General features: G+C 49.1%; 1 protein-coding gene and 2 long non-coding RNA genes across 5 annotated transcripts; all 3 read left to right on the top strand.

The window, feature by feature from the left end:
• Nucleotides 1–26,960: 26,960 nt before the first annotated feature.
• On the top strand, nt 26,961–43,247 carry CHST1 (carbohydrate sulfotransferase 1). Of its 3 annotated transcripts, none has more exons than XM_021665627.2 (4): nt 26,961–27,048; nt 39,498–39,584; nt 40,017–40,114; nt 41,141–43,247. In XM_021665627.2, the coding sequence occupies exon 4, from the start codon at nt 41,183–41,185 to the stop codon at nt 42,416–42,418; it is 1,236 nt and encodes a 411-aa protein (XP_021521302.1). In that variant the 5' UTR covers nt 26,961–27,048; nt 39,498–39,584; nt 40,017–40,114; nt 41,141–41,182; the 3' UTR covers nt 42,419–43,247. The 3 variants fall into 3 exon arrangements, with proteins under 3 accessions (XP_021521302.1, XP_012307848.1, XP_012307849.1); XM_012452425.2 differs by lacking the exon at nt 26,961–27,048 and adding an exon at nt 27,601–27,747; XM_012452426.3 differs by lacking the exon at nt 26,961–27,048 and adding an exon at nt 27,763–33,032.
• Nucleotides 43,248–55,810: 12,563 nt separating this feature from the next.
• Nucleotides 55,811–97,624, top strand: LOC105717435 (uncharacterized). Its single transcript, XR_001107525.3, has 3 exons — nt 55,811–55,859; nt 96,278–96,336; nt 97,510–97,624. It is a non-coding gene; the product is annotated as an uncharacterized LOC105717435 (long non-coding RNA).
• Nucleotides 97,625–106,698: 9,074 nt separating this feature from the next.
• LOC135270195 (uncharacterized) lies at nt 106,699–110,581 on the top strand. Its single transcript, XR_010338401.1, has 2 exons — nt 106,699–106,777; nt 110,261–110,581. It is a non-coding gene; the product is annotated as an uncharacterized LOC135270195 (long non-coding RNA).
• Nucleotides 110,582–142,953: the final 32,372 nt, after the last annotated feature.

Here is a 142,953-nt window from a genome sequence, read left to right on the forward strand (position 1 = left end):
GGCCAACCCGATGGTTTAGTTTCTTGACTACTGTAATTACGTATCCATAATGCATGTTATAGGAAAGGCAAAGAGGTAACCAGGCCCTGGACTATAATACTCCAGGTGCGTGTGCAGCATCTGACGTGTTTCTTAATAGCAAAGGCCTTGGACCGCTGTAGACTGCTTACCTCTGCTTTAACCTGTTTTACCCCAGGAGTTCCCACCATGCTAGAACACGTCAACGAGAGGGGAAGCTGCTCGCAGTCTAGGCCGTGCAGATTTCAGAAGCTGTATTTGAGCTGACGTCGATGGAAAGAACAAGCAGACAACAGATTTGGAGTTAAAGAATCCGGATTGGGCACTCCAGTTGTCATGAGCTGGGTCGTATTGCTAGCCTTCAGTTTTCTCATTTGTCACACGAGACATTTTTGAAACGAGAGCTACTTCTGCTTCACGGTCATTTTATAATGAAATGCAAAGGCCTCTGGGTCTGGGATTGGTTTTTGGTGTTTGGTGGGGTGAGCATGAAGACTCAGAAGAAACGTTAGATAGGTACAGCTTGGGAAATGAGTCTGCCTGGGGAAGTCCCTGTGTATCCTTCTATATTTGCCCAATTGAGGAGTTTGTCTCTTTGCCAAGCAGGGAGATTTTTGTCCAGTGGTTTTGACTTGTTTTCTTGATATTGTTAAGGGCATTTTACTTTCAAGTGTATTAACTATTTTTCGTCATAATAATGGGTTTCTTTCATTTTAAATGGACTCTCCCTGCTGTGCTTCTCTATGCTTTTGGTGGTAACTTTTTCCTGCTTAGTGAGTGGGTAGCCCTCCTGCCTCACTCTCAGTCTCCCCCTACTCCTGGGAGTGAGGTGTGGGGTAGGGGGTTGGGGCATGGGATGGGGGAGTATTTCCCCTCTGGCAGGCTGGCTGCCACAGTTATTTGTAAGACATGCCAGCTAGCGGTTACCACCAGGAAACTGGTTAGACCTGCAGGAGGGCAGCAGGCAGTCTTGCTTGGGGTGCCAGCCATCCCTGAGCTCCCAGACGAGATACATTCTTTATCTACCCTCAAGCCCTTCCCCGTGGGGTCCCAGTCATTGTTCTCTGCACAGACTCCTGCGTACTGCCCCAGGCGCTCTCATCTCACTCTGTGGTGAGTCAACCAACACCAGCTCTCACAATGTCTGTCTCTCATATTCGGGTCCCTGGTTATCTTGCCGATCAAGATAGTTGTTTTCCTGTCTGTCTGGCAAAAAGACAGACAACACTTTCTTCCTGCCCTAAGTGTGGTCATATCCAGAAATGCTATCGAGATACCTTTTTCATGTTCGGTGCTAACGTAATAATTCCTCTCTATATTAATATAATTTCCCACTTGAACAGAGCCGTGTCTCAGAGCACACACCGATGTCTGCTTTTTGTCAAGTTGCTTCTGTATCTGTCATTGCCCTCCAGCTAAAGGCCACCAGAAACACACCTCGAGCTGAACAAAGCTGGTTTATTGGCCATTGCAACAAAGGCTAAACACACCTCATGGGGAACGTGGAAAGTATTGGTGAAAGGGTGTTAAAAAAGGACCACAAGCTGTTGTTTTGGGTGACTGAAGTATAAAGTTTTCTCTGCACCTTAGAGTCATAAACTTTTGTATTTTTAATACACATTTTGAAGAATTTCTTATTTTTATATCAAATATACTGCATACTTAAAAAAAAAAAAAGGACCTCTTATCACAGGATTTGAGTTTGGTTAAGTGATTTTGGGACTCAAGGACTCAAGGAAGCAGGCCTTCACTGTGAATTGAATGCTGTTGGGAAGGGGAAAGAAATGTGTGTTAATACGTTTTATCCAGAAGGCAGGAGGAACGGAGCGAGGTGAAGGCCATAATTGGTAAAGAAGCTGCAGTCACTCGTATTAGCCAGGATTGGAGGATGTCTGGTCATTTTTGTGACTTGGAGAACACTAAGGGCTAATTGAGAGTGCCAAGTCAGTCCCTGGCAGGGGCTGCTTTTCTCTTCCCCAGTGATCCCATTTGGCCAAGGGCTAAGCCAAGCTGCAAAACACGAATCTGTGATATTGAGGTCTTCACCATTGCCAACATTTTGCTGATTAGGAGGTTGCTCAGAGGCTGCAGTCTGTCGTTGGACGAGCTAGTCCCGCCTGCTCCTTTTGTGGCAGGGTGAGTTTTTTAATCTTCTGATGTGACAAAGGCTGCACAGTAGCATTAAAGACTCTGGATAGAAGACAACAGCCAGCTGCAACACAGGCAGTGTCCAATAACAAAACTTCCTATTGGTTCTTATAATAGGCTCTGAAGACAGGGGCCTGGATGATCAACTCCAGACAATGAAAATGTGTCCCAAATCCAACTGATCTTTTTCTAGAAATCCAGGTGGCTTTTTCTTTTAGCCTACTTACAGACTGTTCTACTTGAGTCTGTAGTGTCTATATGGCTGCAGTAAGAAAGGTTTGCTGTAGTGTAAATTCCCCTTGGCTAACTAAGACCAAATTCAGGACCATGCCATCACCCCTGACAACTGTGGCTTACACATAGAAACTGAAATTGGTTGGTTTGGCTTCCAGAACCAGAAGTTGTGTAATTGATGATGTCTTATTAGAATCAGGGAGAAGTTTTGGGCCATCTCTTCTGGCTGAAGGATCCCTACTGTGGGAATTGCAGTTCGTTCACTGTGCCCAAAGAGAGAGTTGTTTGGCCCCTTTGACAGTTCTCAGGTAGCCTCTGCTGGCCTTGTCTTGAAAGTTTCTGGACATTCTTTTCAGGGAACGTGATCTACTAGAGGGGTCTCTAAAAATTGTCCTGAAAACAGAGGAAAAGTCAGTGTATGGTAGATGGGTATAAACCTTATAGCTATATTGGGAATATCATTTATTGTAACAGGAGGGAGCCAGTTTTTATTAGCCCCTCATGGTGGGAAGCTTTAACTCAGTGGAGTTAAACACTTTCTGCAAAGCAGTCGGAAGGGAACAAATTGAAATTTCAGCAAGACTATTTCCAATATTAGTTTTCATTTCTGATGGGCTAAGTTTTGCTGAGAGGATTGTAAATAACCTAAACAGAAGTATATTCTTGACACGGGGCCAAAGTTCAATTTAAAAAAAATTTTAAGCTTGGGATTAATTATGGGAGGGAAACTTACATATCAGAGGACTTTTATTTTCTCACTTCTGGTTTTTTTTTTGTTTTTTTTTTGAGACGGAGTCTTGCTCTGTCGCCCAGGCTGGAGTATAGTGGCATGATCTCTGCTCACTGTGACCTCTCCTAGGTTCAAGTGATTCTGCTGCCTCAGCCTCCTGAGTAGTTGGGATTACAGGCACATGCCACCACGCTTGGCTAATTTTTATATTTTTAGTAGAGGCGGGGGTTTCACCATGTTGGTCAGGCTGGTCTCAAACTCCTGACCTTGTGATCCAACTGCCTCAGCCTCCCAAAGTGCTGGGATTACAGGCGTGAACCACCTCGCTGGCCTTATATCAGAGGACTTTTAGAAGGAAAGCTCCCTTCTGAAATATTTAAAGGAACAGTTATTAAATGTTTGCCATCAGTCAAACACAGAGCAGTGGCTATGGGCTGAGATAAACACATTGGAGAATTATTTTTTCTTCAGGGCCAGAAGACCTCAGGAGGTCACAAATAACAGGATCAAGATGAGGGAGGTTGGGTAAGAAATCCTCTAGTTAGATGATAGATAGCGTCAAAGTACAACAATAGATAGGATGGGTGGCAAAGGGAAAAAGGGTGCTGAAGAATCAGAATTTATTGCATTCTGTAGTTTTGGGTACAGGTTGTCCAATTCTGTAGTTGATGGCTTGTCTGTTGTCTTAGCTAAGCAGAAGCTGCTCCTTTTCTGCAGCCAGCTTTTTTCGTGGTTGAGAATTTGTAAAAATCCTCTTTGAAGTTTTCCAGTGGAATGGAATGTCTAGTAGTTAGGTGATATCTGTCTGCAGTGGGAATCACAAACCCAAGGCTCAACACCTTGGTGTTTTTCTGCTGTGTTAGTTGTTGACAGTGCCTAGTAAGGGCTTTTGGGTCTCAAAGGCTGTTTTTGTCTAGCTCCTAGAACACCAGAACACCCAACCTCTGGGCTTTCAGGTGGCACAGAAGCTGCTCAAGTGGAGCCTAGCAGAGGTGATGACACAATAGTCTCAGATGTCTGCCCTGTTACTCAGCCCAAGGTCCTGCTTCCAGGAAGCAAGGGCTTTAGCTGAACCTTGCTAGAATTTCTGTCTCTGTTAATGCTATCTTCCCTACATACTCGTATTTGAACAAAGTTGGGATTACCGACTCGTTGCTATGAAAGAGACACACTTCCTGGGAAATGTGGGGCAGCTTGACATGCTTTTTCTTTCTCATACGTTCTCCTTGACTGCATTGGAAGCTCTGTGGGGCCTGAGCCTGCCTAGTGCTCCTCCTTGAGTTTAGTGTTGCACCTAATTTAGAGGTGCGTGTCGGGGAGCTCAGGGAGTGCCCTCCAATCATGATCTGGAGACGGTGTAGCGGGGTTTTAACCTGTTACAGAGGGACCGGTTTTCTCGGAGAGCCAAGGCATGTGTCACCTCTTTCTCTAGAGGTCAAAGAGGCTGAAGGAAGGAGGCAAAGGAAGACACAAACCCAGACTCATCTATAGGAAAAATGAGGTTGAGGACTCCAGAGAGAGCAAATCCAAAACTAGAACCCTCCTCCCTGTGGTTTTCCAAGAATGGGAAGTTGAACTCCTATACCTGGACTGAGTTGGGAGCATGCAACTACATGGCGTGGAGCTCCCAGGGACGCAGGGAACGCCCTGAGAAGGAAGGAGAGTCATGGTGCTACCTTCTCCTGAGCAATTGATGCTATACGAACAAAAAGAATCATGACAGTTCTCTCACAGGTTTTTCTTGCTTCTTCTGTCCTGCATCTTCCTTTTCTTCCATAAGCAGGAGTGGGATGGAGACAGGGTGGGAGCAAGGAGGAAAGTGGTTAGGCTGGGGAATGAAGCATGGGGCAGGGAGAGGAATCTGGGGCTAGTGGGAGAGGGCCTTGGCCAATAACCCTGCCAGAGCCCTGAACCTGTACTGATCCCCCCACCTTACAAAGTTCTGGGCAAAACTGAAGGTCACAGTCCCTTGGCCTGAGAGGACTACACACCCTCAACCCTGGAAGACACACATCCGGCCCAAGGGCTCCATTCTCTCCTTGGGAAATCGTCTCTCTCCTCTCCAGCTTCTCTCCCTCCAAATCCATCTTCATTAGTAACTATAAACGTCAGAATCAGAGCCCTTGGAAGGCTGTTCCTAGATAAATAATGCTTTTCATATTTAATTTACGAGTAGTTGTGCAGCCTCTTTGGGGTGTGCTGGGTTAATTAAGAGCTGAATTAGATGGAGCTGCTTCTCCCCAAGGAGACTCAATTAAAGTCTTTCTGACAAAATAAAAAAAAAGGAAAAGGAAAAGAAAGAGAAAAAGATGGTCAAAGAAGGGGATCCATTGGGGCAACTGTTCCTTCACCATGACCTTGAACTAGGGATGGCTGGAGGGGAGCTTAGGACCCTGTAGTTTAGTCATTCCTTCCCTTTTTGTTTGGAGCCTCCCCTAGACCCTGAGCTAGGCAGTCCAGGCACCACGTGGGAGGTGCAGGGTACTGACCATGGTGAGCCACGGCAGCTTTTCTGACTGGCAAGGGGTTAATGCTCTCTGCTTCTCAATCCTGTAGCCTGGAAACTGGCATGAAGCTGCTAGGAGTGGGATGTGGTCCTGGGGAGATGATGCCAGCCTCTCAGGCCAGGCTTGTGGCTCTGAAATTCCAATCCCCATTCCAAGTGCTTCTACCCCCAAACTTAGCCCCCTTTGCTGGGGCTGAACAGCTGAGGGCTTCTTGGCCTGTGCATTCTGATCATTTCATGGGAAGTCAACGAAATTCCCGTTCCCATGGGAGAGCTTTTTCTCTTCCTCTGCCCTCCAGTGGGAAGGCTGGGGCCCTGCTGCCAGGAGAGGCTGCTGTGGCAAGGGGTAGAGGGGAAGGCTCTGCTCTATTGGGGCTGCATCCCTTCCCCTTGTTTCCACCCACCCCACACTTCAGGAGATCAGACTGCAGAAGTTGAACAATGCAGTCTGCCCCTTCTGTTTATAGTGGAGGAGGCCATAATCCTAAAGGGGGAAAGCAACATGTCCAAGGTCCTAGAGTGAGTTGGTTCAGAGATGGGGCCAGAGTGTGATGGTTGCCACCAACACACTCGAATGTGCATGTGTGTACACACACATATATCTCCAATCCAACAGCCCTCATATGTTCCTGTGGCGAGAGACGCACCCACTGCATCACAAGCTTGATTATCCGTCTCTTGTTCACGTTCACCCATAAGGCAAGAGCCTCTCCACACACCTGGAGACCCTGTTACGTACTTTGTTGTCACACAGAGTCTGTACATTTGCAGAGTGATAGATTCTCTCAGCACCTGCTATGTCCCCAGACAGAATCACTAAGTGCCAGATGATCTCAGACTGCCTCCTGACCTCACTGGCACACTCTTACCCTCCTCGCATAAGCCTAGGGCTGGGGAGCAGTAGCTCTGTTGAACACGAATGTGTACATGTATGCGCGCACGCATACTCTTTATGACTGCCCCTCAGCCTCCTAAGCAGTAATCGTAGACTGCAGCAAGTCTGCAATGAACCTTCTTATTCTTGTGAAAAATAGTGAATGTGACATGCATGGTGTCAGAGGGAAGCCCTCAGCGGAAGCAGATGCAGGACGTCCCTCTAACGCATGGGACTCTAGAGAGGGGGCTGCTTGCTCTCTCAGCCATCAAACTAGCCTTTATGACATCCTGTCGTTTGAGGACCTGTTTCCCTCAAAGGGACCCCATAGCAACCCAGGCTGAAACCTGGCCTCTCCCTTTTTACCCTTGGTCATCTCTGCATCTTGTAGGAAGACTCTGACCTCCATCTAGATGAGGCAGAGATTCTTGTGGAGAAGGAAGCTTTTACAATTCTCTTTCTGCATGCACCTGGTTTCTGATTTTTGGCTCACCTCTAGTTTCATAGCCAAGTCATGCCTGTGGACAGATTTGGCTTCTTGGGCTAGCCCGGTGGAGCAACTGGAGGAGATTTGTCCTTCCCCTTTGACATCGGGACAGAAATTCACCTGGACAGATCCCCTGGGGGGATGGGCTACCCGAAGCAGTGTTGGGGCCTTCAGTTCTGACTTTGGGGCTGGGTGGGCCTTGGGGGTCGTCTTGCCCCAACCCCCTCATGGACAGAAGAAAAGGAGAGACTTGGCTGGTGCCACACAGAAGGTCCAGAGCAGACGAGACTTACACCCAGAGGCCGGGCTCCATCAGCCTCTTCTTCCTGCCTCCCTGCTCCTCCACACACCACAGGGCTTTCTCTGCCATTGCGTTTGCTTTTCTGCCATTGCTGCATCTTTATCTTGCACAGGTGGATCTTGCTTTATAAAACGGATAAGTTCTTTTAAAAGTTATTTGTAAAGAGAACTTTTGTACATCAAATCATGTTGTGGAATATGTTCTCTTTTCAAGGGGAGGCTGCCTCTTATGCCCCTTGGTTTTAAACTACTTTGGTAGTTTAAAAGGGGTCTACATATTTGCTTTGGTCCTCCAAAGAGCCCTGGGAGATGGCAGCTGGGCAGCACAGGTTTCACTGTTGAGATGGGGACATAAAGGCCCAGAGAGGCGAAGCGCCTCCCGAGAGAGTGGAAGAGCCAGGTCTAAGCCCCTTGTCTGCCTTTTGCTGGGAAGTGCCTCTCTGCCCCACTGGATCACTGAATCCCACATGAGACTAAAAACTGTTTGGAAACTGGATTGCCTTGGTCTAGTTCTCTCTTTTCCAAAGCATGTTCCGTAGCACATGGGTCCTGAGAAATCCGCTGTGATGAAAGGGTTTCTTGGTCACATAAGGCTGGGCCCACGCTGCACACTCTGCCTCCCTCTTGGAGATTTGCCATGTGTATTAGCACATTAAAGGCCCCGGGAAGTCCTGCTATGGCAATCTGCTTAACTCTGCTTTTCCCAAACTTATTGGACCATAGAACCCTTGATTCTTGGTGACGTGTTCTGTGAAGCACACAGTGGGAAACACTGACCTAGTCGTGTTAGTCTGGAGTTCTGCCCTCTTAGGTCGAAGTGAGGGCTACTGACACACATCTTCCTGCCACTCCCAGGCTTCTCTCCCTCTCTCCCACGGGCATCCTCGGTTTCCCTCTGCCCCCCAGGGCACAAGAAGCTGTAGTTGTTTTTTCTGGTTCCTTAAGCAGAAGGGACAAGAGCAGGGAGGGCTCATGGTGAGGTCAGGCAGAGTGACCTGGACAAGCTTAGTGGGCTGAGCGGGACAAGACAAGCGATGCTGCAGTGTGGAGGAGGAAGTGGAGCCTGTACATACGTGGAGGAGAGGCCTGGGTCAAGTCCACTGGCCCTGGGTGTCTGTTTGGGGTCTCTGGTTCCACCCATGGACCTGGCACCCCCATGGACTCCCTGCTTTTGCACACCCTCCCAGTGTGCGCCACCATTCTCTCTGGAGCCATTTCAGGGGATGTCCCCTCACCCCACTGCCATTCCTCTGACTGCTTGGATTTTTGCCTTTCACCTGCTTCTTGAAGGAATTTGGCTAAGGTGCTGTGAGAAGCCAGGAGTACACTGTCTGCACCTTCCACCTGTGGTGGCACCCATCTATCGTGTCAGGTTCTTCGAGGCTCAGTCTAGGGGTAACGGTGACAGTGGTGTCACCTGACTCAGAGCAAGGCCTCCCAGGCACCTATTTGATGAAGGGGCAGTTGCTCACTTTGTGCCCTCTCACAGTGTAGCCCTGAGAAGTGCCTCCAGTACTGATGATGCCATCTGACTTTAGAGAGGAGGACAGGATGGGTCGCCCGTCTTTTTCCATGCCCTCTTTCAGTGCCCCCTAAAGGCCAAACAGCCCTCTTCTGTAACCCCTGATTGACCCATGAGCCCTTAAAGTCAACCAGGGCACCGAAGGCTTCTTAAGGTAATGTCTGCCTGGGCCCTTCCCTGGTGGCCCACAGTTGACTTTTTGGAGCCAAGCCAGGAGTTCCCTTTCCCCTGATGATTTATGATGGTCTATTTCCTCCCTGCCTGGTACCTTCACAGCCCCATAGCCTGTCTTCTAAACCCTCAGCCCGGCCATTCATTACAATGAATAAGAGGGCAGCAAAGTGTTCTAGACGCGAGGTCAGACAGTTTGGCCTTGGAGAAGTCATGTTTTGTCTCTCTGAGCCCCAGTTTATGAATCCTCCAAATAAGGGAGACCAGTGCCTTCCTCATAGAGATCTAGTGAGGATGAAATGCCATCATAGATCCAAAAGTACTTTATACACTTTAATAAAATGCATGCAGCTTGTCAATTCCCCCACCTGAGAGTGGAGGACCTCACCTTCAAGGGTGTCAGCATAAATGAAATGATGGCACTTAGCCCATAATAGGTGCTTGGTGAAAGAGAACTTCTTTCCATCGTGGTTACAAAATCTTCCTCCTGCTTGATGTCAGTTACTAGAAAACCTGGGTCTCAGGCACATCGGCCTCTGACCTGAGTCAGCCTCAAGATTCTGTGCATCTTTGCCTAAAAGCATAACAAGAGTCCCTCCCTATTTCTGTCCTTCCAAAGCAAGAGGTGATTATATTACCTCTAGCATGAGGCCTGCTGCATAATCAATGATTTGTATGCTTCCCTGCCCCCTTGGACAATGGCTCCCATGGAGGTGGGATTGGGACCCCTTGCTGAGTGCTTCCTGTGTGTTGAATGAATGAATGATCCAAGTGAAAAACCAGTGTCTGTAAACTAAAAGTAAAATCCTAAGCTTCCCCACTGACTGGACCCCCGGCTTGACCAAGTGGTCCCTAGAAATACCTTACAACTTAGTTCCCCATCATGACAGGACAGGAGGTCAGACATGTCTGGCTGTATTCCCTCCTTTTCACAGTTTAGATACAACGACTGGCCAGCATTAATGTGAAAATAGAGATTGTAAGACTGACAGAATCGTTTTGGAAATAAGATAACCGAATTATAAACAGGACCCCAGGCAAAGGTAAGTCACACACTCTATGGGAAGTAAAAGTTTCTCTTCAAAGTTTCCTTTCTTGTTAATGAATAAATCATAAGTGTACTAATAACTCTTTGTTAAGCCCTATCCTATGTAGCTGTTAGACATGCCATGCTTACTGGCACATAGTATATTCTACGTCCTTTTACTTTAACCAAAATATCTGTGCTGGATGTGCTCACAGGCGTGTCCTAGCTCACAGCCTAAGCCCCTTACCTGTTTAAAAAAGTTTTTAAGTTATTAGCCAATGGGGTTTTAGTTGAGACCATTTCCAGGGTCAGTCAGTTGTGGGTGGATAGATTGTTGGCTTGTCTGAGGTCATGCAGGAGTCCAGATTCAAAAACCAGATCTGAGCCTGATGGCCTTTCCATGGCTATAGCCCCATCCCACACCCTTTCCCTTCTTTTTTATAGAGATATAATTCTCATGCCATAAAATGTACTCCTTTAAAATATACAGTTCAGTGGTTCTTGGTATTTGCAAAGTTATGAACCATCATCCTGTCTAATTTCAAAACACTTTCATCTACACAAAAGGAAACCCCTTACCCATTACCAATCACTTCCCTTCTCCACCCCCACATCACCTGGCCACCATGAATGCACTTTCTGTCTGTGGATTTGCCTGGTCTGGATGCTTCATATGAATAGGAATGTATAAGCTGTGGCCTCTGTGTTGGGCTTGCTTCACTTCGCACAGCATTTTCATGACCCACCCATGTTGTAGCATGCATGCATTCCTTTTTGCAGCTGAGTCATCTTCCACTGTCTGGATGGAATACATTTCCTCACTCTTCTACTCTGCAAGAGAACCCTTGGGGGATATCCGAAGTGGGGCATTTCACACCCATTCCTGGGACCAATCCCCCATCTCCACAGCCAGTCAGTCCAATTTTCCATTCACACTTCTGAGTCTTTTAACACTTCCATGTTCCTTAACATGGAATGACTTCATGAAATTACTTCTATGTATGGGTGCATGTGCCTGTGTGTATGTGTGTGTGTGCTTGTGTTTGTGTATGTGTGAGTGCCTACTCTGTAGGCCTGCCACATCAATATCAGGCACACACAGGCACTCACACACACAGGCACATGCACCCACACACAAGCACTCAGGGACCCACACAGGCACACACATGCACACAGGCACATGTACCCATACACAGAAGTCATTCCATGAAGTATTTCCATGTTCTTGTTTATTTAAAAGTTAAAAATACAATTCACCTAGAAAATGGCCAAACTAATTTACATTTATGAGGGTAAATCAAACAACAAAAATGTGTTTTATCAGAAGCCCCAGGATTTTTTCAAATTTGAAATGACCGTGATTTAAAGAACCCTACCTTATTGATTCTTTTCAGCAAAACAGAACAGTGGAGACGGACACTGCAGTAAGGACAACCCCAAATGTGTAAGGGATACATATATCTGCTTTTTCTTTGTTCGTTGTACTCTCTTGGCAAGATGGCTAGTGAGGGTACCCTTCTCGCAGTCCAGGAAGTAAAAACTGCTTTGCTGAGACATCCATTGTCTCAGTGCTAATTTTTCTTCGTGGCACCAAGCATCTGCTTCCAAGCCTCTCTAAACTTGAAGAATAAACTATGTTCTAACTGCCACGAGGTTTTTCTTCTCCAGCACCTAAACAAGCACTGGCCTGGAGATAAGCAATATTAAGAAAATGGCAACTCATCCAGTTCACAGATGCTGACTACCTGAGCCCCTGTTCCACCAGCCACAGCTACAGCTTTGATTGGACAAGAGGCTGATTTTGGTAACGTTCTCCTGATAAGTTGGCCACCAACCATGGATCGACTCTGGTCAGTTTACATAGATTGTGCATTCATGCACCTTTGTGATCTGAAAAGCCCTTTTGACCTATAGGGCTTAATGGTAATGTATTTACATATTAAATCTCTACCCCGATGCAAACGGGTCATTTATAACATGCATGTTAGTTCAATACTCATGTGCCAGGGCCGCTTCATGAATATTCACAGCTCTTCCTCTTCCTGTGAGCTGATGAATGTTTATGTTTGGTCAACCCTTTCAGCATAAAACTCCTACCCCAACCTCTCTTTTTTTGAAATACCTGTCTGTGGTCTTGGCCAGAGGCTGTGCTTCCAAGCCCATGGGATGGCCACCTTGTCGTTGTAACCCTTTACAAGAAATAAAATCACCTTCTCCTTTTCCATATTTATGGGTCTTGTTGTTATTATTATTATTTTAATTAACAGTTTTCTATCTGGACACCTTCTCAATGTATCACTCCTGAGACTCACAGAGCCATACCTGAGGCTCTTGTTAAAGAAGCAGTATGTGCACCTGCGGTCCCAGCAGGGTTTTTCTCAAACCTTCAGTCCTGCTTCACAGCCACTTCTCACCTTCTGGGCCCTGTCCTCCCTCCCTCCCCGCCGCCTCCTGCTGGAGTCTGTTTCTGTGCAAAGGGTGTGGGCAAGTTTAGCACAGGGCAGCCAGTCCCCTCCGCAGGCAGCCCTTGCGGGTAAGGGCGAGGCAGTAGACTCACCGTAAGCTGGGGCCTGGTGGCGGGGTGGGCAGGGCCACTCACATCAGCATTTGTATCTGTACCTTTTCTCTGTCCCTGAGGAGAAGGGCCTGGTGGATTGCATGGTGAGTAACCAGACAGGCTTCTTTGCAGCTCTGTGTATAGGGCTTAGTCCCCTGAGACAGTGAGGGTCTCTCCCCATCCAAGACTCAGACTGAGTCCACTATACAAAGGACAAAGGCTGGTGTTTGCCCTCCCATTACGTGTGAATGAGTCCAGAGCTCAAGATCTTTGTGCCTAGCTTCAGGGTCCGTTGGAAGAATTCCCCTGCCAGGTCACGTTGACTTTGCATTGTGTGGTTACCACTGCAATTCGCTTGGTGGCTGTTTAGTGACCACCCTACTATGAGGAGCCTGGCCCTGGACTAGGCCCTGGGCTTAAGAGATGAATGAACTAGAACTCTGATTTCAAGGAGCTCTCAGTCTTGCGGGAGAGACAGGTGCATAAACATATAAAAGCACAAAACGGAGGTGGACGGGGTGTAAAAAGTGCGGGAATGGATTCCACTTTCACTGGAGGCAGAGCCGGAAAGGCACAGCTGGAATGAGATGCCAAAGCTGAGTAGCTGCTCAGCCACAGAGGAGCTGGAGTTGGGGATAGTGGGCCTCAGTGGCTCCTTTGTAAAGTGGATGGCAACAGGCCAGACTGTGGTACCTGGGGTGACATGAGGCAGGACAGCCTGGGCCATCCTGGGAAGAGTGGTGGCCCAACAGCCCCACAGCCCTGACTTAAGGGGCGGCCCCGTGGTGGTGTCAGCATTAGTCCAGGGGAAGGACTGGTGCCAGGGCCACCTCTGAAAGCCAGAGGCATCAAGTCAGTGTGAAAACAGCAGGTGAAGGATGGGGCTCAAAGGGTTTGTGCAGACCCTAGGGCTGCTTAGCATGCCAAATGGCACTTGGACTGGATTTGACCTTCTGGGGAATTGTTGGCCCGCCAGCAGCCCCTAAGGTCACTGTACTGTCCCAGGGTGTAGGGATGGGGCAGACCCCAAAGGAGATCGCCATGCCCTGCCTCAAAGGCGTGTGCCCCGAAAGCTCCTCCTCCTCCCTGCAGGAAGGGAGCCTAGAGTGAAGGAGCCAGTGGGTTGTGAGGGAGTGGTGAGAGCTGGCATTAGCTGAAAGGCTCTGGGAAGTTCCCTCCAGCTTGGAGCCGGTCCTGTTCTCTGGCACCATGCAGAGGTGCTGACAATTCCCTCTGCATGCCCTTAACATTTTCCCACTTGTCAGGGTTCACTTATTTTCATTTATTTCTCTTTGTAAGACAGATTGAAACAAGGACCTGTCCTTGTGGGGCTGTAGGCTGCTTTCGTGTCCACCCCTGTCCCCACCCTGGCTTTGATGGGCCCTTTAATTTCTTTTCAGCCTGTCTGAGCACCGCCTCTCTTTGCTCACTCCTGCTGAGGCCAACCCTACCCCTCATCTGCCGCAGCTCTCCCTGGGGGCCAAAGACTCCTATCTTTGTCCTCCACTCTCTACCTCTGGCTCCAAAGGCTTTTGCGCATCTCCAAGCAAGACCTGGAGTGCCCTTCCAGGAACCCAGGATTTTTCTTTTTTTTTCTGTGTGTGTTTTTTTGCAAGTTTGAGCAGAGGTATCATTGGTTGGGGAGGGGGGTCAATAATTGCAGGGACAGGGGCAGGGGATGGCAGAGGGCCTCTTCACAGGTGGTCTTGCAGCCATAATAATAAAGTAATAGTGAGTGTTTACTGAGAATCTGCCATGTGTGTGTCCCTTTGTTAGACGCTTTATTTATGCATTCATCTCCCTTGCTCCTCTGAAGTACATGCCATTACCACCCCCATTTAAAACCAGGCCCAGAGCTGGGGTGAGAAGAGCCAGCTGTTTCCCGCTTCCTTGCTAGGGGCTCTTCCTCCCCAAGGGGAGGGACTCTAATGGTGAGCTAGGGCACCCCTCTGCCTCCAGCTAGGATTGACATGGAAAACCATGGAGGAGGCCCAGGGGCTTTGGATACAATCTGCTCCTTCAGAAGGCCCTGGGCTCCTTGTTCCAGGTCCTAGTCAGAAGGTTGTTCTTGTGGTCTAACTGAAACCCTTCTGTATTAGGGTTCTCTAGAGGGACAGACGAATAGGACAGATGAGAACAGGGAGTTTATTAGGAGAATTGACTCCCACAATCACAGGGTGAGGTCCCATAATAGGCAGTCTGCAAGCTGAGGAACAAGGAAGCCAGTCTGAGTTCAGTCCCTCAAATCAGGGAAGCCGATGGTGCAGCCTTCAGTCTATGGCGGAAGGCCGGAGAGACCCTAGCAAAGCACTGGTGTGAGTCGAAGAGTCCAAAAGCTGAAGAGTTTATTTATTTATTTATTTATTTATTTTGAGATGGAGTTTCGCTCTTGTCACCCAGGCTGGAGTGCAATGGCGCAATCTCGGCTCACCGCAACCTCCGCCTCCTGGGTTCAGGCAATTCTCCTGCCTCAGCCTCCTAAGTAGCTGGGATTACAGGCACGCACACCGTGCCCAGCTAATTTTTTGTATTTTTAGTAGAGACGGGATTTCACCGTGTTGACCAGGATGGTCTCGATCTCTTGACTTCGTGATCCACCTGCCTCGGCCTCCCAAAGTGCTGGGATTACAGGCGTGAGCCACCGCGCCCGGCCCAAGCTGAAGAGCTTTGAATCTAATGTTTGGAAGCAGGAAGCATCCAGCACAGGAGAAAGACAGAGGCTGGTTGACTTAGCCAGCCCCGTCTTGCCATGTTCTTCTGCTTGCTTTTGTTCTGGCCGTGCTGACAGTTGATTAGATTGTGCCCACCCAGACTGAGGGTGGGTCTGTGTTTCCCAGTGACTCAAATGTTAAAGGGAGTTTGGCAACACCCTCACAGACACACTCAGGAACAATACTTTGCATCCTTCAATCAAGTTGATACTCGGTATTAACCATCACACCTTCCTACCCCCGACATGTCCCTGGATTAGAGGAATGTCAGCCATGCCTGTTCTCCTGAACTTGGGCATTGGAGGATGGGGTGGGGGGCAGCAGTTTCTTTGTGATCGGGTCATTGGCTTAGATTCCCACCTGTTGAGGGGTTGAAGCAGGTGTCTGTAATACAAAGATCTCTTCCAGGGACCTTACTGATATGCCCTTCCTTTGGGTCTTAGGCCCCTGACATTCTCCCTCTGCCCCAGGAGCTAGACCCCAGGCCAGGGGCTCTCCATCCTTTCCTCCACCCTCATTTCCTGGCCGGCAGTCCCTGCTCTCTACTGTCCTTACTACTATTGCCTGAGAAGCGTGGTAGGGAGCCAGTGAGGCACCCAGCCACCCTGGTATCTGTCTCTTTGCTATCTCCACAGCCTGGCCCAGGCCTCTGCAGGCTTCGGTTGGAAAGCTTTGCCCTTTAAAAAGATGTCTTTCTGGCCGGGCGCGGTGGCTCAAGCCTGTAATCCCAGCACTTTGGGAGGCCGAGGCGGGTGGATCGCGAGGTCAGGAGATCGAGACCATCCTGGTCAACATGGTGAAACCCCGTCTCTACTTAAAAAAAATACAAAAAATTAGCTGGGCACGGTGGCACGTGCCTGTAATCCCAGCTACTTAGGAAGCTGAGGCAGGAGAATTGCCTGAACCCAGGAGGCGGAGGTTGCGGTGAGCCGAGATCGCGCCATTGCACTCCAGCCTGGGTAACAAGAGCGAAACTCCGTCTCAAAAAAAAAAAAAAAAAGATGTCTTTCTTTTAGAGGGTGAAAAAGAGTTAATCATTAATGTGAAGGGAGCTGTAGGACTGATGTGTTCTGGGCCCGCTAGGGAAACAGTTGAGTAATCATAGTTGAATGATTTGGGGGATAGACAGAGATAACTTGCCCCCAGGGAAGACTTTTCTGGAATACCTAGGAGATGGGCTGGTTGGTGTCTCCCAACCTCTGGAGTCCCCATTTTCTTCTTAGGCTCTGCGGGATGCTTAGGTCCCGTGAGAACCTGGCAGAGGTGGGGCACTCAGTGGTGCTTGATGGATGGATGAATCATTACAAGGGCCTTTTGGAGGCAGCATTTCTGGCTCAGACTGGAGTTGGGGTGTGGGTATGGGTGAGGGGCAGGGCTGTTTTAGGGTATGCAGAGACCCTAGTCATCCCAGAGAAGGTACTGTTTATAGTTTGCACCTGCCAAGGAATGACCCTGGGTGGTGAGGAGTTTCTTATCTACACAAAAGGAGCTGGGACTGGCCAGGTACAGCCAGTGACGTGGAAAGGTGTCCTGTGGGGTAGGGACATATTAAGTGGCCCAGGAGTGCTGAAGAGAAGCTGGTGCCAGGCATTGGGACTCTGGGCACGCATCCTAGCTCTGAGCCAGCTGCCCTCTTTGAGCCTCGGTGTGCTCGCCTATAGAGTGGAGGTGTTACTGTCATCTCACCTCCCTGCCTCCTCCCTGGCTGCCCTGTGGGTGACAGGAGCAGCTGATGTGACACTCAAAATGGACCTGTGCCAAGGGACTTGGGGTCTGCAGGGGACTCCCTTCCTGGGTAGAACAAATCCCTTCCTCTAGGTCCCAGGGTATCTGGTTCCTCCTTGGTTCTGGCCTTTGTCGTGTGGTCTGGGTCCTTTCCGGCTTGTCTCTGCCCACCCCTGCCCACTCCCACCATACTGGCATGGGAGCTCCTTGAGGGCAGGGGCGGCTGCTTGTGTGCCGTCACCTCTCCCACATCCACCATGAGACCCAGACACAGAGAGGTGATCCTTCATGTTGCCGTAGCGGGGGCTGCAGAGGGCCATGAGACACCACCCCAGGGAGCGAGGGAGGCAGGCACTGCTGCCACCACCAGAGGTATTCACAGTCCACAGCGAGTGCAGGCGCGGATGTCCACGGGATCTGCACAGATACGGCTCAGAGGTGCAGTGATCTGCCCAAAGCAACTCAGCTTCGCCCCCGAGAATCTGGTGTGAGAGGGAAAGCCAGGTAGGTGTCAGTGATACGCGGCACTGAGCCCTGGCCCTCCCACACTCCTGTTAGTTATTTATTTACTTTCATGGTAACTCTTGGATACCTGGAGATGGCCCCTTTGCCCCATGAGCTTTGTGGCCTCCCAGCCCTAAGACCTATAATCAAATTCCCAAATCCTTCAACTTCCTGGGCCCTCTGTGGCCTGTTAACACCCTTCTTGACAACCCACAGGCAGGGAGGAAGCCAGGAGGGACCTGGGGCCCCAGCTGGGGCAGGGCCTTCCTCTCAATCACCTCCTTCTGGAAGGCTGTGCTCAGGCAGCACTTTGCAAACTGCTGTAAAGCTCTGCTTAGATCATGGTTCTCAGGGGTGGTGAGTGTTTCTCTTTAAGATTCCCCTACTCTGTTACAGGCTCAGGACTTGGGGTCATCAGCATCTGATTCCCTGGCATAGTAATCCCAACAGGTAGGTGTCACTGTTTTCGTTTTGTAGATGAGAAAACAAAGGCACAATGAGATAAGTGACTTGTCTGAGGTCTGGTGGCCAGGAAACGGCAGAGCTGGGATTTGAACCCAGGACTGTAAACCAAGCTGGCTGTTTTTGAAAAGCGACAGGCTTAGCTGTGTCAGCTAAAGCCTTGCATTCCTCTAGGAGGGCTGTCTCTTGCTGCACTCATTGCCTGACAGTTGGCTTTCTGAATGCCACCGAGCCTGGGATCTTCCTCACGACCGGGCCTGGGCTGGGTTTGCCTGCCGACCCATGGAGGGAACCTAGGAGGCAGTGACAGTAGGGTGGAGACCACTGGGCTGCATGGGGACCTGGGGAGTCACCCTGAGCTGGAAGGTCCCAGTGATTTGTCAGCCACCCCATAGCACCCACTGCATTCAGGAGCCAGCAGGGCATTTGGCTCTGTGAGGTTAGCAGCTTCTTGGGGGTTCTGGCCCTGGCAGGGCTGCCTGGCTCTCAGAAAGCAGTGGGTTCTGGAGGGTCCATGGTGGAGACCAGCCATGACCTTTCCCCACCTGGGTAGCCACAACCAGACGCTGTGTGGTTGGGTTGGAGAAAGGGAAACAGGCTGGAGAGGAGTGGGAGGCGTGGAGAGGCCATTTGCTTTGGAATTAAGTGCACTGAAGCAACTGATATAATGGCTTGGGAATCAGCAACTCAGCTGCTGTTTTATTGTTTGTTTTAATTTCACTTAATATTTGAATAAGTAATGCATTCCCATGGGTTAAGAAAAAGGGTATATGATGGAAAGTCTTCCTCCTGCCTCTGTCTAGGCCACGTGGCTGCTCTTCCACAGGCGGTGTGGTTTTTCCGTGTCTGTCTGGAGGTAATCTAGGTGGATAAGCAGATGTGTATAGATACTATTTTAAAATATGTGTTCGCAGGTCCGGGCATGATGGGTCATGCCTGTAATCACAGCACTTTGGGAGGCTGAGGTAGGATGATCGCTTGAGCTCAAGAGTTTGAGACCAGCCTGGGTAACATGGCGAAACCACGTTTCACCAAAAAAAAAAAAAAAAAAAAAAATGCTCAGCTAGTTGGGAAGCTAGATGGGAGGAATAGGAGGAATAACTTGAATACCTTGAGCCCTGAGCCCGGGATGTTGAGGCTTCAGTGAGCCGTGATCTCACGACTGCACTCCAGCCTGGGTGACAGAGCGAGACCCTGTCTCAAAATAAAATAAAATAAAATACGTGTTTGCATATTTAAAAAAATTTTATTTACCTGCATTGTTTTCCTTTTACTTAGCTGCAAAACAATGTTTTGTACATTGCTCTTTTTCATTAAATAGTGTATCCTGGAGATGCATATTAGCATACAAAGAGCTTCCTCATTCTTTAATCAGGGCTGGGTAATGTTCATGCAACATCATTTTTATTTTATTTTTTACTGAAATATAATTTACAGACAGCAAAATGGGCATCTCTCCAGTGGACAGCACAATGAACATTTGCATAAGTGTGCACCCATGGGACCACCACCCAAATAAGACTAGAAGACACCACCGTCAGGATGTCATGTTCCTGTCATTCCGACTTCTGTGACCCTACCTTGGTTTCCTTAGCTTTAACATGGGGTTCTATGGGGACTGACTCGCAGGGCTGTCGTGAGGATGACGCAAGTACCCAGTACAGTGCCTGGCACACAGGATAGACACCGGCATGATTACCATGAAATCCCTGGTTGGCACTTTCTCCTGCCTCTGTTTGGGCTCTCTAGTTACCTCCAGTTCCTCTCTCTTACACACACACACACACACACGCTCACACTCACACACACCGTCTAGCCAAGGAGATAGACCAAGAGGGTCATTGTGTGAAGCCTGGGCTGAGTGAATAGCCACATTGTTCCTGGGCTGAGTTCCTGGAGCCAGCCTGTGTGGCATTGATCAGGGCTGGGCTGTCCAGTGGGAGGTGCCCATGGGCCCCTGACCAAGGGCTGGCCACACCTGGTGGGGAAACCCACTCCCCCTCCTTCTGCAGAGGGAGGAGGGAAGGAGCGCCAGTTGAGGCTGGGACTGGGCAGGGTGCCTGAGGATACCTCCCATTCTCCAAGCTGCCCACTGGCTCCTGAATGCTAGGGGCTGGGGCCGCCTGCAGATGGTGCACTTGGAGCGGAGAGGCTGGAGGCAGACCAGAAATGGGACTAGGTGAGAGAAGGGAAGTGAAATAGAATTCACTTCTCTCCTCTTCTCTTCCCTCCTGGGATGAATGAGTGTGGGCAGCCTGAGGCCCCGTGGAAGCAGCCCGAAGGGAACCACCTGGAAGCAGGCCTCCCTTCCCAGGGAACCCAGGCTCCAGAACAACCCCAGGAGGCAGGACTTGTGGTGGCCTCTGCTGGCCAGACTCTCCAGATGCAGGAGTTCTGTGTACTGGTATTACCAGTCATCTGTCCAGGATTCCTCAGAGGCAAGGCCTTGGGGGCAGCCCTGGCATCTCTCTCCCGACCTTACCACCTCTGATGTCACCTGTGGAGATTCAGTGCCCACTCTGCCCTGCTCATCAGGGAACCTGTCAGAAGGGCCTCCAGCCTTCTTGGCAGTAGCCAGGGCTGCAGAAAGGGCTGCCTTGGGGGCCAGCAGGCAATGAGCCCGTGTGGGCAAGAGGGAGTGAGGACGAGGGGTGACAGCGTGAGAAGTGAGTGGGTGGGAGGCAGGACAAGGAGGAGCTTTGCCTGGAGGCCAGCGTGGGGATCAAAGGGCCCTGGTGGCAGGAAGGGTTTTTAGATGAGGCGCACGCTTCCTGAGGGTGGGTTTCTTCCTGCCTTTTCCTTCCTGCTACCTGGCTGCTCCAGGTAGCCCATGTCCCCAGAGTCCAGGCCAGGGACCTAGTGACTTCATATTGTTTTAAGACATGACACGGGATGGCTCCCTGGGGACAGACACTGTCCCTCCTTTCCTTCCCTGCCAGTTTGGGCACCTGCCCACAGAATTTGGGAGCAGGGGCTGTCTCCTGGGCCCCTGCCTGCACTTTGTCACATTCTGACCTGTATCCCAGATCTGGCTTGGAACTGCCCAGCCCAGGGCTGAGGCTTCTGTGGGCAGGGGCAGAGGAGGGAGCCCAGCCCTGCACGGAGCCTGCCTTCTCCGGGCCAGCCTCCCTTGCCATGGAAACAGCCCCACGGAGGCCCGGGAATTAGCCAGGATGGGAATTTTAATTGCAGCCCACGATCCTGTTCTGTAGTCCGCCCTCAACTCCCATCACCTCCCCAGCCCCAGGCCCTGTGAGATATTCACTGTGTCATATTTTTAGATCAGACTCAGGGTTGGGGGCCTGTCTTCGGCCTTGTTTGCTTTTGGTCAGTCTGTCTCCTCATGGCCCTGTGGCTGAATGTCTCAGGATGTGCCCTGGTGCCAGGTGTGTTGAGGTGGGCAGTGGGAGATGGGGGCCTTCCTAAGACGAACCCGGGCCTATGGCCACCACTCTGCTCCCACCATAAGAAGGCTCTAGGGAGCAGCTGGGGGAAGCAGTGGGTGCCGAGAGCACTGTGCACTGTGGTTCTCGGGCCACAGAGGAGAGTGTGGCAATGGCCAGCAGAATAGGTTAAGGAAGATCAGCTTCTGTGCTGGACCCATTCCTGAGAGGGTAGCTGGAGCAGGCTCCTTCCCCAGAAAGAAGGGACATCTGGCCTCCTCTGCTCTCTCCTTCCTCCCAAGAAGTTTGGGACTTGAAGAGACTCACCTTGGCAAGCTCTAGACTGGACCCGTGAGGTCAGAGGAAGAAAGACGAAACTCCTAGAAGGTGGAGCCTCCTTTGATGAGCCGAGGATCAAGTCTCCCCCAGCACAGACCGCTCCTGCCTTCCCACCTACCAGTCCCAGGAGGGCCAAGAAGCCTGGGGCTGGGGCAGTTTGAGCAGCAGGTGTGTTGTGTAGGGGCTGGGGTCACAAGATAGGAGTTCAAATCCTGGTGTGGCTACCTCCAAGCCCTTAGTTTCTCTGTTCCCCACCCCCTTGTCAGGATTTGCTGGCATCCTCTAATTTATCTGGTTCTGTAACTGGCGAAGGAGGAACAGGGAAGGGTGCCCTTCTCCCAGGCTCCTTGGCCTGGATTTGAGGCCAGGGTTGGAGGTTGCAGCCACAGCCAGACAGGCTGTTTGCAGAGAGGCCCTGGGACACTGTGGCAATGCAGTCATGCTTTTTGGGGCCCTGGAGCCCAAGGGCCTCTGTGTTGGGGAAGATGCCATTCTCCCTGCTTCTGGTGGCCTAGGCTTGGGGCTATGGGAGCATTAGGGCTTGTCCCTTGGCTTGAACATTAGCTCCCAATGAGGGTCATAATGAGGGAAGTGCGGTGAGGCTGGGAGGGGACACTCCTTCAAGTGGCTGCTTTGTCTCTGGCAGTTTCTTAGAGCAGGAGCAGAGAACATGCTAGAGGTGAATGCAGGTGACAGGCTGGTCTGGGAGTAACTCAGTGTCCCTTTGAGGGATTTACAGAAACCCTTGTAGGTGAAGTCGCTTTTCAAGGGGCTTTGGTTGGAGGACCTGGTGGGGAAGGAAAGGGGTTTCAGTGAGATTTGGCCTTCTGAATCCATGAGCTGGCAAGCCTGGCAACCTTGGACCCAGTGACCCTCAGGGATGATACGAGGGGGAAATGGGATCATATGTACAGTGGCTAGCAGAGGTAAGACCCCATCCTTTTTTTTTTTTTTTTTGAGATGGAGTCTCGCTCTGTTGCCCAGGCTGGAGTACAGTGGCACCATCTCGGCTCACTGCAATCTCCGCCTCCTGGGTTCAAGCGATTCTCCTGCCTCAGCCTCCCAAGGAGCTAGGATTACAGGCATCCACCACCATACTCAGCTAAATTTTGGTAGATATGGGGTTTCCCCATGTTGGCCAGGCTGGTCTCGACCTCTTGACCTCAGGTGATCTACCCACCTCAGCCTCCCAAAGTACTGGGATTATAGGCATGAGCCATTCCCCTTTTTTGTTTTATTTCAACAACAAAGAGGTTTAGGTCTATTGATTCATCCAGAAAAGGAATTCATCCAGACTAGGGCAGAACTGGGGGACAGGAGGTAAGTAAGAGGCCTTTTCCTGAAAAAAAAAAAAAAAAAAAAAAAAAAAAAGACCCAATTGGAGACTCAATTCACTTCCTGCATGGCCTTGGGTAAGTCATGCAGCTTCTCTGGGCCTTAGTTTGCCCAACTATGAGGTGAGGGAGTTGGCTCGGTTCGCGTCTGGGCCCCTCCGGCTCTCTTATGAATGGGCTTCCACATCACCTGGGGGAAATGTCCACTGGTCTGGCTGTTTTTGGCCAGGTTTTTCCGGTTGGAACTTTTTCTGCAGATGCTGGTGGGCTCTTGGGCCTGAAGTCTGGGCACAGCTAAGAGCCGTCTTCCATGCGCTTGCTGCCTTGTCACTGTCCCCCGTGAGACATGGGAAATTGAGGATTGCAGCGGCAGATCTTAAATCAGAGCCTGGGCCATCCATCTCCCAGAACAGACTGAAGTAACAAGGTGGGTGGCACAGATCACCGCCACATGGACAGTCGAAATATATTAAAAAACCGGCATCTTGAGCCCCCAAATCCCTTAACAAATTTCCAGCTACCTTAGGGACCTGCATATGGACGAGAGATGAGGGAATATCTCATTTTAGAGCTCCCTAGGAGGGCCAGGGGGCTGCATTTCAGGAAATGCCTCTGTCTGAGGGTTTCTGAGGGCCCTGCCACCTGCCATTGGCCTCCTTAGTCTGCCTGACCTCCAGCTCCTCCCTGAGGCACCCTCACTAAGCCAGCCTGGCCAGAATGGCAGAGCGGAGTGCCCAGGTGCTTGCAGTCAGATTGCTGTGGTGCGCTGTTGCTCACCGGCTCTGCAAACTAGGGAAAGTTGCTTAAACTTTTCGGCTCTCAGTTTCCTCATCTGTCAAATGGGAATGACAATGGTTATTTCAAGGGGTTGTTTTGAGGGTTAAATGAAATAATTCACACAAAGCAAACAGCACAGTGCCTGGCCCATCTTGAGACCTCAAACCTTAGTCGCTAATATTGATCTTCCTGCTGTCCATGAATGAGCCCATCCAGCTGCCATTTCCTTCCACAGGCTCTCCTGCTCTTTTGCCTTTTTACATTCCAACCATCTCTCAAGCCCTCAGTTCAACTCTGTCTTCCTCCAGGAAGCCCTCCCTGAATGATCCTCCAAGGCGCCACCTTCCACTAACTTCCAAGGCTAAATTTTTTGTATTTGATTACATTTGTAGTGACTTTTCTTTGCTGCTTCATCATGTGGGATCCAAATTCCTTGAGCACAAGTCCTTTGCTTCTGTTTCCCCCTCCCAGTTTCCCCAGAGCACCTGCCACGGTGCAGTGCACACCATAGGTGCTTCTAAAACACCCGCGTTTGTCAAGTGGGGGATTCCAGGAAACTGGAAACACAGTCCTCGTATTTCTGAGAGCGGGTCTTTTGTCTATTTTTAGAGTTTAAATGTTCTTCCAAAATTTCCCAAATTCCACTCTGTCTTTACATTACAACCACACCAATCTTTTCATGTCAGCCAGATGTATTTTTCCCTCCTCTCTACCCGAAATACATCAGAATTTGAAAAATGAGGTGCTGGATCTGGGAGTGCAAGATAGAGAAAGCGTTCTCTAAACCCTCACTATTCTTGTCAGGCTGAAAACTTGGGGAGGGATTAGCTCTGGGTGAAAAGGAAGGTTCTGATGGCTCAGCCCAAGGCTATCAGAGCTTGGCTTTTTATAGAGGGACAGTCGGGATTTTGAAACATGAAGTCCTGGCTTTTGGAAGGTCAGCACCACTTTTGTTAGGCATCCCAGGACTCCCTGGGCGGTGGTGGGCGGGTGGGGGGAAGGGCAGGTGGAGAAACAGACCTGGTAGCCTTTGGAGTCAGGACTGAGGACTGACCCTGCCATCCCAGGTGCTGTGGCTACAGGAACGCACACTGGAAGGTGCTGTCAGCCCCTCCAGCATGATGGGGGCAGAGATGGGGGTGAGGAGTTTATAGTCATGAGTTTGCAATTGTGACCAAGAAAAATGACCCTTTGGTCTATTGGGACCCTCGGGGCAAGGGCCTTCATACCATCTGCTCTGGGTGGAGAGAGGGAGACTTTCTTGATGACCTGAGACCCCAATCCTCTAGGAAAGTACAGCTGTGATGCTCTCCTCTCGGCGAGCGAGTGAACGTTTGTTCCTGGCTAACCTGAACACAACACTGTGCAATTATTAAGTACTCACCTCAGTGCCAGACACTGCTGAGTGCTCTACGCACATTACCTTCCAGTGTTCACAGTAGCCCTACGGGTTGAGGACCAGTACCTCTGCCTCCTAGATGAGGAAGCTGAGCTGCAGAGGCTGGATCACTCACACAAAGTCACCAAGCAAACCCACAGCAGGCTCCTCTGATCAACTGCTGTGCTAACCATTCTGCTGTGGTTCACTGTGTGGGACGAGGCAGCGGCTGCCTGCCCGTACATCGGGGAGGAGGCTTTCCCAGAACTCCTGGAGTTTTCAAGCCATCCCCTGTGCTCTGCCCCCGAGTCCAGGAGTGATGGACTAGCTATAGATGGGAATCAGAGATACTGGGTGGAGATAGAAGCTGACAGTTTCCCTGCTTCAGAAATAATCATTTGGTCAGAACTGAGGAGCATCAGAGGCTTAGCCAGCCTAAGCACCTTCCCATTCTCCGGATGAGGAAACAGGCCCCTGGGGCAGGCAGCCTCGTTCATCAGATGTGGTGGCAGAGCTGGGATTCCTGGCTGTCCTCTCCAGCGAGGGGCCACTGATCACATGGTATTGCTCTGCCCATGCAACCTGCTTCTCCACTACTCCACTCTGAGAGTTCCACCAACCAGTCCCTGGTGCCCATGGAGGCCAGGACTGCGGAAGATGCTCAGTCAATATCTGTGCAGAGGATAATGGACAAAGGTGATCCGCTGGCCAGCTCTGTCCCCATCCTTCACCCCTAAGGGCAGTGGTGGCTCCAGATTTCCACCTAGAAGGCCGTAGGCAGTCTGGAAGGAAGAGTGTGAGCAGGGCGGAGGAGCGGCCTGGAAGACGGTCAGCCAGCAAACCTACTCTAAGATCCCATTAAGACACTCGGTGACTCTGCCCAAGAGGGACAATTGCCGCGGGGAGAAATGATTCATCCCCACCCTTGAGAGGCAGAGGGGCGGGGAGGATGAAGGGCTAGCGATGTGTGTTGGGGTACTGCACTCAGAGGTGGTTGGCTTCGGTTCTGGGTTCCGAAGTCCCTGTGTGCCACTGGCGGTGGAAGAGGTAGAGGACAGCAGGGCCAGGGCCAAGCTGAGGCTCCAGCCGGACTTCCGCAGCGGGGGGCGCTCGGGCGAAAGGCTTCGGCGGCCTGACCAGCAGCGCCCTCGGGGGTGAGAGGGAGGGAGGCTACGCGGACGAGGAGCCAGAGCCAGAGACCGGTGCCCTTGCCCTCCAGCCGCGCTAAGCCCGGGGGTGGGCGGGGCTGCCCCGGAGGGTGGGAGGGGGCGGGCTCCGGAGCCCGCCTGCGGAGGGGGTGTCCGGGCGCTCGTGGCTGGGGCGGCGCGGGGGGCGGGAGGGCGCGCGCCGAAGGGGTGGGGAGGAGAAGGGGAGGGCGGCTCGGGGGTGGAGTCGGCACCGCAGCGCCCGCCGCTCGCTCGGCGCTGTAGCCGCCGCTGCCGCCGCTGCTCTCGGCTCGGGGACGCGGGCGGGCGCTCCAAGAGGCTCCGGAGCCTGCGGCTGCTGCTCTCCTCCGGCGCCCGTGGCTGCGGCGCTCCGGGTCACGGCCCCTGGCCCGGCGTCTTTTGGGTCCCCGAGCCCCGGCCCCGGGTCCCGCGCCCGGCCGGGGAGAACGCACTCCGCTGCTCTAGCCGCCCCGGACTCGCGCCCCCGGGCCATGAAGAGGGGCCCGTGAGGGGCGCGCGGAGTCGGAGGAAAAGGAGGGAGGAGGGAGGCCGAAGAGGAGGGTGCCGGAGGCGGAGGATGCCGCCGCCGCTGCTGCCGCCGCCGCCACCCGCGGGCCCCCGGCGACCCTGACTCCAGACCCGAGGATGGAGCCGGCGCTGGGCGCTGCAGCTGCTCCCGGCGCGCCCCCAACCAGGTATTGGCCGGGCCCGGCGGGCTCCGGGGCGGGCGGGAGCGGACACTCCGCCGCAGCAACCGGGAGGGGCGCGGGCGCGGTGGGAGACGCCCCTCTGCTCGGGGACAGCCGCTACCGGCGGTGCGCGGAGGGGTAGCGGCAGCGAGGGACCGCGGCGTGTTGGGCGCAGGAAGGGGCTGTCGGGGCTGCTGGCCAGTGAGCGCCGTGATCGCCCCAGCCCTCCCTGCCCCCATTCGAGGAGGGCAGCAAACTTGAGACGCGCAGTAGCCCCCGAGGCGCTCGGCTCCCCTCCGCTGCGGAGCGCACTCCGGGGCTGCTCCGGGCTCACCGTCCCACAGCCCGCCTGGCTTGGGGCTGCGGAGGCGCCTTGAGACCCTGAGGTCCCCACGCTCGCACCAACTTTCCAAACCCGGCTGCACCCCGAGGCGAGGGTGCCGCTCCCTGCTTCCTGCTCCCAGCCCTGGCCGGGCCTCCGCACCCAGCCCGCTGCGATGAGCTGGGCCCCTGTGCAGCCGGAGCCGCTGGATGGTGCAGACTCCCCCGCGGGAAGCCGGAACAACCCTTCCGCTCCTCTCTGGATAGGACCCGGGGAGCAGCCCCTCCCAGGCTCCAGGGACCCAGTGCTGGCTTTCGCGGTAACGGCCCAGAGTAGCCCTAGCTGGGATGCTGGGCGTTAAAAGGCCAGGCTACCTGAGGAAGGTAAGACCTGGGGGTCGTCCTGGGGTGGCACCTTGGCCTGATTTCAGGTGTGCCCCCTCCCCCACCCCGGGCCTGCCCTTTCACAGGACTGCTTTCCACAGCCCTGGGGCCGGTTTCCTCCTGGTGGACTTAAAACTGCTCCTCGGCAGGGGACTCGTAGGAAGGGCCACTCCTAGGGTTCAGGTGCCTGAAGACTGGCTTGGGCCATTGACAGGGAGCTGGAGGCTGGGGCAGGGGAGGTGGCAGTCCAGTCAAGGACAGAAATTCAGCCCAGCATCTTCTGGAGGGGTGGGAGGAGCCGGGGGCAGGCTTGGGTGCAGGAGTCAGGCACCCTGGCTGGGAGAAACTGCTTTGACAAGCACAGGGATGACAGAGGCAAGCAGGTGGGAACCGACTGTCCAGGTACCTCCTTCAGAGGCTCCTCAGCCCCTTGCGGAGGGACCTGATGTCTCAGTCAGAGACCTTACCTGGGCAGGCAGTTCCCGGGCTCCTGTCCTCGGCAGCAGGGACACTTCCAGGCATCATGATGACCCTGTTTCTTTTTCAAAGTGCTTTCACTGTCATGACTCACACATTGCATTCACCAGGGAGGTATCAGGCTTCCAACCTATTCCATTCCCCTCCCTCCCGGGTCTTTAGGGAGCTGCCCAGGAAAGGAGGGGGTGGATTTGCCCTTGGGCCTTGAACCCCTGCAGGAGGCCAGGAGCTTGGCACAGCGGCACTTTTCATTTTCCTGTTGCCTGACCCTCATCCTGGCGGTGAGCAGCTCTAGGCCAGGCTACTCCATGGTGGTGGGGTGGGAGGGGAGGGGGGCCAGGGAGAGGAAGTCTCTGCTAATCATTCCTCCAACTCTTCTGGGTCCTTGAAATCATGGCCAGCTGCCACCTCCAGCCCCCTTGACTCAACACCCGGCTTCCTCATCTCAAAGCAGAAACGCATTTCCCCTAAAATCCAGATCTCCCTCTTTGCTGAGCAGTTGCAATGCTTTTGGCCAGAGTCCTCCCCAACATCCAAAGTCAAGCTTCCCTCTGTCCTGCCCCCTGAGCCATCTCTGCGAGGCACAGGCCCCTGCTGGGAGAAGGATGTATCCCCCTGACCACTCTCCCCCAACTCCTTGCCAACAGGGCCCTAGCTCCCGGGCAAGGGCGGTGCTGACCGCGCTGATAGAGGGGTGTGTGTCAGGCTGCATCGGAGGAGGAGTACCTCTGTGTTCCACTGAGTCTGCAGGAGGGCGCCAAGTGCCAGGCCCTCCCTGGGGGGCCAGGTTCAGATTCCTCCTGGATTCCCCTTGCCTATCTCCCTGTCTCCCTCCCTTGCCCACTGTGGGTCTCTCTTTACTTTCCCAACTCCACTCTGCATTGGTGCGGGGAGGGAGCATTTGATATTCATAATCTGGTTCAGAGAAGGTCCCGAAGCCCTGAGTCACTGTATGGTTTCCATGGAAACAGACTTGTTCAGAGGACTCGGTGTAGCGGCTGTGGTGGGGGAGAAGGGAAACGTATAGTAAAACCAGGCTCCACAAGTGTGGCGGGACTTGGACCAACTCCCTTCGGTGGGGACCGTGAGGGGTGGGCAAGGCTCTGGCCTCCCCATAGGAGGGGTTGCCTCTCCCCACCCACTGGGATCCCATCATTGGGAGCTGCTCAGCTGCATCTGTGGCTCTTGGCAGGCTGCTGCTTCTCCCATGGACCTTCATGGCTACCACTCCTTGCCTCAGTTTCCCCCTCTGTAAATGGAGAAAAGAACACCTACCTGACAAGTTATTGTGAAGGTCAAATGCAGTAATATATGAGACACACTTAGAATGGTGCCACAGTAAGTGCTCCAGTGTATCATTCCTAGGAATTAAGTCAGGGCATTGGAAGAAACTCCCTAAGCATGTTCACCTAGATCCCTACCCTGGGTCCCAGCAGGTGGTCCTGACATCTGGCTGGGCCGACCTCCTGCTTTGAAAGAGGCTTTCCCCCACGGCCCCAGCACATCCCCAGCTGGGAAGCAGCTAGCCATTTCTTTCTACAGAGCATTTGTTTCAGGTTCCTGAGGGCCTGGCACAGTGCTAGGCAGCCCTCGGTTTTGTTCAGACCCCACCTGTCTAGGAGCCTTCTGGGAGCAAATCCAGATAGGAGGGGTTGGCCCTGGAGCCCCTTGGGGTTGGGGCAGACAGGGAGGGGCAGAAGAGGTCCAGGCAGAGATGGTGGCCCTCTGTGACAGAGTGAAGGCATTGGGGTGGGGCAGGCCACTGTTCCTGATCCTGGAGGGGCTGGTTCATCTGGCTGGAGAAGCATCTATCTCCGTCTTGATTAGCTAGAGAGGGACAGGGAACTCTTCAGAAAGGTAACAGATCCTGCTCACTCTCCTAACCCCAAATTAGAACTCTAGCACTTAGGTGTTCCTAGCATACCCCACGAGTCTGGACAGTCTTGGGTTCCAGCCTGAGCAGCTGCTGATCTGCTATTGTCCTGCCTGCTGGGGCAGGGCAAAGGGCTCCCTGTCACTGCCTGCTCAGCAGCATTGAGGAGCGAAGCTAGGGGAGCTTCTGGGTGCCACTGATGCCTCAGCCCGTTTCCCTCACCGGCCCTTCTCTCCCACTGCAGCCTTCCACTCCATGGCCCTCAGGTTCCCTGCTCCATGACAGGGCTCCCTCCTCCCCTCCTCTAACATGGGCTTCAGCTCCAGGCTCCTTAACGACACCCCACACCCATCACAACCAGCTGTCAGAGCTGTAAAGCATGCTCTTTGTCTGCCAGCCCTTCCTTCTATTTCACAGATGGGAAAACTGAGATTCCTAGGGTTGGCTGTATGGCCAGAGCCCAAGCTAGTGTTAGCCTCTCTCAGCCACACACCAGCCCTGGGGATCCCCTTCCCTTCTTGCTGGCTCTCCAAGCAACCCCAGCTGCTGCCCGGCATCTCCCTGGACACCCCCTGTGAACTCTCAGGTTCCTGCCAAGGTTCTACCCACCGCAGGTCCATCTGGAGCGTTTTGCTGTCCTCATTGGTGTTCACAACACCTTCCAACTTAATATCCTCTGCAAATTTCATTAACGAACTGTTTACTCCCTCTCTCAGGATCATTAATGAAGATGTTAGATAAGATCTGACCCAATGCTGAGGCTTGGCAGCCCTGCTCCCACTCCCAGACTCATGGCCCTCCAGCCCCTTCCCCTGGGCTTGCCTCCTCCACTCCGGGCCCTTGGGACCTGCCCCCTCCTGCTATTATGCCCCATGACAAGTGCTTAGGGCCAAGTCTGTTTGAATTAATTTTGTAAGATTACTCGAGGCGCTGTATCAAATGCTTTGCTAAAAATCAAGATATATTACCCTGCCTGCGTTTCCTTCATCTACCAGTCTTGTAATTCTATCAAGAAAGCTATCAAGTTTGTCAGGCATGATTTGTTCTTTATAAATCCCCACGGTGCCGCATGGGGGCACAGGGTTCCCGCGTTTTCTAAATGTTTAGAGATTCCCTCTTTGTGTTTGCTCCTTGATTAGAGCTGGAAGGCGGTGGGCTGGGAATTGTCAGGAATGCTGTCTCCTTCCCAGGGACAGGGAAGAAGGCATGGCTCCTTTTCTTCTCCTGAGTTTTCTGCCAGTGTCAGCGAGTTGTTTAGGACCCACTGAGTCCCTGCAGTGTGTGTGGGGGCCCCAAGCTAGACACTTGGGGAGGGGGGATAAGAGAGAGCAGGGGGAGGGAGGTGGGGGGCCCTGGTGAAATGGACAGGGCAGGTGAAACAGACAGATAAGCCTGCTGCAGACATTCTGAAGGTGCCATTGATTGAGAGATTGCTGCGTGCCAGTCACTATGCTAACAGCTTTACATGCCTGATGCCATTTAAAACCCTCGCCTGCGCTGGGAGAGGACTGTGACCTCCCTTCACCTGAGTACCTGAGAATCAGAAAGGGTTAAGGCTGCCCAGGACTCAAGGTCTGGGTTTACCCTCTGTTTACGCTGTTATGCTGCTCCTAGCCATTTTAGACACACAGAAAGGATAAAAAAGCTGAATGAAGTGGTTTGGACTTTTTAGGGGGTCAGAGTGGGGGTAGAAGGGAAACCTTGAGGGAAAGCTTTGGAGAGGTTAGGACCTCTCACACACAACCCCCAGAGCCTGAAATCTGTCGTCTCCCTGCCACTTCTGAGTTGCATGAAGAGGACCTTTAACTTCTTTAAGCCTCAGTCCCTCACCTGTGAAATGGATTTATCTGTAATTCTTGTCCATAGGCTTGCAGAGAAGATCCAATGAGGTGAAGCGTGAAAGGTTCCTACCTTGGTGCTAGGCCGACATTGTATATGTGTCCTACAATGGAGGGCCATGTTGATGGTGGCCAGACACTCATCTGGTTGGCCATATGCCCAGCGTTTGGAGCTGTGGCCCCTCCTAATGCTTCTCACCCAGCAGAAGAGGGGTGACAGGGTGAGCCTTGCTGGCATCCCAGCCCAGAGGCATCCTTGGGACCAGCTGTGGGCTGGTGATAAGCTTTCGGCTTAGAGAGCAGGGAAGCCTCAGCTGGGCGGAGAGCCCAAACCTGATGCCCCATTCCAGACTGTTTCAGGCCAGATGGTAATAAAGACATTCTTTGGTGTCTTTCTGGAGGCATAGGATTTGAGTATTCCTAGGCTCCCTGGTCATAAAACCACTCAAAGCTCCGTGTGGAAAGCACAGTGCATTTGGGCTTCTGCCTATCAGGTGCAGCAGTCCCGTGTCCACACCCACTTGGGATCATTTTCATTCGTGTCATTCAGCCAGGGAGGGAGAACCCTCTGGGAAGCTGTGAGATGGTACACACTCATCAGTATGCCAGGGAAACCAGCCAGGAAGGGCTGCATTGGCAGCCCCCAATCCCACCAGCAGTGCCCCAGGGACCTGACCCTGGGGGATGGCCAGTAAGTATCAGATGAGTCAATATCTGGGTTGTGGGTGAATGTTGTGGTTGAGATTGGCACCAATGTGTCCTGGGACTCTGGTGGCAACCTTGACCCTGGTGCTCCCTGTCCCTCCCTCTGGCTGAGTGATGCTCTTGGGTATGGACTGGGGGTTTAAGCTCTGTGATTAGGGCCAGGGCTTGGGAATCCTTCGAGCTGAGCCTGAATCCTGGCACCACCACAGACTAGCTGTGCATGCTCGACTGAGTTCCCACACTTGCCGAGCCTCACTGCTCCTCGTCTGTGAAAGGTGGCAGTGGCACCTGGCCTGTGGGATGCATCCCCTTAAGGGAGCCATTTCTGTGATCACCACTGGGTATCCGCATCTGCAGTCTCCTCCATCCCATCTGACAGCCTCAAGGCTCAGGTGAGTCTCAGGGTCCTGTTCATTCTCCACCCGCAGTCCTTGTCCCCATGGGGCCAACCAGGCCTCATGTGCAGGTGGCCCAGGCTGGAGACTCCTGGATCCAGAGGCAGGCGGGCCCCTCTCCCAGCCTGGCCGGCAGCAGCTGCCTGAGTTCCAGCTCCTGTTGATGTTTCCCATCCTTGAGGCTGGGAGGATGGGCCGGAGCCCCGGTGTCCAGGGGGTGGGACCTCGGTACTATTCCAACTCTGACTGTGGCTTCTCGGTGGGGGCGGGGGACAGGAAACCGGGGCTTTTCCGCCAGTGTCGGGGCTGCAGAGTCCCGCCTACCGCAGGCCAGGCTATACCAGGATTGGCCTGAGACAGGGAACCGTGACCTTCTGACTCATCCCTCCCCCAGAGGAGCTGGGCACACTGGGGCCTTGTGTCGTGGCCAGGAGGTCAGTCACTCTCCCCACTGCCGGGGAAAACTTTCCCCTCAGGTCGAGCCTGGGACCCCCCGCCCCCACAAGCACCCTCCACGGCTGGATGTGAGGTGCCTTCCTTACCCTGGGCCAGGTCTCTGCAGCAGAACAGCCAGGGTCTTTAATCACGCAGGCTGTTGGCGCTTCAGTGGAGGAGGCTGTGGCATCTGTTTTAACTTTCAAAAACATTTCCAGGCCAATGGTGCCTCTGTGGGTTTAGTAGTCCATAAATATCATGCTCATGGCTCTTAATAAGCATCTGCTCTGTGCCCAGCACTGTGTTAAACTGTAGGCATCCATCAGCCTTCTGCCTCACTGCCCACATATTACAAATATGCGATCGTTTCTCCCATTTCCTACATAAGGACAAGTGAGGCCCGTATAGAGGTTAAGTGCCTCAAGCAAGGTCTCATAAAAAAGCAGCAGCGGTCGGATTCAAATCCAGGCCTGTGTGGCCCACAGCTGGGGTGCCTAACCACCCCAGACTGCCTCCCAGATTGCCTGTGGGTACCTTTTCTAGGAGGCTTGAGACATCCAGGGGTGTCATGTGGACATTGGCGTGCTCTGCCCTGGAGACACCAGAGCTCATGAGAGGCAGCTGGGCAGCCCTGTCGACCATGAAAAATCAGCAGACCAGTCGCTCTCCGTTGCTTGTTTTGGAAACCATGACTGAGAGCTTGTCCCCACTGGAGGTGCCCAGAAGACGTAGTAATTCTGCCTGTGGGGCCCGGGGACTCTAGGGATTGTTCGCAGGTACCATGTTTGTGGTGGTTCGGGTTCTGGAGAGCGGGTCCATAGACCTCACAGTGTTTCAAGTTGAAGTGGGCCTGACCCCAAAGAGAACGGGTCCCCTGGGCTGACCCAGACCACAGGGGCCGAGTCTGGACCCCAGCAGCTCACCCCCCTGGAAGGTCGCACTGGCTGGATTGTGTGTTGACCTACTGCCCACATGGAAGGATGCTCTAGGACACTGTCCCATGAAACTCATCTTTGGGTTTCTTAGGTACAAGGTTTTGAGGACGGGGTTCACGGTGGCACACGTACAGGGCTCTGTAAGAACTCCCTCGGGAGAAATCTTGCACTGGATTCAGTGTCAGGAATACCTGGATATCTTTTGAGCGAATGCTTTAATCTTTATCTCATGGGTCCTGTGAAAGAAGTAAATGAAATATTTCCCTTTTCCTACTGGCTGCCAGGAAGCTCTGACCCAGATCAGTAGCCCACAAATGGTGTGACTCTTGTACACTGACTTGGCCTCTGGTTCTTTCAGACTCTTATACTCTTGTTTTCCCCTTGCCTTGCCTCATTTTCATCACCTCATTTTCCTTAGGAAGAAAAACACCTTGCTATTTTATGTGTTTTAGCCTTAACTAAACAAACATGGATGGTGGATCAGTGCTGGCTACGTCAGAGCCAGGGAGTAAGCATTTCCCGTCTGCAGTCTCCATCCTAGAGGCCTGTTTACCAGCTCCTCCCTCCCTGTCCCATTCCCTTGTCCCTTGCTCCAGTTCCTGGGACCCCAGAGCCTTGGAGCCCCATCCATCATGGCTCCTGAGTCTGTCTGGAAAGACGACCTTCAGGTTCTTCCCCAGCTGCCCTCACCCCACTGCGCTGCTTGTTCAATCCCCAGGGCTTCACAGTAGTTTTTCAGGAAGAAATGTCTGGTGGAAGAGTCATCTCTCCAACCTAGGGCTCAGTTGCTCCCACAGCCACAAGCCCCCGCTGAAATCCAGCTTTATTTCAGCTCCGGCCCTGTCTCAGCAGTGCCCGGCTGCCTGCTGTCCTTAGCAGCCCACCTGAACAGACAGAGCCCGTTTCTGGTGGGAAAGCAGTGCCTTCGACCTGGGGCCTTGGACACGGCGGTGGGGATCGCTGGCTGGCAGTGCCCTGGGGGGAGGGTGGGAGGCACGGTGAGATGCCGGGGCTGATTTTCAGCACCGCACCCTGTCATCAATCACCTGTCCCTACATGGAGTGGCTTCACTGTGTCCCCCACAATTAATACTCAAACTGAATCAAAAAGCTCAGTGTAAATGGTGTCTCCTCCCACCCCAGTCTCCTTGAGGCCCCTCCCTCTGGGGCATCTCCCGTTACTAGTTCAGTGCCAGCTCTTTCAGTGATTGTTTATGCATATATACAAATATACATGTCCATCTCCTTAAAAAAATCTGAAATGGTGGTGTACTGTTGCACACGTGTTTTCTAGCCCTAGCTTTTGAAACTCAATAAACTATGCTGGGTGACTGTTTCTATCAGTGTATTCATGTCTGAGGAGGCTTCTCTGACATAGCCGTTTGGAAATACAATCCCCCAGACAAGCTAATAATGAAGGGGGTAATAAGCTTCTAGGAAAGGGTGGGGTGCCCATGCTTGGACTTTCAGAGGGTTGGGGAACTTCTAAATTGTGTGTGTAAAATTGTGGGCATTAATGGAATTTCTCAGAGGAGGGATTGTGGTTCGAAGGGTCTGTGGCCCAGAAAAGGTGAAACAAGGCCTCAGCCCTGGGTTTCATGGGATTTCTGTACAGCACAAGGTGGGGGCTAACTTGGCAGAGGGAAGCACCCCTGAGGTTTTTCTTGGCCCCCTCCACCCCCTAGGGCTGCCACAGATCAGGCTGAGGTGGGGGACAGAGATGCCCAGCCCTAGAATCTTCTTGGAAGATGACTGGGTTTTTCCCACTCCCAATGCAGGGTCTGCCTGTCTGCTGTGTGGGTGGCCCCGACTGTGCCTGAGAACGAAGTCTGGGGCCTTCCTGGGATTATAGAAGCCCCAGGGTTAGAGGTGGGAGGCCCTTGAGTTGTCACTGGATCTATGGCATAACTGAGGCATAGAGAGGCCGGGGGGTGAGTGCAAGGTCACCCATGTAGGGAAAGGCAGAGGCTGTGTGGGCCGATCCTGCCTGTGACATTTAGGTCAGCGCTCCTTCCCTGCCAGAGCACCGTGAGATGAGCGGGAGAGGCCCTCGGGAGGAGGCAGGGCTGCCTGTTGCTGCTGGGCTCTCCCTGTGCGGCTGGGGTGGGCGTGCGCGGCGCAGAGGCTGCAGCCAGGGTGGGCGTGCCATCCTCACACCTCACAGCATCCTGCAACATCACCTCCCGCTGGTTGCATCCTCACATCAGGTTGGAGCCAACAGCCCCAGAATTCTGAACACAGCAGAGACTACAGGACTCCGAGGCTGCACCACAGGATGTGGTCACTAGAGGGCAGCAGGAAAGCCACTGCGGTGGCCCAGCAGGAAGAAGTTCCCAGGCCGGGAGAGGAGCCGCAGGAAGAAGGGGCCATGGGCAGAGCCAGACCCTGGGGCCTGAGGGATGATTTGTTCTAGGCTCTTCCCTGAGACAAAAAGCAAACCACACGTTTACTGATGATGATATTGACATTTAGCGAGTGCTTACCCTGCGCCAGGCACTGTACTAATGAATCCTCACAACAGCCTTGTTATCATTATCCCCATTTTTGCATGTGAGAACACAGAGGCCCAGAGGGATGAAGAAACCTAGCCAAAGTCTCGCAGCCAGTAAGTGGCTGAGCTGGGATCAGCAGGGCTGGTGTCAGAGGCTGGGTTGTATCTATATGCCTGGCGTTGACTAAATGCTTTAAGACCTTCAGGGCTTACCACCACTACTGTAGCTATGCCCACCTTATGGATGGGGAAACTGAGGCTCAGGGACAGCTGGTGAATCACTCAGGTCCACACGCCTGCTCAGTGACAGATCCAGGTAGGCATGGTTCAGGGTGCGAGCTCTTACTCTGAATTACAGTTCTCCAATACAGAGTTGTTACAGTCTCCTGCTCTGTGCCCTAATCTCAACTTGGCTGAAAATGAAATCTGAGCTTTCTACTGGGAGTGAAAGTTTAGCAACTTGTCTGCTTTCTAACAGAAATGATAGATCCTGGTCTCCTAAGTCCAAGGTGTGGTTGGATTTTTACTAAGCAGAGGTAGAGGGAAGCCATGCCAGAGGTTGCTGGAAGCCTAGGGAAGGTTTCTGGGGTCCTCAGTCTGGCTTGGAGGTTGAGGGCATTGAGGAGTCTTTTGTAGTGGCTAAGACTTCCTTGGGAACAACAGGACCTAGCCCCAGGGCCTTTGGTTTCCAGGGCAGATGCCTTTAGCATACCAAGGACACTTGGCCAGCCCTGGGACCAGCTCTGCCAGGCTGGGAGAGTAGGGGCATTTTCAGGAGGGCTGGACTTCTCCCATCTTCCCGTTCCCATGCCCTGGCTTTGCCCTCCCCAGGGGTACAAGGGAATGGCCTGTGGCTGGGCCTTCAAGCACGTTCCCCTCCTCCATGGCCAGGCCCCACCTTGTAAGGCCGAGTCTTGCCGTCTTAGGGATTTATAACTTCCAGCTGCTTCAGCGACTCCTGATTTATTAGCGAAGCAGCAGCTTCTAGTCCTGGCCTTAAGTTTCTCTGGGTGGAGGAAGAGTTGGGGGAAGAAACTTCAATGGTCCTCTCCCCAGCAAGAGGGCAAGACGTTCCTCTGTAAAGAAAACACTGGGGTGAGTTCTGCTTTTGGAACTCCAGAGTTAAGTGAACACCCCTTAAGGGTTCTGTTTCCTGTCTTGATGGGGACCAAGGAGGGTGGCGTATGAGTGGAATCAGGGAAGAGGATTTGAACGTGGACTTCCCAGCACATTGCCTGGGCTGGAATCCCGGCTCCTTATCAGGGGCGTGAGCTTGGGGAAGTTATCTAACCTTGAAGGGCTTCGGCTTCCTTATCTGTAAAATGGGGTTGTGACAGTATCAACTGCATAGAGCTGGCATGAGGGTATGATGAGGCAGTGCCCATGTAGGAAGCATATGCCTTGGAGGAACATTGTGAATGCCCAGCAAGTGCTTGCCTTCCTTGATATTGTTTTACCCATAGCGTCTAGAACAGTGCCCGGCACATAGTGGAGTTCTGATAGATGTCTGCGAGTAAATACAAAGGAAGTGCATACAAATGAAATGTCGCTGCAGCCAAAGAACAGACTCCTAAATAACTGAAAAATGTGACCTGGCACTGTTATTGATGACATTCCCTGTCTGTTTCTGGAAAGGCATTCACATTCGCTTTGGGGCACTTGGGCAGAGCAGGCCTGCCTTTGCAGGGGAGTCACATTTAAAGCAGAGAGGCCTTTCTCCCTGGGTACCTGGCCCAGACCCCTGATGGAGGCCAGCATCCTCTGCCTCTACAAGATAAGGTTGGGGTGGGATACAGTGTGGTCAGATTGTGGTTTTTCTCTGATCACGTTGAGAAGTTCCTAAAAATCTAAAGTGCCCCTTTCCCTCTTACTGCTACTTGGTGATCTGGTATTAAAGACGTAAAATTTCCTAAGGAAGTAAAATTTCGTATTTAAAACAGGACTTGATTTCTCCATCTGACCTCCCAGAGGGGCTTATAGGGAATAACACAGTGCTAGAAGTTGGGTGAGCTGAGCCAGGCAGCGCTGCAGGTTTGGAAATGAGGATCCACTCACTGGCTCCCAAAGGAGTCATGCCAAATAGTGGGGTGTGGGAAGAATCTTCACAAAGCACGTGAGTTCACCCCATCAGCCATGAACCAACAGATCCACAGGACCAGACGGCAAAGGAGAGGAACATGCTCTAAGTCTCGGAAGCATCTGCCTGCCCAGTCCCTGTCATGCTGATTCACAAATGGGCTGGGGCCAGTAATGGAATGCACATTTGAAGGCCAAGTATGTTTAAGCTGGAGGAACAGGAAGCCAAATCTCCTTAGCGGGAAAGAGCTGGGCTCTGGGGAACCTACCAGATGGGGGTTAAAGCAGGCCTGTGAGCCCAGGCCGGTTCCTCTGCCTCTCTGCCTTGGCTTTCTTGCCTGTGAAGTGGGTGGATGTTGGCTTCCACATCTGGTTCTTGCTAGAAGGACATGAGCCGATGCAGGGAAGGGTTGGCACAACAGACGTTAACTGAGGTAATGTGATGATCTTGGCGTTTTAATTCAGACTCCATGAGGAGCATCAGGGTCAGGAATGCTCCCTGGTCCACTTTCGCTTTGAGTTTCAGGTAGCTGGTGTCACTTCGGAGTGGTTGGAAGAAGACTCTCTCCCTAGCTGCGTGCCCGGCGGCGCCCTTTCGACCTGGAGGCCTGGGGTGAGCCCTCCTGTCCTCGCTGACTTCTGCTAACCCCCTTCCTCGGGAATTGCTGCACAAGTTGAATTTTAAAGGGCTAGGATTGTTTCATGGATTTAAAATGCAGAGCCTTGCCAGCCTCCCTGCCTGCTGGGTTCTGTTGTGAGCAGAAAGACTGCGGCTTATTAGGAGGATATGGTGAAGTAGGCGAGGAAGGTGAAGGGAGTGGGATACCGTCCCGGACTCAGAGGGCCACACTCAGGGGATCAGAGACGGCACTGGGTTGGTTGGGGCGCTGAGTCAGTGATGGATCTGGGGAGCAGACAGGGCCCTTATTGCCTGGCCCTCAGGGCAGACCGTGGGGTACAGGACACAGAAGAGGAGTGGGGAGGAGTTACGGAGACCCCAGATTTACCTTCTGAGCCCCTTCCCTCCCTGTCTCATCTCCTGCAGTCTGCTGGTCACAGGGCTGCCGCACTGGCTGGGACGGCCAGCTGGACCTGGAGACTCTGGTGGCTGTGGACTTCCCAGCTTGGAGCAGCCCCTCTTTGGTAAGTGGCTGAGCCCTCCTGCATTCTCCCCGCGAGCAGCCCCAGCCCCGACTCAGGTCTGGTAGCTGAACCAGCCTCCAGAGAGGGTGCCTGCAGAATGCTCAGGTGGGCTCCTGGCCCTGGACTCTCAGCAGCCCCCTTTGCTCTTTCTGCTTTTCGCGATCCCTCCCCTGTCCCCCTTCTCGAGCAGAGGGGGCACAGGAGGTAAGAGTGGAGGCCCCTGACTCCCTACGGTCTTCTTTGCAGGCCAGTTCACTCTGTGTCAGTGGGGATTATGTGACCCCAGGGCCTGGACCCTTGTCCCTAGAGACCAGGAGCAGACCCTGGGTGCTGGGAAGGGTCGCCTGTCAGCAGACCCTAGACCCCTGTCTCTGCTCCAGAGACTCTTAGAGACTCCATGAGCCCCAGAAATTCACATCTGGAGTAAGTAGTCACTTGCATCCATGAGTTGGAGGGGGCTTGACGCAATTGTCACCTTGCCTGGTCATGCTGGCAGCTCACCGACCACGGTCTGCAGGGGTCCTTCACGTTCAGGGGATTGGGATCAGATGGAGCCATCTGATATGGACTCTCCTTCCCCCTAGGGATGGGCAGGGGACAGAGGAAAGATGACCATCTGGGGAACTGGGCGGGTGCCAGCTTGTGGGGGTGGGAGATGCTGGCGGGGGGAGGGGCAGTGTTTGAGGCAGGTCCTGGTCATTTCCTCAGTGCCGGAGTCTGGGGAGTTAAGCTCTTGCCTGGTGGGACCCCTTTAAGGATCTCAGAGTTCAGGATAGGAGGCTTCCACAGTTGTCTGCAGGTTAAATCCTGAGGTGCAAGGAATATTTGTTTAGCTCCCCAAAACTCCCAAGAGTCCCCAGAGAACAGCAGTCTAGTGTAGAAGCCGCTTAGGTCTTCAGGGCGTGTGGCGAGCACTGGACAGGGGCCGGGCGTTTCCCTGGGCCACCTGGAGACCGGCTCTTCCAAGGGAATGAGCCCGTGCCCCTGCCAAGGAGGCGCCTGACCGCCGGCCACCCTTGCCCGCAGACCTCGCCCCGTGGAGAAACAGCCCCATGAAGGTGCCCAGCCATGCAATGTTCCTGGAAGGCCGTCCTCCTCCTTGCCCTGGCCTCCATTGCCATCCAGTACACGGCCATCCGCACCTTCACCGCCAAGTCCTTCCACACCTGCCCCGGGCTGGCAGAGGCGGGGCTGGCCGAGCGGCTGTGCGAGGAGAGCCCCACCTTCGCCTACAACCTCTCCCGCAAAACCCACATCCTTATCCTGGCCACCACGCGCAGCGGCTCCTCCTTCGTGGGCCAGCTCTTCAACCAGCACCTGGACGTCTTCTACCTGTTTGAGCCCCTCTACCACGTGCAGAACACGCTCATCCCCCGCTTCACCCAGGGCAAGAGCCCGGCCGACCGGCGGGTCATGCTGGGCGCCAGCCGCGACCTCCTGCGGAGCCTCTACGACTGCGACCTCTACTTCCTGGAGAACTACATCAAGCCGCCGCCGGTCAACCACACCACCGACAGGATATTCCGCCGCGGGGCCAGCCGGGTCCTCTGCTCCCGGCCCGTGTGCGACCCTCCGGGGCCAGCGGATCTGGTCCTGGAGGAGGGGGACTGCGTGCGCAAGTGCGGGCTGCTCAACCTGACGGTGGCGGCGGAGGCCTGCCGCGAGCGCAGCCACGTGGCCATCAAGACGGTGCGCGTGCCCGAGGTGAACGACCTCCGCGCCCTGGTGGAAGACCCGCGGTTAAACCTCAAGGTCATCCAGCTGGTCCGAGACCCCCGCGGCATCCTGGCTTCGCGCAGCGAGACCTTCCGCGACACGTACCGGCTCTGGCGGCTGTGGTACGGCACCGGGAGGAAGCCCTACAACCTGGACGTGACGCAGCTGACCACGGTGTGCGAGGACTTCTCCAACTCCGTGTCCACCGGCCTCATGCGGCCCCCGTGGCTCAAGGGCAAGTACATGTTGGTGCGCTACGAGGACCTGGCCCGGAACCCCATGAAGAAGACCGAGGAGATCTACGGGTTCCTGGGCATCCCGCTGGACAGCCACGTGGCCCGCTGGATCCAGAACAACACGCGGGGCGACCCCTCCCTGGGCAAGCACAAATACGGCACCGTGCGAAACTCGGCGGCCACGGCCGAGAAGTGGCGCTTCCGCCTCTCCTACGACATAGTGGCATTTGCCCAGAACGCCTGCCAGCAGGTGCTGGCCCAGCTGGGCTACAAGATCGCCGCCTCGGAGGAGGAGCTGAAGAACCCCTCGGTCAGCCTGGTGGAGGAGCGGGACTTCCGCCCCTTCTCTTGACCCAGGCGGCGCGGGTAGGGGTGGGAGGCGCACGGTGTCGGTTTTGATAAAATGGACCGTTTTTAACTGTTGCCTTATTACCCCCTCCCTTTCCCACCCCATCTTCGTGTCCCTCCTGCCCCCAGCTCACCCCACTCCCTTCTGTCCCTTTTTGTCTCTGAAATTTGCACTACGTCTTGGACGGGAATCACTGGGGCAGAGGGCGCGTGAAGTGGGGTCCCGCCCCCACCCCACCCCATTCAGACACACGGATGTTGGGTCTCTGTGCGGACAGTGACAATGTTTACAAGCACCACACTTACACATCCACACACACGCACACGGGCACCCGCGAGGAGAGGCACCCGGGGCCACGTGACTTCTCAAGCTTTTGAATGGATGAGTGGTTGGGTATCTAGTTTTTGCACTGTCTTACTATTCAAGGTAAGAGGATACAAACAAGAGGACCACTTGTCTCTAATTTATGAATGGTGTCCATCCTTTCCCGATCCCTGCCTCCTGCTCCTGACACCCACTTCCCCCCTTAGAGCAGCGAAACTGCCCCCTCCTGCCCGCCCTTGCCTGTCGGTGAGGCAGGTTTTTACTGTGAGGTGAACGTGGATCTGTTTCTGTTTCCAGTCTGTGGTGATGCTGTCTGTCTGTCTGAGTCTTGTGACTGCCCCTGGACCAGTGATGACTGATGAATCTTATGAGCTTCTGATTGATCTTGGGGTCCATCTGTGATATTTCTTTGTGCCAAAAAGAAAAAAAAAGACTGGATCAGTTTGCTAAATGAACATTGAAATGCTTTATCTGTGTTTTCTGTAAATAAAAGAGTGCAATAATCTCTGTGTGTGATTATGGGATGTTCTGAATGGGTACAAGAGGGCCTCAGCAGGGTCTGGGTATTCCTGGTTTTGGGGAGGACAGTGAGAAGGAGGTGGAGGTGGAATTAAATGACAAGTATGCCTTTCAGAACTCTTGTCACCCTCAACACTGAGTTTAGATGTTTTTTTTCCCCATCAGTCAGTTGAGACTTGGTAACTTAGCAGTCTTTTTTTTTTTTTTTTTGAGACAGAGTCTTGCTCTGTTGCCCAGGCTGGAGTGCAGTGGCACGATCTCAGCTCACTGCAACCTCTGCCTCCCAGGTTCAAGCAATTCTCCTGCCTCAGCCTCCTGGGTAGCTGGGATTACAGGCATGCACTACCATGCCCGGCTAATTTTTTGTATTTTTTAGTAGAGACGGGGTTTCATCATGTTGGTCATGGCTGGTCTCGAATTCCTGACCTCATGATCCGACCTCCTTGGCCTCCCAAAGTGCTGGGATTACAGGTGTGAGCCACCACGCCTGGCCAAGACCAGGTAACTTATAGCCAGGGATGATGTTGAAAGTCTCTAACAAGTGGTATGGCTTGCCGAGTCGGAGTAGCTGTAGGTAAGAATGACATCCCGGGATCCCTTCTTGTGCTAAATGTTACCCATTTGGTTGGTGGGTCTGGGTCTAGGATAGCCAGGGAGGGGAAACTTCAAGAGGAGGGGAGCCTCAGGATAGTGGCTGCTGACCCACAGGCCTGGAAGAATTTGACTATTTGAACAACTGGTACAGGTTTACTGGTGTCTACACTGGCGGATTATCTGCTTTGGTTACTTCCCTTCCCTTCCTTGGCAATCTAGCAGGTTCCTCCAAGCAGCTTCCCCAGCTCTTATTCCAAGCAAATAGCCTGTTCCTGGGGTGGCTGCAGGTCACATCTTTGTTGTCCTGGAACAATGGAGTTTCTGGTGATTAGGCAGCCCCAGGGGTCCTGGCCAATTGGAAGAAGGGCTTCCTGAGGAAACACTCCTGCGCTATTTTACATGGGTCCGGAGGATGTAGACAGTTCAACAGCTTTAGAAAATGCCTTAACTAATAGTGGCTTAATCAAGATAGATTTTTTAAAAAATTATTGGGGTAAAATAAAAGAATATGAAATTTACCATCTTAACCTTTTTAAGGTGTGCCATTCATTAAATACATTCATAATGTCATGTACCACCATCCAGCTCTGTAATTCTGTTCTTTTTGTAAAACTGAAACTCTGTACCCATTAAACACAAACTCCTCACCACCCACCTCCAGCCCTTGGAAACCACCATTCTACTTTGTCTCTAGGAATTTGACGACTCTAGTACCTTATGTAAGTGGAACCATACAGTATTCATCCTTTGATGACTGGCTTATTTCACTTATGTAATGTCCTCAAGGTTCATCAATGTTGTAGCATATGTCAAAATCTCCTTCCTTTTTTAAGGCTGAATAATATTCCGTTGTATGGACATACCATACTTTGCTTATCCATTTGTCCCTAGATGAACACTTGGGTTTCTTCCATGTTTTAGCTACTGTCAATAATGCTGCTGTCAACATGGGTGTATCTCTTGAGACCCTGTTTTCCATTCTTTGGCTATATCTCCAGGAAGTGAATTGCTGGATCACGTGGCAGTTTTATTTTTAATCATTTGAGGAACTGTCATACTATTTTCCACAGTATCGGAACCATTTTACATTCCTACCAACAGTGCACAAGGGTTTCAGTTTTTTCCACATGCTCACCAATACTTGCTATTTTCTTTCTTTTTTGGAAAGTTAGCCATCCTAATGGGTATGAAGTGGCTAGATAGTCTATTTTCTTTCATTCTCACTTAAAAGGCATAAACTGTTCAGGTCTGGTATGGTGGCTCCCAGGTCATACACCCAGATACCAGGGGTCTTGGCTCTTTCCATGCTGTGCAGCTCCATCTTTCTAAGGTGATGCCCATAGTTGTATGGTCCTAGATGGCTTGCCAGGCAGCAGGACGGAGAAAAACAGGAAAGTAGGGCACACCTCTGTCATGCATGAGCACAATCTCATATAGACATCACTTTCACTCATGTCTAATTGGCTAGAGCCTGGTCACATGGCCATACTTAACTGCAATGGAAACTGGGAAATGTAGTCTTTTATCTGGATGGCCATAACTGTTAAGGTGGTTGTTAAGTCCAAAGCTGATCTCCGAGATTCAGTTTCTTGTCTGCACAAGAGCGACAGGGTAATTTACACCATTATTCTTTAAGAGTAGGAAGCTCGCGGTGGCTCAAGCCTGTAATCCCAGCGCTTTGGGAAACCGAGACGGGTGGATCACAAGGTCAAGAGATCGAGACCATCCTGGTCAACATGGTGAAACCCCGTCTCTACTAAAAATACAAAAAATTAGCTGGGCATGGTGGCGCGTGCCTGTAATCCCAGCTACTCAGGAGGCTGAGGCAGGAGAATTGCCTGAACCCAGGAGGCGGAGGTTGCGGTGAGCCGAGATTGCGCCATGGCACTCCAGCCTGGGTAACAAAAGCGAAACTCCGTCTCAAAAAAAAAAAAAAAAAAAAAAAAGAGTAGGAAGCTGACTTGGAAAAACCTCTGTCGGGACTGGTGGGCTGGTCCTTGGGCTCTTCTCAGCCTCTGATCCATAGGAGCTGCTTCTCCAGGCTGCGGTGAGGAAGCTGATTCATCAGTTGGCTTCATGGCATCATTGCCTCACTCAGTACCCCTAGCTGGCTGTTCCAGCACCCAGGGAAGGCCTGCTCCAATGGGCACAGCTGGTTGATCCTTTCCCTGTTACAGAAAGTGATGTTGTGGCACTTGTCTTCACCTCTGACTACCCGGCAGTGGACTGTCCCTGAGCCACAGGCTTCTCTCCTCTGGGTGGGTGGCTTCAGGTTGGAAGTTGGAGACGCTGGAGATCCTGGCCTTGCTGGAGAGGACAACAACCTTCAACTGCCATGACAGAAGACTTTAATAAGGCTGGCTGGGGCTTTCAGAGGAAAACCCTGTTTAGTAATGGATTCATTCATTCATTCATTCATTCATTTATTCATTCAAGTATGTGCAAGTACTGAAATTACGGGCATTCCTTCAAGAAACATAGTCTAGTGGAAGGCAAAAAGGCAAAAAGATGGGGAGAGCCTGGGTGAAGTATTCTGCCGCCACGCGCGGGGCTGGGCCCCATACCAACTTTGTCCTGGAAACCACAAGGCCACTGTAATGATCCACATATTGGTTTTCTAGGCCTCATAGTCTCATTCTACCTGTCTTTGAGCTTAGAGAAATCAGGGAGGTTTTCCCTAAGGAAGAGGATCAACGCAACTCCCTGAATTGAGTCCTGGGAATGTAGGAGCTGGTTCTATGGAAAAGCCGAGGGAGAAGCAGTGCAAAGGCACAGAGTGGGGAAGGCCTGGGGCATTGATGGCTGCACAGCCTTTGGGCAGGGGTGTGTGGGGGCAGACCATGTACCAGATCCTGCCCTCCACTCCTCAAGCCTAGAAAGCTTGCGAGTTCACCAAGGGCAGTTCAGCCTTCAAGGGATTTGTTCCATGCCCACAGGACAGATTGAGAAACCAGAGGGCTCACCTGCTTTCAGGATAATGACCAGACTCTCTTAGCACTGTTTGAAGCCTGCACATCCCAGCCCCTGACACCCCAAGCTTCATCTAGTACTGTGGTTCCCTCTGCTCTTCACTCTCCAGCCTTCGTGCTTTCTGGCAATTCCATGAACACATGGTGATAGACTGTTGCAGTTCCAGCCTCCAGTTTGTTCACGCCTCCTTGTACCCGCACTGTTTGGCAGTGTCTTCCCACACTCACTCTGGGTTCAGCCACATGCCTTACTCTGGTCAATGCAGCAGTAGCAAGTGCAGAGATGTGAAAAGTACTTGAGCTTTGGAGCTTGTTCTTTCTTGCTCTCTTCAAATCCTTCAACTGCCATGTGCAGGAAGCCCAGAGTAGCTTGCTGAAGAAGAAAAGCCTACAAGATAAAGAAACAAGGAGCCCCAGTTCCTCACTGACTTAGTAACTGAGGAAGATGCATGAGTGAGACCCCAGCCAAGATCAGCCATGACCTGACCCAGAGGGTTGGAGCCATCTGACTGAGGCCAGGCAAATTTCTGACCTACAACATCGTGGGTTAAAAAATGGATGAGGCCAGGCATGGTGGCTCACACCTATAATCCCAGCACTTTGGGAGGTTGACAGGGGTGGATCACCTGAGGTCAGGAGTTTGAGACCAGCCTGGCCAACATAGTGAAACCCTGTCTCTACTAAAAATACAAAAACTAGCTGTGCGTGGTGGTGCACATCCGTAATCCCACTGAGAGGCTGAGGCAGAAGAGTCCCTTGAACCAGGGAGGTGGAGGCTGCAGTGAGCTGAGATCACACCGCTGCACTCCAGCCTGGGCAACAGTGTGTGACTCTGTTTCAAAAATAATAAATAAATAAATAAATAAATAAATAAATAAATAAATAAGGGATGTTGTTTTAAGGCACTAAGTTTTGGAGTGACTTGGTACACAATGAAAGCTAACTGATACCAATCTTTCTCTATCGTACTGCAGGGTCTTTGCATGGACTGTTCCTTATACCTGGGTTGTTCCTGGTCTTCTCTTTACCCAGTTGATGTCTCCCTGCTCTTTGGATCTCAGCTTCGTTATCAACACTTCCTTGGTTTTACAAGACTTGTTCAGTTATCCTGATGATAGGCCCTTATATAGCAGACTATATACCTTGCATGTCTGGATTATAGACCCTTACAGCACCTTGTATATCTCTTTTACAGTGTTTACCACAGTTGTAAGCATACTTTTTATTACAAGACCTAGCACACAATAGGTGTCCAATAAACAGCGGTTGAATGGATAAAAGGATAAATAAAACAGGTGCTCCCTCTCTGATAAAAGAGCTGTCTTGTCCAAGGCCTTCACTTGGGAGTGGGCAAGTCCTCTAAGGAATCTGAATGAGACCCGCTGCAGGCTGTTTTATATGAGTTAGAGGAGGCCGAGCTGAGTTTTGTTCCAAGAGTCCACATCCTTCCCCTGCAGTCAACAACTCCAACTCTACAGACCAGCACTGGCTCTCCTGTTTCCTTGTCACGATGCCATCACCTGCCTTGCCACTTGTTACAGTTTCCAAGGCTAACACTCTGAAGGAGAATAACAGCCAACAAACACGTGTACAGAATTTTACAGTTTAGGAAGCACACTTCCCCCTCCTGTTAGTCACACCTCTACAGCGATTGTCCCTGCTGAAGCCGAGGCACCTCTTTCTAGCCAGGAAACGGTGATCAGAGCCCCCACGTCAGCAGGACAGGCCTCACCCCCACCGCTTCTGTGTGTTGTGTCTTGATGACTTAGGTCCTAAGGAGTAACTTCCTGTTCTTCTCTGCAGACTCAGGGCCCCTCTCACCGCATGGGTCTGGGACTGTGTCCTGTCATTTCTTTTCATTATAGACTTCCTCTGTTTGTGTGTTCCCACCTGCTCACCCTTGTTCCTCTCCTTGCCAGTAACAGACGCTGGCCTTCCAGCCACACTACCCTGGGATTCTGGGGCACCCACTTCCTATCATCCTAGAGGGTATTGTGCAGGAACAAACCTGCCCTTCCTGAATCATCCCCTACCCAGGAAAAGCACTTGCTGGGAAGGATTTCTCCCTGCAGGAATGCCTTTCCTTCTTGAGAAGGAAAAGATGTGGGGGAAGCACCTTCACACACCCAGTGAGAAAACACAGGCTTCTGCTTCCTGAGCGCTGGAAAGCAGGTTGGAGTCAAGTCCTCATAGGCAAGTAGCCAGGGTTTGGGCCCACCAGTGAGTCAAGGTGCAGCCATCAGCAGGGTGGGCTTTGTGTCTGCGTGTGGGTGCAGCTGGGAGACTAACGTCCAAGTTAGGGATCTGGCTGGTCTGGAAACCTATAGCCTTCCCGAGCAGGGGACATATGGGACAATTCCCAAGTGTCACAGAGCTTTAGAGCACTCCCTAGAAACATCTGTCTACACTGCCTGCCTGTAGTTGTACCTTCTGCTCCTTGCAGGTGCCTCCTGCCGATGGCTTCTGATTGAATCGGGTCTTACTCATCTTGGGAACCACTGTGACGAAAACCATGGCTCTGATTCCAGTATTATCTCTACCAATTGCTGTGTGACATTAGGCACAGCACTTAACCTTTCTGAGCCTTTCTGAGTCCGCCTCAGAGGTCTACTCTGAAGACTGCGTAAGGTAATGTGTTTAAAGGCATAAGAATGGTGCTTGGCACATAGTGAGTGCTCAATAAATGCTAGCCATCATCATCACATAGTCATCATCATCATCAACATCATTTTGCCCACAGTGCCTAGCAAGGTGCCAGGAATATGATAGACACTTAACGAATGTCTGTTGAATGAATGCATTGTTTTTGTGAGCTCTCCTAATTTGAGCTGCTACCAATGCACGAAATTACACTTGAATAAAATGCACAGCAGACAGTGTCACCTCCTTATTAGCCAAGGCCTAGAGCCAACGGCTAACTAGGGGAGAGAAGTGAGGGACAGCCAGAAATGACCACAGAATGACCACGAAGTGGAGGGATATGCTGGCTCACCAACAGGAAGATTCCTGCAGGTTCCAGGCACTGCTGGATGAGCAATCCTCAGGGAGACGTTGGCTGAGTTAACTTGTCATTTTCTGGCTACATTCCCAAGATCATCTAACTCCCTGGAAAAATGGCCTCATGGGGTGGCCCAAGCCAGCTGCCAGCTACCACCTCTGGGTCGAATGAACTTGGCCTTTCTGCCCCTTTGAGGCATCTGTATTTGTGGCGCTCCCTTTCTATTCACAAAGGACTTTTAGCGTGGGGAATTCAGAACGTTTTTCTCCTAAGACCCAGAGAGCCCACTGTTTAAGGTATGTAGTGATGGCGGATCTAGAGTTTTCTTAAGCTAGGATCTTCCAGCTTCCTTGAGTGGGTCTATGAACAGCCAGCCAACCACACCCAAAGGCTGGAGACATCCTCCCCAGGCAAACCCTAGCGGCTGGGCTGTAGGCAACAATGCCTTTGTCCAGAATTGCTTCCTGCCTTCTTCCTTCCTCATAACACCTCAGCCTTCAGCAATGTCACGCTGGCCTTGGGCTGGATTTGAGTAGCTGGGTGTGGCTTCAGGGACAGGGATATTTGTACTAAGGGTTGCAGGAGGCATTTAGAGTTTTCCAGAAAAAGTGAGAAATCAGTGATTCAGGTAAGAGGAGACTCAAACTGAGATCTTGTTTCACTGCATCTTGCTGAACCAAGCGTAATCTTCCTAGAGCCTCAATGTCCCAGCTAAAGCCGGGGGACAGTGATTGAAAAGAATGTGTCTTCTGTAGTGATTGGGTATAGAGGACTAGACATGTCCACCCAGTAACGTTTAACATATTGACTGAATATCTGTCTCTCCTGTCTTAAAAAATCTGTTTATTCCTTTGATTATTGAGAAAATGTGTTAAAGATTTCATACCATGACTGTGGGTTTATCCATTTCTCCATGTATCCCTGCCACACCTATGATGTTGAGGCTGTAATTTTAGGTGCATGCAAATCCAAAGTTGCTGTATATTTCTTGTGAACTGAACCTTTCATCATTATAAAGTGTTCCTGCTGACCATAGTACATGTTTGCCTCAAAATCTATTTTGTCTAATGTCAATATAGTGACATCAGCTTCCTTTGGTTAGAATTCGTGTGGTTTCTTATTCTTTCAGTTTACACACATCTTGCAATTACTGATGTATTTGCATTTATATTTGCCATCTTATTTTTGCTTCCAACTTTTCTCACCCATTGTATGCTTTTTCATCCCTCATTTTCATTCAGTATTTCTTTTCCATTATATTTTCTCCCCTCCACTAATTATAAAATTATATATCTGCTTCTGTTCCTTTAGTAGGCAACCTGAGACGCTACAGATTCCTTTCTCAGTTTATCCATGTCTAAAGTTAATCCATATCTTTATCCTTTTATTGGGAACCTTGAAATATTTTAATTACATTCCCTTCTTTTAAACTTTTTTATTTTTTAAACAGACAAGGTCTTACTATGTTGCCCAGGCTGATCTTGAACTAGCCTTAAGCAGTCCTCCTGCCTCAACTCCCTAATGAGCCAGGATTACAGGCATGAGCCATTGTGACCAACTGTGGTGAATTTTTAAAACAAATGCATTATTTGTGGTTTAAAAAATTTTTTCCCTAAATAATCAGTTTTTGGGAGACATCATCTGCACACAATAACATTCATTCATTTGAAGTGTACTGTTTGATGAGTTTTTGACAAATGTATAGTTTGACAAATGTATCACTGCCACACTCAAAATATAAAATATCTCAATCAAGCCAAATAATTCCCTTGTGCTACTTCCTTTTCCCATCCCCAGTCCTTGGCAACCATTGAACTGTGTTCTGTCACTTTAGTTTTACCTTTTCTAAAATTTTGTATAAATGCGATCATATACTATGCAGTCTTTTGTGTCTGGCTTCTTTCACTTAGATGGCTCTTGAGATTCATGGCGTTGAATGTTTCAGTGATCTGTTTCTTTTTATTGTTGAGTGCTCTTCATTCCTTCGTGTAGATCCAAATTTCCACCTGGTATCACTTTTCTTCTGCTTGAAGAACTTTATTTAACATTTCTTGAGTGTGGGGCGGCTGATGATAAAGTCTCCCAGGTTTTGTCTGAAGATCTTTATATTTGCCTTCGTTTTTAAGAAGATATTTTCCCTGGATTTAGAGTTTCAAGTTGATAGTTTATCTTTCAGCAGTTTAAAGATGTTTGCTTCGATGTCTTCTGACTTGTATTGTTTTTGATGAGATATCTATCATAATTCTCATCTTTTTTTTTAGTCTTCACATTATATTTTTTTGTTACTGGCTGCTCTTAAGATTTTCTCTGTGGCTGGGCACAGTGGCTCATGCCTGTATCTCAGCACTTTGGGAGGCTGAGGCGGGTGGATCACCTGAGGTCGGGAGTTTGAGACCAACCTGGCCAACATGGAGAAGCCCTGTCTCTACTAAAAATACAAAAATTAGCCAGATGTGTTGGAGCATGCCAGTAATCCCAGCTACTTGGGAGGCTGAGGCAGGAGAATAGCTTGAACCTGGGAGGAGGAGATTGCAGTGAGCTGAGATTGCACCTTGCACTCCAGCCTGGGAAACAAGAGTGAAACGCTATTTCAAAAAGAAAGATTTTCTCTGTCTCACTAATTTTCAGTAGTTTTGATTATCATGTGCCTTGGTATGTTTTTTCATTTTATAGTTTTCTTCAAATGTAGAAAAGTTGGCTAGGCATTGTGGTTCATGCCTGCAATCCCAGCAATTTGGGAGACTGAGGTGGGCTGATCACTTGAGGTCAAGAGTTCAAGACCAGCCTGGCCAACATGGTGAAACCCCATCTCTACTGAAAATGCAACAATAACAACAACAACAAAAAATACCTCGGCATGGTGGCAGGCACCTGTAGTTTCAGCTACTCAGGAGACTGGGATGGGATAATCGCTTGAATGTGGGAGGTGGAGGTTGCAGTGAGCCTGGACAGGGTTACTGCACTGCAGAGTGAGATTCTGCCTCAAAAATAAAATAAATTTAGAAAAGTTTTACCCATTTTTTTTCAGAGACTTTTTTTCTGTCCCTACCCACTCCTCCAGCTGAGACTCTAATTACCTATGTTAGATATCCTGACATTGTTTCACTGGTGGCTGAGGCTCTGTTCATTTTTTCCATCCTTTTTCCTCTTTGTGCTAAATTTGAATAGTGTCTAAGGCTTTGCTTTCAAGTTGACTAATCTTTTCCTCTGTAATGTCTAATCTGCTGTTAATCTCACTCAGTGTACTTTTCATTTTAGTTTGTAATTTTCATCTCTATATGGTCTTTGGGTCTTTTTGTTTTTTATTTCCCATTTTATCCTCATTGTGTTCATGTTCTCCTTTACATCTTTGAGTATTTATAATGTTTTAAAGTCTTTGATGAGTAATTCTATCAGCTCTGTCACTTCTGGGTTTTATTAATTAGTTTTTTCTTACTGATTATGAGTCATATATACCTGCTTTTCCCCCCATGCCTGGTAATTTTTGATTGGATGCTAGATGTATCAGTTAAGGGCCAGGTAAAGAAAGAAACCACATTAGTAATTTGAATAGGGACAAGTTAATATAATGAACTATTATCAGCTGGGAGCGGTGGCTTATGCCTGTAATCCCAACACTTTGGGAAGCTGAGGTGGGTGGATCATGAGTTCAAGAGATTGAGACCATCCTGGCCAACATGGTGAAACCACATCTCTACTAAAAATACAAAAATTAGCTGGGCATGGTGATGTGCACCTGTATTCTCAGCTATTCAAAAGGCTGAGGCAAGAGAATTGCTTGAACCAGGGAGGTGGAAGCTGCAGTGAGCACAGATTGTACCACTGCACCCCAGCCTGGCGACAGAGCAAGACTCCGTCTCAAAACAAAAAAACAAACAAAAAAAACTATTTGCTAGAAAATGTGATTAGTTACTACAAAAAAGGTAAAAGTGCTCTGAGGAATATAGAAATAACAAATGCAGAAAGCCCTGCTTTCTGCAGCTGAGGGGAAAGCATATCTAGAAGGAATTGAAAACTTGGAAGTGGCATCCCTCCTCATATCCCCTCCTCTAGGTCTTAGATTCAGACCCTGTTGGAGATGGTGTGGCTGTCATGAGAACACTCAGCTTGCCATTGGAAAAGAAACCTGCCAGAGGACATAGACCAAAGCTTTTCATATCAGCAGTTCACTGGATGGCTAAAAAACTCATTGGAGGGTTCAGGTGGGCCATAGCTAGTCTATAGAATCTGCTTGTCAAGTGGCCAATAAACTGGGGTGCCAGTAGGGCAGTGCTGGTCTTCAGAAACTGATTTTAAAGGGGATAAAGGAGAGACTTTATCATCAGCCACTCCACACTCTGGTTGGGTTTCTGGTGAACTTGTTGGAGAATGAGCTCCACTAGATCTCCTAAACACCATTCATAGCTGTGGAGATAAAACACATCAGAATAAGGAAGAGAAGATTCTTTCTGAGCAATAGCCATGCAGTGACACATTTCCCCACCCCAGTACCCTTTAAAGATAAAATTGAACATAGTACCAATTGGCAAAGGAGATACGTTTACAGAGTCCGGACGTTTAGAGTCCAGCTCCAGTATCACAAAGCTTGCATTTAGAGCTAAAAGGCAGCAAAGTGACATATGGATATTATGTTTTCTCTGTTGTTGAATGCTGTATTTTGTTGTTGAATGCTATAGTTATTCTATTTTTTATAGAGCATTAGACTTTGTTCTATCACAAAGTTAAGTTACGTGGGATTCTTCAGATCCACTCCAGGATTATTTTTGAGATTTGTTGTGATGGGTCAAAAGAAAAGCTAATTTACTGTTACTACTAAATTATGAACCTTCTAAGAACTCTATCCAATGTCCTGTGTATTATGAGGTGTTGACACTCTGGATGGTGGGAGCACAAGCTATTCCCCTCTCTCTGTGGGCTCCTGAAATTGTTTAGTCTATTGCTTTCCAGTGAGTCTTTCTGACCTTGTGGAATTTTGCCCCATGCATATAGATCTATATTCATCTAAAGATTCAACGGGACTCCTCTGAAGCTCTCTGCATGTCTCTCTGTGCATCTCCCTTTTTTCTGATAATTTGCCTCACAAATTTTAGTCTTATTGGTTTCCCTAAACTTTGATATTGTCTGTTCAACTCAATGAGACCAGTGGGCTCCGTTTGCATTGCCCCTCCCCAAACTGCAATTTGAAAAGTTAGCCAGGGCATTCATAAGCCTCATCCTATTTGTTTCCCTTCCTTCAGAGAACACAGTCCTAGCTTTCTATTGTCAAATGTCTGCAAACTTTTTTTTTTTTTTGAGACAGGGTCTCACTCTGTCACCCAGGCTGGAAAGCAGTAATGTGAACAAAAAAGGTAAAAGTGCAGCCTCACTGTAGCCTCAAACCTCCTGGGCCCAAATGATCTTCCCCCTTCAGCCTCCTGACTAGCTGGGACTACAGGTGCCTGCCACCATGCCTGGCTGATTTTTTGTAGAGATGGAGTTTTGCTTTGTTGTCCAGGTTGGTCTTGAACTCCCGGGCTCAAGCAATCTGCCTGCCTTGGTATGTTAGTCTGTTCTCACACTGCCAGGGAGAAATATCCAAGACTGGGCAATAAAGGAAAGAGGTTCACAGTTCCACATTGCTGGGGAGGCCTCAGGAAACTTACAATCATGGTGGAAGGCAAAGGAGAAGAAGGCACCTTCTTCACGGGGAAGCAGGACAGAGTGAGTGCAAGCAGGCGAAATGCCAGATGCTTATAAAGCCATCAGATCTTGTGAGATTCACTCACTATCACAAGAATAGCATTGGGGAAACCATCCCCATGATCCAGTTACCTCCACCTGGTCCCACCCTTGACACATGGATATTATGGGGATTACAATTCAAGATGAGATTTTAAATGAGGACACAGTCAAACCAAATCACTTGGCCTTTCAAAGTGCTAGGATTACAGGCATGAACCACCATATCCAGCCAACAATTCTTTACTAACTTTTTTTGTTTTGAATTGTTTACAGTGGTAGAGCAAATCCTGTAGCAGTATAAAGCTTCAAGAGCAGAAGTGTAAGTCCTTTTTCATGCCTTTTAATTCTATATTTAAAAATATATTACTTTTCATATAATATATAATATACTCTTGACATATTACTTTTTAAATAATTTATTGCAGTTAATGTTTGATTAGATTTACCCATATACCACTTTATTTATTCTTCCACTTTATACTTTCTTTCTGAGATTTATTTTTATTTTATTTATTTTTCTACCCTGGAGTATAACTTTCAGTGAGCTCTCATAGAGGTAAACTTCCAATTTTTGGATATCTGAAAATGTCTTTTTCTTACCTTTGTTCTTTCAATACATCTTCTCTGTGTGTAGAATTGAGGGCAATATTTATTTATTTTTTTAATATGTTGAAAATACCATTCTATTTTTTTCATAGTTTCCATGACTGCTGATGAGAATCAGCCATTATTCTAGTAGTTTTCCTAGAATAATATTTTCTCTTTGGTTGTTTTAAAAATCTTGTTTTCGACATCAGAATTTGCAGTTTTACTATGATGGGACTAAATGTGAACTTTTAATTTAATGTTTATATTCACTGGTATTTTGAATCTGTGGGTTGATATCTTTAATTAGTTCTGAAGTTCTCAGCTATTAGTTTTTCAAATATTGCCTCTGCCTCATTCTCTTATACTTTTTTTTTTCTAGAATTCTAATTAGACATATGTTAGACCATATTACTTTATCCATCATTAAAAAAAAACGCTTCATTTTTCTTTTTCTTTGCCTTTTTCTGCTCAATTCTAGATAATTTCCTTGTAATTATCTTTCAGTTTATCATTTCTCTCTTTAGCTGTATCTAGTCTGTACTTAAGTATGCTCATCCAATATTTAATTTTAGTTATGATGTTTTTCATTCCTAGAAGTTATCTTTTACTTTTTCAATGTTGCTTAGTTATTCTTTACTATTTCTTTTCTTGTTCCCTGCATGCATTTTAAAATGTATTTTTTATTTTATAAAAAGTGATACACATAATTATTTTATAATTTATTCAATAAGTCTATTACCTGTGTCCTTTGCAGGTCTGTTCTATAGTCAATTGTTTCTGTTGCTCCTTTGTTATGATGCCTTGTTTCCTTGTGTGTTTTGATTAGTTTTGTACTGCAAGTAGCCCACTTTCCTTCAATTTCTGCTTATGGAAATTTGTGAGAGCTAGGATTGTAGAGGGTTCTTCCAAAGAGTATTTATCTTTTGCTTCTGCCAGGCCCCTGGGGGCACTATGTGGCAGCAACTACTCCAAATTAAATTCTTGGCTTGTGGGGTCTTGAACAACCCAGAAGTAGGAAATAGGCTTACAAACTAGTGGGCAAAGGATATGAACAGATACTTTACAAAAGAATACATATATGAGGCCAACAAACATATGAAAAAATGCTCATTATCACTGGTCATTAGAGAAATGCAATTCAAAACTACATTGAGATACCATCTCATGCCAGTTAGAATGGTGATCATTAAAAAATCTGGAGACGACAGATGCTGGAGAGGGTGTGGAGAAATAGGAACACTTACACTATTGATGGGAGTGTAAATTAGTTCAACTATTGTGGAAGACAGTGTGGCGATTCCTCAAGGACCTAGAAATAGAAATTCCATTTGACCCAGCTCCCATTACTGGATATATACCCAAAGGATTATAAATCGTTCTGTTATAAGGACACATGCATACAAATGTTCATTGCAGCACTGTTTACAATAGCAAAGACTTGGAACCAACCCAAATGCCCATCGATGATAGACTGGACAGGGAAAATGTGGCACATATACACCATGGAATATTATGCAGTCATAAAAAATGATGAGTTCGTGTCCTTTGTAGGGACATGGATGAACCTGGAAACCATCATTCTCAGCAAACTGACACAAGAACAGAAAATCAAACACCGCATGTTCCCACTTATAGGTGGCTGTTGAACAATGAGAACACATGGACACAGGGAGGAGAGCATCATACACTGGGGTCTGTGGGGGTGAACTAGGGGAGGGACAGTGGGGGATGGGGAGTTGGGGAGGGATAACATGGGGAGAAATGCCAGATATAGGTGATGGGGAAGAAGGCAGCAAACCACACTGCCGTGTGTGTACCTATGCAACAATCTTACATGTTCTTCACATGTACCCCAAAACCTAAAATGCAATAAAAATATATTTATATATATATATAAAAGAAGTGGCTAATTGTTCTAGATTTTTAGTAGTTACTTTTTCCATTTTCCACTTAGTGTTTAGTTTTAAGAGAATCAATTTTCTTTGTAGTCCTCATGAAGAAGGGGTTCTTGATATTTCTCCTTAGTCCTAAACCTGAGAGCAAACCCTTTGGAAGTCTCAGCAATTCCATGGGAGAAACTCTTATTAGACTTTCCACCTTGGGAAGATCGTGGGCTTTGTTAGCACTTCCTTGAGTGCTAGGATCCTGGGAATACCAAACCACTGTTTCACAGGGTTCAGTAAATGTCCTCTGGGAAAACATCAGCTGCTTTTCTCCCGTTATCTTTCTGGTTTCTACCTTTGCTGCATTTTTTTTTTGGTCTTGGGCATTATTTACTTTCTTGCCAGCTTATCTTACATTTAAGAAGAACTTTTATTATTTTGTGAAGAACATGTAAGTTTGTTGCATAGGTACACACACGGCAGTGTGGTTTGCTGCCTTCTTCCCCATCACCTAAAGTTGTTTTCAATAGGAGAGTCATTCCAGGCATCTAGCATTTAGTATTACCAAAAACAGAACTACTGGGATCATGCTTGGTGTTCTTCCCTATTACCTGGCGCATAGTAGGTCCTCAGACACTATTTGGTAAATAAAAGAATAAATGAGAGGGTGACTGAACATACAGGCACATTGTTTTGCCTGATGAATTATTGGAAATACCATGAGGTCAGAGACCTTGCCTGCTGAGTTTACCACTGCCTGAACCTCTATGAAATGACCTATGCCAGGGACCAGCTGATGTCAACTGATCTTGACTAGACTGGTCTGGAGGCACAATAGGAAATTTGTCACCATAGGCAACGCTTGCCCTATGCAGAAAGAAACTTTTCTAATCTGCGGAGTGTTGGGGATGGATAATTTTCAAATGATGAAGATGGGCTTCAGTGACTGTTTTCTGCTCTTTTCCTGGTTACTCTGAGGCTGTTGACTGCAAACCTTCTCTCACAGTGATGGATGTTGTCCTTGGTCTCCTCAGTGCTGTATCCAAGCCCTTGTAACTCAAAGTGTGATCCACAGACCAGTGTCATCTACATCACCTGGGAGCTTGTTTGAAATGTGAACTCTTGGGCCCCATCCCAGACTTACTGGTTCAGAATCTTCACTTTTAACAAGGTCCTCTGGTTATTTATGTTCACATGGAAGTTGAGAAACATTGCTCTAATTTAGAACTTTCCAATAGGTGTGTGCTGTGAATAGGTCACAGGTGTGCAATAAATGGGCTACAGGTGTACACTGAGTGGGTTACAGGTGTGCAGTGAGGAACTGATTCTTACAGCCTTCAGATTTTCCTGTAGGATGACTGATACGGCTTGGCTGAGTCCCCACCCAAATCTCATCTTGAATTGTAGCTCCCACAATTTCCACCTGTCATAGGAGGGACCTGGTGGGAGGCAATTGAATCATGGGGTGGGTCTTTCCTTTAATGTTCTCCTGATAGTGAATAAGTCTCACGAGAGCTGATGGTTTTATAAAGGGGAGTTTCACTGCACAAGTTCTCTGATTCTCTCTTGCCATGGCCGTGTAAGAAGTGCCTTTCACTTTCTGCCATGATTGTGAGGCCTCCCCAGCCATGTGGAACTGTGAGTTCACGAAACTTCTTCTTCCCAGTCTCAGCTATGTCTTTATCAACCCCATGAAAATGGTCTAATACAATGGCCAACACAGTTTGGTTTGCTTGGGATTTTCCCAGTGTTAGCATTTAAAGAATAATATCCCTGGAAACCTATCAGATCAAGGCTAACTGGGATGATTGATCACCTTACCAGGTGGGACTGAAAGCACAGTATCTAGTCCAATGAAGCGGGTAAGAGGGAAGTTGGGTGGTCTCTAGCATGGAGCAGCTCTAGAAGAAGGCTCCAAACCTCCATCTTTTTATTAATTGGCAACTTTAACCTATTTGCAGATGATGTTCCCTTCTAGTGGCATCCTTGCTAGCTATAGGGAGAGAGCTCTAGCAATACATACACATTACGCAAATTAGAACTTCTTCATTATTTTGAAATACTTGATATAAAACATTTATTGTATTCACAATCTATTCACTTTATCATAAGAAATTTCAATATTACATTTGTCAAAGAAAGAAAAGGAAGAGCTGTTAGATTCTTTTAATAAAATTTCAAGTGTTGCACATTTTTGACTGGTTATAAAATAGTCGGACATTTTGTATCATGTACTTGTGTGAACAAAAGTTTCCTGTTGATAGTGACTTTGGAGAATTTGAAGAGATCATCATTAAAAAGCCCCGGTCAAGAATTGCATATCGCCATTGCACTCATAAAGCCTGACACACACAAAAAAATGTCCATGGAAGAAAGCTCAACTTTTTCATTACATTTTTTGAAAAGATTTTATTGGGAAGTTTTATACATATTCAATTTTTAATACTCTCCCTATTACTTTGTACTTATTTTTCTTATCAAAATTATATAATGTAAAAAAAGTAATATAGTTTTTTCACCCAGTTTCCTGTAGATGCTCTCAAATTACCTCCACTGTACTCAATGTGCCCTGCAAATGTTGTCATGTTCTCTGTGTGTGGAGGCATAAGTGCCTTGGAAATCTTGCTCTAAACTTCCAAGCTCCCCACTTCTTTGAACTGATTGAAATCCCTCTACCCTCTGCGGAAAGAAGCAAGGCAAATGCCATACCCTCCAGGAATCTCCCCTCCCTGCCTTTCCTCTGCCCTCCAATTTCCCTCTGTCCTTGTGAAGGACCCCTTCTTTTGTGAAAGAAGCATCTAAGCTGCCTTAAATGGCTGCTATGGCAAACCTAGTGCTGTGAGGAGCAGGGTGGCCTGACTTGGGGATGGGCTTCAAGGCAGAGCTGCTCCTCCTTTTGGGGGCAAAATTGTGATGGAGAGTAGATGGGGTCAGAGCACTCAGGGCCTGACCTGAACTCTGAGACACCTGCATGCAGGCCTGCTGAAGACACCCTCTGGCATGGGGTTCCCCAGACAGTTGGCTCTCACACTTCATGGAAGGCCTCAGGGTCTCCCCAAAAGATGATTCATCATAAGGCCATACTCTGACCACAGCTGGTTTCCACTGGCCTGTTTTTCTAGGGCCCCCAGAGTATATCTTACCTTACCCCTTGTGCTAATAGTAGCTTGAACTTGACTTCTGCTTCCAGAGTTTTCTAGAACAACTTGACTGGCACAGGTGGTAGGGGAATTATGCTCTGGGCTTTGGAGTCAGAAAGATGTGGGTTCAAGTGTTGGTGCTGCCACTTACTAGCTCTGGGATCTAGTGCCTGGCATTTAGTAAGTGCTCAACTAATGAGAATTGCTGTTATTACAGCTGACCCTTGAACAACATGGGGTTGAATTGTGCAGGCCTACTTATACGTCAATTCTTCTGCCTCTGTCACCCCTAAGACAGAAAGATCAACCTCTACTCTTTCTCCTCCTCTGCAACCTACTTGATATGAAGACAATGAGGATAAAGACCTTTATGATGATTCTCTTCCACTTAATGGACAGTAAATATACTTTCTCTTATGATTTTCTGAATCACATTTTCATTTCTCTCGCTTACTTTATTGTAACAATGCATATCTAATACATGTAACACACAAAATGTGTTAATTGGTTGTTTATGTTGTTGGTAAGCCCTCTAGTCAATAGCAGGCTATTAGTAGTTCAGTTTTTGGGGAGTCAAAAGTTATATGCAGATTTCCCCCTGTGCAGGAGGTCAGTGTCCCCAACATCTGCGATGTTTAAAGATCAACTGAACTATTTCTCCCTCACCTCCTTGAGTTGTTCCTTTTCTTTTCTTTTTCACAACCAAATCCTGCTTTGGATCCAGGTGGTTGTGAACCTGTTTAGTTTTTTGTGTAAACCTGACATTGTAAGGAAACAGGATTCCAGTAGGATACGAATGTAGAGAAAACAAAACTAAACAGGAAAAAGCCTAACTCTGCACACATAAATCAATAATCCTGGTTATTGTGAGGATAATTAATAAACAAAATCCCTAGGAAATGCCCAAGAGAGCCTATTATAGAAAATAACACTGAAACTGTTATGTAACATCCAGACCCGCATGTACTCAACTCAGCGTTTTGAAGCCTCGCTCCAACGGTCAGTGGTGTTTGATGAATGACTCTTTGGTTACTCTCATTGAATGTTCTGGCCAGAGGGGAATTGAGTCTGTCTGTTTTGAAGTTTGTTGGTTTTTGGCAGCAGACTAATAATTAATAACTATCCCATAACAAATAACATTGATATTTTGGTTTTTGCCATTTTCTAAGCAAATCTTAGTATATAAAATAATGTTTTGAGTTGGGTTCTCTTGGAAGTAGGCTCTGAGACGAAGGTTAGTGTGCAGGGTGTCTATCAACGAGTGTCTGTGGGATGAAGACCTGTGGAAGGGAGGAGGAGGAAGCAGAATTGGGCAGAGAAAGAAATCAAGCTGGGAAGCAGGCCCAGGATCGTCCCAGGCCAGCCCCAAGGGGAGCTCTGCAGTTAGCACTGGCCCGTCAGCATTGTCTGAATGGACCAAGATGGCCAGGCCTTTATCTTCCCTACCTCTTTGGTCAGTCACTGGATGGAGGCCACCCTGGGAAGGGTGTGACCTCTAGTGGTGGCTCTCTGCAGTTGAGGTGGATACTGAAGGGGTGCTTCCAGCAGCAGGAGCACCAAAGCCTTTCCCTGAAGTCTGGGCTGCATATTTCTATGCTCATTACAAAAGGTAAATTGGGGCTGGGCTGGGGGCCTTCAGCCTTGCTTGTCCTCTGTGGATATTATAGTCACTCCTTAGGCATATTCATGGAACCCTTAAATTTAGTGAACTCCCCAAATAGAGCTCACTCTTCTATCATTGATTAGTAAACCAAAACTCAGCCCAAAGCCTGCCAACAAGTTGTGACAGAATCTCTCAGACCTTTTGTGGGGTCTCAGCTCAGGTGTCCCTGCTCCAACAAGCCTAGTTGACTCTGCAAGCCACTCTGGGTGTTCCTGAATGTACTCTCCATGCCCAGACTCACCCTCCATCCATTGCCTCATGCTACCTCCAAGGCCTGCTCACTTTGCCGACTTCCCACTAGGCTGTGAGTTTTTGAGGGCAGAGATCACAAATTATTCTTTGTGGGGCCCCCATAGCCTGGCTCAGTGGTGGATGTTTGCTGAGTTACAGTTGAGTTTGTTGAGTGTTTATTTTGTGCCAGGGATGGTTACAGGGGCTTTACATGTATTTAGTCATTAAACCCACCCCAGAAAGCTGAGAGGTGAGTCCTATATGTAGGAATGAATGAATGAAGGTGATGGTAGCAGCAGCTCACCTGGAGTGGCCACTATGATGCCAGCTGCAGCAGGGGAGGTGTAGTTGGGGCTGTGTGCTCCATGGAGCCAGTGGGAGCTGGGAGCAGGCAGAAGCCCCACCCCCTTACAAATTGGAAGAATGGGAGCCCCGCCCTTGCAGGCACAGCTGCAGCTGTAGATCTGGTGATTCTTTCACTCTTGGGGGCCCAGGAAACTCCCCTGCCCCTGCAGGCTCAGAAGTGCCTGCTTCTTTCGCCTGCTCTGATTTTAGAGCAAAGTTGAGGCATAGCCCACGTGCTGTTGCAACCTGGCTTGGTGTGCACATGTTTGGGGCAGCGCTGACATGCCAGCTCCCTACTGCCTCACCCTCTCTGGACTTTGGGTAATGACGAGCATGGGAAGGAGGCTGGGGGTGGTGGTGATACTGAGGACAGTGAGGCACGGGCCTGCAGGTGCCCCTAGGCGCGAACAACCTGGGTGCTGTGGGCACTGTGGATGGCAGGTTGATGGCATCAGGAGGCAGACAGCCTCTTGAGTGGAAAGGGGCAGGTACTTGGTGAAGCCCCACCTTCAAGTGAGGTGTGACCTGAAGCATGGGGGCTGGGCTGCCAGTTCCACTAACCAGAGTGAGAACTTACAGTGCTTTTTCCAGGTTCACCCATGGCCACCCATGGACCAATCAGCACACACTTGCTCCCCTCTGAAGCCCATAAAAACCCCGGACTCAGCCTGACTTGGGCAGATGATAGGATGACCTGCCTGTGGATAGGAGATACCCATTCCAGGTCTCCCCTCTGCTGAGGGCTTCAGAGACATCAGGACAACCTGCCTGCAGACAGGAGCTACCCACTCTGGGTCTCCCCTCTGCTGAGGGCTTCAGACTTGATGGGACAATCTGCCTGCAGATAGGAGCTACCCACTCCAGATCTCCTCTCCACTGAGAGCTGCACTTGTTGGGACAAACTGCCTGCAAAAAGGAGCTACCTACTTCAGGTCTCCTGAGAGCTGTCCTATCATTCAATAAAGCACCTCTTCACCTTGTTCATCCTCCAGTTGTCTGTGTACCTCATTCTTCCTGGATGTGGGACAAGAAGTTGGAACCTGCCAAATGGCGGGACTGAAAGAGATGTAGCACAAACAGGGCTGCAATGTGCCCTCCCCACTCACCACATTGTGGGCAATGAGGAGGAGAGAAGAACTGCAGCTCTCTGGGGAGTCCAGACCTAGGAGCTCTCTGAGTCAGGGCTGTGACACCCTGTTAGAGGCTCTGTGCTTCCTGGCATCTCCAAGCTTCTGGGTGCCACCATGTTTCCCAGTGTCCACAGTGGAAGCTGCTTGTGATATGTCTGGTCCAGCCACAGCCTTGCAGGGAGCCAGCATGCATGCTGGTGCCTGGAGTTGCCTGCCCTGCTGCAGCCAGCATGCCTGGCTGTACACAGTGGCCAGACCCTCTGTTTGCTTGTGTATGCACCCCTCACCACTCTATGCCTAGCTTGCCCTTGGAAAGCATGGGATCCAGGCTGGTAGTGTGAGCTGGGTGCAGCCTGCCAGACTGAGTGGGTGGAATAAGCCCAGAGGCCCAAGAAAAACTTGGGCAAGGGCAGCACTGGCCATAGAGGTTTCTGGCTGGTAAAGCAATACCCTAAAGATCCTTTGACAAAAGGGCCTAGTCAAAGTCCTTGACAGCTTGGCCCACGGAATCTGGGTCCACTGTTGGCCTCGCATGGAGAAAAATGTTAGGGCTTTTATCTCTTATTCCTTTGACCCCTCTCCCCTGATCTCTAAGTTATGGGGCTCCAGGCTTTTCTGGGTCAGTCTCAGGAAACTCAGAATTGATTTAAGCCTCTTTTTGTTTCTGACCTTCACATCAGTGGTCCATGCAGTGATATGTGGATGAATTTTTCTATTACCTCTTATCCCTCTTTGGGTTCCTTTGCCTGCATCTGATGTGCTTGATAGACTTCCTTTAATTTTTATGATTTTATGAAACTGACATGATTTTATGTCATGTATTTTCATTTGTATACATTGTATAGTGCTAAAGACCTAATTCAATTTTTTTCTCTCAGCATTATGTTTGTAATGATCTATCCAGGTTACTGTATGTGCCTCTAGGCTGTTGCTCCTAATTGCTGTATCCACCACATTTATCCATCTCCTAGTGAGGGAGGCCTAGCTTGCCTCTAAATCTCCTCTTCCCGCTTTCCCCCTTCAAACAGTCCCAAAATGGAAAGCCTCACACTCTCTTTATAGATCTGCTTGATAATTTCTCTAGGATCTATATCCAGGAAGGAATTTCTGAAAATGGTGTATATGTATACTTCATTTGACTAAATAGTCTTTCTACTCTTAAAGGGCCTTGTACTCTTCAAGTCCCATGGCTCACTACACTGTGAAATCTCTCAATTAAAATGCTGGAAAATAATTAGATAATATATTTTTGTAAGCACTTTACAAGCTGAAAAAAACTACAGGGATTGGATTCAGTCTACTGGACTTCACTTTACAACCTCTGAGTTGAATGTCCACACCCAGATGAGTCCTAACCTTGCTGCAGAAGTTATGCATTCCCAACACTTCATTTGTGTATCTCCAGGGCAGGGTCAGGGTTCACACTAACGGTCCTTGAGCAGTTTCTGCCCCTCCTCAGACAGTTCCTTGTCGGAGTCCCCACACAGGTGGTTGGTGAGTGCTATGTGTAGTGAGGAGGAACATCAGCAGCCCACCTGAGTTTGCCTCTCCTGCCTCCTCCAGTCTTCCAGGACCATCACTCGGTCAGAGCAGATGAGATCTTCCTGACAGCATGTACTCCATACCTTTGTTGTAGAAAGTTCCAGCTTCCTGCTGGTAGTCCCTCCCTGGAAGCTGAGGAAGGGGTGGGAGAAGTCCTGGAGAGGAGGACTGTCTTAGTTAATCTGGGCTGCTGTAACACAGTGCACTAAACTGGGTGGCTAATAAATGACAGAGGTTGATTTCCCACAGTTCAGAAGACTGGGACTCTGAGATCAGGGTGCCAGCATGGTGGGGGCTGGGGAGAGCCCTTTTCCAGCTGCAGGCGCCCTCTTCTTGTGGTATGTATCTTCTGGCCTCAAGTGGTCCACCCGCCTCACTTGAACCCAGCTCAAGAAAGATGGCAGAAAGATGTCAAGAGAGCTCACTGGGATCTCTTTTATATGGGCACTAATCCCATTCATGAGGACTCCACCCACGACCTAAGTATCTCCAAAGGCCCCACTTTCTAATAGCATCACACTGGGGACTAGGATTTCGACCTATGGATTTGCGGGGGATGCAGACATTCAGTCCACAACAAAGACCCTTCAAAAAAGAAGACTGCTGTTGCTCACATCCTGGTGAGTCTGGGAAAGCCCTCTGCAGTGGAGAATATCCAAACCATTGTGTGGCCTTAGACAATAGTCACAGGTGGCCAGAAAGTCCTCAACATTTGTTTTTAAAACAGAAAAGCATAATAGCTTTAAGTCTTCCTGTTGTGAAGCAGAGCATTGGCAGCTCCAGCCTGCCTGTTAATCCCCAAATCTCCATTAGGGCTTATGGGGATTGACTATTGCCCCCTGCCAGTGCCTGGACATCCTGTGGCCAGAAGCCTACCTCCTTTTATGCAGCAGAGGGAAGTCGTCAGGATGTTCAGATTTGGAGCCAAATAGTCCTGGGTTCAAACCCTGCCCTGTTACTTCCTGGCTGTGGGCATGGACAAGCTGCCTCATGTCTCCAAACCTCAGTCCCTCAGCTGCAAGATGCTGATGAGATGACCTTATGAGGTGCTGTGAAGATTAGATGGACTAATAGTTGTAAAGCCCTCTGGCCAGTGCCTGAGACATGAAAATAATTAAATAGATGAGAATTTCCAAAAGCAGCTCAGGGCATTTGGGGGTACAAGAGAGTTGAGAAATATACAGCTATCAATAAATGTGTACTTGGATCTGCCACGTGCCAGGCACAGGTCCAGTTACCACAGTGCCTTGGGCTGCATCCTGCTTGCATTGATGGAGGCTGCCTGAGGGACCTGGAGGGGGGCGGTAATCAGGAGGTGGAGAGAAAAGAAGAGGTTAAGTGTGCGGTGTATTGGGGCTTCCTCTCCAGACTCCAGGGAGAGAAGTGATTTAAAAATGTTTATTTGCCAAACATTTACTGAGTTGCGAATATTGGAATCCATTTTGGCTAGTTTTAGCTGAAAAGGGATTTGTTAAAGTGTATCAGATTACAGAGAGTCATTGGAAGGGCAGGAGAAACAGACTTGAGGTGAGGTTTCCAGGAGGAAGTCTCAGGACCACGCCATGGAATTGGGTCTATGGGGACATTGTTGCTGCTGCAGTAGTTGCCCTTGAACTGGGTGTCAGGAACCGACGTCGCCGTAACCATGGTCTCTTCTGTCACTGGAAGTTGACCTTGTAACTACAGCCACCCTGAAAGCCGGATCACAAAAGAGATGTCCCACGTCTGTTCCCTTATGAGAATCAGGGACTCTCAGGGCAGTGTCTGAATGGCAGATCCAGGTCACATGCCTGCCTGCTAACTGCAAGGGAGCCAGAGGATTGGGTTAAAATATACTCAGGGAGGCAGAATCCATCAAGAGGGAATGTCCCCAAATGAAAAGCCCCTCAAGGGATCCTGGGCAGCCACAGCTATGGAATATGTTCCTAGGCATCTACTCAAAGCACCATGTGGAGAATGGGGGACACATGGGTGATGGGGTCAGACCCAGTTTGTTTAAAAATACATATTTGGCCAGGTGCAGTGGCTCATGCGTGTAATCCCAATACTTTGGGAGGTAGAGGTGGGTGGCTCACTTGAGGCCGGAAGTTCGAGTCAGCCTGGACAACATGGCAACCCTGTCTCTACTAAAAATACACACATACACACATAGAATTAGCCAGGTGTTGTGGGGGGTGCCTGTAATCCCAGTTTCTTGGGAGGCTGAGGCATGAGAACCCCTTGAACCTAGGAGGCAGAGGTTGCAGTGAGCCAAGATTACACATTGCACTCTAGCCTGGTGACAGAGCAAGACTCTGTCTCAGAAAAAAAAATACATATATACATACACATAAATACATACATATATAATTTTATAAATTTATGGTGTGCAAGTGCAGTTTTGATACATGTATATATCGCACAGTGGTGAAGTCTGGACTTTTTGTGTAACCATCACCTGAAAAGTGTGCATTGCACTCATTAAGTAATTTCTCATACCTCACCCCGACATTCTCCCACCCTCCCTAGTCTTCAATGTCTATTATTCTGCACTCTTGGAATTGGAATTGGATCCAGCTCTTAGAGGTGCTTCTGTCTAGTGGGGTAGACAAATACCCACATAAGACCTGTCAGGTGAGTAAATGGATTTAAAGGGGCATGGACCATCCACCACCCACTGCACATGTATATCTAGTTCCAGTGGCCCAACTGCTAAGAGAGAGAGAGGGTATGGATTTCTTGACTTCTGTGAGCCTCAGTTTCTTCATATGTGAAATGGGGACAGCAGTAAAATGTTCACATTAAAAATAATACATGTAAATGATCTGTTCTAATAGATGTCCAATAGGAGGTAGTTTTCTTACAGGCATCGGAGCAAGCATGATCACATAAGGTTCTTTGGGTGGGGTTGTGGATGCCATGCTTTTGGGAGGTGGGCAGGGGTTGGGATCTACCTGGGGGATTCTAGAAGAGTAGCTCTTTGCTGACAATAACATCTTTGGGACTAAAAGAACAAACCCTCATGTGTCAAGCTCCAACTTCAATTGTCATTACATGAAATATCCTGAGACAGCCCCTCGCCCCACAAGGAAGTGTTCCTCTCTCCACAACATGTGTCTCACACTGGGTGTGTTTCCCAGAGTCCTTATTCAAACAGAGAACAGTGAAGAGTCGGACTTTGGGTTTGGGGCCAGTGGCCCGAAGGTGGGCTCTGTCTTGCAGCTGGGGATGGATGCCCTGCCAATGGCTCCAACTCGCTGGGAGGGAGCAGGGGGCATGGTAGTGACATCCATCCAGAGTGGGCAGTTTCTTCCATGGTCAGGACTGGGGAGGGCCTTCTGGGATGTGAAGACATAGGGCCAGAGGTCGCATGTGATGCCTCCTCCCTGGTCTCTTCAGTGTTTCTGTAAGGTGCCAGCCAGAAGGCTTGGTGCCTTCTCAGCCTGACACTTATGGAGGCAGGACAGGACAACCTGGCCACATTCCCAGAGGCATATAATGGGTGTATCTGGATCCCAGAATTCTTGTTTCTTCTCTGGGGAAACTAAGTCAACCTTGTCACCCTTCCCCTGAGCTTCCACCTCCCGACATGGGCTGCTTCCCAAATTTTATCCAGGGGGTGTCCCAGGGTCTGCTCCTGAAGAAACAATGGCCTTGAGCAGGCAGTTTGGTGACACAGGAATAATGAAAGGCTTTGAGATCAGGCAGACCTACTTTTGACCTCTGGCTTCTTCTCCCTTTGTGGTAATTTGGGGAAGTGACTTGCTGCCTTCATGTCTAAGATGGGCATTTTAAAATTGATTTCATGGGGTTACTGAAGATAAGATGTGAACAGATATATACCTGGCAGGATTTCTGCCTCAGGGTAGGCTTGACAACCATTTGCATCCTGGCCTTTCTGTTGGTGTCTGTCTTCTGTCTGTCTGTCCCTCTCTCTCTCTCAGAGAAACAGTAGCCGCAAAGGAATCTATTTGAGTCAATCCACAGTCAGAAAGCATTGACTTAGAATGAGAAAGATTTTAAACATCCCAAAAAATGACAGGAATGATAGATATATTTGGTGAATGATACAAATGATCCATAGCATGACACTCTAGAGGGAAAGACTGCTCAAGAAAGGGATGGGAAGTTCCAAGAAAAATGCAATTTGGATCATTCAAACCCAAATAACTGAGTACGTATTAAAAAGAGAATTTTGTCTAAAGACATCAGGCTTAAAGGGACAGGCTCAAAATGGAAAGAAAACATACTAGTGTGGCTAGGAGTTTCCTTGTTACAAGTGACAACTCCTTTCAACCTGGATTAAACCAAAAGGGAATTTATTGAAGTCTAGAGGCATGTCTTATTTCAGGTCTGGCTTGATTTAGGAGTTCAAATGATGCCATGGGACATGGCACAGGAGCCTATGCTGGCTCCATTCTTAAGAACTTGCATAGGAACTCCTCTTATGATAGCCAGGTAGATGGCAGCCACTATTCCAGACTTAACATGTTCCCAAGTTCAAGTCCAGTAAGAAATTGAGCCCAGTGGTCCTAGCAAATGTCTCATTGGCTGGATTGGGACATGTGGTCGTTCCTGAACTAATCACTGTGGGCAGGGAATACAATACTTTATTGATGAGGTTGGTATTATGTGCTCACCAGTGGCAATGTGGCAATGGGGACAGGGTGTAGTTAATACCAGACCTCTTTACACATTGAGAGTAGTGGGGAGGGTGGCTTCCCAGAAGAAAACAAGCACCATTGCCAAAAAAAAAAAAAAAAAAAAAAAAACCATAAATAAAAAAAAAAGACAAAATGATGACCCGGCGGTCAAAACACTGAATGACCACTCAGTTGGGTGTGGATAGGCAGTGTTAGAAAATCAGAAGGCCAAGTGAGCTAAGGCTTCCTAAAATTTCAAGGATAACAGAAAGGGAAGTTTACAAATTTTACAGCAAAAAGAAAATTGAGACTAAAAGATCCCCTTTTTGGGTTAAAATGGTGTGTGTGTGTGTTTTTTTAAAACCCGTAAATAATGACTTTAACAAATTTATTCATGTAAATAATAAGCTTGTATTATTTGTTCCTAATTTTATTACACTTGGTTACATAGAATTGACTGACTTTAAATAAGGTTTTATTTGTGATTTGGTATATGATCAATTTTGTAAGTGTTATCCAAACACTTGACAAAAAAGATAGTCTCTATAGAACATAAGTTCAATATCTGCTAATTCAGCTATTAATGATACAGCTTGTTTCCCTTATTACTTTAAGTTTGCCTTCTTGATCTTACATGGATTGAAGTGAGTATGCTAGTTTCTCACTATAATTGAGTTTCTGTCAATTTCTCCTCACACATCTAAGAATTTAGGCTTAATGTATTTTGATGCTATGTTCTCTGGTCCATTTATGTTCATGAACTGGATTCTGACTTCATTATTGATCACAACTTTTATCAATATCAAATGACTCTTCCTTGTCCTATTTCATTCATTTTGCCTCACATTTTGTACTTTCTGTTGCTTTTCTATTTCTTTTGTTTCTTTTCCTGATATATTTATGCTTTAGGCCCAGCAGAACTTGGGGAAGATGGCTTACTACCTTTCAGTGGTGGACAGAACATAATTCTTCATCTCCTATTTTGCTTCTGTCCCTTCTCTTTGGACTGACAAGGAAAGTACAAATATGCTATGAAAGCATTAGATGTATGATAAAAGTTATCTGCACTCACCTGGCTGCTCTGAATGAGTTCTGTGCTCCACACTGAGCAGAGAACTCATGATCCACAGATCATCTTGCGGGGAAGATCACTGCGCCACTCTCTGTCCTTGAGAAGGCAGAGCAAGAAGTGTTCCTGAAGATAAATGTACACCATTCCACTTCTCAAAAGGAGAAAGAATGTGGATTCTGATATACAGTATTCAGATCAGCATACTTTTCACCATGCAAGGTTTGGCCTAATCTCCTGTCCTTGGGCCCCACCTCCCAATACTGTGGCATTGGGAATTAAGTTTCCAAAGCATATATTTTGGGAGACAAATTCAAACCATAGCAGTACCCATCCTTCAGCTTCATCAGCTTTCTGCTCAGGGCTTCATCTTGTTTCACTCCCAACCACATTCTTTCCTTTCACCTTCCCCATTATTTTGAAGCTAATCACAGACATTATATAAATATTTCACTGTGCATCAAATATCATAACTATGGTACCATGATCACACCTGTATTAGTTGTTTATTATAGCATAACAAATCACCACAAAACTTAATGGCTTAAATTAATGGTTAGATCTAGACATTTGATCAGATTCAGGTTCAATGTCTTTCTTTCTTTTTCTTTCGTTTATATTTGGCAGAGTCCCACACCATTTAGGAGCTCAATAGGGAAAACAGAAGCTACACTGGGCATTTCAGCAGAGGTAACAACTCCAGTATGCATCACCATCTCTAGGAATGAGGGACAAAGGGAAGAAGTGGGAAGACAGAATCTAGAGCTGCATAGCTGGGTCTCAGATATCCCAGGGACACCACTCAGCAGTTGCTGGGTCCCCTGAAGTGTTGTGATGAAGGGTCAATGCTGGAGCAATGGCAACAGAATCCAGTAAGCCAGTGGGAAGTAGCAAGTATCTTCTCCTGCCTTCCAGTCTCTCTTCAGTGTTCTTACTGGCAGAGCCAAACATGGAATCACCAGCAAAAGATAAAGGTGTTTTGCAGAGTGCTGGGCCCAGCATCTCAAAGCAAGGCATAGAAAGGGCAAGGAGAGGAGGGGGCTTGGAGCTGAGAGACAGTTGCCAAATAACTGGCATCGCTCTTCATAGGTAGTGTTCCCTGTTCCCTGGGGGTACATGATGCTTGGATGATAATCTTTTTATGTATTGTTATCAGCCACTGATGATGATTACCTTAATCCATTAATTCACATGGGACTACAAAATCAGCAAAGTGATTGATGAGATACGTCATGATATCCATGTGGACAAGATAGAGAGACATGGAATGGATGGAAAAATATCTCGGTGGAGCAGTAGTTAGATAAACACACCCAGTATTGATGAATGGCTCTTGTCCCTCCAGAGGGAGGTTTCTTGTGGTTGGGTTTTTGTTCTTGACCCTATACTGGTTTGCGTTTTTAGCATTGACTTGGATGAAGGTAAAGAGTAGGGAGGAATTATTTAAATATATTTGCTGAGTTCAGTATTGTTCACTATTCTTTTTTTTTTTTTCACATCTTGGCACTGATGGAAGTTGTTAATATCTGTACGGTCCACTGAGGAAATTCCACGAGATTGCCCACAGCCTAAGGTGATTGGCTTGACGTCTGACTGTTCCAGGCCTCACCCAGTGGTTCCAAAAGCTGAGGGGATCAATACTTCAAAGCTGGAAGGACGTTATACTTGGCGCACACCCAAAACCTATTCATAGATCACTAGCTGGAAAGCTTCATTCTAAAGATGTGGTTATGGCTGGAATTCTGTCTCATAGCAGAGCTACGTCTCCCCATGAGGTTCCCAAGGAGAAGAACAAGTGGAAAGTCAAGCCACTGCTTTATTATTTGCTATGCTGCTGTCTGATCTCTTAGTGAAGGGCTCTCTGATAACCTGGGCTGGACCATATGGATTTAGCTTGAGATTTAAGGGATTCCTTCTCCCTTGGGCAGATTCAAGAAGGGAGCCCAGACAGCAATCTCAGCAAGTGAAAGCAGTTTCCTGAAACCATAGACAAAATGTGTCCAAGCTCTAAGATGTAGCTAGAGACTAAGCTCTTCCATGCAGCTTGCAGCCTCATTTCTGCAGCACAGATACCATGAGACCCCTAAAGGCTCCTGTCTGAGTGGGATTAGGGTGGGGCAGGCAGGAAGAGAAGACCCCAGGCTGACTAACAGATCGATGACATGCATGGAAAAAGAAGAGATAAAAGCGAGTCTCATGTGAGGACCATTTAAAAATGCACGGTGACTGGGCACAGTACATGCTGCCCACTGTCCTCTTGGGACCCGAAACCCGATTATCAGCTCCTCTTCTCTGAATGCGTGTGAAGGGGTTAGGGTTAAGGTTAGTTATTCATTGTATTACAGCTTACACCAAACTTAGTGGCTTAAAACAACAAGCATTTTTTTTTTTTTCTGTTTGTTTCTGAGGGTGTCTGTGGGTTGGGAAGCTGGGAGTGGTTCTGGCTCAGGGTCCCTCATGAGTCAAATGTGATCAAGATGCTGGCCAGGGCTGCAGTCATCTAAGGCTTGATGGGGCTGGAGGATCCACTTCTAAGGTCACTCAGGACTGTTGGTAAAAGCCTTTGGTTCTTTGCCACATGGGGCTCCTGATGGGGCTGCCTGTGACATAACTGCCCTCCCCCACAGTGATGGGGGAACGGGAGGCTTGTTGTGGGATGAGGCTGGGAAGTCAGAGACTTCATATCACATTTAGGCAATTAGGTAAGATAACTTCTCCGTTTCCCCTCTGACCCTCATCTTCCCCCATTTCAAAGCTCCTCCTGAGGTCAGAGAAATTGAGAGAAGACCCAGCCTCACAACCTTGCCAGCGGGGAGCTCTGGCTTTGGAAGGGCATTCTGGTTAGGGAGTGGATGGGGAGTGAAGCTTAAGCTTGGACGAGCATGGGACAGGGAGAGAGGAAAAGACAGTCATTCTTAGGCTCCCCATCCCTAGACTTGGCCTCATCTCCAGTCCAAATTATCCTGTGGGCTCTGTCTCACCATGAGTGAGAGCTGCTCTGCAAGACGTGGAGCATCAAGCTACCTCGGTCAGTGTTTTGTCATCAGCCCTTGATGTGCGTCCCTGGTCTTTGTGACCACTGAAAGCTGTTCTAAGCCTGAGATTAACCTGAGATGTCCCCCAATGGCTGAGTCACAAGAAGAGGGCAGCTGGCTGGGGGTTAGCGTGTGAAAGCCACAGCATAAAGAGGGACTTTGTGCTGCCACTGGCAGGAGTCAGTCCACAGAGTGACTGGTATTGAGGGTACTTGTGCTTGGCCTTCAGTGGAAGGGGAAGACTCTCCCCAAACCCCGGAGGTACTGAAATTTGCCCTTCCTCTTGGCAGTGCAAAGATCCTTGCCATTCGGAGGAGCTCCCCTGGTGTCCATGCTGCTGCTGACTGCTCATTTACCACCTCTCATCACCCTCATGCTTGTCACGGGCCTGTGGTCACGTCTGTCTTAATATGTTATAGCCTTTGCTATAGATCCAGGTAATAGACCCCAGACCCCTTCCTGACTCAGTTTTGTGCTGATGCTGGAGAGTTCTGCCATCATGCTCTGGATGATTTTGCTTGCTAAGATTGCTGTCTGGCCTCCCTTCTTGAATCTGCCCAAGGGAAAAGGAAGAAGAAGATGAGTAACTGGGAGGACCCAGTTACTCAAATGACATGAAATGTTGGGAAAGCATTACCTATTCATGCATCCATACATCTGTTGTCAGTCATCCACCCAACCATTCATCATCCATGAATTCATGTATCTATGAATCAATCAATTCATCCATCATCCACGCATCTGTGCATCCACCCATCCATTTATCCATCCATGCATCCATCCATCCATCATCCAAGTATCCATTTATCTAATCACCATTCACATCTATGTATCCATCCTTTCCCCATCCATCCATCCATCTGGCCAACCATGCATTTACCCATCATCCATCATCTATCATCTCTATCTGTGGTGGACACTGTGATGTGCTGTTCAGATCCCCTTGTAATGGAGGACTTGTAGCTCCAACTGCTAGAAGTGCTGGTGTCAAGGAGCTTTTAGTGGTCAGTTCCTTCAGGGATTGTCTTAGCTGAAGAGAGCTGCCTTGCCCAAGATTATGCCCTTTCCCAAGGAAGCCTACATCCGATGTCATCGTTGTGAAAGTATAAGGGCCTGATCATCTTGGTGCATCAGGACAACTCTGCAGGGCTGTTCTTGCTCCAAAGTGTCCATGGTATGGGGCCTGCATTACAGCTTGAATTTCCCTCTGCCTGCTTCTGTTTCCTTCCTCTCCCTTGTACAGGTGTTGACCCCAAGCACTCTCCTTATTAAACATCCTGCACACTAAACTATAGCTTAGGATGTCCTTCCTGGGGAATTCCACATGTGACTCTGACATCATCCTTTCATCGATAAATGCATTTCTCCGTCCACAAAGCCTTTTATCAAAAAAATAAATATTTACTTTAAACTTGTTGCATGTGTAAGAGTTGGGCATTATGGGGGACAGAGACATGAAATAAAAATGAGTTCTGCCCTCAAGGAGCTCACAGACTGAGACGAATGATTAGACCTGCCCACAAATAGCTCTAAGAAGTAAATCAGAACAGGGAGTGGTCCTTTCAGCTGAAGGAATCGGGAAAGGCTTCATGAAGGAGGTAACACCTGAGACGGGCCGTGAAGGAAGGGGGATGAGAAGTAGAATTTGGTTGTGTGGAACTGGAATGAAAGTGGCTTTTATGCAGTGTGAACGGCTGTGTAAAGCATGTAGAATGGAAATGAGACCCGTCCACTTGAAGGGAAGAGGCAGGTGCGACGGCTGGGCATAGCTGGATCTTGGATGACTCATGACACACACTTCCTCTGTCCCTACCACGTCTCTGCCCTGCAGAGCCCTTCCTTTACTCTCAGCTCTTCCTCCCACCTGTCTCTCCTCTGGACCCACAGGAAGAATGGCTTGGTCACCAGTCGAAGCCCTGTGGTCTGGTCACAGTGAGGAGGGGCCAAAGGCCACAGCAGAGATGGCAGGATGCTTTCCTGGCTGCAGAGAAGAGGAGGCGACGGCATGCCTGGCAAGCTCTTTAATCCAAGGCTCCTCACTCCCCAGAAGGCTGCTTCCTCCAGCTCACTTCTGGATTAATAAGAAACCAGATGGGCCCAGCTGGTTGGTGAGAGTCATGTTTTAATGAAACCAAGATTGCAGCATGACCCCTGGAAAGGACTGGAAGAAAGTCTGTTCACAATCTCTGACCCAGGCACAGATGGTAACCTTGACCTTGGCTGGGTATGCAACCCCTGGCCTCTACCATTGACTAAGCCCTGACCCTGATCACCGACTAAGCCCAGAGTCTGGCTGCAGAATGAGCCCCAAACACCAATCAATCAATTAATCAACCATCTGACAGCTCTGTGTGGAAGAGCTTCTATGGCGGCTGAATGCTATTCCAGGATGGTGTGGGATGAAGGCATTGCCTCTGGGGCTCACCTGGGTCTAAGGGAGCCATGCTCAGGGAGGCTGGCTTCTGCTCACTGTCAGGAAGGATTTTCTGTCTGTTTGCTCCCCCACAATAAGAAGGGCTGCTCTTTTAGACAGTGAGCTGCCCATCAGAGGAAGTGTCTAGCAGGTAGCTGGTGGACAATCATCCATCAACGACTTTTAGAGGGTGCTGGCACTGAGTGAGGCCTTCATTGGACACAATGCTTGCTGACTGAGTGACCTGGGCCAATGAGTTGCTTCTTGAAGCCTTGGTTTTCATGTCACTACAATGGGAAAAAAGAAGTGTGTATTGGTTGGGCAAGGTGGCTCATGCCTGTTATCCGAGAACTTTGGGAGGCTAAGGTGGGAGGATTTCTTGAGCCTGGGAGTTCGAGACCAGTCTGGGCAATATAATGAGACCTTATCTCCAAAAAAAACCTTAAAAAATTAGGCAAGTATGATAGTAAGTGCTGGTGGGAGGATCACTTGAGCCCAGGAGGTGGAGGCTGCCGCAGAGAGCCGAGATTGCACCACTGCACACTCCAGCCTGGGTGAGAGAGTGAGAGAGTGAGACCCTGTCTAAGAAAGAGAGGAAGAGAGAGAGAGAGAGAGAGAGAGAGAGAGAGAGAGAGAGAGAGAGAGACAGAGAGACAGAGAGAGAGAGAGAAAGAGACAGAGAGAGACAGAGAGAGAGACAGAGAGAGAGAGAGAGACAGAGAGAGAGAGATGTGTACTGTGTACTTCCTGACCCTGTGGTGAGTGCTTGATGAGACTGCGTGTATGATGCTCTGAGCACTGTGCTAAGTCAGCGCCCAGCACTTCGTAGGCATTTTTATTATTGCTCTAAGACAATCCCCAGCAGGAGGGCTATTGAGGATCTTGTTTCTGGCATTTGAGAAAGGGTGCAATGAATCCTGCCCCTCTTAGCAAATAGCCACGGTCAGGGGCTGGGCCCATGGGAAGGGCCCGGGGAAGGGACAAGGCTGTATACTCAACAGGGATTGTTTCCCCACCCAACCTCAACCCCTCTCCTAAGCCCTGTGGCCCCTTGGCCTTTTATCGTGGGAAGTGAGAGGAGCCAGGGACTTGCTGTCTGTGGGGAATACCAGGAAACACCTTGTTTCTCCCTGCCCCTCCCCAGCTCAGGCAGGATTAGGGCCTTTCTGCAGCCTCAGCGAGAATCTCCTTGCCTCAAATGGTTACCATGGCAACCCTGCACAGGGAGGAGCAGGGCGGGCCTGACTTAGGGATAGGAACCTGAGTTTCCAAGGCAGCGCAGCCCTGAGGTTGGCTGCACAGTTCTGATCCTGTGGCGTGGGGCGGGAACAGGGTGCCCAGGGATGGACCAGCCTGCCTGAGATCCAGGACCTTTGCCCTCAGAGCTGCTAGGGACAAACGGCATCCTGCCTCAGGGTCCTGCAGTTGCCTGGTTTGTGCCCTTCACAGGGGTTCTTCATCAGGAGCCTGGCTGGGCCCCTGCTTTTCTCTCAATCCCACAATGATTCCCCTATGTCTCCCACCAACTCTGACTCCCTGATGCTCTACTGAACTGCCCTCGTCGTGCCCAAGATGTTGCCAGGGAAAGAACTTGAGAGGGCAGAGTAAGTTTATTAAAATTCAAGTTTGATCAAGTCACTCTATTACTTAAGAACCTTCAATGGCTCCCTAGTGCCCTTGAGTAAATGGCAAAGCCTTTATTGTGGCTTACAGCCTCTTGGTGCCTGCTCCCTTCCTCCAGTCTCCTTTCCTGCAGTTTCCCACCTCACCCTGCTGGGCTCCATGCACACTGGGAGCCTTTAGAGCTTTTGAAGAGTTGCATGCTCCTGCCTGGGCCTTGGCCTCAGTTATTTCTTTCTTCCTGGACACCTGTGTTTACTTGCCTGGCTGTCTTCTACCCCTTCTGCCTTTGTTAGCCTAGACTGTGTATCCCCTGGGAGACTGATGTCAGGATTAGGAGCCCCTCTATATTCCCAGATCACTGTCCTCTGACCAGAGCACAGATCCTCCTAGGTTAGAATTTCCCACTTACTTAACGTTGTCTTCCTCCAGGGAGTGGTACCCCCAGCTGTGGCCTTGCTCAGTAACATCTGAGGAAAGAAAGAATGAATAAATGAATGAATGAGGGAGCCCCCTAACAACCTGTCATAGGCTTCTCTCCTGGGGGAGGTGGTGACATGGGCAGAGTCTGGCACTCCCTGGGACAGGAGGGGAGGCAGAAAAATTGCTTCTCTAAGAATGTTAGTACATCAAATTTCAGAAAGCAAAACAAAAGAAAACAAAACAAAATGCCTAGACAGCTGGGTCCCCTATACCAGTGAAGAACCAGAAACCATTTAAACATCTGGCCTTTGGGAACTGGTTCAGCAAATTGGGTCTGTCTATTCCATGAGGAATTACCCAATGATTAAAAGGGACCATTGATAAGGAAAAAAAAGCCTGGAAAATCACAGCAAAGACTATATAGAAATACAGCCAAATGGCTGTGATCATTGGTTATAAGTAATTTATTGTAATCCTAGGACACACATAACTTTGCACTCTGCTTTTTCCATATAATTTGTTACATCGAAGCATGCATACAGCGTTTATATGTAATTTATTATACATAAAAACAGAATGCAAAATTATGTGTTTCAGGATTACGTGTATGGGACAATGTTTGCCTGGATGGGTGAGACTTGGGAGGGAGAGGATAGATTGAATCTTCATTTCCCTGGGGTTAGGGGCTCACAGAGACAGAGGTCATATCTGTGACAAGGGATGAGGGTGAGAGGAGAAAGAAGGCAGCTTCCCAGCTCTTGGAGGAAGGGGATTCGCCCTGAGGGGCCTCCAGAGAGGGCATGCCTTGGTTTCCCATTGCTCCTGCCTCTCTCCTTTGACAGTCTAAGAGTCTCACTGGGAGGCGCTCCCCATCCCTCCTGTTGGTCACTCTAGAGAAGGCACTGGGGACAGGCTTGGGAGTCCTGGAGAAGGACACAGGGCTGTGTGGACCGAGGGCCTCTTCCTTGGGTCCAAGCTCCAGGCTGCCCCGTCCTTGCTGACACATGGCTCCCCTGGTCCCCGAGGAAGCAGAGCCTTGCCTGCCATCTCTGGGGGAGAAGTGTGGAGTCTGTGCTTCTCCCTGTCTGTGGCTCTGATGTGCCTCCCTGGAGCTGGCTCTGCTCTGCCTCCTCCTTGCTGTTCCACGCCTGTTTGCACTCCGATCACTCCCTTTGTTGCCCCTAAATTGCCCCACCTCCAGAGGCCATTCTGAGGATCCTTTGTGCTCTTATTCTCCTTTTATTCCTGTCCCAGCTCTGGCTCATGGGTCCTTAGGGAAGGCTCCGTGTCCTCACACCACCACTGGACACCCTTCCTTCTCGAGAAAGCCTGGAAAGAGGATCGATTCCACCCTCATGCTGAAGAAGGGCCTTGCTTCCTGCACTTCTCTGCTGTCCCTGGGACCCACTTTGGGTATTTCCCATTTCCCTGTGGAGTCCTGTGCTTCCTAAGCAGGAGTTTGTTCCCCGAAGGCAGGAACCTCATCACCAGTCCCAGGGAGCTGTTCTTGGACCAGAATGTGAGGCACTTGTGTTTTAAGAGAGGCCAAAAAAGGGCTTCATTGTGGAGAAATGATCATTCAGGAAAAACTGCAGTCTCTGCAGCAGGTTGACTGGGGAGGTGTTTGGAGACACAGGGCCAGCTCCATACTCCTAAAGACATCCTAGATGGGGACTGGAGAGTTCCTTTTATTATTCTGTACTTTCCCAATCATCTAAGATAAACATGTTTTCTTTTAGAATCAGGAAAAAAGCTAATAAAGATTCCCTTCCCCCTTCTTGGCCAGCATCTATTTCTCCCCTCTACAATCACCCCTAGGGGAGGTAAGGACCTGGTGTAGATGGCAGACTCGAGAGCAGATCCTTTACCCACCCTTTCCACAAGCCAAGCATTCACTGTCGACCTGTCGTATGACCATATGGGATGTTTCCTTATCTGTTCCATGTAGTTAATAATATCTATGTTAAGGGTTCTTGTGAAGGTGAAATGTGTTAATGTGTTTTATGTGCTTAGCACAGTATCTAGCACATGGTAAACACACCGTAACTGGCATCTTCTATTTACAAAAAGGGAAAAGGGAAGGAAAGGGTTCCATGCTGCTCCAGGGAGAAGTGTGCAACCCTTCAAAAGCTCTGAAGGTTTTCAGTGTGCATGGAGCCCAGCAGGGCGAGGTGGAAAACTGCAGGAAAGGAGACTGGGGGGAAGGGAGAAGGCACCAAGAGGTTGTAAGTCACGATGAAGGCTTTGGCCATTCCCTTGAGGGCACTAGTGAGCCATTGAAGGTTCTTAAATAACAGACTGACTTGATCAAATTTGTTTTACAAAACAACCTTCTAAAGCGCTATACAAAAACCCGCCTCCATTCAGATATGTGTCCTGAACCTCGAGGTCTGATTCGAAGGATGAATTTCTGGTCAATCACCCTGCTCCAGTGTCTGCAGAGGGATGTGATGGCAGGTGCTGCGGGCATGCGGATGATGCCTGGACCACTGCAGACTGTCTCCGTGGCAACTTTGCTGATGCCAACCCCCCCGTGGGCAAGAATTGTTGGTGGGAGGGAATGAGGCAGGGAGGGTGCCTCCACCTGTGGTTCTAATTCCAGAGGATGTAGAGAAACAGAATGAGAAAACCATTTGGGTTTAGAAAAAACCATTAGAAGAGGTAAGGACATGGTGTAGACGGCAGACCCGAGAGCAGATCCTTTACCCACTCCTTGCACAAGCCAGGCATTCACTGTCGACCTGCTGTGTGACCATATGGGAGTTACTTAACCTTTCTGAGCTCCATTTTCCTCATCTATTCCATGTCGAAGGAACAGTTTGAAGAAACAATGGTCAGAAACTTTCTGATGAGAACTATATACCCACACCTTCAAGTAGTATAATGAATTCTAAACGGAGTACACACCTACACACTTACACACACAAAACCACACAACCACACCAAGACACATCATAACCAAATTTCTAAAAATCAGTGACAAAGAGAAGATCTTCAAAGCAACTGAAGAGTAAAAGCAGAGGAAAACAGATAAAGCAATCACAAACTTTTACCAGAAATTACGCAACTCAGAAGATAATGGGAACTCTGTGACTAAGAATTCTCTATCCATTGAAAATATCATTCAAAAATTAAGGCAAAATAAGAGACTTTTCCGATATACAAAAACTGGAAGAGTTTGTCATTAGAAGACTTCCACAATAAGAAAGTTTAAAAGACGTTCTTTAGGAAAGACAAAATGATACTAGGTGGGAAACTGGTTTATAAAGGAATAAACAGTGTCAGAAGGGGCAAAAATATGGGTAAATTTAAGGGATTTTTTTCTCATTTTAAAATTTCTTTAAAAGATAATTTGTACCCATAGACTTATTATAGAGATCTATGTAAGATTTATGATAACAATAGTATGAAGGATAGGAGGAAGAAATGTAAGTATATAGTTTCAGGCTTTCTTCACAAGTTAAAGATTCATATTTTAAACCTTATAACAAGCACTAAAAGAGGTACAGCTAGTAAGCCAGAAGAGATAAATTGACTACCAAAATATTAAATTAATCCTAAAGAAGACAGGAAAAGGAGAAAAAGGAACAAAGAATCAATGATCCAACTAGAAAACAAATATCAAGATGGCAAATTTAAACAAAACATACCAATGATTACAATGAAATATAAATGGTCTAAACACTTCAGTTAAAAGGCAGAGATTGCAAGACTGGATAAAAAAGCAAGACCAAACTATATGCTATCTATAAAAATTTCATTTTAAGGCCAGGCATAGTGGCTCATGCCCGTAATCCCAACACTTTGGGAGGCTGAAGTGGGTGGATCAGGAGGTGAGGAGTTCGAGGCCAGCCTAGCCAACATGATGAAACCCTGTCTCTATAAAAAATACAAAATTAGCTGGGTGTGATAGTGTGTGCCTATAGTCCCAGCCACTTGGGAGGCTGAGGCAGAAGAATCGCTTGAACCCAGGAGGCGGAGGTTGCAGTGAGCTGAGACTGTGCCACTGCACTGCAGCCTGGGCCTGGGTGGCAGAGCAAGATTCCTTCTCAAAAAAAAAATTCATTTTAAATATGGTTAAAAATAAAAGAATGGGAAAACTCCTATCATGAAAATACTAATTGTAAGAATGCTGGAATGACAACATTAATATCAGATAAAGTAGATGTATATCATCAGGGATAAAAATGGGCCATTTTATAACAATAAAGATTAGGTGTTCAACTCTGCTACTTTCCAAATGGATGAGGTGGAGACAATTAGTTTCCCTCTCTGAGCTTCAATTTCCTCTTCTATAAATTAAGCCTAAACACTTCTACCTTGCAGAGTCTTCCTTGCACATTATTAGGTGTAAAGGACCTAGTACAGTGCCTGGCTTTGGGGGATTGCCATGGTTCTCATTGTTATCAGTGACCCCCTGGATGCTGTGACTCCCTTTCCCAGGGCACAGACCCTTTTTCTTTATCAGACCGTCCACCCTGGGCTGCTTGACAATTATTCATGCCAGCAATTACCCTCTGAGTGCCATAACAAAGGGCTGTTGACTTTACTACTAACTCTATTAGGAGATTCTTATATTGGGAGTTCAGGCTTGCAATGTGGACAAGGGTTGTGAGTAGTTGATCACAGGAAGAACTTTGGGAAAAGTCATTTGTGCCCCTGAAGTCCTTTAAAGTGATGTAGAGTCTCCTTGAGTTTCAAGAGCAAGGGTTATTTATGGACCTGGATTTGGGGTTTAAATAAGATTTTTTTCTTCTGTGATAGCCCAAATTTACTTTAAGAAACAAAACTCTATCAAATTTTAAAGGTGATGTCAAGGGCTTTGTCGCTGAGCAATCATTTGCCAACAATTAAAAGAGGTACAGATGTGGGAAGAAAGATATTTCTAGCATAATGGCAAGCTCTCCAGGTCTCAGGGTTGTGCAGACCTAGGATTCAATCCTAGTTTGGCTACTGCATTCATTTATTGTGCAAATCTCTACTGAGCATCTATAGACCAGAGCCTCTAGGGACTGGAGATACAGTGGGAACCAGTAGATATGTCCCTGCCTTCATGGAGCTTATATTCTAGTGGGGGAGAAAACTAATAAGTAAATAAACTAAATGCATAATTTCATATAGTGATAAGTGTCATGAAGAAAATAAAGCAAAGTAATGTGATAGAAGATGTGTGGTTTGTTGGGAGGGTGAGACCTCCTGGTGCTGTGAGTTCTGAGTGGTGAGACCTGAATGAAGGAATCCAGCCAGGTGACAGTGAGAGGGAAGAGCATTCCAGGCAGCGGAAACACTAAGTGCAAAGGCACTGGGGACTGTTGAGGACTGTTGAGGACTATACAGAAGGCCGGTAAAGTTGGAAGGTGTGAGTGAGGGGTGAATGGAAGATGAGATTGGAGAGGTGGGCAGGGGCCTGGCCCCATAGACCCTCATAGGCATGATGCATGGGAGATGAGAAGACCCTGGAGGATCTGAAGCAGCCACTTATCAGCTGGGGGCATGTGCCCATATCAGCTATTTAATCTGCCTGAACCTCACTTTATATGTAAAGTGGGAATGACACCAACCCCATTTTGTAGAATGGTTGGAAAATTGGGCAGCATGATGCCTAGAAAGGAGTAAAGTGGTACCCAAAGCCTAGCAAGCCCTTGACAAATGCTCGTCCTCACCTCTCTGTGCCTCAGCTTCCCTACCTAGAAAGGAAAAGGGTAGGACTTGGCGGTCTCTGTGGCCCCACCTAACTGGAACATTCTTAGTGCTTATAAAAGGAAGGGGAGTTCTAAAGCTAAAACGTTAGAAACATTTCTCCAAAATGAAGATAAATTAGTTCTGAAATTGTGTTGTAAATCATTGCTGAAATAGGATTCCATTTATAAAAATTCAATTTGAGTGCAATTTTCTCAGGAACACATACTTACTGTACAGAGTAAGGTCAACCTGTGAGCAGCACTCTCCCTTGCAGACTGTCTTCTGCATCTCAGCCTATGGGGCTGGGGCAGCTTTGGGGGATCATCCAGGGATGGCTGTCCGAGCCCTCTCCATATAAGAGCTCACTATCCTCATGCTTTGCCTGGAGGGCCTCTGAGCTCTGAGCCAGGCAGAGTAGAGTTGGGAGACAAACCTGTGGAATAGAGGGAGGGTCCTTGGGAGGTCCTGGAGTTCCAGGGTGTTTGCAGGAATCCTCAGGCTCAGCGCTGCTGATTCCTATGGTACAAGGAGCCAAAGGCAAAACCACATTATGGATGGATCATGTCACCTTCCCATTGAGCTCAGATGTGGCCTTGGTATCCTTTTCAGCAATCTTTCCAGGCAGTCTCTCCCAGTTGATCACAGTTGACAGATGAGTAAACCTCTTTGCCATTCCTGATCTAATCTAATCTTATTCCCTTAGATGGAGCAAACTGAGGCTCAGAGAGGGAAAATGAGTTGCCCAAGGGAACATAGCAGAGTCTGACCTTTTGGCTTTCCACTGCCCTCTGCTGATCCCAGGGGGTGAGAGGCCTTGAGAGATTGTTTCCGGGAAGAAAAATGTCACATTACAGATGAAGCCATGTAGATGTAGGGATGTTTGTCAACAGAGCTAGCAGGGGCTTCCTGGACTGCAGTCCTGGCTTTGTCACCTCTCCCTCCGGTGCCTCTTGCCCCTTGATAACCAACAGTACCCTGATGTTCTCGGTTATATAGTCTGGGGTGACTCACTGACCCCCAGCTTTAAGGGGGGCCCTGATGAACTTCAGACAATTGGTGTAGCCCTTCCCCATGCCCACAGAGATTAGTTCATGACAGATCAGTCAAGGCCAAGGAGATGCTGTCCTGGAGCAAGTTCTGGCTGTAATTTGGTTACAACTCACCTCATCGTGACCTCAGGCCCAGTGATTCTCTCTGAGCCTCCTGTTGAAAAATATACGTATGTGTGCGGAGATGGTGACAGTAAAATAATATTTTTACATTGAGGCCTATGGAACTCCAGGGACTCCAAAATAGTATCTCAGGGCCTGGGGGTGCCCCCCAACCCCTGCAAACATTTTATCCAGTGTTCTTCCCTTCTCTGGGCTTCTGAGGAAGGTTTGGTTTAAAGAAAGGACTTTGCATCTGGAAAAGTGTGGTAGCCCTAGTGACAGGTGACCTCAGAGGCTCCACCCACCTGTCCCCATGAGTCACCACAGAGTTGGGGTCATTTTTCCAAAAAAGATGGTCCCCATTTTCCAAAAAAGATCAACACTCATTTATTGAGCACCTACTGTGCTAGGCCAGTGGAGTCTGTCTAAAACAGTACAATTGTGTTTTTTTAAAAACACATTGAAGCGTGCTCAATGGATGAAAACTTCAAAAACAGAAATTACTAATAAGTACAATTCATTGATAATTCTATCAGAGTTCATCAATGTCGCAATTTTAGCGAGAGTCATTCTTCTTTCTCTCTGTCTCTTTCTGTGTCTCTGTCTACAAGCTCATGCATTTTTTTTTTTTTTTTTTTTTTTTTTTTTGAGAAGGAGCTTTCTCTGTTGCCCAGACTGGAGTGCAGTGGCACAATCTCGGCTCACTACAACTTCTGCCTCTGGGGTTCAAGCAATTCTCCTCCCTCATCCTCTTGAGTAGCTGGGATTACAGGCTACTTTTTGTATCCCATGGATACTACTGCCACAACCCCTGGCTAACTTTTTGTATCTTTAGTAGAGACAGGAGACGGGGTTTTACCATATTGGTCAGGCTGGTCTCCAACCTCCCACCTTGTGATCCGCCTGCCTCGGCCTCCCAAAGTGCTGGGATTATAGGCATGAGTCACAGAGCCTGGCCTATAATCCCATGTTTTAGCTTGGACCCCAGTTCTATTCTTGCCCCTTCCCCTTTCAATTCTTTAAAGAGAGAGAGAAAAAAAAAAAACCCAATTTACTGATGGGAAAAATGCTTGGTTTCCTCCTCCGCTGCTGTGGAAGCTGCTGTTCATGTTTCAGAACAAGGGCAGGTAGGGCTCATTTATTTCTCTTTCTGTAGCTCCCTGGGCTTGAAATCCAGGCTAAGAGGGGAAAATTCCTCCAACACTATACTCCATTTCCAGAGTCAGTGGAATAAGATAGGACACCTGCATTTGTGACTAAACAACTACCCACAAAAATACCTTGTGTGGGGGTGGGGAGCACTTGAAAGACCCCATGGGAAAAAACATCCAGGCTTTCCCAAGGGCTGATGCTGGGAAGACCCACTCATCTTTGTAGAAAGTTAACAAACAAGTATATTGCCATGTACACGTTAGTGAGAATGAGGGACGTGGAACAGATCTTCAGTATGATGGGCTGACATCCCAGGCAGCAGGCTGTCTCATGTCCAGGAAGGGTGATCCCTGCTTCTGTTCTGTCCCATCTTGTTCTATGACTGTTTCTTTCATAGTGCATTCCAATTTGGGTGTCGGTCACCTCCGAGACACTGAGTCACGGAGGCTGGAACAAGCTGAACATTAGCAAAATCTTCCTGAGTTAGCTTGCTTACCTTCACACTGCACTGTATCACAGCCTTTTCACTTCATAGCTCACGTGACAATTTGTAATCACGTATTTGTTTACTTGAGTATCCATTTCTGGCTGCCTCTGCCACTGGACTGTAAGACCAGAAGCTGTCTTAGTTTGGGTTACCCTCAAACAGAACCTGAGACAGGGACATTGTATTTGGGAGGTGATCCCAGAATATACTGTGGGCGGGGGGGAAGGCACAACAGGGAAGGGAAAAAAGTCAATAAATGCTGTGCTAATCAGGGGATACTGCTATGGACAGCAGGAACTCAGTCTTGTTGGGCAACTTCTGATAGGCTGTGGAACACAGCTCTGAATTCCGCTTGCCCCTGCTCCCCGAAGCTGGATGTTTATTCACACCTCCCATCCTTTGTTGGTGAACTCCTTGGCATGTCTAGCCTGCCCATGCTTGGGGAGAATCTACTCCTACAGCTGGAAAATGCATCCAGGCACAGTGATGCAGAAATATAGAGATGTGAGTGGGAATGTCTCCGGAAGAACTCTGGGGCAGGCTGAAGGGATATGGTGGGAGGCAGCACCTGTATTCCATGCACTGCTGTATAAGCAGTCTACAGCCCAGTGCCATGGACATGGTCAGCAGTCAGTGGAATAACTGAATGAGTAAAGAAACATTTCTAGATGAAAATGGTTCACAGAGCAGAGACACTGGAACTGAGTGAGCCCTTGGAAAAACTTAGCATCCAGCACTTCCCAAACTGTACAATGCAACTTGGAAAAAATAAGGGTCCATGGACCCTTACTCTTCATGATTGCGTGCTTTGGAGAAATACAATCTACGTGAACACAGTGAATGTTCTGAGAAGTTCTGCAATAAAAAACTTGTTTAGCTCAATGTTTTCCAATCACTTTGATTGCCAACACTTTATTTATTTACTTATTTGTTTATTATTTTTTTGAGATGGAGTCTCACCCTGTTGCCCAGGCTGGAGTGTAATGGCATGATCTTGGCTCACTGCAATCTCTGCCTCCCAGGTTCAAGCAATTCTCCTGCCCCAGCCTCCCAAGGAGCTGGAATTATAGGTGCCCACCGCCACACCTGGCTAATTTTTTGTATCTTTAGTAGAGACAGGGTTTCACCATGTTAGCCAGGCTGGTCTCAAACTCCTGACCTCATGATCTGCCCACCTCGACCTCCCAAAGTGCTGGGATTACAGGTGTGAGTCACTGCGTCTGGCCTGCCAACACTTTATTTTTAAATGAAACTTTTCTTTGCCTTCTTAACCTATTTTGGGAGCTGTGACTGGTCCAAGACCCTCACTGTTCAGATAGAAGGCTGAGGTTTAGAATGCCCAGGTAGGTTGATTCCACCTGGATCACTACTCCGTGGCAAGAATAGATTCTTTGCCTCTGCCCTGCTTCCTGATCTCTTCAGCTTCAGCCTCTGTAACAACTTCAGCAGCAACTCCAGGTCTGGGGTGGACCCCAGTGGATCATTACTCTCCTTCCAGCCCATAACATCTGGGGTCTGGATTCTCCCAAGTGGTTTGGGTGAGAATTATTCACTGGTCAGTTCCCACAAAGGAGGGACTTGAAGAACGAGAGGGGGCAGGAGGCTTGAAGCATGCCAGGAAATTTCCTATATGTTTACGCAACGTAAACATTTTAAACATCGAACATTTTAGTAACCATCTGCTCTTAAAATAAACGGAAAATTATCTTTCTCCTGCTGTGATGGCAGCTCCCTCAGATGTTCTTAATAAAAAAAATCTATCATTTTAATGTAGACAGCTCAGCTAATAAAAATGATCGGTGCTATTAGTAATTATCCCACAAATACAATGCAAACTAGCTGCGAGGCTTGCAAGGGCCCCAATGCCTGGAGTGGACCTCCCTGGGTCCGGGGCAGGGCAGGATGGCCCAGCACCTATGGGAGAACAGATGAGCCCGAGGAGGGCAGAGTCCCAGAATTCACACAAAGGCCAGCACCGGGCAGAAGATCTGAGGGGCCTGCAGCCTGGATCTGGAGAGAGTTAGCCCAAGAAGGGGCAACAGAATTAATGCATCCCACCCATTATATTAATGCTTCTTACTGAGTAGCCGAAAAAAAACTCAGAAGGTAGTTCTGGATTCAGGTATAGATGTAGTCAGGGGCTCAAACAATGTCTTCAGAAACTATTTTTTCTCATTTCCCTGCTTCCCCTCATTCCCCCAGCTTCTGCCATGTAACCCTATAAACCAGAAACTACTGACCACATCAATCAAATCCTCCGCATGGCCCTTCAGAAAAGGCAGCTGGAGGGTCTCAACCAGGAGTTGCAGACTCATATACCTTTCAGAGTCAGACAGGTAACATAAATGTGCAAAGAATTAGGGGTATTGAGAAAACAGAATTCTGGGCCTTTGGCAAGCTGAAAGATGAATTTCTCCTTAAAAACATTTGAGTGAAACAAAAAATTTAAACATACACTGGGATACTTAAATATATTGCTGGTTGGATCTGGCTGTGGTCCATCAGTTTGAGACTTTGGCATTAGCCTGGTCTAAGACTCGCACCTCCTGGACACAGTGCTAATCTTTGCTCTCATGGGAGAGCTGGGTCATTTCCATATTGTTTCAGGCTAGGAAATCAGAGATGCGGACGGGATGTACAGACAGATGTGCTGGGACATCCCTCCTTAGAGCCTGGGGTGTGGGGGGGTGCACCTCTGCATTCCATCTATGAGGCAGAGAAGCAGATGAAGCCGACCCCAGGCCAGAGCTGGAGGACAGATCATGAATGGATCTTGGAAACAGAGTGTGAGGCTTCATGAATCTCAGCCTTTGGAGGCAACTGCATTCTGAAATGGAGCAGGTGGTGGAAGTGAGAAAGGAGGGTAAGGGATGTCTGTTAGTTTCTAATTCAAGTTGGCCAGTGGCCATAGGCCCAGGGGTTTAGATAACTGAATGGGTTAGCTAAAACTCATTCAGTTGCAAGGGGCTGAAACCCATCTGACTTAAAAAAGTAATAGTTTGGCTCGTGTAATGTAAAAAAACAAATCCAGAGGGTAGTTCTGGATTTAGGCATAGATGTACTCAGGGGCTCAAACAACGTCTTCAGAAACTATTTTTTCTCATTTCTCTGCTCAGCTTTCCACTACGAGAGTTTCCTTCCCAGGTGGCACTAGCCTCATGGGGACAAGGTGGCTACTAGCCGCACAGGTGATGCCCGCCCGTCTCAGCAACCTCAGGGGGAGCCAGACCCTCCAAAGCACCAACCAAAGTCCTGGAATTGAGCCCCCTTGGCTCTGATTGGTCCAGTCAGGACACACCCCTTTCCCTAAACCAATCACTGTGGCCCCCGTGATATACCCTTCTGAGAGGCTGGGTCTGGCTGACAGCCCCTTCTTCAGGGGGCGGGGTTCTGGGTGGACTCCATCCCAGAAAGGAAAAAGAAGAAAGGAAGTAATAGAAGTGTACGGCTGCCTCTTTTGTGCTAGAATGATCTGCACGCTGCATGTACATTATCTTATTTAGTATCTCCATGAAGTAAGAGCTCGACTCTCATGCTCCAGATGAGGAAACTGGAGCTCTGAGAAGCTAGTCACTCACTCCCATGGCCCAGCTGTTGGAGAAAAGGCTGTGCCCTGTAGTCGACACTGATAAGGGCACCAGCCTGGGCACTGTGAGGCTCTCACCTTGCTCAGTCCTCTCCTGCAGGCTGGCTACTTATGGCCATTACCCATATTCTTATTGAGGTGTTTTCCTCTTTCTCATTGGTTAGAAGGATAAAAACAGTGCAGTTAGCACTAGCCCTTCTCACTGGGCTTGCGATAAGTACAGGTGGCCGTCTGCCTTCCCCATCTGACTGTAAGCTCCTAGCAGGGACCGTGTCTCATTCATCTCTGGATTCTCAGCCTTGGACTGGAGATAAGGAGAATTGCAGTGTTGAATCTGCAGCCCAGTGCTCAATCTCCTTGGCTTCCCCGCTGTTCAGTGGGGCACCCGAGTCCCCTTTTCTGATGGCTAGGTCCCCTAGAGCATGGTTTTGAAACTGCTGGTGGGACTTGGCGGTGCCCACTATGAGTCCTTTGGACTTTGACATTCTTTGGGCTGTGCTGAGAGCTCTCCCATGGCTGATGTCCACTCTGGTCTGCCTGTGAATTCCATGTTGGATGCTGCTCGAGACAGGCCCTGGTTTCAGGACAGAGTCCAAGAGAGATGCCTGTTTCACCTAAGAAGGCCAGGAGCCAAAGAAGGAAAGGTGTTCCTTCTCAAACACCTCACCATGTGCCTCACACAAACTGACTCTGGGCTGACCTGCATGGATCTGGGGAGGGGAGTCCAGGCCCTGAAGTCAGGTGCAAGGCTCTTTTCTCTTGTCATCTTGTGACCACTCTCCATCTGGCCGTCACAGCCCCACAGACTTCTCCCTTCCAGGCAGCTCTAGAGAGCTAGGAAAGGATGGGAGAAAAGAGAGGCTGCCTCTGCCCCCACAGCCCCCTCCCAGCTTTCCAATCACATCAACAATTTCTCTCGGCATTGTTTCCAGTCCCATTAATATTCATAAGCGACTTTTCTATTGTGCTTGCAATTTTCTAGGAGATAGACAGGCCCGCACTTTCTCGTGTTAATAGGATGCAAAGCTCACCAACTCAGATCTTATTAGCAAATTTCCATTAGATATCGTGGCCCTTCTGGGCTGCCTGATAGGTGAGCTTTGCACCATGGGTGACAGCCAGAGCAGGTCTTAATCCAATATGACTTTGCAATCCCCACTGCAGAGACAAACCCAAGGAAGAACCTGGGCAAGGAGCAGATCAGTCTGAGCTGGACATCCTATTGGGGTGGAAAGGGAGTCCCTGGGGCAGCCAGGGCAAAGAGGCTGGCTGTGGATGGGCTGCCGCCCCTCCCAGAAAGTGGCACTTAATTGATTCCTTCTTTCAGTCACTTGGACTTTCATTTATTCAACAAAATAATCACTGAGTGCTTCCCGTGTGCCAGATCCTGGGCTAGGGCTGCTTTTTCCCTCTAGAGGCTCACTCTGTGTAGTTGGGGGAGGGCGGGTGGACAACTGTTCTTATGGACAATTGCTCCATGGCAGGTGCCATGCCCAGACCAAGGTGCTGATCCCCAGAAACAGACAGCTAAGAAAATAGGGTTTAGCAATATCTGGGAACAGAGGAGCAGGCTCTAGGAAACTTGTAGGTGGGGAGCAGTGGCTGGCAGCCATTCCTAGGTCTACCTTGCACTTGCAGAAGATGCTTTCCAGCATCTGCTAGCTGCATGACCTTGGCCAAGTCTCCTTACCTCTCTGCTGTATCTTTCTCCATCTGTAAAACAAGGCTAATAGTAGTATCTTCCTCCTAGAGTTGCTATGAGGGCTAATGGTACCTGACACATAGGAAACACTATGTTGGTGTAGCTATTATTATTTGGGGAACTCCAGGGTTCCTCTTAGCTTTAAACTTCTTAAACTGAGCCCAGTTTCTGTATTGTGTGGAACAAGCTTGATGTGTGCAAAGGTTCCCGGCTCTGGGCACACACAAGACCTCCTGAGCTGCTTGTAAAGTCAGGGCATTCAGCGGGCACTCAGAGAGGGGTGCTGTGTGGCTCAAATGCTAAGCCCCTCAGCCACAGGGAAAACACTGATGTGGATGAGTGTCCCAAAGGTAGTGGGGGTAAACTCAGATCCTGGATGAAAGGTGGTGAAATCTGTAAATCAGGGAGTTGGAGGGGCTGACCTGAAGGGAGTCTTTCTAGGTCTGAAATTCACTGACCTAGGTAAGGTACAGAGCCTGGACCCCACCCTCCAGGTCCTTGAGATGGATGAACTGGGAAGCCTGGTCTGCTATAGGTCAAATGTGCCCCAACATGCCCCACAACGATGGACCAAATGTGGGGTTCCATGTTTAAGGGGTGGCAAGAGGTATGGGAAGAGAGACTCTGGGGGCTGGGGAAATCAGGGAGGACTCCCTGGAGGTGGTGGGATTGACCTGATCCAACTTCTAAGAATGTGGAAAGGGAGAAGGCACGGTGATCCAGGTGATGGACACTGGAGGGGCTGAGGCATGGAAAAAGGCTGGAGGATGGAGAGGAAGGGAGTGGAAACAGTGAGGCTAGGAAAGACCCTGTGTGCTCAGGAGGCCACAAACCAGTGGTCTGAGATCTGTGTTGTTGGCTCAGTCTGTGAAAATATGTGACATTGAAGGGGTGCATGTGTGTTCTTCCTTGCCGCCATCCTCATCATTCCTTGTATCACACTAGGCGCAGTTCACACTTTTAGGTTGCCTGCCCGACCCTCGCCGGTATTGGAGTTTGTGACCCCACAGGTAGAACCTTAAAGTTTTGGTGGGAATTCAAGTCCCAGGTGAAGGCTGGACCATTTGACCTTAAAAGCTCTAGAAATGATTATGGGAGTCTGGGCCCTGGTGAACTGTGTTATACTGGGGCCTAAGTTATCCTGGGCTGGCCACAGAGATGGCAGAGTGCTCCCCGCCAAGTCCCTATAAAAGGGAAAGCTGTGTCTCTTAATTCCCAGACCCATCTTGGCAAAATGCCCAGTCTCCCTTCCTTGTGGAAGGGGAATTGTTGGCTGATGGGTGCCTGAGTTCGTGAACCAGTTCCTGAAGTCCAAAATGACCATTCTCTGCCCACTCTGGAGGCTGAGTCTGTCTCTGATCTCCTCTGCAGGCTGCAGCAGTGCTAGCTATTTCCAAAGGCCTGGCCTGAGGGTAAGAGTAGGACTCATAAAATACCTGTGAGAAGTGAGAATTTCTCTAAACTCCCTAAGCTGGTTTCAAGGCTGAGGATTTTTATCACCAGTGAATCTCAGTGTTTTCTTGAAGGCAACTGAAATCTGGATGCTTTGCAGTCAGGGGGCCCAGGAAGGGCAACTTTGGATTTGGATTTTCCTATGTAACTGGGGTTTGCCAAGGTGAGGGCATGGCTGGGGAGGTGGCGGGGTGGGGAGCAGGCTGTTAGAGGGGCAGCAAGACACCGTTATTAGAACGTGGGCTTTCTGAGTCACAGACACCTGGGCTAACTCTGCCTCAGCTGCTGGAAAGCTGTGTGACCTTGAGCAAGCCCCATAACCTCTCTGAGCCATTGCTCGACAATAAGTCTGTCATCTGATAGGCCTTTGACAAAGGAGAGCTATAATTATGATTTCTGTTATTTTGGGGCTAGCCTCGTGGAGTCCTCAGCTGGTGGACAGCTGAGCTCTTCCATCTTTGGGGGAATGGATGGAGCATGGATCCTCTGCCCTTTGACTGCAGGTTGGACTGATCCAAGGGGTCCAAAGGGAGAAAATTTTGAGCCAGTATTGAACATGGCAGCTGAAGAGTAGAAACGCAGCTTGCACAGAGAGCTGTGTTAGCCTGGCAGCTCCTGGCAAGCTCTGGGGCAAGTACCCAGGGATACTCTTGGGGATCGAGGGTCAGGCAGTTCTACCTCGAAGAATGGAAGCATCGAGAGTGTCACAGTTGGCAGGAACTTTGGGGGCTGTTCAGGCCAATTCCATCAGGGTTTTTTTTCCCCATTTTATAGTGTTAATTTTTTTATTGCCACTGTAACAAATTATCACAAGCTTGGTGGTTTAAAACAACAAGAATAAACTCAGTTTAAGCTACCAAGTTTAAAACACTGTTTTGGAGGCCAGAGATCCAAAATCAGTATCACTGGGCAGAAATCAAGGTGTCCGCAGGGCTGTGACTTCTCTGGAGGATGCAGGGGAGAATCCCTTTCTTGCCTCTTTCAGCGTCTGGGGCTCCTGGCAACCCTGTGCTTGTGTATCAATCACTCCAGTCTCTGACTCTGTGGCTATACTGCCTCTCCTCTTCTATCTGTTCCCACCTGATAAGGGTACAAGTGATTGCATTTAGGGTCACTTTGATAATCTGGTATAGTTGGTATAATGTCCCCATCTCAAGATCTTTTTTTTTTTTTTTTTTTTGAGATGGAGTTTCATTCTTGTTACCCAGACTGGAGTTCAATGGCGTGATCTCTACTCACTGCAACCTCTGCCTCCCACATTCAAGTGATTCTCCGGCCTCAGCCTCCCAAGTAGCTGGGATTACAGGCATGCGCCACCACACCCGCCTAATTTTTTGTGTTTTTAGTAGCAACGGGGTTTCACCATGTGGGTCAGGTTGGTCTCAAACTCCTGACCTCAGGTGATCCCCCTGCCTTGGCCTCCCAAAGTGCTGGGATTACAGGCGTGATCCACTGTGCCTGGCCTCACTCAAGATCTTTGTTTCTGCAAAGTCCTTTTTTTTTTTTTTTTGCCATATAAGGCCATATTCACAGGCACCAGGGATTAGAACGTGGATCTCTTTTGGGGTCCATTACTCAGCCTACCACACCATTAGAAAAGACTTTTTTTTTTGAGTTAATTTTAGACTTATAGGAGAGTCGCAAAACTAGTCAGAGTTTCCATACAATCCTCACCCAGTTCCTCCTTACGTTCAACTCTCCCATAATCATACAACATTTCCCAAAGCTAGGAAATTACTCTTGTTACAATATTATTAACTAAGTTTTGGAATATATTCAGATTTGACTTGTTTTCCCATGAATGTTCTTTTTCTGTTTCAGGATCCAGTCCAGGATATCACATTGTACACATTTAGTGTCCCCTTAACCTCTTCCAATCGGTGAGTTTCTAAGTGTCCCATTATCTTTTATGACTTTGACACATTTGAAAGGCACTGGTCAGTTTTGTTTTGGTGGAATATTCTTCTGTTTGTGTCTGTCTGGTGTTTCTTCATGGTTCTATTGAGGCTATGCATTCCCGGGACAGATACCACACAAGGATGTGCAGCATCCATGCACCGTATTGGGGGTATGTGATGTTGGTATGCACTAGTCATGCGTAACTAGCAATGTTAGCCTTTCTCACTCGGTTAAGGTGGTATTTGCTAGGATTCTCCACTATAAACTTACTATTCTTCCCTTTATAATTACTCCTTATTTAGGAGGAGATACTTTGAGACCACACACATATCTTGTTCTTGCTCAAACTTTTGCCCACTAATTTTAGCATCCATCGATGGATCTTGTCTGTGGCAATTATGACTATGCTGTTCTATTTCCCTCATTCCTTCTACATGCATTATTCAGAACCCTTCTGTAAGAAATTAAGTCTTCTCTCCTATTTATGTCTTCAGTTATTTACATCAGTATGGACTTACGGGCATTTCTTTTATTCTTGGGGTTAGAATTTAGCCCTATTGTTACTGATCTTGTTGCTCAAGTCCTTTCAACTTTGGTTGTTGGGAGTTCTTTCAGGCTGACTTCTGAGCCCTTTCCAAATATCCCTTTCCTTTCCTCTCCTCTCCTGTCCTCTCCTGTCCTCTCCTCTCCTCTCCTCTTCTCCCCTCTCCTGTCTCTTCTTCCTTTCCTTTGTCCTTCCTTCCTTCCCTCCCTCCCTCCCTCTCTTTCTTTCTTTTTCTTTCTTCTATCTCTCCTTCCCCCCTCTTTATTTCTCTTTCTTCTTTCTTTCCCTCCTTTACTCTTTCTGAGGGTGGACTCCCCTCATCACACGTGGTCTCGCACAAGCTTAGAAATTAGCCCCAGTCCTTCTGTAGATGGTTTTTGATAGACAAAAACTACATCTCTCACTTCAAGGTTTCTGGCACTTAGTACTGGCTGAGCACAAAAAACACTCTCAGAACCATAAGTGCTCTTGGTTTCCCTTCTCTACTCAGCCCCCTTTCCTTCCTACTCTTGGTCACTGAAGATCTGGCCTTGTCTTCTGGAACCTATTCTCAGGAGGAATGTGGGCTTGGAATCAGCTCTGGGTTCAAATCCTATCTCCACTGCTTCAGGCTCTGGGACCTTGGGCAGCTGACCTACCCTCTCTGTGCCCCTGGAAGACAGAGATGATGGGATCAACCTCAGAGTGCCAGTGCCAGGATGACAGAAGATAATGAATACAGAGAAGGTTGCACACTGCTTGGCCAACTTGGCGGTGACTGCTGCAGCCTCCAGAGTTGGTCAGGGAAGAAAAGCCAGACGAAGCAGGGGGAGGGTGGAATCTCTGCTGTTTAGTCCTGTTTCCAGGTGAGCTTCAATTTTATGCATTCCTTTTAAACTAGAGGGGATTTGTGAAATGTATAACTATAGATGATTTGAAATGGATAAATTTGTGAGGCTTTGCCTATAAATGTATTATACATAAGATTAAAAAATCCTCTGTCAGACTTCCTTTTTTTTTTTTTTGCAAGTGGGGTTCCTATGTTTTCCGTGTCATGCCCAGGGTGCTCTGGGCTTCAGGACTCAGAGACCCCCCGACTTGCCTTGTTGACTGCCCCTCCCGTGAGCGTTCTTCTGCCTCTGCCTCCTTGGCCCACAGGAGAGCAAGCAGTGGCAGCCTGGAGTAGCTTCCTTCCCTGACTGGAAGAAAAAGCCTGATGTATTAACGACCACACTTAACATGCCTCAATTTTAATCCCTGCTTTAAATTTGGCACACTTGTTTTTACAATAAAGCCTGATTTTTTCCACAATAGGGTGCTGAGGGTATGTGCTTTCCATCCAAACACAAAGAAAGCCCGCTTTACTTACTGAAAGAAAGGAAAGAAATAAAAATCAGCCTTTGTTGGACTAGAAATTCACAGATTCCAGTTAGATGCCAGGCTGTTCAATGCTCCCCCCCTTCCTTGACATCTCCCTCAGCCTCAGTCTTATTCTACAAGTATTCCTGAGCACCTGCTGTATACGAGATGCAGGGATTCGGGGTGAGGCACATGACTGCCCTCCAGGAGGGAGAAGTGACTGCTTTAGTGGGTCACAGGCTGAAGCTCACTAAGCTGGACCCAGACCCTGTAAGCCAGATAATTGGGATCAGCGTTTCTCAAAGTGTGGGTTCCCTAGATGAGTTCCCTATTCCTGAGCACCTGCTGTATACGAGATGCAGGGATTCGGGGTGAGGCACATGACTGCCCTCCAGGAGGGAGAAGTGACTGCTTTAGTGGGTCACAGGCTGAAGCTCACTAAGCTGGACCCAGACCCTGTAAGCCAGATAATTGGGATCAGCGTTTCTCAAAGTGTGGGTTCCCTAGATGAGCTCAGGCACTCTCAGGCTTGGCATCAGTCTCAAGGAATCGTGAATAGGAAGAGTACTTACTTTTGAAATCATTGTCAATCCTGATCCTGGCAGGAGAACGTCTCTGGTGGAGGTTGGCATGTCTTTAAGGTGTTTCTGGCCCTTGAGATCTCCCATTTGAACAATGAAAGCAGAGAACAGGCTCACAGCCTTCTCGGGCCATAGTGGCTTTTGTGCAAAGTGATTCTGGTTTTCTAATGCAGGAAAGAGAAAACTTTCCTTTTTAAATAAACTGATCTGTGCTAACAAAAAAAGTTGATGTAAAGAAGCATATTAAGTAAATAATTATGTAGATGACACGCACACACAACATTCTATGAGTGATGGTGCTAGGATGCCTGAAGATAGTGAACACTGATCTGGGTGATTGGTTTCTCCATGTTTATTTTGCAGGTGTGAACACTGATCTGTGTGATTGTTCTCTCTGTTTATTTCCCAGGTGTGAACACTGATCTGGGTGATCATTCTCTCCGCGTTTATTTGGCAGATGTGAATCACCCAGGTGATTGTTCTCTCCAATTTCCCAAGTGTGAACACTGATCTGGGGGATCGTTCTTGTTGTGTTTATTTCACAGGTGTGAACACTGATCTGGATGATTGCTCTGTTTATTTCCCAGGTGTGAACACTGATCGGGGTGATCATTCTCTCCGCGTTTATTTTGCAGGTGCCATTCCTGACCTCAGGTCTAACAGTCCGAGCTCTTAGGTGCCTGGGGACATGGGAAGGACATTTGTCCATGATTGGGTCAAAGTGTTATGGTTCATTAGCATCCTTTGAAGTCAGAATGGTGATGGCAACAGTAATCAGAGAGATGCTTCAAAGGGAAGGTGCAAACTGGGGGCCCAGGCAAATCGGAGATGGGGCCCCTCTCCCTGGGGAGAGAATTTCCTCCAGTCTATCCTTGGAGACTGTGAGACTGTGGGTTTGCCTTTATGAAGGAAAATGACATTTTCTTACACAGACGGTGCCTTCTTGGCACTTTTATAGCCCTAAATAAGTGTTTGTGGCTTTGGGGATAAAGACATTTCTATGGAAGAAAGTGGAGAAACTCCTAACTCTGAGGGTGGAAGAAGACAGAACTAGACCAAAGCACATGTGCTATGCTACAGGTTTTCATGATGAACTCTGACATGTAAGCAGGGAAGCCTACCTGCAAGAGCCGGCATTTTAGTTGCTCCTGGAAGGGTGGGATGGGTAAAGCATGGGGCTCAGGGCACCCCTTCTAGTGAAAACTCTGGTATGGTAGAAAGGACTGGAGTCAAATAGGCCTGGGCTTGATTCCAAGATCTTCCACAGACTGACTACCTGACCCTGGATAAATCACTGCACCTTTGCTTCCACTTCTGTAGAATGGGCAGCGAGGCAGGGGGCTGCCTCTGGCAGGCTTAGGCGGAGCGTCTCCCTAGGGTCCACATGGTGTAAGACCCCTCATTTCTCTTGTGTAAGTGAGAAGCTTTCCAGGATATCAGCTCCAAGTTGTGGGATGAAGAGCCATTGGGCTTAAGGTCATGTCTTGGGCTCAGTTCCCTCAACAAGAGCCTGGATGGTGAGACTTAGGCATGTGGTTTATTGAGGGAGGACTCTTAGGGGACAGAAGAGGACAGGGCAGAAGAAGGTAGGCAAGGCTGTGGTGCTACAGGGAGCTACGGAGTGGGAATTGCATCACAACAGAGTTTGTCCCACTTGGTGACAAGAGAACTTCCTTGTTCTACCCACACATTGGTCAGTCACTGGCTACGGGCTGCCCCTGGGGTGCAGGGAGGTCACGTCCCAGCCTTCTCTGAGTGAGGCAGCTCCTGCAAGCTGAGGACATCCTTCAGAGAAGGGGTGCAGGTGTGAGCAGCCAGCACCTCTGGGTGGAGCAGCCAGCACCTGCGACAGGTCCCTCGGCTTTGGGGAAGGAAGAAATAGCTGCCCAAATGACCTTTTGGAAGCCACTCCTATGGCTTCCAATCTTAGGCACTGGGTTAACCTGGAGAAGGGAAAGAGCCACAGGAGGCCTCAGGGTACCTCATCCTTTCCCTGCAAGGGAGGGGGACAACACAGGGTGGCCCTTCTGCCATGCAGTGGGCTGTGAGCAAAGGGTAAAGAATGGGCCTTGGCTCAGCCAGGCAAGCATGTGGCTGGCAGGAGCCAGTGGACCTGGTCTTCAGGAGCCCATAAACCAGACAAATGAATATTTGATAGAAATATAATTCCAGAGAATGAGGGCCCTTTTTGGCCCGACAGTGAAATACAATGACTGTCTGACCTTGCGGAGGGATAAATCTGCCCGGAGTGCTTTCCAGCCAGAGACATGGAAGCCCCTCTGATGCAGCTTTTGGGAGAGCTTAGACATTTAGTGTGGGGATATTTATTGTCTGGTGGAGCACTGGGATTCCAAGGTTGTCCTGGTCACGGCTCCTCACCCTGCCCCAGGCATGCCTTGGTGCCATCCTGGTACCCTGGAGCTGCCTGCTGCTGCGTGGCTGGAATGACAGTTGGTCAGTACTCAGAGGCAGTGGAGGAAGCATCTACTTTTGCTGCCTGGGCCTTGTTAAAGGACAGGGAGACAGATAGTTTAACCATTTCCAGCAGGGGGAGGGATCAGGCAGAGCTAGGTGAGGATCCTTGGGTAAGTTACCTACCTGCTTTGAACTTGGCTTCTTCAACCATAAAATGGGCGAATAATTAACCTACCTCATAGGGCTGCAGGGATGATGAAGTGGGCAAATGCACCTAAAGTGCTTTACATGGTGCATGGCACGTAGTCAGTGCTCAGTGAAGGTCAACTATTATCAGAGCATCACAATAATTCAACTCTAGGTTTAACACCAGCTAGTTGTGTGTCCTTGGGCAAACCACACAAGCCCTCAGAGCCTCAGTTTCTTCTTCTATAAAATTGGATAAGCATACCTACTTGGTTGGTATAGGGTTATAGGGATTGAATGCCAAGCTCCTGGCCTATTTAGGAGCTCTATAAATAATAGTGATGGAGGTGGAGGTGGTGACAGTGATGATGAAGCCAGAGAGACGTGATAACAATATGAAGCTAAGCCCCTCCCTGTGTAAAGCCTGGGCTAACCTTCCCCCTGCACCCTGAGTCACTTTAATGATCCTTTGTATTAGTTACCAATTGCTGCATAACAAGCCACCCCAAAACTTAGTGGATTAAAACAATGTAATTATTTATTATCTTTCATAGTTTCTGGGGTCAGAAATTCTGACAGGTCACAGCAGAATGGTTTTAGTCTGGGACTGCAGTGGGAAGACTTGAAGACTGGGGGCTGGAGTCTGAACCTCATATCTTGTGGTTGGTGTGGGCTGTCATGGGGACCTAGCTGGGGCTGTTGGCTGGAACATCCACATGTGGTCTCTGCACGTGACCTGGGCCTTCTCACAACATGGCAGCTGGATTCCAAGGAATCCAGTCTGAGAAGTTACCATGTGCCCAGCATTGAGCTAAGGGTTTCCCATACCGACCACCCCTCCAGTCCCTCTCCATCCTCCTCCTCCACTTTGTTTTCTTCCCAACAGTGAGCATTGTTGAAAGGTATCATCTAGTATTTAGGAACTTATTGTCTGTCTCCTCTTCCAGATTAGATTTGGGAGGGTAAGAATAGAAGATTAACAGTAATTGCCTACTGAATAAAGGAATAGACCTGGCATCTGGGGTGTTTTGTCATCAGTAGAGACTGATATCACCCTGGCTCCCTGATTCCATCACACTGGGAAATGGTGGAGGAAGACGGGAAAGAGACTACGTCTTTTGATCCACAGGGTACTAAACGGTGGGTACTGTTTGATCAACAGGGTGCTGAACTTGTGTTCCCTCTAAAGGGATGTGTGTGTGTGTGTGTGTGTGTGTGTGTGTGTGTGTGTGTGTGTTTTGAGATACAGTCTTGCTCTGTCACCCAGGTTGGAGTGCAGTGGTGTAATCTTGGCTCACTGTGACCTCTGCCTCCAAGGTTCAAGTGATTCTCCTGCTTCAGCCTCCCAAAGTGCTGGAATTACAGGCATCTGCCACCATGTCCAGCTAATTTTCATATTTTTAGTAGAGATGGGGCTCCACCATGTTGGCCAGGCTGGTCTTGATTTCCTGACCTCAAGTGATCCACCTGCCTCAGCCTCCCAAAGTGTTGGGATTACAGGCATGAGCCACTGCAGCTGGCCAGGAATAGTTTTCTGATGCTCTCCAGTTGTAAAGAAACCATTTCTCAGTACCATGTAGTTATCTGTACCTTACCAAGTACTTCCCCATCTCACCCGAGCCTCTCCATGACATCAGGAAATGGGAAGGACAGTGATATCCTTCCAGTCTTATAGATAAGGAAATTGAGACTTAGGGAGGCCAAGGGGCTGGCCTAGAATGACACAGCTTTTAGCATCATTTAGTGGTGGAATGGGGGCCTAAGACTCCTGATTCCTTGTTGAGGGCTCTTTCTCCTTCATTCCATTCAGTCGCCTCCTGGACTTGTAAAATCTCAGAACGTCCTTGTTGGTTGGAATCTTAGAGATTGTATTTCCCAGCCCCTCACTGCACAGATAGGAAGACTGAGGCCCCCAAAGGAAGAAATAGCTGCCCAATTCCCCATGACTAGCAAGTGGTGAGCATAGCTAAAACCTAGCTATCTTGGCTTGAAGCCAGATGCTGGAGGGGTGAGTTCACCACCAGCAATCAGCCTTTTGGTGTGGCCAATCTGGGACCTAGTACAAAAGTGTTATTAACTGTCATAGCCTAAAGGTCATTTTTACAGAAAAGCGTTATGATATGTTCTTGGCCTAAACACTTCTCCCCAAATCCTGGCCAGCTGAGCAGACGGGCATCTATCATTGGCATAACAAGGAGGCTGTGGGACTCTTGGATTGGGCATTCCACATAGAAACGCCTCAGAACATCCAGGCGGGAAAACACCAATGTACCCAGTGCTCAGGCAGAGCACTTAAGTGAAGGAACAGGAATGTCGGCTGCAACCAGACACCATTTCAGCACTCAGGACAGTTCCGAGGTGGGCCCTTACCCAGCCACAGAAACCAGGGATCCCGAGAACTTTACAATCAGAAGCCTGGCCTCCAAGGGGTTCTTTGATGGACAGTCACTGGCTTTCTTAAAAAAAAAAAAAAAAAAAAATCAGAGTGTTCACAGAAGAAGCAAGGTATGATTAATTTTGTGGCATTTTGTTGCCATTTGGAGTTTTAGAAACTTAAGATGAAGAGAAGTGATAAGGTTTGGCTGTGTCCCCACTCAAATCTCCTCTTGAATTGTAACTCTCACAATTCCCACGTGTCATGGGAGTAACCTGGTGGGAGGTGTTGAATTATGGGGGCGAGTCTTTTCTGTGTTGTTCTCATGATAGTGAATGAGTCTCGTGAGATCTATGGTTTTAAAAAAGGGCGTTTCCCTGCACAAGCTCTCTTCGCCTGCTGCCATGATTTTGAGGCCTCCCGAGCCACTGAAACTGTAAGTCTAACAAACTTTTTTCCTGTATAAATTACTCAGTGTCAGGTATGTCTTTATCAGCAGCGTGAAAACGGACTAATACAAGAAGCATCATACTTGAAGAATGAAACAATTATTTTGGAGTAAGTATGAATAATCATTCAAAGCCTCTTCTCTCCACACTATAGCCAGGAGGAGAAGGAGGAGAAGAAGGAAGGATGCAGGATGAGAATCAGAAGACAAAAAAGAAAAATAGGGCCCCAGAGAAGTGAGATGGAAGCGCACAGATGGAGACAAGTTGAAAGACAGAGAGAAAGAAGTGGGACGAGAGCCCAGAATAAAGGTATGGAGGGAGAGTTCATAGCTCTAGAGTATTATTACATTCTGTCCGTCTCCCTGACATTCACATTGGCCCCAAGCTGTTTGTCAGGATTCCCTCCTATTGCCTTCCTTTAGAATGTAGAATAGATGAACTACCTTTTGAGGTTTGCAACTGCTCATTATGCTTAAGGCTCCAGAAACTCCACCTTGATGAGAACTCTGGTAACATTCTATTAAAACAGAGTCTTACTTGGTGCTGCCATCAACGAAGATTTTAGTGAGAGCCAAAATGACTCTCAGTGAGAGCCAAAATGGATTTAGCCTGAATTTGTGATCCTTCATTTCTGATGATGAGAAGCTGACCTGTGGAGGGCTGATGTCTAAGGGCCACTGTTGAGGACAGGAGGAGGAGAAGAACTGTCCCTATGGGGCCATTCAGTGCAGGAGCAAACAGACCAGATGTCTCAATGGCTCTAGAGATCGGCAGAGAGCTGTGGCAGATGCTCATAGCAGTGGTCCCAGTGCATCAATATTATGGATTAAATAGCATTTGATAGTCTCTGTTTAAGAAGGTGGGAAGATGGGAAACATCCTCTAGAAACATTTCCATCAAAATAATTAAAATAAAAAAGCTTAAAGGTGTTTAAGCTTCTGTTATCTGGAGAATTCACTCACGTGTAATACATCACTGCCCATGTATTCTGGACAATAAGGTATGTATTCTTAGCCAAAAGGGTTCATGCTATTATAATGAATTATAAGTAATTAATCTGAGCTGTGGAATATAGTAATGATGGAATGTGGTATGAAAGGGAATTAATATTCTGTTTCTATCACTTGCCAGGCATAGTGCCAGGGGCTTTACATGCTGTGATAGATTGGATTATTGTTTAGCAAATACTCCCCTCTCCTTGGAGGCAGTGCCTTTTCCCTACCTTATTATGGTGGGCTTGGTCACGTGACTTGGTTTGGCCAATAGGAGGTGGGTGGAAGTAATGGTCCAGTTCCCAGCTGAGTCCAGAAGAGGCGGTACGTGTTCTTGCTTATCCCTTATACTCCAGTGGGTCCACCATGAGAAGAGCAGGCCCCTTCCGTGTGGCCCCTGCATGAACACACAGAGTAGGTCTGAGTCCAGCCCACATGCAGCCTGAAGCAGGGCCACGCAGCTGAACCCGGGCTGGATCATCGAACCTTAGTCATTCTGCAGACCTGTGAGTTTGAGAATGGAGACGTGTTGTCAGGCACTGATTTCGGGGGTCATTTGTTTTTCAGTCTTGTTTAGCAATCACTGATGGATACAACAGGCATTGTCTCATTTAGTCCTTGCAACAGCTCTTTGAAGTAGGGTGCCACAGTTTTCCCCATTTTCCAGACAACTCAGGCCCAAAGAGAGGAAGTGCCCAACCCCAGGCCACAGAGCCAGTTAACTAGGGATGGACGACATTTAGCTCATCCTTATTTGGTAAGTAAGGTAGGAGCTGCTTGGCCCCTCCCCGGCTAGCCCCAGCTAGCTGCTCCCCTCACCAATCCTTCCGCTGACTCGGAGCTTCAGGGGTGGGGGTGGGGTGCCGCCACGGAAGCTGCAGGGAGAACAGAGGAAGCTCCTTTCAAAGAGCCAGCAGGGGCTCCCCACCCTGTGGTTACTGGAAAAGGTCACATTTGGCGATTCAGCCCACAGAACAATGACATTTCAAGGATCAAAGGAAAGGTTAAAATATTCCTATAAATCTATTCTCGGGACTTTTAAGTATTTCCAATGTAAAGGGAAAATGTCATTTCTTTTTCCCCCAGGAGTGGTGGAGGGTGGGCTGACGGTAATGGATCCACTCTCATTTTTCTGGGATGGACGAACAGGGAGGAAGGAAGGATTCACTACAGGTCCTTCCGTATGCAAATGGCGGTGTAATTAACCCCAAACCTCATTTACTTACGAAAATTGAATCCCAAATGCCCCCTCGCCCCAACCAAGAGCTTCTCCAAGGAGAGAAACGGACAGTGTCAAATTCTGGAGCTCTCCTGCTCCTCTTCAGAGCAGCCCATGGGCCAACGCTGGCAGGGATACCTCCAGAGCTGGGATAGAGGTGAGCCGGGCAGGGGCAGGGAGGGCCAGACCACCTGGCAGATCACCTCCCTGAGCTTTGATCCTTACGTCCAGCTCCCTAGTGCATCCGCATGGATGAGTCTCAGGATTCCGAAACCCAGCAGAGCCCAGATGGACACATCATCTTCTCTTGGAGTCCACGTATTGGTGAGCAGACTCACGCTCCTTCACTCATGCATTCAGCAAACATGCACTGAGTGCCCACTGAGTGCCCTCTAGGTGCCAGGCATGGCACCAGGCACCAGGATAACAAGGGATGGGGACTCCTGACCTTGGGCAGTTTGTGAACTATTTGGGAGACAAGCCAAGAAAGGGACAAGGACCCCGTCGTGTGTGAAAGACTAACACATTTGCGAATTACAACCTGGCGCAAGCAAGGAAAGGGAGTGACTAATTCCACGAGGGAGTCGGGGAAGGTTTCCCAGGGGAGTCACTATGTGAATTGTGGCCAGTCCTGAAAGGGCACTCTTGATGGAGGGAATGGTGTGCACAGAGCTTGGAGTCTGGGCAGCCGTGCTGGCTGGAGACTTGCTTTGGTGCAACTGCCCTGCACCGTGGGGGAGCAGGTGTGTCCTAGTAGCAATGAAATCCACTTCCCATGAGGGGACTGGGTTGCCTGTGTGGGGGGCTGCACCCTGCAGTGTGCCAGAAGACACTGTTATTCATAGTCCCCAAGCTGTCACTCGCCTCCCACGTCCTATCAGTCACCAAGCCCTGTCTCATCTGCCTCCCGAACACCTCTTGACACCTCCCGAACTGTCTCCCTCTCTCCCTGCCCATGCTGCCCCCATCAAGGGCTCGGCATCCCTGTGGGTCTGCCTGTTGTCAGTCTCCCTCCCACCCCCGTGCACCATGCAGCCACCAGAACGGACACACAGAAGTGGCAGTGTGGCATTTCACTCCCTATGGAAATCCCTTTCATGGCTCCTGAGGCCCCAAAGAGAAAGTTCAGTTCCTGAGGATCATGTCCAGAACCCTTCATGGTTGGAACCCTGGCTGAAACCCCCACCTCACTAACCTCGTGGGGCTCCTGTGTGTCTGAACCACCCCTCTGAAGCCACCAGTTGCAGAAACGCATCAGGCCCCTTGCAGCCTCCCCCTCTTTGCTTGTGCCATGTCCTCCACCTGGAATTCACTTCCTTCAAGCTTGTCTGCCTAATGAACTCCCACTCAGTGTTCGAGCCCCAGATGAGCAAATAATGTAATGGGAATGAACGTAATAACTACCATTTACTGTCCACCCCTCTAGTCCCTCTCTAGTGTATTACGCTGCCTATTTTCATAGTATCTAAAATGCTATTTTTTAATATATGGCTTTATTGTCTGTTGCACATCTCTCCCATCTGAGTGAGCACTTTGTGAGGGCAGGACGTGGTTTTCCCATGTCCCCAGTATCGAGTCATGGCTGGCACTGAGCAGGGGGGTCAAAAGAGTTGGTGGATCCAGTGAAGAAAGAACCCTCTGCACAAACCTATAAAGTGTTCATTCTTATCTCTATTCTACCAGTGGGGAAACTGAGGCTTTGGGCACAAGGGCTTTGGCAGCTATCTCAGAGCTCCATTGCTAAGCCTGTTCCCAGGGGCCCCTCCAGGACAGGGGCAGTGACTCACTCCCACCAGGATCTCCTGGATCCTCAGGAAGGACTCTGCACGTAGGTGGTGGAGGGCTCCTGTCAGTGGCAAGGGATTTCATGGTAGGGAAAAGGGGTGGCTGAGGCAGTTTCGGGGGAGCCATCCCAGCTAGTTAAAGCTTGGCTTTGCAGATCCTGTTTCTAGGCTTGGAATTGAGTGCACTGATGGTTCCCACTCATTCCTAATTGGCACCAAATTATGTGGAGTGGGCTGGCTGTGCTGCCTGGCTCAGCTCAGCGGGGGCCGAGGCGGCTGCTGGTATCAATAAAAGAGTTGACGTCAGAGATAGAGTAGGAAGTCAGGCTTTGCAGAGCAGCATGGGGTTGTGGAGGGAGCACTGGGCTGGGAGTCCTTAGTCCTTCATCTGGGGCAGTAGCAGGAACCAAGGCTTTGGGTTTAGGAACGCCCCAGCTGTGTGGCCTTGACCAGGCCATTCATCTTTCTAAGTCTCAGTCACCTCATCTCTTAAATGGGGGTGGCCATCATCCCTGCATCTCAGGCTTGCTGGGAGGTAAAGGCTGCTGCTTTTCTGTGGGCGCTACATCTACACTCTCTGCTGCATCATAGGGTGAGGGGTGAGTCTGGCTAGGGGAGCCCTTCAGACCTGGACGGGAAGCAGGGCAGGGTCAGCTGCCTTCCTGGTTTTGACTTTGCCCTCGGAGGGCTCCACACTTCTCCTTCTTGCCCACCTGCTGAAGCTGAGGGCACGTTCTTTGCCAAGACGCTTGAGCCCTGGGGCCTCTCCCTGGAGCAACGTTCTGAGCGTAGGGCAGGTGGATCCCTCTTGCTAATGAACATTTCACCAGGCCTAACAGGGCAAGGTGCACTGTGGAAGGAGCCACAGTCCCGAGTGTGTGTCTGGGGTCACCCACTCCTCTGTGTCTCAGTTTCCCTGTATGTAAAATGAGGGGGATTGATTGGACGATCTCTCTGGGCCCATTCAGCTCTGATTAATTCCTTATTTCCTTTTATATTAAACTTCCAGTTCCTACAAGTGGGCCTCTGGGAGGGGCAGAGTTTGGTCAAAGGAATTCTCACAGAGGAGTCCTTGAGTTATAGCTTCTTTCAGGGGTATTTGTTTTGCTTTATGTAAGAAAGGGGAATTCTTAACCCAAGGGGTTAGCAGTGGGACTTTAGGTAGTGGACAAAGTGAAACATTTCAGGTATTGGGGAACAGAGACACAGAGGGAGAAGCAAGGGCCATGCAGGCAGAGATGGGACAGATGGCAAGAACTCACTGTTAGCCATGGGTGGGACCCGGGACAGTGCAGAAGGCGAGGGAGATGAGTCAGGTGTCTGCAGGAGGTGCTGGAAATTGCACCAAATCACTGTCCAGGTGAAGAGCTGGGGTCATAGCCTTGGACAGTGGGGCTGAGTTCTGTGAGGCAGTGATCTTGAATCAGTGTTGGGGTCTGCTTAGCTATTAAAGGACAGAGTCTGGACTTTAGAGTCTCGCAGCCATGGGTTCTACGCCCAGCCCTGCCACTGACTGGCTGTGGGACTTTGGACAAGTTACTTAACCTTTCTGAGGCTCAGTATCCTTGGGTTATGACAGGGAAAACCAACCCCCTCATAGGATTGTCATGGAGAGTCCATGAAATAACAAATGTGGAAAGCCTGGCACTGGCTTTGCAAATCATAAGCCCCTAGTACGTGGTGGCAGTTACTGTCCTTCTAATTCCCCTGAGGGAGATACGGCTCACCCTGGGGACTGTCTCTGGGGCTTCTTGGGGACATCAACTTTTGCCTTCGTATCTTAAAGACCTGTCAGGGCCATGTGTTCTAGAGCAGAGAGAGGTTTTGGGAGCTGGAAACTATCCTGGGGCCTCACAGGTTCCAGTGTGAGGGCAGCTGCCTTGCCTGCATGGTAGGATCATGTAGTGCAGCACTGGGGGTGAGGTCATGGGCTCTACAGCCTGCCTGACAGGGTTCGAATCCCATCCTGCCACTTACCTGCTGGGTGACCTTACACCTGTCCCCTCGCCTCTCTGATGCTCAGGTATTTCATCTGTTAAAGGGGGATGATGACAAAAACAACCACCTTATAGAGATAACCAAGAAGAAATGAATGAAAATACACAAGCATCTAGACCTGCACAGTTGAATAGAGCAACCGCTTGGTCCCTCTGGCTCTTGGGCACTTGAACTGTGGCTTGTCCAAACTGAGTTGGACCATGAGACTAAAATACTCACCAGCTTTTGAAAGCTTAGGATGAGAAAAACAGTAATGTATCTCTCCAATAATTTTTATATGGGTAACATGTTGAAATGATGATATTTTGGACATATTTGGTTAAATAAAATATATTATTAAGATGAACTTCACCTGCTTCTTTTTACTTTCTTTAATGTGGCTACTGGAAAATTTCAGATTACAGTGCATTTGTGGCCTGTCTATTTCCATCACTTAACAGTGATCTAGAGCAATGCAAGGCGGTTAGTAGGCATGACGTACGTGTTTGCTGTTATTATTATTAGCTGTTGGGTTTGAGTCCTGGATTTATAACTTCTTGCGTTATCTTGTGCAGGTTAACTTTTCTAAACTTTAGTTTTCCTCTCTGTAAAATGGGACTTATGTGATTATTGAAATTGTGCCTACAGAGTGTTTGGCATAGCTCCTGGCACATAGAAAGCTCTCAATCCATGTGAGCTGGCATACTGCTTGCCTATGGGATTGGAGGTGAGGGCTTTCACCACTCCTTGATGGGAGAGAGGCTTCCCTGTTACCCTCAGGAGCTATGGGTGGGGTGGAGCTGACTAAGCCTCCTCTCCCCACAAATGGGACCTGCCTTGAGCCTGAGTAAACTGCCTTGAGCCTGAGGTTGAGCTGTTTGGCTGGTTATATTAAGGGAAGGGTCAATAACACATTAATTGGATCAATGGCCCCATTAATCTTCCTCTAATGAACAGCCGTTCCAGCCAAACTGTCTTCCCTAGATCCTGGAAGACATTTCGTATTGGCAGGAAACTTGCTGGGTAGAAAGAACCTCAAATCCTATAAAAGTGATTTAGTGGCTTTGCTTGGGGAAGGCGTGCTGCAGATGCAGGGCCAGGGAGAATTGAAGCAGCAAAGTCACAGCAAACCTCTCCTTCTGGGGCCCCAGATTAAAATCCCAGGGGGTGCTGGGAAAGGTGGGGGATTTTGATGAAGGTTGGAGGTGAGGGGAGGGTTGATCTAACCCTTATCTGGCTTGGACACCCTCACCTCCAAATCAACAGATGGTTGGTGTTGCCAGAGTTGCGCTGGCCTGGAGGGCCTGGAGGGGTGATGATGGCTGTGGAGGGAGTCCTGGGAAGGGCACTAGAAGTCCTGCACTATGTGACTGTACAGGGTACTCAACTGCCTCATTTGCAGGGGCCTTGCAAGTGGTGTCAGGTCAGAGGAGCTTTGCTGGAGAGTGATGTGGCCTGGGAGGGTGCTGAGCTGGGGTGGGAGCAGAGGAGAAGTAGCCTTGGGGAGGGTGTCCCCAGGGCCCCTAGGAAATGGGCTAGAGCTGAGGAGGACCCTGTCTAGGTGGTTGTTTGACTTTGGAATCTCTCTTTCTTCTCTGCCCCAGTATCTCACCCTCTGCCCAAGGATGCTGTAGTTCAGCCATCAGTGCTTCATTCTTTTGACTAGGGGGAAGTGCTGGCTGGGCGCAGTGGCTCTCGCCTGTAATCCCAGCACTTTGGGAGGGCAAGGCAGGTGGATCACCTGAGGTCAGGAGTTTGAGACCAGCCTGGCCAACATAGTGAAACCCCGTCCCTACTAAAAATACAAAATTTAGCTGGGCGCAGTGGCAGGCACCTGTAATTCCAGCTAGGGAGGCTGAGGCAGGAGAATCACTTGAACCCAGGAGGCGGAGGTTACAGTGAGCCGAGATTGTGCCATTGCACTCCAGCCTGGGTAACGGAACTAGACTCCCATCTCAAAAAGAGAAAGAAAGAAAGAAAGAAAGAAAGAAAGAAAGAAAAAGAAAGAAAGAAAGAAAGAAAGAGAAAGAAAATACAAATGCCTCCTGAGGGCTGCTCATTTCATTCTGTCTACCTATTCATCCATCACCACGAGAGGGAAACAGAAATGAATCCAACTGGGAACCACCCACCCTCAAGAAACTTTGGGGTTTTAAAGGACAGGGTGACTATTTTTATCTGTTGGGGGGGTGGGATTTAAATTAGGCCTTGGAAGGGAGCCTAGAGATCAGCAAGTCCAACTCTCCCATGTTACAGATGAGGAGAGAGAGGCCCAGAGATAACACCTTAAGATGTTATCTTTAGGTTAAGTGGCCTGCCCGATGTCAGTGTGGCTGGGCTAGCAGCATGTGTAAGATCTGGCATTTCAGGTGAAGGGGAGAGCTTCAGCAAAGTTCCAGAAGAAGGACATGGTGGAGCGTGTGGAAAGGCAACAGGCAGCTCCATTTGACCAGAGGCTGGGGCCAGTTGAAGTGAGTTAGGGAGGACACTGAGGCAGATGTGGTTCCCAAGGCCCTGGTTTGGCCAAAGTCAGCAGAGCCTCTGGGTGACGTGGGCATCCCAGAAACCTATGGAGAGCCCCTGTGCTCACACTTCCTGCCCCCTATTGTACTATGAGCTATTCTTCCTCCCAGTAACCCCACAGTCCCTGGTGGACTCCCTTGAGGTGGCCCACCCACCTGAGATGCCCAGCTCAGCATGGAAAGAACTAGTTTGCTTCCTGTCCCTGTGGCTCTCTGAAGTGACATGTGGCTCTGGAAATGGCAAGACCTTGCCCAGCTGAGTGACTCCACGTCCCTGAGCCTCCTTGGTGAAGTAGGACCTCACCCTGGCTCCCAGGGTTCTCCCGGTGATCCAGGGAGCAGCAGGTGAGGAGTGAAATCTTTGAGGGAGGGACTGGACATTGCTATAACTATAACAGTAGCTCACATTGATCAAGTACCTCCCAGGTGCCAGGCACTGTCCTCAGCACTTTCCAAGCATCCCTTCACTCAGCCTCAGATACTGGTATGGGGTAGGTGTTATTGGTACACCCATTTTGCAGGTGACTTTTCAGGCGCAGAGTGGTAAAGTGACCTGTTTCAAATCACGCAGCTGTGCCACACTCAGGTAGTCTGAGTTTGAGCTTTTATCTCCCCCAATGCCCCTGTGCATACATGCAGGCACCCACACATGCACCCACACATGCACACACATACCCATGAATACATGCACTCATACACCTATGTGCATTTACACACACATGCACCCCTGCATGCACACACCCACCCACACATACAGGCACCCACGCACCTATGTGCATTCAAACACATATGCCTGCACACATACATGCACACACATACCCATACGTACATGCACACATGTGCCTATGTGCATTCACACACACATACACATGCACCCCTGCATGCATGCACACATCCATGTATACATGCACCCATGCACCTATGTGCATCCACACACACATACACCCCTGCATGCATGCACACACCCACGTATACATGCACCCATGTGCCTACGTGTATTCACACATGTAGACATGCACACATTCATGCACACACATACCCATGCATACATGCACCCATGCACCTATGTGCATTCACACACACATACACCCCTGTATGCATGCACACACCCACGTATACATGCACCCATGCACCTATGTGTATTCACACATGTAGATATGCACATATTCATGCACACACCCACATATACATGCACCCATGCGCCTATGTGCATTCACACACACACACCCTTGCATGTACACACCCACTCACACATACAGGTACCCATGCATCTATGTGCATTCACACACACGCATACACTCATACCTGCCTGCTTGGGTCGCTGGGCTAAGCTCCAAGCCTCCAGAGCAGACCCCAGTAAATACTCCAGGGAGAGCCATCAGGGCTGACTCTGGGCCAGGATGGTCCACAATCTTGGAAGCAGAAGTGACCCCTCATAGTGCTGCTTAGGAAATGGGCAGGGACAGACAGGACGACTTGCCCCAGGTCTCACTGTGAGTGAAAGGCTTAATGAATCTGTTGGAAGTCAGACAAAGTCAAGTTCAGCATCCCTTCTCCTCACTTTTGATCCCACCAAAGACCAGCCACTCTGTCCCTTGAACACCTCCCATGACGGGGTATTTCCTGGGGATCCCATTCTTGGAGTAGCTCAGATTCTTTGAAAACCCTTCCTTCTGCTGACCACAATCCTCCTCTTGTCTCTCCACCAGCCAGATACTCCCGACAGACCTGCCGCTGCCTGCAGATGCCCGTCGCACCCCTGCCTCCCCGTTTGCCAGTTGGTCTCTGGGCAGAGAAGCCTCAGCCCTTCACCTTCTCCACTGGACAGGGTTCATACCCCTTGCCCGCCAGGCACCCTTGTCTGAAGAGCTCCAAGCTGGGGTGGGTTTGGTCTTCTCCTGACTTCCCTCCCCTTCCTGGGGGCTGGAACATCCTGAAGCTAGAACAAAACAGATAAAGGCAGAAAAGGAGGCAAATACTTGTTCAGTAAGAAGACAGTCAGGAAGACTAGCAGGAGGCTGACCTGGGAGTAAGACCCACCGGCTTTAGATGGGTGTTTCTTCCTGAGGCCAGGTCACACCAGAAAACCTTCCACCCTCCCTTCCCTTCCTCCCCAGAATATGGAGCTTCTGTCTCCCACAGCCAGCAGTGGAACCAGCAGTGGCTGGGTAACTGATAAACTGCAGGAAAGCCTCCAAGAAGGAGTGGAGAAGGGAGAAAAAGATAAGGGACAGTCGAACATTCTTTAGGATCCATGAGTGTGAGCGTACATCTTCCTGTGCCAGCATTTGACTGGCTGACAGGTTAGGGAGGCCCAATCTCTCTTTGGTGATAGAGAAAGTGACAGAGGTCAGATCTCAATACAGTCTGCCGGGTTTATTCTGATGGGAGCAAGAGGAAACAATCCCCTCCCTCCCTCTCTAGAACCCCCTATTTCTGTTAATGCAACCTAAGGTCACATTGGCTTTTCAGTAGCTGCATAATCCTGTCGACTCATTTTGTACTTAATGTTGAATAAAAGCTCTTAAGATATTTTATGTTTCTTATGCCACTGAGCCAAGCTTTCTGCACATTCCAGCTCCCCTTCCCTTAATCATACCCTATTACAGTTTTCTATTGGGTTGTCCAAATCTGCTAGCCTGGACAAGGTGGAGAGCACAGGCCTGTGGCCAGCACGCAGGACTTCGCTTGAGTCGAGGCTGACATCCCGCCTGGAGCTCTGGCCATTGCCTCACTCTTCCTCCTGCCCAGCCCAGCCCCATCCTTGTGTCCTTGCTGGGGCATCTTGAAGGGAGCCCAGCTACTACCAGGGCCCAACCTCTTCCCCCTCCCTGCCGTCACCCATCTGGGCATGAGCACAGGCTCCACTGAGCGGAGGCAGGAGGTGAGACTGGCAACGCTTCTATTTTCACTCTGACATTTTCAGTTTCTGAAAAATCTCACTTGAAGCTCATTCTGATGTTTGCCATCCTTTGAAAGGGGAGAGCCGAGGGTCCCTCCCACCGTGGCTGGATTCTTCCCGAACTTTTCTACTTTATCCCAAACCAGCCCTTCCTTTCTAAACTCTAGGACAAGATCAGTGGTGGAAAAGTCAAACGAAACCAAACAGAACAGGCCTCAACACCCCTGGAGGTGGGGCAAGAGGTGGGAAGGCCAAAAAGGGTCCCCAGAGGGTTCCCGTAGGCTCTACGTGGAGATCAAATGGGGTTCAGCATGATCCTCTCTGAGTCTTCTGTTCTCAGAGGTCCTCAGGGTCTGGAGCTGAATGTGGCCATCTCCCAGTTCTCACCAAGTAAAGGGCTGCTCAGAGGAGGGAGGCTGGAGTGGGGAGACTGTAGCCTTGGAGGCTTTAATTAGGGCGTCGGTGTTTTATTGGAAGGTTTAGTGATTTCTACTTCTAGAGATGTTACAGGCCCAGCAAATTCTATCACCGCTTTATAGTTTAGAAATACAATAGAGATTTTACTGCAGGCTGCGATGTCTTCCTTTAAACAACTGCTCAGCCAGATAAAGCACAGCAGCCAGTAAAGCATGCTGCAGAGGGGCTAGGCAGGGCTTTCCATGGGAACACAAGGCTCTCTGGGAGACTGTGGCCTCCCTTTCTGATGGGGAGAAACCAGACACCTGGCTAACCTGTTTTGGGCCACACAGGGAATTGGGAATGGGTTTCTGAGAAATTCAAGTCCACACAGCCAGATACTCCCGACAGACCTGCAGCTGCCTGCAGATGCCCATCACAGCCCTGCGATGATTTGGGAGGGTCCCCTCCCTTTCAAGAGTTTATTTCCATTTAATTCAGTAATTATTCACTGAACACCTACTATGTGCCAGGCCTGCAGAGAGGGTTGAGATGAATAACACTGTCCTTGTCACTGGATGGGAACAATGAACGATGCTGTTGGATACAAGCGGTGTGTAAAGCCGGTTGCAAAGGTGGCAGGGTAGAGGAAAGGGGAAGCAATTCTGCAAGGGGAGAATCCTGGAGGGCATTCTGGAGGAGAGGACAGGACATATGAGCAAGGCCTTGAAGGATGAAAAGGTTTTTTAACTGATCTCTTTTTGATGCTGCAGACTTGCTTCACCTTCCATCTTCTTTATTTTATCTAAGTGTCTCTGCCATTGTCTCAGGATTATCAAGCTAGAGCCCGGAGAGACTCATCATTGACATCCACCTGTCACCAAGTCCTGTTGATCCTCTAGCTCTTTCAATTTTGATGATAGGGTATTGATTTTAGATCTCTCCTTTCTTCTCATGTGGGCATTTATTGCTATATATTTTCCTCTAGACACTGCTTTAAATGTGTCCCAGAGATTCTGGTATGTTGTGTCTTCGTTCTTGTTGGTTTCGAAGAACATCTTTATTTCTGCCTTCATTTCATTGTTTATCCAGTCAACATTCAAGAGCCAGTTGTTCAGTTTCCATGAAGCTGTGCGATTCTGAGTTAGTTTCTCAATTCTGAGTTCTAACTTGATTGCACTGTGGTCTGAGACTGTTGGTTATGATTTCCGTTCTTTTGCATTTGCTGAGGAGTGATTTACTTCCAATTATGTGGTCAGTTCTAGAGTAGGTGTGATGTGGTGCTGAGAAGAATGTATATTCTGTGGATTTGGGGTGGAGAGTTCTGTAAATGTCTATTAGGTTTGCTTGCTCTGGGTCTGAGTTCAAGTCCTGGATATCCTTGTTAATTTTCTGTCTCGTTGATCTGTCTAATATTGATAGTGGGGTGTTAAAGTCTCCCACTATTATTGTGTGGGAGTCTAAGTCTTTTTGTAAGTCATTAAGAACTTGCTTTATGTATCTGGGTGCTCCTGTATTGGGTGCGTATATATTTAGGATCGTTAGCTCTTCTTGCTGCATTGATCCTTTTACCATTATGTAATGCCCTTCTTTGTCTCTTTTGATCTTTGCTGGTTTGAAGTCTGTTTTATCAGAGATTAGGATTGCAACTCCTGCTTTTTTTTTTTTTTTTTTTTTTTTCTCTCCATTTGCTTGGTAAATCTTCCTCCATCCCTTTATTTTGAGCCTTTATGTATCTTACCACCAAAACATATGTCAAGTCTGATCCCTTCTCTTCACGTCCACGGTCATGCCCTGGCCCAAGCCACCATCACCTCTTGCCTGGGTGCTGCAGTATCTTCTCTAGTAGATTCCAGCCTCCTATTACTGTATTTCCCATCATTGCCCCAGGTTGTCATCTGGAGGCTGCATGTCTTCCCGCTTCAAGTCATGTGGTTCCAAGGAAGCTGCCTCCATCTTGGCTCCAAAGGTGAGGCCTACGATCCAGGCCAGGCCAGTGATTTCTTCCATTCCTCTGGCTACAGTGATTGGCTCAGGGATGGGCATACAACTGAACTCATACCAATCAGAGCCAATGAGACTTGATTCCAGGACTTGATTATGTTACCAGGGAGGCAGCATCAGCTTTTTCCTGACTGCGTCTGGACAGGAGTGGATGTGAGATGGGGGCTATGGCAGCCACTTGCCCTCATGCACCACCATCCTGAGGTTGGGGAGGAAATGAGCCCCAAGAGTAAAGAGGGACAAGAGATGGAGGGAAAGAAATGGGGTAATGGCAGCGTTATTTGAACCTTGATCAAGCCTTACCTGAATCCTTTCCCTATCCCTGAGCTTTCAGCTCCACCTGTCAATAAACTTGAGTTGGGTTTCAAAAGAATGATGTAGTTCTTAGACTCTCCCCACACTCTCTCCTGCCCTTCCCAAATGTCCTACACACCACAGACTGTGTGTGTAAAGCCCTTTAGTGCCCGCCCCTTGCCATAAACATAAAATCCCCCAATTTAAAAAATGATCCATGAGTCCCAGCACAACCTGAGCCTCTCCTCTTTCTGTCTCATTCACTGCAATCCACCGTGCTGGTTTCCTCTGTTTTTCAAATATGCCAGATGTTGTCCAGCACAGAGTCTTCTCACACACTATTACCTGTGTCCTCACCCTCCACCAGGTGGGTTCCTGCTCATCCTCTAGATTCCATCTCAAGAAGCCTGTTCCAAATGCAGTTAGTCCTCACCCCCTCCCCCCGCCACACTTTTATTCTTCACGGCACCTGTAACAATTCCCAGTCCTGTGCGTACTCTTGTGTGTGTGCGAATGTTGCCTCTTCCACTGGAGTGTATGGTCCCTGAGGTCTGAGCCAGGCTGGTCTTGTTCACCACTCTATCGTTTATGCCTGGAAGAGTTCCTGGCACATTATAGAGGCTCAATAGGTTTTTGTTTTTTGTTTCTGAGACAGAGTCTCACTTGGAATGCAGTGGCACAATCTTGGCTCACTGCAACCTCCTCCTCTTGGGCTTAAGTGATTCTTCCCCCCTCAGCCTCCCTAGTAGCTGGGACTACAGGTACGCACCCTCATGCCCAGCTAGTTTTTATAGTTTTCATAGAGATGGGGTTTTACCATGTTGGCCAGGCTGGTCTCTCAAGTGATCCTTCCGCCTCAGCCTCCCAATGTGCTGGGATTACAGGTGTGAGTCACTGCACCTGGCCAGTATTTTTTTGATGGAAGGAGTGAAGAACAGGTGAGGGTTAGGTTGGTTTGGGCAATCCTGCATGAAATTATATCAGGAACAGAAATTCAGGGCCTGAACAGGCAGTGTGCAGGAGAGGAAGCATAAGAACCCTAGAACAGAGGCTTGATTAGGAAAGGTGGGTGAGAGCCAGGCTACAGGGGCCTTGAAGTCTGGCTGAGATGTTTGATATTCAATCTGCAAGCCAACAATTTTCAAAGTGTAGTCTTGGGAACACCAGACCCGTGAGCTACTCTGCCAAAGGAAAATATCAAGTGGATTAGGGGTTAAACAAACTTGAAAACAGACAGGTCTTGTAAACTCCTCTAACGGAGGCAGAGTGCATGTGATCATCTCAAAGTTCTGACAAGTCCTGCACTGGTGGACTCAGGTTAACTAAGCACTTACCAAATGCAACTGACCACAAAATCCCCTTTCTCTGCCTCACAACAGCCACAACTGTAAGATGGATATTTCCGTATTTATGAAATAGGGTAGTCGTGCAATTGATATGCACATGTAATGTACAGTTCCTTTAAACTCCCTGAAACTGGTTGTTTAATCCAAAGGCCCTCTTGCAATTGATGATGACTTAGAATCGAGGCCATATGATCACATCTTGCAGAAGTGATGATCTATGGACATTGCTTTTGAGGAAGAGAGTGACGTATGGTAACTTGTGTTTTGGGGTGGCCATTCCTGCAGCAGTGTGAATGGAGTGGGGGATGCCGAGCAGGCTGGGCTGGGAAGCCTGAAGATCCCACTGACACGGTCTGTGGAGTGAGGCACCGACTTGGTGTCTGCAAAAAGGAGAATTTAATTAGGACACTGGGGTATTGTTGAAAGGTTGGATCAATGTTTTGCCCTAGGAGGCCTCATGTCTTCTAATGTAAAAAGACAATCTAGAAGACACTTATTCCTTTTCATACAGCTGTCCAGAGACACCTGTCGAGGGTGTCTGGGGGCCGACGCTGTGCACAGAGCCTGGGGCGAGATGGGTTTTGGCTCCTCTCTCTTCCCTCCACTACACTGCTAAGCCAGGAAGCCTGTCGGCTCTACCTTCAAAACACATCCAGGATCTGACCGACTCTCACCACCTCCACTGCTACCACCCCGGTGCAAGGCCCCATCTCTCTTCCCCTTGGTGACGTCAGGGGCCTTCTAACTGGTCTCTCCGCTCTGCCCTTGCCCCCTGCAGTCTATTCTCAATGCCACAGCCCAAGGGACCTTTTAAAAATGTTCACAATAGCAAAGACTTGGAACCAACCCAAATGCCCATCAATGATAGACTGGATGAAGAAAATGTGGCACATATATACCATGGAATACTATGCAGCCATAAAAAAGATGAGTTAATGTCCTTTGCAGGGACATGGATGAAACTGGAAACCATCATTCTCAGCAAACTGACCTAAGAACAGAAAACCAAACACTGCACGTTCTCACTCATAAGTGGCTGTTGAATAATGAGAACACATGGACACAGGGAGGAGAACATCACACACTGGGGCCTGGGAGATGGGGGTTTAGGGGAGGAATAGCAGGGGGTGGGGGAATTAGGGAGGGATAGCATCAGGAGAAATACCTAATGTGGATGACAGGGTGATGGATAAAGCAAACCACCACCATGGCAAGTGTATTCCTATGTAACCAACCTGCATGATCTGCACGTATACCCCAGAACTTAAAGCATGATACAGAAATTTTAAAAAAATGTGCATCCAGTGATGAAAATCCTGTGATGATCCTGCACTGCACTCAGCTTTTGAAAAGCCAGTGTCCTTGCCATGGCCTAGTCGGCCCTATACCATCTGGCCTCGTCCCCTGTGGCCCAACCCCTGGCTCGCTGGTCCTTGCTGTTCCAACGCATTGCCTTGGGGTCTTTTGCACTTGCTCTTCCCTCGGGGGTGCCCACTCCCCAAGGCCAACTCTCTCACCATTTGGGCTCTTGCCCAAATGCTGCTTCTCATGGTGCCTCTCCTGAGCACATACTAAAATTGCAACCCCTCCCACCACTCTGTGACCCCTTTCCTGCTTGGTTTCTCTCTGGATCACTTTGTACCTCCTAACATATGACATACCACAGTAGGCAGAGTTCCAGATGCCCATAGACCCCAGCCCCCTGGTGTACATGCACCTTCTCTCAGTAACACAATCACGCATCTAGACACTGCCGTGAAGGGGTTTGGCTGATATAATTAAGGTCCCAAATCATTAGTTGACTTTATAAAAAGGGAGGCTATCCTCCAGGAGACTAGCCCGATTAGATAAGCTCTCAAAAGGGACTGGGCATCTGGTGAGAGAGATTCAAAGCTGGATGTGGGCTTTGAAGATGGAGGGACCCAAGAGCAACCTGTAGCAGTTAAGAGCAGCCCCCGCCAACAGCCAGTGAGGAACTTGGATCTGCCAGCAACCACTTGAACTTGAAAGAGAACCCTGAACTCCAGGGAGCAATGCAACCCGGCCAACACCTTGACTTCAGCTACACAAGGTTCTAGCAGCGGGCCCTGCAAAGCTATGTGTGGACTCCTGGTGCATGGAGATGGTGAGATGATTAGTGGGCCTTATCTGAGGCCGCAAAGTATGTGGTAATTTCTTATGCAGTAAGAGAAAATGAATGCAATTAGCAGCCTCTTCCTTTTGCTGATTGCTCTCTCCTCCTGCTAGAATGTAAGCTCCAGGCGGGCGGGGATTTTTGTTTTGTCCATGGCTACATCCTCAGCACCTATAACAGTGCCTGACTTATGGTGGGTGCTCCATACATATCAGTTGAATGAATGAACGAATAGGAGTGGGCCCCAGGCATCAATCAGCACAGCCCTGCCCTCCAGGAGCTGCCAGTCCATCAAGGGAGATCAGCCCCACCTGTAAAGAACAAGGTGGGAAATGCTAATAGCAGCAGGAGGCGCAGAGTTCGGTTGTCTGCTATAAATCCAGTCTGGCTGCCCACTCGAAGATCTGTATTTTCACAGCCCCAACAAAGCACTCTGCTCCGAGAGGAGCATCACTGAGATATTAGTACAACCCCCAACCACTCCCACCCCCCTCAGGTAATTAAGGCCAGCCTGGCTCCACCCGCCACTGCACTCACCCAGAGGTTGCCTGGGGAAGGCTGGTCACCCCATGCTTGCCCTGTGCTGAGGAGGAAGCCTCTCAAACACTACCTGTCAGAGTAATTAACCTATTAAAATGAAAGCAATAAATCCTGGTGCCAAGTCGAGCCACAGGGAAGGGGGCCTCTGTTGTGTTTCTTTCATTTAAATTTCAAAGCCATGTCACTGTTCCTTCATAGCCACGATGGTAATGAGCCTGTGCACTGTCTGATACCTGGGGATCACCACCGTGTGGAGGTCCGTGACCGGCAGCTGCTCCCCAAACCCAGCAGCCAGGTTTGGGACTAGCTGATGTTGCCCTTTGGATGTGGTGGGTCAGGGTTTGGGGGAAGTATAGGAAGGACATTCTGGACTCCTCCCCCGAAATTTTTATACTTCCCCTAACCTCCCATCCCCTCTGTCCCAGGTAGGCATGGATAGGAGCTAGAAGCCCAGAATCTTAGAATTTTAGAGCAGAAAGGGGTTGTAGAGGTACTTCATGTTACAGCTGGCACACTGAGACACAGAGAGGGTGAGAGATTTGCCTGAGGTCACACAGCAAGTTGAAGGCAGAGCTGGGACTGGAAGCCAGGCACTTCCCACGATGACCGCTTGTCTCTCTGCTTCCTTGAGGCTATCAGGGTCAACCTCACTCCACAGAGGGGAGCATGATCTTTATTTCTAGCTCTCTAAGAATCTGTTTACAATCTCTCAGACCAGGTCTAGGCATCGAGTTTGCACCGAGAAACCAAATTTGTAGCTGGAGCTTAGAGATCACCAGTTCTATGGGCTCCAATTTATAGATGAGAAAACTGAGGCCCAGTGAGGATCAGTGCTGGCTCTAGGCCCCCTGGTCAACCAGTGGTGAGAAACCAGGATTGCTAGCTACTGGCTAGTGCTTCCTCTCCCACTCCCTCCCAATCTTGTCTCTTCCTAGTAGGAAGGAAGTGGCCATTGAATCAGGAAGCTTGAAGGATACATAGTCAAACTGACGGGGAGGGAATCCCAGGTGGAGGGGACAGCTTGAATCAGCACCTGGTGGGATCAACAACAGTGTGTGCAGGAAGCAGAGAGAGGCTTGGATTGGTGGAGCTCAGGGCACAGGAAGCAGAGAGAGGCTTGGGTTGGTGGAGCTCAGGGTGCAGGAAGCAGCTGCAAGTGTGACCCAGTGAGGGGGCCTGGCAGGTGCACGGACATATGTGCTGGAGTGAGCTGAGGAAGAAGTCACGTTGCTAAACACTGGTGTCTGCTCCTGGGCTGGCAGAAAAAGTTCCCATGGGATGAAGGTTTTGGTGGCGTGGGGTGGGGTAGGGTGGGGGTGGGGGAGGCTATAGCCTTAGCCCTGCCCCAGTATCCCCCTCCCTTACTCGTCCCTGGGTGCAGAGCTCATGTTTGTTGGGGGAGGAGACATGGGACGCGTCTCTGGCCTCCTCTTTCTACCTCCTTCTACCCTAAGGTAATATTTTTGTCACCTTTCCTGGTGACTAGATGCCTGACCTCAAGTTTGCATTCAGAATGTTTTTCTTTCTGTTCTTTTCTGGAAATGCTCATGATAGCCCTGTGTCATCAGCAGGGAAGATGTCACTATTTCCGTTTTAAAGATGAGGCAACTGAGGTCCAGGGTCTTATAGGTCCTTGGAATGTGCTGATCTCCTTGGAACCGACGCAGTGATAATAGATGACTATCTGTCAGGGACACCTCTTGTCATCCCAGCTACTCAGCAGGCTGAGGCAGGAGGGTGGTTTGAGCCTAGTTTAAGCTGCTGTGAGCTGTGATTGCACCACTGCACTCTAGCAGTCTGGGCAATAACCAGCCAGACCCCTGTGTCTCTAAAAAATAGATGAATAGGCCGGACGCAGTGGCTCAAACCTGTAATCCCAGTACTTTGGGAGGACCAGGCGGGCAGATCATGAGGCCAAGAGTTTGAGACCAGCTTGGCCAATATGAGGAAACCCTGTCTCTACTAAAAATACAAAAATTAGCTGGGCATGGTGGTGCATACCTGCAGTCCCAGATACTAAAGAGGCTGAGGCAGGAGAATTGCTTGAACCTGGGAGGCGGAGGTTGCAGTGAGCCGAGATCACATGACTGCACTCAAGTCTGGGTAACAGAGTGAGACTCCGTCTCAAAAATAAATAGATAAAACATGAATAACCCTTGGTTCTCGTCCTGGCTTCTCCACTCGCCAGATGCTTTTAGAATGACTAACCTCTCTGGGCCTCAGTTTCCTCATCTTTCGAATGGGGATGCTAGTATCTTTACTTCATAGGGTTGTGTGAGAATCAAATGAACTAATATGTGTACACATTTGAGCCACACGGTTATGGTCAGTGTCCTCATCCTCATCGTGACTGAAAGTGATCCCAGAGCAGAGCCGTGTCAGGTGACAAGCCCAGCCAAGCCACGGGAGGCTACCCTGCCTCCCCCATCTCCCTGGGCCCAATTGAATCTGAAAACAATGAACCAGGTCCCAGTAAGTGTTTTCAGTCCTGATAATCAGAGGAGAGTTTGAAAAAAAAAGGGAGAAAAGAGAATGAGATCAAATTGTTTTCTTCAGGGAGAAATAAATCTCATTTGGAGGCGAGCTCCGTGGCGGGAGCTGGTGGCACTGGGCGTAACACAGAATCTGTCCATCTCAGTGAGGCTCAGGAATTGCCGCTGGCATTTCTAGCAAGAAGCTGCCATGGGCCCCACTTCCTATAATATCCTAATTAATGGGCTGTTATTCATACGGGAGGCACCGTTGCCAAGTGACACAGGCTAGGGGCTGACAGCGGCCTGGGCCTGGGGAGCAGAGGTTGGGGGCCAGGAAGGGGTTCCCCTACTGAGTACCTCTCTGCCCACTGCCCACTGCCCGGCCACCGGGCCTGAGCTGTGGAGCCAGAAGGGTCAGGTCCCCAAGGGGCTCTCCTAGGGTTCCCAGTTTAAGGGTGGGAGCTCTGGAGAAGGGCACTCGTAAGGCAGGAGGTGGGTGGGGATTAGGGAGAAGCCCTCCCTGGAGCCCTGCCAGGTGGAGAGCTGGGGGTCACGGTGGACGGGCAGCTAAGATGGAGATTGAGGGAGTGGGAGAGGGACAGATGGGAACAAAGAAGGAAGGAGGAGTTGCAGGGAGCAAGGGACAGCTGCTGAGCACGGCTGGGTGCCAGGCCAGGGCACTCTAAGTCCTCGGTCTTATTTGCCCAGCAGGTCAGTCTTCAGAGGCGCTACTGAGATGAACCCTTCCCCTGAATCTCACTTTCTCCACGTGTGGAGTGAGGGGCCAAGTGAAGTGAACGAGTGAAGAAAGAAAGAGAGGAACGGGGATGGGGATGAGGGGGTGGACAGAGGGGCCCCCAGAGAGAAGGGCTGCGGCTGCTAACAAGCTGTTTCCGCAGCAGCTGAGCGCTATCCTTCAGGGAGAGGGGTTAGAGCAGGAGGGACTTCCAGGGAGGCGAGGGAATTCTGCACCCGCCATCCCAGTCAGGAAGTGGGGGAGGGAGGTGCTGAGTCCCCCAGCGGCAATTTTGGCAGAATGTTCCAGATGTTCCTCGGGGAGAGCAGAGTCCTTGGGATGTTGGAGCAGCTGTTGGTGGGAGTTGGGCTTCAGGCTGGGGAGGGGGTGGGGCACACCTCTCCCATCTGGGAAGGCACTTGGGGGCTGGGCCAAGAGAATCACCTGGTTACAGGGACCAGTGCCTGTGTGTGTGTGTGTATGTGTGTGCATGTGGGTGTGCATATGTATATGTGTGTTTATGTGAGTGTGTGTATGTTATGTATATGTGTGTGTATGTATCTGTGTGTATGTGAGCGTGTGTATATATGTGTATGTATGTGTGTGTATGTGAGTGTGTGCATGTATGTGTGTATATGTGTGTGTATGCATGTGTGTATGTATGTGTGTGTATGTGTGTATGTGTGTGTGAGTGTATGTATGTGTGCATGTATGTATGTGTGTATGTGTGTGTGTGTATGTGTATGTGAGTGTGTATGTATGTATACATGTGTATGTGTGTGTATGTGAATGTGTGCATGTGTGTATATGTGCGTGTATGTATGTGTATGTGTGTATGTGAGTGTGTGTATGTATGTGTGTATGTAAGTGTGTATATGTGTATGTGTGTATGTGTATGTGTGTATGCATGTGTATGTGTGTATGTATGTATACATATGTGTATGTGAATGTGTGCATGTGTGTGTATGTATGTGTGTATGTGTGTTTATGTGTGTGTATGTGTATATGTGAGTGTGTGCATACATGTACATATATGTGTGTGTTCATGTTTTACAAACCCAGGAGTAGATTTGCTACCCCATTGGCCCCTAGTTAATTTCCAGAACAAAAGTAAAGGAAGAGATGGCAGAGGGCTCTTGCAGGAGGAAGCTGGGGTCATGAGCACCCAGCGGTGTCCCTCCTGCACCCCTGTGGAAACACAGAAGGGATTACTGTGAGCAATTCCTTCCCAGGTTCAGGCCTGGGGTTTGAGGTTGGTGCTCCACAGTGTGGCCAAGGGTTGAAGGAGAGTCTAGGGTACGGTCCTGGCTTTCTTGGGCCTCAGTTTTCTCATCTACAAATAGGGCTTGTAATCTCTGCTTTCCTGGCTTCAAAGAAAGGCAGTAAGGATCCCAGGGAGTGATGGCTGGAGGCAGGACCAGCTACACAATTTGCAGGGTCCCTTGCAAACTGAAAATTGGAGACTGTTTGTAAGAAATACATTAAGAATTTCAAGACAGCAACAGCAGAGCATTAAACAAAGCATGGGCCCCATGCAACTGCCTGGGCCATGTGTCTGTGAAGCAGGCTCTGGCAGGAAAGGGGTGTGGAGGGGCACGAGGTCCCTGTGCCCATCGGATGCCTTAGCTCAGAGCCAATTCCACATGGGCTCATGGCAGGCCCTAGGGAGGCATGATAACTTTCAGCAGTGGATTCTGGGTGGGGCAGGTGGGTGGAGGGAACTGTAGGGTCATTTGGGGGATCAGGGCTTGGAAATGCTGAAAAAGGAGGAGATGGTGCTGGTGTCAGCACAAACCCTTAGTCCTTATGGCTTCCTGGAGAGACTCCCCACTTTGTCTGCCCCAGTCCTGGCCCTGAGCCAGGGTCAGGGTCAGGGTTTCTCTAGCTGGCTTGGGCTCCTGGGCCTAGGGTGGTAGAGCCCAGGCAGGTGGGTGATTCTGAACATCTGCTAAAATATCATGTGAACCAACCAGCTTCAAGACTGAGTCTTGCTCCCAAGAAACAACTCACTATCTGGTCGTACTTAGGGTCTGTTGACCAGTCGGAGAGTATCCTGGGGGAGGAAGGGGCCTTCCCAACACCCTCTGACCAGCCCTCAAAGGTGGAGCATATACTCTAGAGGCCCCAGTGGCAGCCTGCACCCTGGGGTCTGGGGCTCAGCGCAATTGAGGATGCCTGCTCCCTGTGTGGATGCCTGCCCCATGCGCGGATGCCTGCTCCATGAGAGGCTCATGCTGGGCTCTGGGAGAGGCTGGGCTGGGTGTGGCCTGCACGTCCTCAGGCCTTGAACAACTTATAGGCAGGGTATGAAGGGCTGAGCCAATCCTGATTTATCAACAAGGTCTTCCAAGTGAGAGACCCTGCAGCTAGGACCCAGTCAAGCCATGCCTGGATTCCTGAACCACAGAAACAGTGAGATGGTAAATGCATATTGTTTTAAGCCTCTACGTTTTGATGAATACATCGCATAATAGTAATGGCACTAGGATTCATTCATTCATTCATTCATTCATTCTTTCATGACCTCAGTCATTACTCATCCGCTCATTCATTTATTCACAGAATCAACAAATATCCATTAAGCGCCCGTCATGTGTCAGGTTCCAGCGCCATGTTAGCATGAGCGTTTGTCATGTGAATGCACACTACAGTTTACAAAGGACTGCCTTGTGGGTTAATTATTCTTACGCCTCAGCAGAAGGGGGTCCTAGAGCTCCTCGAGCACAGCCCTCCAATCAAAGCCTGCTTTCTGTTTCTCCTCCCTACAGCAGCTGAGGATGGTGGGGAGCCCAGCTTGCATCCTCCCGCCTGCCTTTGCTCACTTGGTCCCAAACAGGAACAGTCAGTTCAAGCCCAGCATCATCCTGAAGGCAACAGCCGCCAAGTCGCCAAAAACTCAAGGGTAAGAATCAGAACCTTCTAGACCACTGGACGGAAGAGGCATCTGTAGCCCTAATGTGGTTTGGCGGTGTCCCCACCCAGATCTCATCTTGAATTTCCACATTGTGGAGGGACCTGGTGGGAGGTGATGGAATCATGGAGGCAGGTCTTTCCTGTGCTGTTCTTATGATAATGAATAAGTCTCACGAGATATGATGGTTTTAAAAAGGGAAGTTTCCCTGCACAAGCTCTTTTCTCTCGTCTGCTGCCATGTGAGACATGCCTTTCACCTTCTGCCATGATTATGAGGGCTCCCCACCCACATGAATATGTAAGTCCAATAAACCTCTTTCTTTTGTAAATTACTCAGTCTCGGGTGTGTCTTTTTCAGCAGTGTGAAAACAGACTAACACAAGTCCCTCTTGAGTTCAGGTAAATAACTTTCCTGGGAGCTACACTCATTCCTGGCATCTGGGATCTTAGGGGGTGGTGTGGGGCCTTGCCACCTGCCTGAAGCCCCTTGTCTGTGCAGAAGAGGGTACTGGTCTGATCCAGTCCCATTCCTGACCTGGGTACCCACAGGGACCCAAGCCAGAAAGAGGAGGTCAGGCTAAGATGCTGAGTCAGGGTACTTTAGGCAGCAAGTAATAGAAGATTCAACCACTACAGGCACCAACTGTAAAGAAACTGTGTTGTCTCATGGGACAAGATGTTCCAGAGGCAGCGTTGCTTAATTCCATGACTCAGCAACATTCCCCAAGGGCATGGCTTTTGTTTTCCCTTTTTTCTCTCTGCCGTCCTCAGGGTGAGCTGTTCCCTCATGGTCATGAGGTGGCTGCCACTGCTCCAAGTATCACAGTCTCACAGCCACAGCCAGGGGCAGAAAACAACTTGCTTCTTGTGACTCATTTCTTTTTAAGAGCAAAGAAACCTTTCCTAGAAGTCCCCCAGCAGACATTTTCTTTTGTTTTGCTGGCCAACATCGTACCACAGAGGGTAGCCTCTGTCCCCCAACAAAGCATAATCATTGGGGTTACTGGGATTGGCTTAGACCAATCATGATTCATTCTCTGGGGCTGGGAGGGGCTCCACCTTTCCTGACCTCTGAACGGCACTGGGCTTCTGTTAGTGAGGAGTCCCTGCTGCCCCATTCTGCCTTCTCTGCCCCTCCCCTTCCCACTCCAGGCCTCAGCCCTCAGGAAAGTATGCCTGGCACCGCCCCTCTGGTCAGCCAAGGTCAGGCAAGGATCAGAGCCTCTGAGACAGAGGGCTCAGTGTGGGTCAGAGCCCTGGGCTGACGCAGGACTTTGGCATGGTTCGCCTCCCAAATCCCTGGGTGGCTGATCTCAGAGCTCCCCTGCCCGCCTGTCACAGAATGGCCGACACTCGCATCACACTTACCAGGCTCTGTCCTCAACTCTTTATGTAAGTTACTTACTCCTTACAGCAACTGTAGAAGTAGTTCTGTGATCATCCTCATTTATCAGAGGAGGGAATGGAGACAGAGAGCTAGACCATGCAGCGGAACTTAGTGGAGCTGGATGTGAACCCAGGAAGTCTGGCATCAGAATCTTCCCTGAACTGCAGCTGCACGGCCCCCCGGTCCTGCTCCATCCCCTTCATGCAGGTCACTGACTCACAGCCTTTCTAGGTAGCAAGCAGGACAGAGTTGGGGAGGGGAGGTGTCCTGGAGGGACGTGGGCTGCCTACCTCCCCCAGCCTGTGGGAGAGTCACAGGGCTTCACTGAGCCTCTGTTTTTCACATTTGAAAGGTGAATCCTAATGATTCCTGGATCATTTCAAAGGAGTGTGGGGAAAATGAGATATTGTGAGCCCTATTAGTTAATAGAGGATGGGAGGATGGCAGAAGGGTGACAGATGGGTAGACGAGGGGGACAGTGGGTGCAGCTCCCTCTGCCTGCACCCTCTTGTCTAGTCATGCTCATGGCTTACTCCTCCACCTCCCATAGAGCTTTGCTCAGTCAGGTCCTTCCTGACCACTGATAGGAAACAGAGTGCCAGCCCTGGCACTTCCTCTCCCCTTACCTGCTCCATCAATGAAGGGACCCCATCAACATCTGGCCTATTCGCTGTCTTGTTAAGGTGCACGCTGCCTGTCTTCTGCGTTGGAATGTAAGCTCCATTATTTTGTTTCCTACCGTATCTGTAGTGCCTAAAAAGTTATTCAGCACATAGTAGGTACTCAATTGTCAGGGAAATGAGTGAATCAATGAATGAATGAGTAGAAGGGAGGAGGGAATGAATGACCCAGGCTGGGCTTTGAATGCTGGTCTTGCTGAGGGAAGCAGGGAGGTCAAGTCCAAGGATTCTTCCCAGTCCCACAGCTGCTGTCCCGGGCAAATCAGCGGCCACTCTGTATTCAGTGTATACTACTGGGTGTAGGCAAGGAGCTCCAGGCTTAACCTCTCTGGCCCATCTCCTCTCTTGGCCCCCTATCCTTCCAAGACACAGAGCCTTGCCCTGTAGCTTGAACTTATCCCACCCTGGCCTCTCCTCTTAGATGGAGTTTTAAACTTCAGGAGCACTGGGTCTGGAGTCAGACAGATGCAGGTTCAAATCCCACTGCCTCCTTGCTGTGTGACTTTGAGGAAAGCGACTTGGTTGTCTGAGCCTTTGGTTCCTCTTTTGCAAAATGGGTCCAATCACAAGTCTGACTTGCTAGCATTGTGGGGACTAAGCTTGGTGACAGACACAGAACATGTATTGTGGCTTGTGAGAAGGGCTTAATAAAAAAAAGGAAACAAACCAGATGGACAATTACTGGGTGCTTGCCCTCAGGTGGACATGGTACTAAGTGCGTAATGCGCACTTCGTTCTTCCACCCACCCCATGGGGTAGACACGAGCAGTGTTCCCATTTTAAAGATGAGAAAACGGAGGCACCAAGATGGCAAGTTATTCGCCCAAAAGTACAGAGCGCGTGAATGGCAGAGCTGGGACTAAGAAACATTTAAAACAAAACACAACGGCGGCTCCTGAGAATGGACATGAGAAGACGAGGCAGTGAGTGGCTCTCTGGCCTGGGGGACCGGAGTCCTGCCGCAGCCCTAACTTGCTTGGTGACCTGGCTACTCCCACAGGCGGTGCTGAGAAAACCCAGGGGACAAACGGGCTCTCACTGAGGGTGTCTGGGGAGTAGGGCCTTGAAGCAAGAGAAGAAGTTCTGCTTTATTCTGTTTTTAGAAGCTTTCTTTGTTTGGGGGGAGGGGGAAGTGTCTGGTTATGAAATCAACACATGCTCATTTTAGAAAACATGGAGATGACTTAAAAGTATAAGGAAATAAATAAAAGTGATCTGAAATTTCCCTACCCTGAGTATTCACTGGTAACATGTTCATGCAGTTAATTTATTTGTTCAAGAAATGTTTATTGAGTGCCTGCCACCAGTCAGACCTGTGTGTGCCGGACACTGGGGACAGTGTGAGAACCAGGAGGACACAGTCCCTGCCCTCTTGGATTAGATACTGCACAGCAAAACAGACTTGGGGCAGCTCATGGGTGTGGTGTCCAGACGGAGGAGCCACATGCTGGAGGGCTGGACGCGGACACACAGAGCCAGGACCTGACAGGGATCAGAATTTGTGTTCTGCATTCTCTACTAACTAGAAGGTTTGAGTGTTTTTAATTGGGAAAATTTCACGATGTGTTCCGTGAGTGGAAGGGTCCCCAGGTGGAAGGCATGGGCAGAGGCAGGACTGCTGCTGCACCCGGGGCCAGGCCCTGGGATACATACAATTCCCCTCCTGGAACCCTCTGACCTAGTTTCTTATTCCTCCTGGGTGTTCATGTCCATCAGAGCCTGGACTCAGGCCTCACTCCACCCTCCATGGCCCAAATCCTGGGGTAGTGTGAGTCATCACAGGGAAAGGCCTGAAGGGCAGCTTTCAAAGTCACCCAGACCTCCCGCCCCACTTAGCTCAGATGGGGCAGAGGCTCTAAGGCTGCGGAGCAAGGCAGGGTTGTCATCACAGCCAGGCTTTTTATTATCTGTTTTCTTTCTGCTGCTCTCTAGGCTCATCCTAAGCCATCAGGCCTGGCCCCTGTCCCCTCCCACCCCCTCCTCTACAGTCAAGCTTGCTGGAGGAGTGCTGTCTTTGCCAACGGCCACGCCTGATGCCACTTGGTGCCGGTGATCTGGAAGGATCTGAGAGAGCAATGCCTTTGCCCTCACTTTCTTCACCAGTCATGCCTGCTGGCCTCTTAGGCCTGCCCCAGCCTCGTTTAAAAGTCCTCCATGCCCCTTGGCATGGAGGAGTCACTTTGGCTGACTCCTTGTCACAGCTGGGGCATGGTCCGGGCTGGGGTGGGTGATCCCCAGCACCTAGCATTCCCTCCCCGACAGGTGAGCATTTCCAGCCACGGAGGGGGAGGACAGAGTCCTCTTTCTTACTAACTGGGTCAGGAGGGGGTGCCAGCTCCACTCCACATGGTGCATATACACATACCACCACGTGCACATATGTTAGCACCTAGGCCACACGTGTGCACACCCACCATGTGTACAAGCATCTACCAGAATGTATGCTGTGTGGAGGCAGGGACTTCGTTTCATTCACTGAACGCTAGCGCAGTGGTGGGTGCATAGAAGGTGTTAATTAAACATTTGTCAAGTGATAACTAAATGAATGATTAAATGAATGAAAATACTTGTGCATGTCAGCAGATATGCAGGGGACACCACAGTATCTATTGATAGGCATACATTAGCCTCACACACATACACGGGTGCGTCACACACAAACATGCCCAAAGACACATGCACAGGTGTGTGCCAGTCACACTGGTTGATGTGCACATCTGTGCATGCATGTTTATTTGAACACGCAAGTTTGTGAACACACACCAGTGCATGCAGGGAGACTCACATGTGCATAGCCATACCCCTAGTGCAGATATGCACACACAAACCTGCATCTGCATTTATAAAACTGAAGAAAATTTAACAAAATTGAGGAAGTCCCTTGTTCAGAATTCTGTGCTAAGTGCTGGGTAGGGTTCAGGGGTGGAGAGTTGAAGGTGGACTGAATTGGGCTCTGTCCCCAAGATGTTTATAATCTATGGAGGATGACAGATATTAATTTAAACAAAAAGTACAAAGGGGTGAAGGAAACCGTGTGTATGGGTGTATCTGTGTGTGCACACGAGTGCAAGAAATCCTGGAACCGTTAGAATGGAGTGTTGGGTTCCCAGAGTGTCTCCAGGTGGCTCTTCTAAATCGTGGTTCCAGGGCGATCTAGGGACACTGAGTGACTTGAGTGGAGACCCATGAGCAGAGGTGGATGTTAGAATGGTGATCATTAAAAAATCTGGAGACAACACATGTTGGAGAGGATGCGGAGATATAGGAAAGCTTTTACACTGTTGGTGGGAGTGTAAATTAGTTCAATCATTGTGGAAGACAGTGTGGCAATTCCTCAAGGACCTAGAAATAGAAATACCATTTAACCCAGCAATCCCATTACTGGGTATATGCCCAAAGGATTATAAATCGTTCTATTATAAAGACACACGCACACATATGTTCATTGCAGCACTGTTTACAATAGCAAAGACCTGGAACCAACCCAAATGCCCATCAATGATAGACTGGACAAAGAAAATGAGGCACATATACACCATGGAATACTATGCAGCCATAAAAAGTGACGAGTTTGTGTCTTTTGTAGGGACATGGATGACTCTGGAAACCATCATTCTCAGCAAATTGATGCAAGAACAGAAAACCAAACACCACGTGTTCTCACTCATAGGTGAGTGTTGAACAATGAGAACACATGGGCACAGGGAGGGGAACATCACACACTGGGGTATGTTGGGGGTGAGGGACTAGGGGAGGGACAGCAGGGGCGGGGAGGTTGGGGAGGGATAACACTGGGAGAAACACCTGATGTAGGTAATGGGGGGTGGAGACAGCAAACCACTGTGGCATGTATGTACCTATGTAACAGTCCTGCAAGATCTGCACATGTACCCCGGAACTTAAAGTATAATAAAAAAATGCATCCACAGCATATGTTTCTCTGCCTGCACACACACATGCACAAAGAGCACATGCATGCCCAAAGCACAGGGATACACACGAACACAGGTGCACGGAACACCCCTGCAGCTGCTCACACAGGCGGCCAAGCACATGTACCCCATGGGTTCTGACGAGGCCTGCAGGTGTCTCCGGCTCCTGAGTCATGGGAAGGGACCTTGAGAGAACCCTGTAGGAGACTGGAGCTGGGGGCTCCTCTAAGGAGTCTATTACACAGCCCAGCTCTTTCATCCTGGATGTGGGTAACTGGATGTGGGCCGCATGTTGGGGGTAGAAATGGGTTTGAAATGTAGCTGAGTCTCAGAAATGTCCTGGACCTGGTGGCCCCAAAGGACAGTGTGTGCTCCAGGTACTAGCTCCTGTTCTTTTAACCACACCGGGCTCTTTAGCAGGACTGGAGAAGTCTGGCATTAGGGAGAACCCAAGGAGAGAGTGAGGGATTGACTACAGTTTTGAGGGGAACACCCATGAGTGCTAGAGCTGACCAAGCAAGTCAAAGACCTGTGACACAGGAGGAAACTGAGACTCAGAGAAGGGGAAGGGCTTTCCCAGGGTCACAGAGAGAGGCAGCAGTGAATGTGAGACTGGAGCTCAGGTTCCTGGGGCACTTGCTGTATATAGCCATGGGATGCCTCAGGTGGAGGCAGAAGGGCCAAATTCTCCTTTATTTTATCTGAGCCCCCAGGCACCAGCTGTGTGACCTTGAACAGATCACCTCCCCTCTCTGATCTTCAATTTTCTCTTCTTTACAAGTGGGGATAAATCGTGGTCCTCACATGATTATTATGAAGATTGGTAAGATTGTATAAACAGATAGTAGATTGTGGTGGCTGAGACCGTGACTCTCCAGCTAGACTGCTTGGGTTCCAACTCTGCCTCGAGTGGGGTCCATGGTCCTCTTTAGACCTTTCTTCCTTCCCAACACAAAAATCAAGGCCCCACCCCCAGACTTGCTTATGTGGAGATGGCTCCTGACTCTACTTGGCCTGTCTCAGCTCCTTTGAGCTGTAGCATTTTGTGCAAAAGCAGAGAGATGGACCACTGACCTCTGATGTTCCTCATCAGCTCATGGGACTCACCCCTGGGGATATCTCAGCCCAAGATTTTTGCCATATGGGCCAAGGAGGGAGGGAAAGATACTGAACCTAGAATCAAGGGCTTTGCTTCAATACTGCAACAGGCACTTCCTAGCTGTGACCTTCAGTGTATCATTCAACCTTTCTGTGCCTCAGTTTCCTCATCTGTAAAATTGGGATCACATTCTTTATCTCATGGTCTGGGCTGCCAATTAAATGACCTAATGCCCAGAAAACCCTTAACTTCATCAGGCATGTAGCAAGTGTCCACTCAGAAGATGGTAGCAGTGATGATTTTGGTTAGAACAGTCTGTACGACCTGCACCCTGTATGGACAGCCTTGCAGGCAGCAGCAGGGAACTTGGCTCTTTTTGACTCTGAGGCATGAATTTGGGAAGCGTGGTGTGTGTCTGAGCATGGGTATGTAGCTGATAAATACCCAACGTGGAATGCAACTTTGCCTGAATCCGGCGAATGAACCTGCCAGTGCATCAACTTGAGAAACGAGTTTCGATTTTCAGCTGCCTGTGATGTATGAGCCCTCTTAGGAGCTGCGGGCTGGAAGCTCTTAAGCCTAGTGCTCTGGGCCACATTGGCTGCCTGGCTCAGCAGGGCCCAGCCCCTCACCCCAGGGCTTTGGAAGACTTGATTGGAGCCGAATCTGGGGATTTCCTCGTGATGGCCGCTGCATCAGGAGGCCCTGCAGGAGCTGTGAGGGGGGTGGCAAGGCTGAGGGGGACCAGGGGAGAGCAGGCTGGGGACACCTTAGCTCCTTTGTCCTTTGGGACTTGGAGGTTTGGGGAGCGGGGTTTATCCTGAGAGCCTGAGAAAGTTGGCCCTGACTGGACTGATTTCTAGGGGTCTTTAGACCTAGGGGTCTCAGACTCAGTAACTAAGAATAGAATACCTAGTTAAATTTGCAATAAAGAACAAATACCTTTAAAGTAGAAAAATTTCCCAAATATTGAATGGGATGCACTTATACTAAAATTATTCAGTTGATCTGAAATGTAAATTTAACTGGGCCTCTTTTATTTTATCTGAGCCCCCAGGCACCAGCTGTGTGACCTTGGACAGATCACCTCCCCTCTCTGATCTTCAATTTTCTCTCCTTTACAAGTGGGGATACATCGCGGTCCTCACGTGGTTGTTATGAGGATTGCTAAGAGTGTGTAGGCAGATAGTAGATTGTGGTGGCTGAGACTGTGACTCTCCAGCCAGACTGCTTGGGTTCAAATCCTGACTCTGCCGTGTCCTGGCTCTGTAATCCTGGGTATGTGCCTCAGTTTCCTCATCTGTAAAAAAAAAAAAAGGATAAACTTTTTTTTCACAGGGTTATAGGTAGGATTAGATAATATGATACCCACATAAAGTGCCTATTATAGAAGAGTTAGTGGCACTTAGTAAGTGTAAGTGCCAAATAAGCATTAGATATTTTTATTTTATTATGATTATAGGTATTATTATTACCATTATTGATTGGCCCCTACTACTCAGTGGCCTCCTAAGAATGTTCCCTACTTATCAACCATTTTCACTTTAGTATGAATTAGTTGATAGACCATCTTCCAATAGATTAATCATGAAGATAGGCTTGCAGAGGAGTGAGTTGGAGAGAGAATGAGGGCGTGTCCAGAAGAAAGAGCACTGAAGACCACTGACCTCCACCCCACACCTGGCCCTTTGGAGAAGCCAGACAGGGAAGAAGAGGGAACGCTAGACTCGGAGTCAGAGAGGCTGGCTTTGCTGACCCTCTCACAGTTGTCTCCATCTCAGATGTGGCAAATCTACCCTTCCAGACACTCAGGTCAAACGCCTTAGCTCTGCCTTTGACTCTGCTCTTCCTCCCACGTGCCACATCCAGATCCATCAGGAAGTCTTGTGTCTTTACATATACCCGGAATAGGACCACTTCTGCCCACCTCCACTGGTGGGGAGTCACTGGTCTGAGCCATCCAGATTATTATTTGAGGCTGAGTTTCACTCTTGTTGCCCAGGCAGGAGTGCAATGGCACCATCTCGGTCACCACAACCTCTGCCTCCTGGGTTCAGGTAATTCTCCTGCCTGAGCCTCCCCAGAGTAGCTGGGACTACAGGTGCATGCCACCATGCCAGCTGATTTTTGTATTTTTAGTAGAGACAGGATTTCACCATGTTGGCCAGGATAGTTTCGATCTCTTGACCTTATGATCCTCCTGCCTCAGCCTCCCAAAGTGCTGGGATTGCAGGTGTGAGCCACCGTGCCTGGCGCCACCTGGATTATTGTATGAGTATCTTCACTGGTTCTATCTGGCCCTCAGGTTTGGCTTTTCACCTCCTTCTGGTAGTCTTCCCTATTACCAGGCACTGGGCAAGGCCAGGGCATGTGCTCAGGAAGTGCACATGGAATGAAGCACATCTTTGAAGGAAGAGAGTGGAATGTTGATGGGCAAGGGAGGGCAGACTCAGGATGGACCTGTGCTCCCTGAAGAAGTGAATGGGGATAAGCCGCCAGCTTTCCTCAGTAGCATCTCTGTGAAGAAGTCATACTTGCAAAGCACATTAAACTGGGGCCCAAGTCTCTGTTACCCACATTTAATTGATCAGCACGTGCAGGGCAGGGGCCTTACAGAGAAGCTGACAGGCCTCAGCAGGACTTGGCCATGGTTGGTCTGGGGGATCTACCTCTTTGGGGTGGTTGGGGAGTGGGATCGCCCCATGCCCCCTACATCTCCCCTAGTTTGTGCACACTGTATCTGTGTGCAGGCTAGAATCTTGGCCAGAAGGGCTGGGCTGATTTTAATACAAATGAATCCTTCCTTCCCTCCTTCTTGCACTCCAGCAATCCGGGCTGCGCTAAAAAGATAATTAATTGGAATGAAAACACCAGCTCCTGCTCCTCTGAGCTGCTCCTCTCAGAGAATTCACAATTGTCTTGCTCCAAGTTCCTCCACCCAGACTCTGTGCTAATTCCTTCAGATGCTAGCTGCAGAGGGATGCCCCTGGCCCTGCCTCCTCTTGGGAAAGGGTCCCAGGAACACCTGTGATGGGTTGTGGCATTAAGGGCTTCTTATTGGAAGGCTACAGGCATTTCAAGGTCAGGAGAGGAAGCCTGACCTTGATCAGTGTGGGGAGACGGGGACAGTGGCCTGATCCACGCCACAGAGGCAAGGAGTGCAGGCACTCAGGGGTCCTTTCCAATAGAGGTAGAGGCATCTCCCCCGGCCAACCTTTTTTCTCCCTGCTTCTCTCTACCGTCTTCCTCTCCTTCTTCCATTTTTTTTTCTTTTTTTTTGAGACAGGGTTTCACTCTGCTGCCCAGCCTGTAGTGCAGTGGTGTGATCTTGGCTCACTGCAACCCCCGCCTCCCAGGCTCAAGCAATCCTTCTACCTTAGCCTCCCAAGTAGCTGGGACTACAGGCGTGTGCCACCATGCCTGGCTAAGTTTTTTGTTTTGTAGAGACAGGTTTTTGCCATGTTGCCAAGACTGGCCTCGAACTTCTTCTTTTTTAAGTGATTCTTCCACCTCAGCCTCTCAAGCAGGTGGGATTACAGGTGCCCACCACCACACCTGGCTACTTTTTAAAAGTATTTTTAGTAGAGATGAAGTTTCACCACATTGGCCAGGCTGGTCTCGAACTCCTGGTCTCAGGTGATCTACCCTCCTTGGCCTCCCAAAGTGTTGGGATTACAGGCCTGAGCCACTGCACCTGGCTGGTCTTGACTTTCTGAGTTTAAGCGATCTGCCCACCTCAGCCTCCCATAGTGCTGGGGTTGCAGGTGTGAGCCACCATGCCCGGCCTCCTTCCACTTCTGCTCCTTGGGTTTGGGCTGGTGGTAAAGGCTCGTGCATGGGGCTGGTGAAGGGCAGGCACTAATAACAACCACAGCTAATGTTCACCGAGGTGTTTCCTAAGAACTTCATATGGGTGGTGCATTTTCACAGCAGCCCAGTGAGCTGGTTATTACTGTGATTCCATTTCACAGGGGAGGCAACCAAGGCACAGAGGTCACGCTGCACAAAGTCAAACAAGCAGCCTGTGGTAGAACCAGGATTCAAGCCAGAACGTGTGATTTTCGAGTCCTTCCCTGTGTGTTGGGCCCTGGCTGGGAGGTTGAGAAAAGGCTGAGTCCCAATCCATCAGCGAGTCCCTCTCTCCTGGTCATGATACCCACTAAGGAAGCCTTTTTTTTTTTTTTCTGATGGAGCCTTGCTCTGTTGTCCAGTCTGGAGTGCAGTGGCGCAATCTTGGCTCACTGTATCCTCTGCCTCCTGGGTTCATGGGATTCTCCTGCTTCAGCCTCCTGAGTGGCTAGGACTACAGGCACCCGCCACCACACCCATCATCTAGCTTCTTGCTGCCATCTCTTCTTGTACAATCACATTCCCCTCTCTCTTGCTTCCTCTCTCTCTCTCTCTCTCTCTCTCGTGTCCTCTCTTTCCCCACAGAAGACCCCAGTCACCACTGATCAGCCCAGCTGTTGCAGGAGGATCCAAAGGGGACCCTGAGTTCTGAAGTGAAATGGGATTAATAAGGATCAAGAGTGCTCAGCCTCAAAATCCCTTGAAAAATCCCAGAAGTCCCCTTTGGTACCACCACCCCAGGCTCTGGGGGCCCCCTGGACCTCCTCAGGCACAGTCTACTTTCTCTAGGCATGGCCATCCAGCCTGAATCATGTCCCCCACTCACGATTGTTTTTCTGTAGAGTTTAAATATTAGGTTTGAGCCAGTATCACAGTATTAGTCTGCAGCGCAGAGAGTGAGAGAGGGTATCAGAGCTCTGTGGTGGACTGAACAGGCTTTTGTGGGCTAGCCTGGGAACCAGCTTCTTTTACAAACATTGTTTCTGTGGAAGAGGCATTCTGGGTCCCAGAAACCTTGTTATCCACTGTCTAGGTGGACATGGTTTATGAATTGAGCTTCTTGTAATCTCAAAATATCTTTGGCATTGGAGAGGTGGGCTGCTTGGAGGAAAAGAAAGGCTCTTCTTGCCCTCAGTCTTTCTCACCTAAGCTCTAAATATATTAAAAGGCGCCATCCCAACCTCTCCATCCCATAATGCACCTTTTTTTTTTTTTTTTGAGACAGGGTCTTCCTCTGTCACCCAGGCTGGAGTGCGGTGGAGTGATCACAGCTCACTGCAGCCTGGACCTCCCGGCTCATGCGATCCTCCCACCTCAGCCTCTTGAGGCAGGACTACAGGCACATGACACCATGCCTGGCTAATTTTTTGTAGATCCAGGGTCTCACTATGTTGCCCAGGGTGGTCTCAAACTCCCAAAGTGCTGGGATTACAGGTGTGAGCCACTGCACCCAGACCCATAATGCACTTTTTTTTCATAATGCGCTTTTTAATGCCAGCAAATTATCCATAGTTGAGGGGGAATGACGGAAGGAGGTAGCTGGATATATTGGGGAGAAGAAAAGCGAGAGAACCCTTGCTGTGATCTGCTGAGGCTGCCATAATAAAATCCCACCAACTGGGTGGCTTAAACAACAGTCCAAGATCAAGGTGTTGCTGGATTGGATTCTTCCGAGGTCTCTCTCCTCGGCTTGTCAGTGTCTGTCTTCTCCCTGTGTCCCCACATGGACTTCCTTCTATAGGTCTGTGTCTAAATTTCCTCCTCCTATGAGGACAGCAGTCATATGAGATTAGGGCCTACCCTAATGACCTCATGCTCCCTTAATTACTACTTTAAAAACTCTGTCTCCAAATATAGCCACATTCCAAGGTACTAGGCATTGAGATTTCAACATATGAATTTTGGAGGACAGAATTCAGCCTGTGACAGGAGCCATTTCCCATTAGGAATTTCTGTGTGCCTGGCAGGGGATGCTTTAGCTAGAAGTGAGGTGGCCCTCACACAGCATCAAGCATAATGGAAGGTGTAATGACCACCTGCTGCTCCCCACTTTTGTAGCCAATTATTTGAGATCCCAGAGCAATGAAGTATAGACAGAGCCAGGTTCAACACATGACATCTGTAGAAATTTGATTGACACCAAGATGCTGCCGGTATCTTGGGATCAGGCCAGAGGTGCTGCAAATTGAAGGCAGAGGAATTTCCTAAGCATCTAAAGTTTCAGTTGAGGCTTCTGTAAGTCAAAAAACCCTCCCCCGCACTGCAGTGTTTCTCAATTCCTTATCGCCACACAGCCAGGATGAGTGGCACATGCTTTATAAAGAGGGGCAGCCGGAGCAAGCCCTCCAGTGCTACTTCCATCCCTGAGTTGAAGATGTTGGTCCATTTGAGTCTCACCTAATAGTTTCATCTCCCTCTGATGACTGGCCCGTGTGTCCTGAAACATTTTGGGGTGTATCTGGGGTAAGGATATTGCTGGCATCATTTCATATCCATAGATCGTAAGAAAACCAAAATGACAAAAAGTGTGCATGTCACCAGTGGGAAAGGTGAGACTGCTAAGCCAATAGAAGGCAAGTTATGTCCAGAAAGCAGTTATGCTTCTTTTATTTGATAAGATAATACGGGGCAACCAAGCACTTGATCCTGGGAAATAAGTGAGGAAGTGAAGGGAACAAGGTCGATTTGACTCCAGACCTCCACTGCTTAAGAGGAGAGCCCAGTGTAGCTCCCCTCAACGGAAAAGCTCAATCTTTAGGGCCTGGCACACCTAAATCCATGTCTTGGTGATGTGACTTAATATTTGTAAGCCTCAGTTTTTACATCTGTAAAATGGGGCTGATACCCAAATGATATAATTTATAGACGTGTTGAGTCCAGTGTCTGGCCTATAATAGGTGCCTAGTACATATCAGCTTCTTCCTTGTTCTTCCCCTCCCAGTCTGTGTCTCTGGGTCTTTCCACTTTGCCTGGGCAAAGTGACTGTCACGTTTGCCTCTTTTCTGCAGCATTGGTCATGTAATAAGACATAAGAAGCCTGGCATATGCATTATAAAGAGAGTTTCTCAATTTTCCTGTCTATAAATGGATGAGTTAGATGTGGTGATATCTGAGTTGCTTCCCATCTCTGACATTTGTGAATGTTATACTCTACTGGGGCTGTGGGATCTTAGCTATAAATGGATGGGTTAGATATGGTGATAGCTGAGTTGCTTCCCATCTTTAACATTTGTGAATGTTACACTCTACTGGGGCTGTGGGACCTTGGCCTTGGAAATTCATAGGTCAGTCAGGACCCAGCTCATCCTGATGGTCAAAGGCTGGTCTGGATCCCGAGAAATAGTTATGGGACACACAGACCTTTCCCTATCCCAACCACAAGAGGAGGGTGGGTGGTGCTGGGGCTGGTGACAGAGCTAAAGGGTGCTGCTATAATTAAACACCATGTCTTACATCAATTACACACTGACACTTCTCTACAGTCAGGTTGACATTCTTTTCTTATAAGAATGCTTTGTCAAAATAATTTTT

This window comes from Aotus nancymaae, unplaced genomic scaffold (genome assembly GCF_030222135.1).
Source record: "Aotus nancymaae isolate 86718 unplaced genomic scaffold, 86718_ANA_hifiasm-v0.15.2.pri h1tg000059l, whole genome shotgun sequence".
Classification (NCBI taxonomy): domain Eukaryota; kingdom Metazoa; phylum Chordata; class Mammalia; order Primates; family Aotidae; genus Aotus; species Aotus nancymaae.

Bases quoted from the DNA above. Each gene is read 5' to 3' on its own strand.
- CHST1 (XM_021665627.2), top strand. From the start codon at position 41,183: ATGCAATGTTCCTGGAAGGCCGTCCTCCTCCTTGCCCTGGCCTCCATT.